The sequence below is a fragment of the Drosophila santomea genome, chromosome 3R (assembly GCF_016746245.2).
Source record: "Drosophila santomea strain STO CAGO 1482 chromosome 3R, Prin_Dsan_1.1, whole genome shotgun sequence".
Taxonomy (NCBI): Eukaryota; Metazoa; Arthropoda; class Insecta; order Diptera; family Drosophilidae; genus Drosophila; species Drosophila santomea.
Window position 1 is genome coordinate 643,560 of NC_053019.2, and position 121,896 is coordinate 765,455.

Sequence of the window (121,896 nt, forward strand, 5' to 3'; positions counted from 1 at the left end):
GATATTTTTTCATTTTTGTATTAGTCTTGCAAATTTCTATCGATTTGCCAAAAAACTTTTTGCCACGCCCACTCTAACGCCCACAAATCGCCAAAAACTGTTGAAGACTCTCTTTTGCACTTCCACTAGCTGAGTAACGGGTATCAGATAGTCGGGGAACTCGACTATAGCGTTCTCTCTTGTTTACAACTGTGGGCGTTGGAGTTTTGGTCGGTTTGTGGGCGTTGGCAAAAAAATTTTTGGCACATCTAGAAAAATGTATAAGACTTACAAAAAATAAAAAAAGTAATCAATACATTTTTTAAAAGTGTGGGCGTGGCAGCTTTGGGCGGTTTTTGGGCGTGGAAAAAAAAATATTTTCAAATCGATAAAAACTTACCAGACTAATAAAATAATTAAAAAATATTGAAACATTTTTCAAATGTGTGGGCGTGGTAGTTTTGAGCGGTTTGTGGGCGTTAGACTATGTCTCTGGTGTCTTAATCTAAGCTTTCTAGCTTTTATAGTTCCTGAGATCTCGACGTTCATACGGACAGACAGACGGAGAGAGGGACGAACAGACGGACGTGCCAGATCGATTCGGCTAGTGATCCTAATCAAGAATATATATACTTTATATGGTCGAAAACGCATCCTTCTGCCTATTACATACTTTTCAATGAATCTAGTATACCCATTTACTCTGCGAGTAATGGGGATAAAAAAATCAAAACTTTTTCCAAAACTGTGGGGGTGACCGTTTCGTATAGTTGTCAGGCGTAAGAGTGGGCGTGGCAAAAACAATTTTCCAAAATCTAGAAAAATTTATAAGACGAACAGTAAATTTCATAAAACTTTTTAAAAGTGTGAGCGTGAGAGTTTTGGGCGGTTTGTGAGCGTTAGAGTGGGCGTGGCAACATGAATCGACAAACTTGCGCTGCTTCTATGTCTCTGGAATCATACAGACTCTTAATCTCAGACGCTTAGTCTCAACTTTCTAGCTTTTGTAGTTCCTAAGATCTCGACGTTCATACGGACAGACAGACGGACAGACGGACGGACAGACGGACATGCCAGATCGACTCGGCTATTGATCCTGATCAAGAATATATATACTTTATATGGTCGGAAACGCTTCCTTCTGCCTGTTACATACTTTTTAACGAATTTAGTATACCCTTTTACTTTACGAGTAACGGATATAACTAATATTGGTTTCTATGGATATAACATATTTTCGTCATGACGTTATGTTGGTCTTATGATTGGTTTTATAAGGGAATGTCCAAAAATATTTCAATGTTCTCGATTCTAGTGTTTCGGTTTAAGGCTAAATTGTCGTTCTGCCTGTTTTTAACCAGAATTATATCTGGTACAATTTATACTAAACAAGATAAATTATATCTACCAAGTTTTTAACAAAATGACCAATACTAATTTCTTTTGAAACTAAGTTCTGCCTGTTTTGAACCAGAATTATATCTGGTAAAATTTATACTAAACAAGATAAATTTTATCTACCAAGTTTTTAACAAAAGGCCCAATACTAATTTCTTTTGAAACTAAGTTTGAAACTAAGTTCTGCCTGTTTTGAACCAGAATTATATCTGGTACAATTTATACTAAACAAGATAAATTATATCTACCAAGTTTTTAACAAAATGACCAATACTAATTTCTTTTGAAACTAAGTTCTGCCTGTTTTGAACCAGAATTATATCTGGTACAATTTATACTAAACAAGATAAATTATATCTACCAAGTTTTTAACAAAATGACCAATACTACTTTCTTTTGAAACTAAGTTGCCTATCGTAGAAAAAATTGTCAAAAACATTAAAAGTTCTCTTTCTGAATAAAGCTTTATATTTTTTAACAAACTAAACTGAAAGGTTGACACATACTTCCAAACTTCTGCATGGCCTTCCCAAAAATTCGTTTTGCAATTATTTATAGTCTTCAAGTCGAAATTTTATTTTCAATAAAGTATTTCATTTTGTGGAATATTATTATTATATTATTTAAATAAGCCGTTAAACTATTGGAAAAACTGGTGCAAACAGTTTGACACAAGAGATGGATTTTTACCATATATGTTTTTCGAACATTTTGATTTACGAAATTGTAGTCCTACAAGTTTAAGAAAAAAATGACATCTGAGGGGAATTCAGCATATATACATATCTTAATTTAGAACTCTTGCAGCTTCTAAGCGGCTTAAAATAAAGTATAAGCGAAATCCCATTATGTATAAGTTTACATCCGACCAAATTAATGTATGAAGTTTTTACATTTACTCATTTGCCAAGCTTTTATCGAAAATGTCTGTGTTAATTATGCTTTCTTATAGATAAAAATATATTCAACACGTTTAATACCTGCAAAGAAAGTATGTAAATGTAAGGATGACAAGCTAAGTCGCTCTGTCTCCTTTTTGTTCGTAAGCCATGCAAAATTATGTATATCTATTAATATAAAATATGTATTTACTTATATACATAATATGTAATTATTTTCGATTTCATACTGTAGTTTTTTCATTCGTAGTTTTATTTAAAATATATTATATACAACATATGTTGTTTGTTGATTGATTGTAACCTAACTATTGATCTGAAAATCTTATATTTAAAGGGCTGCCAAAGGTATTGTAATAAAGGCTGCAAGAGTATATTACTATTTATATACTGGGTGTTGGAATCTGCTGAAAGCTACTGACATATCGCATCTTTACCAGTATTTGACATTTCCTTATTGTGTTCATAGCAATTGTTGTGCAGTATCAAACATGTCGATGTTTGTGCCTGAAAAATCTTTTTTTTATATCTTATATTATTTGCTTTGTTAAAATTTTTAATGTTTAATTACCAATTTAACTTTGTAAATGTATAATTTTCTTTTTAAAATGATAACAAAAAAAAAAACAAGCAAAAAAACAATAGAAATAGAAATTTGTTAATTAAGTTTAAATACTATTTAATAATATATTATTAAATAATACATAAGTTTGTTTTTTGTTAAGACATTAGATACATCAAAACGCAAAAACATGTGCACGACCTTTTCCTTGGGTGTTTCCATTCACCCTTAATATTTTGGACCGTGTCTCGCTTCCACCCATACAATTTTTATGCATTCAGAAAAGTACCTGCGGCTGATCGTTGCTTGCGCCTCACCCACCCTAAACTTCTTTGCACTGCAGACACCCGGGTGTTTTTGTGCAAGTACAGAAAATCACCCTGGTGGCAAAACACCCGGGTGTTTGTCATTGCTAAAAATAGGGTGTCTCCAAACACCCGGGTGCGGATACTCCCGGTGTTTAGCGGGTACACTTAGAGTGCCGGTGGCTTGCTGCAGTTCTCTGATGCAGACCCTAGTGGCGCAGCGTAGGCGTTTGTTTCAGAACTTTGCCACGTCACTTTAAAGCCCACAAACTTCCCAAAACTGCCACGCCCACTTTCTTGAACAATTTTTAAATTTGTTTTATTTTTATTTTTTTCCAGAAAATGTTGAAATTTCTCGTTCGCACTTCCACTTGCGTAACGAGTATATGATAGTAAGGGAAATCGACTGTAGCGTTCTCTATTGTTATAGTTAAAAAACGGCCAGCCTTGCATATTTTGCACCATAAATATCTGATCAAACCTACTTATGTTGTAAAGTCTTTCCTGCTTTTAACGCTTTACGTTATGTTCAACAGGGTAAAAAAAAGTGCAAGAAAGTGCAGAAAGTTAAACAAATTTTACAAGAGAGCAAGTATTGTTGCATGCTTCAGCTCTATAAACATAGAGAGCGACGAATTTTCTCAGACCTGGCAAATAACCTTTTGGATATTTGAGTGGCTTACTGCTGGCCCATTCTGCTGATCTGGAGATAGATTATCAATTCCCCTCCACTGCTCGCTGCGTCACCAAGCGGTTCGGGCAAAATCATAGTCGTACCTGCCTCAAGTCTGTCGGGCAAAGAGCGAGAACAGGTACGCAGGTAAGTGAGCAGAGAGCGTATTTTCGATCGAGCCGAGGGTTCATTTGTTGCGAGCGAACACCACGTAGACGTCGCTCAGACGCTGTTGCCCAGATTCATTTTCCAGAAAGACGTCGTCGCGTAGACAAGCTTGAATTCGTTGCGGGCGCCAGTGGGACGACCCGGTGACCATCAATTGAACAGTTGAACCAGAGCAGCCCAGCTGCATTCTCCGGGAGGGGTATAGATCTCCCCTGCGCGTGCGCACAGTGTTATTGTGAAGGGAGTTCCGTGACCAGAACCCCACGACGCCATATTTGTTTTCAAAGCGTTTGCTTGCGTGTGTGTGATTTAGCTCCGCTGTGTGAGTGTGATGCCAGACTTTGCTAGTTGCTAAGGCCGTGACTGCCCCTTGTAATCGGGGTTCGTTTGCGCAAATTCGAACAAGATTTGTTACTGATTATTGATTGATGCAGTTTTCCAGCAACGTTGTGTGTGTGTGCGTATGCAGTCACCCCGATATGGACGAGCGTGTGTGTATGCGTACGCCCTTACTTATGTGAACCCGATCGAGAACGCGAATACTGGCTTGAGCCGTTGGGTCTGAGTGTGCGGCGCAAAATATCCGCTTACCTAACCAAAAAAGTTCTCTGGCTTTGGCCTTAGAGCGGTACTCGGGCACAAACACAGCTACAGTGCCAGAAATACCTGTGCATACGACACGAACGTGGCCAGCATACAAAGCGAAACCAGAAAATCCACATTTTTCGACCTGCTCTCTGTGCTGTGCCTTTCCTCTCTTTCCATCGCGCTCTCGACTGGAACGCTATACCGAGACCAAAACCAAAACCACTAGATACATCTTTACGTGATCGTAGGTAAATTACGTAGCTGCAATGGGCGACTCCACGCCCATTTGCCGATGTCGAGTACTTTATTTGGGCAGTGCCGTGCCAAGGCAGAGTAAGGATGGACTGCAGGGCATCCAGGAGCCGCTGCGCAGCCTCTATCCATCGGAAGGGGCTGTGGGCGCCAAGGGCATTGACAGCTGGCTGAGCGTCTGGTCTAACGGCATCCTGCTGGAGAACGTGGACGAAAATCTTAAACAAATCACGCGTTTCTTTCCGATCGAGTCGCTACACTACTGCGCCGCCGTGCGCCAGGTGCTCATTCCAGAGCGAGGAAACGCCCACCCGGAACCAAAGTTCCTGCCTCTGGACTCGCCTTTCGCGCGGATGCCGCGCGCACAGCATCCACCCATCTTCGCTGCCATCCTGCGGCGCACCACCGGCATCAAGGTTCTTGAGTGCCACGTTTTTATCTGTAAGCGGGAGGCGGCCGCGAACGCTCTAGTCAGGTGCTGCTTCCACGCCTACGCCGACAACTCGTACGCCCGCCAGTTGGAGACGGGCGGAGGCGGAAGTGTCTACGGGACCTTAAAAAGCGGTGCCGTTAGCAAGTCCAGTGCCGACCTGACCAGCGTCGGGCTGGCTAACGGAGTTGGAGGCGGCAACCACCATCTGACCCTTTCCGCCCAAGGTGGCTGGAGATCCCGGGCGGGCAGCACTACGACGCTAAATAGCTTGGGTCGCGCTTCGAACGGCCACGCCAATGGATCAGCGATGGGGATGCAGGGGGGTAGCACGGGCAGTGCGACAGAAGTCTATACATCCGTCAAGAACTGTAAGTACTTTGCTACAAATTTTTAGCCGTTACTCGTAGAGTAAAAGGGCTTACTAGATTCGTTGAAAGGTATATAACATGCAGAAACAAGCGTTATATATATTATATATATATTTTTGATCAGGATCGCCTCGTCGATCTGGCCATGTCCGTCTGTCTATCCGTATGAACGTCGAGATCTCAGGAACTATAAAATATTTAATTTGTTTTATTGCCATATTTTAGTTTAAGTATATTCTTGAAAGTACAGCTCCAAATTTCTGGTAAAACAACCTACTTTGTATTTATTATACCCATTACTCGTAGATTAGAGGGTAAACTAAATTCGTTAAAAAGAATTTAACAGGTAGAAAGACGCTTTTTCAACCCTATAAAGTATATGCATCTGAATGACTAGCCGAGTCTATTTGGCCATTTCCGTCCGTATGAAGGTCGAGACCTCGGGAAATATAAGAGTTTAAAATGAAAATAAGCATACATATTTCAGAGATATAAACGCAGCAAATTTGTTGCCTCGTCCACAAGCCTCACCCAACTGTCACACACCCAACTGTCACACAACTTGATACTGACATTACGATAGAAATGGGCAAGAAATAAAAAAATCATAAAATAAACATAAACTAAAGTATACTTGACATTTGTTAGGACAAACTTTCGTATTCTTCAGACGCGGGACGAAACTGTTGAAATCATGTTAGAAACCATATTATTATGTGCTAAAGGTGCGATCGATGCCTTTTATACCCGTTACTTGTAAAATAGAGTAAAAACATACAGGAGGAATCGTTTCCGATCCATATTCTTGATAAGGAGTTCGTATAAACGTCCAGATCTTTGAAACTGGAAATGCTAGGTAGTTAAGATTAGACATGCAGATTTTACTGACGCCTACGCTGCGCAAGTTTTTTTGAGAACGCTGCCTTTTACTTGCCATTTGGTCATTTTTTATTCTTATCGATACGCCAAACTAATATTGGCTATGCTCACTCTTCCGCCTGCAAACCGCGCACACTTTTGAGAATTTATTGTCTTTTTATTATATAACTTGCCAATTTCTATCGGTTTGCAAGAAAATTTTAAAATTTCTCTCTGGTATGAGTATTGTATGGATTTAATAGTTATGGAACTTGAATATAACGTTCTCCCTTTTTATGCACGTTACTAGTATAGTAAAAGGGTATACTAGATTGTTGAAATGAATGTAACCGGCAGAAGGAAGGGTTGCCGACCATATAAAGTATATATTTTCTTGATCAGGATCAGTAGCCGAGTCGATCTGGCCCGTTCGTCTGTCTGTCCGTCCGTATAAACGTCAAGATCTCAGGAACTATAAAAGCTGAAAAGTTGAGATTACGCATGCAGACTCCAGAGACGCATCGCAAGTTTGTCTATTCATGTTTCCACGCCACCCATTATTATATATAAATTATATATAACGGGTGTTTTTTTTAGAGGTATAGAACTTTAAGTTGGCATTACTGTTCAAGATGGCGACCGATTTAACAGCTGTCAAGTGATTTATTCTCAGTTTGGTTTGGCAATTCGTCATGCGTGCTTACAAAATCCAACTCGTGCAAGAATTGAAACCAAACGATCATCAAGCAAGGCGTAGATTCGTCGAATGGGCCCAAAACGAGATTGCTGTTGTTCCCGATTTTTCATAAGCCTCCAAGATCTTGTGATTTAACACCGCTAGACTACTTTTTGTGGGGCTATGTAAAGTCATTGGTCTATGCGGATAAGCCACAAACGCTAAACCATTTGGAAGACAACATTCGCCGTGTTATTGCCGATATACGGCCAAATGTTGGAAAAAGTCATTGCAAATTGGACGTCCAGATTGGACTACATCCGAGCCAGCCGTGGCGGTCATATGCCAGAAATCATATTTAAAATGTAATGCCACAAGATTATCTTTCATGTCAATAAAATTCATGTCAATCGAATAATCCATCGTTGTTTTATTGCAATTTAAAGTTCTATACCTCTAAAAAAAACACCCTATATATATAATTTTTATAAAAGCTAGAAAGTTGAGATTACGCATGCAGACTCCCGAGACGCATCGCAAGTTTGTCTATTCATGTTGCCACGCCACCCAAAACTGCCACACCCACCCTTTCGAAAAATGTTTTGATATTTTTTCATTTTATTATTAGTCTTGTGAATTTCGATTTGCAGAAAAACTTTTTGCCACGTCTACTCTAACGCCCACAAGCCGCCCAAAGCTGCTACGCTCACACCTTTAAAAAATGTTGTAATATTTTTTTATTAGTGTCGTTAATTTCTATCGATTTGCTTAAAAATTTTTTGCCACGACCACCCTAACGCCCACAAACCAGCAAATACTGTCAGTCGCACTTTCACTAGCTGAGTAACGGGTATCAGATAGTCGGGGAACTCGACTTTGGCATTCTCTCTTGTTGTTTTTTTTTTTTTTTATATATAAAATTGTAAATTTTTTTTTTTTTTCCTGTTAAATTTGTAATAATTATGTACAGAAATATTAATAAAAAGGGCGGCTTTTGCACATTTTGTGGATCTGGACTTAAGCTCAGTTGGACATTTGGCAATTATTCAAAAGTTTATAGGCAATCACACGATCGAAATAAAACGGCGTGGTTGAGTTGACTTCTTCTTCCGAAAATAAAATACTTTTTACTGTTCCGCTATCTACCAAACACTTTCCACTCATTTCAATTTTGTCTATGGTGACCAGTCAGCAGATTGACAGAAGGCGACTCTAAGGCTTAGCCGTCGCACGACTTGGCTGTTTCTCTAACCATCGGTTGTAGTGCGGTTGTGATAATTACCATTAAAAATTGCTTATATGAGAAGAAAGCTGAACTACTTTTCTTCGAAGCATTCTAAATTGTGCGATTTCTAGCGCAACATTAAAATTTAACTTTCGACTTTACCCTTTAAAAGTTAATCTTTATGCATATTAAATCAGTACTACTCGTACTGTGAATTTTTTCCTGTAAAAGCTTATTATAAGTAACCCTCGATACGAATGCGATTCCCCACAAGTTAATATCAGTTAGAGCTATAATGAGAAAATACCTGTCTTATACACCATAGTCTGCTATAGCTATATCATTGAAAAAGTAAATTTGACTAGGACTTTAGACCGCGGCACATCCGCTTTTGTGCAAGCCGGCTACGAGCTTTTCCCACTGTTCTTCTCAGCCACCAACAAAACTTAAAACGTTGTAGGGTCTGACTGAGAGGGCTGGGCAGCCTGGGCTGGGACATTCATTATACACATGCAAGGGTCTTAAAGAAGTGAATAAATCGAGATGAACGCGTGAGAAGATTTCATGTTTCACAAGCCGAACCGCTGGAAAGTCGGTAAGTCGGTAGGTAGGGAAGTGTGAGCCTCAAAAAGAGAAAGAGAGTAGCAGAGTATATCGACCCAATGTGAGAGTGTTGCTGTAAAACTCTGCCGAGATTGCGATGGCATATTTTGCTGAACATACTGATCTTCGGCGGACAGCGTGTCTGTGAGAACTTTCTATTCATTAAAATTTTTAGCCTGTGGAATGGCTACATCATGTTTGGGGTTTTATGGAAATAGCGCCTCTTATTGTATTAACAATAGAATAGGGAGTTCTAACACTTAGTACAATTATAATAAAATATTCCTTAAAAATCTAAAAAAAACAGGTATGTTTAGAAAGTTTGTCTTAAATATTAAAGGAATACTGCTGGATATTTTAATTAGTATTCTTTATAGCTCTAGATTATTAATATTATACCCGTTACTCGTAGAGTAAAAAGGTATACTAGATTCGTTGAAAAGGATGTAACAGGCAGAAGGAAGCGTTGCCATATAAGGTATATATATTATTGATTAGGATCAATAGCCGAGTCGATCTGGCCAAAGACATTATAATATTCTAATGTCTTTGATCTGGCCATGTCCGTCTGTCCGTATGAACTACAAAAGCTAGAAAGTTAAGATTCAGCATGTAGACTCCAGAGACATTGACGCAGCGCAAGTTTGTAAACCCATGTTGCCACGCCCACTCTAACGCCCACAAACCGCAAAAGAAAAAGAATAAAATTTCTCCTACGCACTTCCACTTGCTGAGTAACGGGTATCAGATAGTCTGGAAACTCGAAACTCGGAAACTCGCGTTCTCTCTTGTTAAATTTGGAAAATATCCATCAGCGTGGTCCGTTGCCAATTACAGATGACTCATAGCATCGCGACGGAAATTTTGTTCTCCTCCTCAGACCGGCTTGGGTTAAGGAAGCAACAACTTTGAGAGCATGTTATGATCATCGTACAAGTTGATACCTTTCAACCTGTTGCAGCTATAAAAATAAGCTGGGTGCACCAAAAAGCTAGGTGTAGAAACCAAGACGAGACAAATTGACCAAAATCCAGTAGTAGTTCACAGCATAATAGATTTTCTTTCAAAATAGGAAACAATATAACGATGGGGTAATAGTAACGCAAGACCCGATCGCAAAGCTCTTGAAGAAGTTCAAGCAGGCGGCGCATCGGTAAGATTTCAGACTTTGCTGCCACAGAATTTCATTTATGGCCTACTTGCGGTTCCTACCACCTTCAATACCTGTTTCAAGACACACAGAGCCACTCACTGTGACAGTCCACGTAGTGGCGTAGCGCTCTAGGAGAGTGTGCGAAGTCGACTTCTATATATTGACAAAGAAATAAAAACCTGAGGTGGTTGTCCGATTCTAACGAGGTATATTACCAAAAAAAAGAAACAGCAAAATCTAAAGGGATTGCACACCAAGAATAAAAAAAAAAATTGCTTATAAAAATTAGTGTGTACAAGTTACTTTAATATGATGTTATTTGCCGATTTGCCAAATGAATTCATTTTATATAGTATATCAATTAAGTCAAGTGCAAAACAAGAGAGAACGCCATAGACAAGTTGCCCGTCTATCTGATACCCGTTACTCAGCTAGTAAAAGTGCGAAGGAGAGTCTTCAACACTGACAGTTTTTGGCGGTTTATGGGCGTAAGAGTAGGCGTGGCAAATCGATAGAAATTTACAAGACCAATACAAAAATGAAGAAATATTAAAACATTTTTCAAAAGTGTGGGCTTGGCAGCTTTGGGCGGTCTGTGGGCGTTAGAGTGGGCGTGGCAAAATTATTTTTCAAAAGTGTGGGAGTGGCAGTTTTGGGCGGTTTGTGGGCGTTAAAGTGGGTGTGGCAACATGAATCGACAAACTTGCGCTGCTTCTATGTCTCTGGAGTCTGTATTCTTAATCTCAACTTACTAGCTTTTAAAGTTCCTGAGCTCTCGACGTTCATACGGACGGACAGACAGACGGACGGACAGACGGACATGGCCAGATCGACTCGGCTATTGATCCTGATATACTTTATATGGTCGGAAACGCTTCCTTCTGCCTGTTACATACTTTTCAACGAATCTAGTATACCCTTTTACTCTACGAGTAACGGGTATAATAACTTGTTTACTGACGCTCACTCTAACGCCCCCATACCGCCCAAAACTGCCACACCCACTCTTTTGAAAAATTTTTATTTTGTTTTATTTTATTAGTATTGTAAATTTCTATCGACTTGCTAAAAAACTTTTATTTTATTCATTTGTCTGTCAAAACTCACCCCCATATTTCTGAGACATTTAAAATTTTTTTTGTTCATTTTTTTTATTGGTTTTCCTAATTTCTATCAGTATGCCAGAAATGTTTTGAATTTTCCCGTTTGCTCTTCTCACTAATAAAAAGTTTAAATTACAAAAATAAATAAAAGTTTGAGAAAATCTGCCAATTCACCGCCTTAAAAATTCTTTTATCTGCAGTGGACCGTTTTTCACCTAAATCAGTTGGTCAGTGTATTAATCGCTGCTGTTGTATTTTTCACTCTTCCGACATTCCGATGTGGCGTAGTTGACCTAGATGCGAATAGCAGCTGCACATGCGGCCCTCCATTGTAGCAACCCGAACTTTAAAAAAACAAAGACGGAAAACGGCAAAAAAAACTGCTTGGCACTGGGCTTGTTTTGGTTTTTGCAACGTTGGAAGTATGAAAATAGTGGGAAAAGTAAAAGGAGAAAAACTTTTAAAAATGCTGGTCCAAGTTTTTGTTGCTGCTACTCCTCTTCCGTCAAACTTATAGGAATTCGCATTGTACCGAAATTTGGCAAGCCGGTAACCCGTGGTATTTTGAATAAAGCCGCCTATTGAGACGACTCGACGGCCGATCCCATCTTGTCCCCTTCTTCAAATATTTTCACGCACGCATGAGCATCTCGCTGTTTCCCGGGAAGCTAGTGAGAGTATCGAATTTACTTTTTACTTTTTCCACCGATTATGACGTAAGTCCAAATACAGCAGTGGCGAAACAGTGATGCAATGCAGGTATATGCTCAAGTTTTATTGTAAAAAGTCATTGTGGAAAAGTGATTTACCTTCAGCAAGCATGCTCGATTTATGAAATTAGAGCCAATGGTTAATTAAATAATCACGATCCGTCGGAATTCCGCAGTTATTTACGCAAATTACATTCCGCGAACAATATGTGCCTATTTCCTAAACGATAAAGCGAAACTACCGGACAATGCTTCCTGTTTTACTGGTATATATGGCAGATATGTCGCACTTTGGTCAACGATTTGACCAGGAGAAGAATTTCCTTTGGAAAACATTTCGATATTAACGTCGCTAGATGACCAGTTTTTCCACAAAAGGTATTTGTTGTTAAATTACAAAATTTTTATCGAGGGCTCTCATTTTCAGAGCTCCCAAATCTGGGGTAAATAGTCCCAGGCCAAGCTGAAGACTAAACAACGCCCAGCAAATGCCTATAGGTAGAACGGCAAGCAAGACCTAAAGGAATAAGCCGCAGAATTGCATTTGAAGAAATGGTGGAATGATCAGACTCAATGCGGCCATAAAAGACACTTGCAAAGTGGCTCTCGGCTGTTCGAACTGAGGCTTTAATGGAGGGAGGGGACGGGGTTATCGTGCTCTTTTCAGGTTTAGACTGGTGTCGGCTAAGCTGAGACCGTACAGATGCAGGTGTATCCACGCTCAGGTTATTAAATTCCTGTTATTTATTACAAAACCGTTGCCTCCATGGCCCAAATGAGCTTAAATGTGAGTATCTGTTCGTAGGCCTGGATTTGTGTCGGATGACATGCGACCCGGGAGAGGCCAGTTGACTTGTTCATTTGAATGCCTCTGCCTCGCGAGATCTGTGGTCTTGGCCCACTTTGTACATGAGGCGATTAGAACCGCTTAGTAGTAGATGGAGTGCGCTGACTTAGCACTTCGCCTTTTTCTTCTGCTGGAAAAGTAATATATGTTGACATCGAATATCAATCGACAGCGGGCACTTACCAAGACGACTCTTATTCATTTGTTTGTGGGCGTATGGGAGTTTTTCATTCATATCTATTTTAGGTGTAAATTAACTGGTTTAAATTTTTTAATCATTTTATTCATTGAGTAAGTTGACAGTGAACTTAGTTTTTCGATTGACGTGCTTGAGTATGCATGGTTATCTACCATGTAAAATACAAATGTGAATGCCTTTGCTGATACATATTTAATTCCAAATTTAATGAAATCACACACTTCCTCATTAATCGTCTTTAAAAGGATATTAATAATTCCGTTCATAAATATAAATAAATAAATATGGACTAAGCCTTACTAAAATAACCGGATAATGCATGTCTCGGGCTGAAATAAATTTTCGTATTCAGTTAATCTTACAAAACATTAAGAAACTAATATGTATTGTGCTCTTTGCCTTTTCTTTGCAATATCCGTTTTTAGCGGACAACTGTTATTACACTTTTCATTTTCTCTTACAGTTTACGATAGCAGCGCTGATCTCAACGTGACTGTCGATGACGGAGATGCGTCTTACAACGGCGACGAGAATCATAAGGTCTGGAACGGGTCACAGGACCAGCTGGACAGCATAGGGCCACTAGAGAGTCCCTATGACCTGTTTGCGGGGAACACCTCCACCATGGGCAGGCCTCTACGAGCGCGTCAAATCAGCACACCCATCGACGTGCCACCGCCACCAGTGAAGGAAGAGCGAAACACGAAGCGGGACAAAAAGTCGACCAAGTCTATTGGCAGCCAAAGCCTCTCCGGCACCCTCATCCGGCCAAAGCCCATACACCCTTCCCCGCTGCATGGCTCAGGATTCCAGGTACCTGGCAGCATGACCTATGGGCAAGGGCCTCACGCCGCCCGTTACCATACAATTAGTCATCGCGGCATTCCCCCGGGTCCACCCACCCACCTGTCCCATCACCCGCCACCCCACCCCTCACAGCATCAGGTCCATATGATGCACCAAGCCAACCTCGGGGGCCTACCGCCCATGCAGATCCCAGTGATGATGCCTCAGCAGTATGCGACTCTTCAGCCGTCGCGCACAATCGGCAAAAAGAAAAAAAAAGAAAAAAAAGGCGCGGGAGGTGGAGGAGTGCCCGTTGGCATGCCAATTGTACCGCCCATCTACGCCTTTCAGCAACAGGCCATGGGCGTTCCACCTTCCCTCATCGCAGAGACGCGACCGCTGGGTCATTCCAGCCGGAAGCTGGCGGCTTCAATGAGCAACGGTCTGGACGACTCCGGTAACTCAGGCGCTGAATCGCCATCACCAGGTGGCACTGGCATCTACAAGGTGGGTGGTACATGGCTTGCAAATACTAACATTATTTTCTATTAGAAAATAGCAAATTTGTGATCAGAAAATACATGAATTATGAAAATATCTGAACTCCCTTCCTCTTCTTTATTTGGTGATAGCTATTTTCACTAAAAATGCAATTTTGCTATTTGTACTTTTTTATTTTCCAAATAAATTCAATAATGAATCGCATTATTCAACATTAATTATAATAATACATTTATTATTTTTTGTAGCGCAAAGGACACCTAAACGAGCGCGCCTTTAGCTACTCCATACGTCAAGAGCATCGCAGCCGGAGCCACGGATCGCTGGCCAGCTTACAGTTCAATCCGCCGGATATAAAGAAGGAGCGTGAGATCGCCCAAATGTTGGCAGGTCTTGACCTCAATGATGGCGAGCGACCGAATACACTACAGCGGAAGCAAGCTATGTCAAATGGCGGGGGACCTGGTCTAGGACCAAGCCAGCGTCATCACGCCCATCCTCCGCATCCACATGCCATCTACGGCCCACTGGGGCCTGCCAGCAGCTTCGGAAAGCCGCGAAGATAAAAGTTGATTGTCTTGATCTGCGCTCCATGATTTATAGAAAAAGATTACACCACGTTGGGCGCTTAAAATCGTCTAACAATTCTTGATGTACACCAGATTTAGAAAACAGTGGCTAAATATTTTAAAGGAGCTTTGGGAGTGTAATCCCACACGGAAACCAACTCTACATAAACGAATATTTGTGCCTTATTAGGTTTATACTTAAAGTGTGTGCGCTCGCTAGTAACCATAAATTCACGAGATACCATATATCAACCATTAATTAGTAGTGTAGAATATAATGATATGAAATCCCTATCCGACTATGTAACAGTCACAACGTTCTTTCGCCTAAGGAAACGCATCACTGACGTTTTCGACAAGTCGGATATTTTTCCCAAATCGTATAATTATTATGCTTTCAAAAATGTACAATAAATACCTACAATAAAATGAACATGTTAACAGAGCATGATCGTAGCCAAAAGCTAATTTTTCCACACTCTCAACCTCTCAATCTCTCAGACCTATTAGCATGCCAGCTCCGATCACCGGTCGGTTCAGCTTTCCCCTCACGCCACTCACCCTCCTATGGAAAATACGTAAGGACATACCAAGGCAAGACAAAGCTGTATTTTTGCAGACATTGTACATATGCCATTCTACACATTTAAAAAGAAATTCCGGCGAGCTTAAATGTGAGTGTAAATACAATCCATCAAACTGATTTGCATACGAATGAGCAGCGAGCTCAATGAGATTTAAGAAGTCTTTTAGAGCGGCTTACCTTATAATCTGGGAAGCTCTACGTCACATCTAACCCACTGGACTTGGATTCCAATCACGATTGGCGGTAGACTTACTTCTTTGCAGTGTTAGCCTAGTGTTGTAGTAGTAGCCTAAACTACAATTTATTAACAAACTCGTTGAGCCCAAATTTTGGGCTTGGTTATGAATCTGCTGAATGTGGAAAATCCGGTCAGCATTCTTTACAAAGCCGATTGGAAAAGCCGGCGAATGTGGAGCGAATATACTTCCGTAGGGTAAAACAGGTAAAATTTAAACTTAACTTAAGGTCTAAGACATGAGCAGATTCAGAGAAAGTAACCGCTGCTCTGTTAATAAATTACAAAGTGAATACACATTTCAGAAAATATGCATTTTATACCAGCATTCCAGCATTATTTTCCGCAAACTACGCTTGATTTAAAATAGCGAAATTTTTTGATAATTTAATTACAAATGTAAGTTTTCCACGTTATGGGCCATTCTGTGCGTGATATGTCTGTCTTTATGAAAACTTTCAAAGCTGTGCCACATGAAATATTTTAGAGTGTTAGATTTAGAGTGGGCGTGGTAACATGAATCAACTAGCTGTATCAAAAGCTGTATGGCAACTGTATGCTTAAACTCAACTGTAGCTTTTATAGTTTCCGAGATCTCGACGTTCATACGGACGAACAGACAGACGGACATGGCCAGATCGACTCGGCTATTGATCCTGATAACGAATATATATACTTTATATGGTCAAAAACGCTCCCTTCTGCCTATTAAAAACTTTTAAACAAATCTAGTATAACCATTTACTCTACGAGTAACAGGTATAATAACTGTGGTAATCCAATCTTTACGAGTGAACCTGATCGAAAGGTAGTTTTAAAACTAAAGGGATTGCATACCAAGATTGTATGGTTCAAGAGAAAGAATGGTTAGTGTGTACAAGCACGAACTTAAAAAAATCGGGCTGATGGGATTATTATTATAATTTGTAGATTATGTTAGTTTCCATCAGTCCCATCAGCCCCAATTTTTAAGTTCTTACTTGTACACACTAACCATTTTCACTGAAATGCCGAGACTTTTTTTTTCGAATTTTATGATTGAAGAACCGACTGATATGTACCCCATATGAACACAGTATGACCAAAAAAGCGAAACTTGATTTCTTTTCTATTATGTTAAATATTTTTTCTGACTGTAACTAAATAGGTTTGATTTTGATGAAACTAAATGTGTCTGAGGACTGATAAAAATCAATACTCCATATGCATGGGTATAAAAATCAAAATTTTTAAATGCATCTATGAAATTAGGAATATTGAATTTTGGAATGCGAACATTTATTACGTTTAATTTAATTGTTAATGTAAAATGTGTGCTCGATTAATTTCTATTTACAATATACATAAGCGGATTTTTAAATAACTAAAATGATGGCAAGTGTTTACCGACCAAATCGCATGTGTCCGTAGTCATCGAACTGATCATCACCCCCCCTTTTGCCAAACCTCATGTGACCGTAATCATCAAACCGCTTAGATTTAGTATTTTCGTCATCATTATCCATGAGGAGATCTAATTTAATTGGTATCATTGGGCGAGGTACTCTCCGACCGAAGGTAATTATTTTCTGATTACGCTTATCCCCGAATCGAGAGAGCGATGGTCCAACTAAATTCGCATTGGGCTGATCGGATTCCGCACCCATATTTGACTCCAAGTCCTGTAGTCGCCGATCCCCCTTCGAGATTTGCAGATTAGTCGTCTGCGCTGGCACCGGCACCGTCACTAAGAAGCAGAAGGCTAATGCCCAGAGAGGAATAACCAGCGTGGCGAAGTGCGTACAGCTTCTGAGTCCCATGCTTTACTATGCCCTTAGCAGACTGGTGGACAGCTAACTTGGTGCTTCCTTTTTATACGATAACGGTTGTGGGCCTCCATTCTCGCCTGTTTAATATTCTGCAACCGCGGCTGTCAAGGATTGAGTGCCTTGATGTATTGAGATAACAGAAATTCACTTTGCCCTATGGGCCTTGACTTGTGATTGACTTGATTGATTAAACTAACTTTGATGCTGTCCTAAAAATAATTGAATTTGACGGCATTGCCCTATGAAACACTATAGCAAAATATCAGGGACTGGTAGTTGTGCCTTGAAAACAATAAATAAATAAAAAAGCGTACATATTTCCATGGATATGTATATGTATATGTATATGTATATGTATATGTATATGTATATGTATATGTATATGTATATGTATATGTATATGTATATGTATATGTATATGTATATGTATATGTATATGTATATGTATATGTATATGTATATGTATATGTATATGTATATGTATATGTATATGTATATGTATATGTATATGTATATGTATATGTATATGTATATGTATATGTATATGTATATGTATATGTATGTATATGTATATGTATATGTATATGTATATGTATATGTATATGTATATGTATATGTATATGTATTTAATGTATGGAGAAAAGTTCTTTTACCTTCGAATAACGTGTATAATAATTGTCAACATAGAAGACCATTGCACACCACCAAAGTGCCCGATGAAAATAAGCTTTGACCTGCTTTTTTGTTGACTTATATTTTATGAAAAAACTAAAACACATGAGGTGAATAAATTTTAAACATTAATAAAGAATTCCAATAGGTTGAACTAAGCTGTAATCCATTTGAGAAATCACAATTATCAAATGGACCATTTTAGTTATATTTTTTTATTTTTAAAGTCACGTAAAAAGCAAGAAATATGGTTTAAAATGATTGCAAATACTACAGTTGACATTATTGATCCAACCACTGGCAACAAACAAAAAAAAGTGTTGATTCCTTTTTGGAAATTTCTCTAATAATACCCATTACTCGTAGAGTAAAATTATGTAACAGGCTGAAGGAAAAGTTTCCGCCCAAATAAAGGATATATATTCTTGATCAGGACCAATAGACGAGTTGATCTTGCCCTTCATGTCCGTCCGTATGAATAGGCGCAGCGCAAGTTTGTTGACCCATGTCTTAAGGCTACTCTAACGCCCAACACTGTAGTTTTTGAATTTTTGTTTGTATATTTTTTATCAGAAAATGTCAAAATTCGGCGATTTTGGCTAAACATTTTTATGAGTGTAGATAACTCGGATTGTTTAAACAAGTCGATTCGAAATGTGATTTTCCTCTATATAATAAAGTTAACTTGGAAAAGCAATATAAGAAGTATTAATAAATTAGCTTTTATGACCACCAGTATAGTCAAATATTGATGATTAATTCTTTATTCAAATACTTGTGATACTAAGCAAAAGTATCTCTTTACAAAGTACACATATAGTTTATATCGAAAAATTTCGAAATGGAATATGAGATCAGATCGGGTCCGGCGAAAGGTGTGGGTAGTGTGGGTAGTACTACCCACCCAAAATCGGACCCAGGGAATCACCAAAGACATTTTACCATAATTTTTTCGACTTGTTACTTCAAGTTCGACAAAGCCTTCAATCACCAGCTATCACTTGGGAGTTCGAAAGATGCAACCGACCATAAAGATTCAATAAAATTTACATTAAACAAATTAATTTTAGATGGTCCAAGTGGTCCAAAACGGTTTTAAATATGGTCGGACTTCTTCCCTTATGTGTGGCTTATCTACAATAAATTTGCGAAAAACATTTTTGTCGAAGAGCTTTCAAAATGGACATTAAGAAATAAAACCTCCGGTAAGTGCCCGGTTACTTGTCTGAAAATTCTGCCTAATTATACCCGTTACTCGTAGCGTTTAACGTGGATAAACAATATATATTGTTAAGCTTATCAATGTTTAACCACGTTTCAATAACTGGTAGAAACTGACTTCTTTGAAACCTATTTAAAGTTAACTAAAAGCATATTTCGCGCACTTCCAACAAAAGGTATCTAATAGTCGCAGCACTCGGCTATGACGTTCTCCCCCGTTATATGCATCGCCAGAGTTTCTACAAAAGTATGTGTAGCAAGATAAGATAAAAACATCTTCTCCGCAGTCTAATTAATTGCCAATAAATACAGCTCACTATTGAAGCAGGAATTTACCAATAATAAAAATAAATGTGGGTGGAATGGATGGGGCGCGCCTTCCAACGGAGAGTATCTACGGATATCTACCGAGATTTGCTAGACCCAGGAAAAGATGTTCCAATACGATGGGTAGCCAACCAATCCCTTGGCTTTTGCCTAGCCCTAACCAAAATATTGGGATCCTTTCACCCCTGCAGGAGATAAGCAGGCGTGCACGAGACCTTGAAGATTTGGGCGTCGTTACTGGACCGATTAACTGTCCAAGGGTTCGCGGCGCTGCACAGTGGGCCATGATGCCCAGCTAGCGGAACTTTAGTAATAACTCAAGTAAACAAAAACAGATTTGACTGAAAATTTATATTTTGGACTTTTAATAAATTTATTATATATTTCTAATCAGAAATTAATCGGAATCGGATGAATCTCGAATTTCGAAATTAAGCAAAAGCCCAGCCACGGTTTTATCAAAATTAAATTTTTTACAATTAGTGTTAGAAGTTTTCGACATAGCCGTTATATGCGGAGCCGATGAAACAAGTAATACCAACGATATTTTTCTACAAAGATTTCAGCTGTTTCGTTTGCATATGAGTTGAATAAATTTGTATTGACTGGGTGTCCGCTAGCCATCATCCTTAAGATCACACTGAACGGTATATACAGCCGTGGACGTATAAATAGCACAAAATGAAGTTCATCTTTTTGAATAGTTTTTATAATTAACAAATATTTCTTGGAAATAAAACAGCTTTCTTTCTTCATAGCTTAGCTTATAAACTAATAAATTAATTAATCAAAATGAATAAATGTTTAAAAGAAAAGATGTAGAAATTAAAAAACTAAAAAACAACGAGTAACGGGTATAAAAAGGACCTTTCCTTGGACTACAGCCTTTTAAACCATGTTCCCTTAGACATGTGTGAACTGTTTGCACTGTTGCGGATATGTTGAGATCCATTTCCCAATTCGGTAGGAGCTTTAAATGGATCCTTCTTGCTCTCGGGCACTAGCCTTTTGATGAGATGGGTTGTTTTTTCCCACTTTTTTCGGGATTCTCGTTGTAGGTGATTACATTTCCTATAATTATACCCGTTACTCGTAGAGTAAAAGGGTATACTAGATTCGTTGAAAAGTATGTAACAGGCAGAAGGAAGCGTTTCCGACCATATAAAGTATATATATTCTTGATCAGGATCGTCTGTCCGTCCGTCTGTCCGTCTGTCTGCCCGTATGAACGTCGAGATCTCAGGAACTACAAAAGCTAGAAAGTTGAGATTAAGCATACAGACTCCAGAGACATAGACGCAGCGCAAGTTTGTCGATTCATGTTGCCACGCCCACTCTAACGCCCACAAACCGCCCAAAACTGCCACGCCCACACTTTTGAAAAATGTTTTGATATTTTTTCATTTTTGTATTGGTCTTGTAAATTTCAATCGATTTGCCAAAAAACTTTCTGCCACGCCCACTATAACGCCCACAAACCGCCCAAAGCTGCTACTCCCACACTTTTGAAAAAGGTTTTGATATTTTTTCATTTTTGTATTAGTCTTGTAAATTTCTATCGATTTGCAAAAAAACTTTTTGCCACGCCCACCCTAACGCCCACAAATTGCCAAAAACTGTCAGTATTTAAGACTCTCCTTCGCACTTCCACCAGCTGAGTAACGGGTATCAGATAGTCGGGGAACTCGACTATAGCGTTCTCTCTTGTTTTTTTCTCGAAATAAGTTTTTTTATAATGACATGATTTCCATTTTTCTGTAAGTCGGCTCATAAAACTAGTTACATTTCTAGTAATACTTTCAGATTCCATTTCAGAAAGCTGGCGGTTCTTTGAAATTGTACCAAATACCAATTCTTTTAAAACCAGAGGTTTTTTTGCGGGATCATTTTCGCTAAGCCAAGTGGAATCAAGCACGCGCTTTTGGGCTGACTTTTCACCTAAAAAGTGCCACAGACTTAACAGTTGGTCGAAGTTGGACATAATTCTGAACATACTAACGACACAAAGACTCACACCATACATAATTGCTAAAATCAGCTTGAACAAGAGTGAACAAGGTTAGTTATAGTCCAAATAAGCTAGTATCAAGCATAATGCCATACCTGGTAAAATAACAAACTTCGAACACTTTTTTTTTACTAAACAAAAAAATACGGGTCATATTTAGAACATACCTTTTCCTAAAGTTAACAGAAGTTGATGAATCAATTTGTTTTACTTTGTTTCAATTACAAGTTAATCAACAAACACGAAACTGTACGCCAAATATTTGCAGACCACCTGCTGAAACATATGCTCACTTTGAAAGCTCACAGCTGATGTAAGCTAACAAAAACTCTTATACAAACTATTATATGATTAGACGGATATTGCCAGTTAAAAAAACCAAAAATAAATACAATATTTAAACATTTAAAAAATGACCTTTGTCGCGCTAAAATAATCATATGGCCCACTGTGCGCTGTCGAGTGTCATTGCAATCACTTACGCAAGATGCAAATGGGTTTCGGTGGCGAGTGGAACCCAGCCGCGCTGCTCTTAGGCAAATGGAAACCAGTGGTAGTCGAATACCCAGCAGTAGCCGTATTTCGCGATGTTAATTTTGCCATTGATCGGAACTATTCTCACTGGACGATGGATTGCCGTGCGTTTCCCAGCACACATATGTCAGAAAATTTGTATGTCCAACTGGTGGTTTAGGCCAAGTATTTGTATAGAGCCATCTTATAAATTGATTTAACCACAAGACTACTTCTGTTTTCGTTCAGCGAGCTTTTAGATGACCGATATGGATTCAATGATCAATTGGTCTCTTTTGATTCGCCAGTTTTAGAATTTAAAATACCCAAAGTAAAACAAGAGAGAACGCTATAGTCGAGTTCCCCGACTATCTGATACCCGTTACTCAGCTAGTGGAAGGGCGAAGGAGACATTTCGACACTGACAGTTTTTGACGGTTTGTGGGCGCTAGAGTGGGCGTGGCAATAAGTTTTTTGGCAAATCGAGACATATTTACAAGACTAACAAAATTGTGAAAAAATATAAAAACATTTTTCAAAAGTGTGGACGAGGCAGTTTTGGGTGGTTTGTGGGCGTTAGGGTGGGCGTGACAAATGCATTTTTTGCAAATCAATAAATTTTTAACAGATTAATAAAAAAATTTAAAAGAATAAAATAATTTTTCAAAAGTGTTGGCATGGCAGTTTTGGGCGTTTTGTGGGCGTATGAGTGGGCGTGGCAACATGGGTCAACAAAATTGCGCTTCCTCTATGTGTCTGGAGCCCGCATGCTTAATCTCAACTAGTTTTTTTTAGTTCCTGAGATCTCGACGTTCACGCCCGCATTTTAACATTTTTGTTCATTTTAGGCCCGATACTGAGGCGAACAGAAACTGGCCGAAGAGTAAAATACTTTGTTCAGCTACATATACATTTTCTTTTGGCCAACTGTGAAGTAGTATAATATTATTTTTGTTAACAGATACACAGACTACCATCTGTCCCAAAAATAATATACTATGTTCAGCCATATATTGCTGCTGTTGCTGCAGCGTTAGTTAATAATCAATGATTTTTATACCCGTTACTCGTAGAGTAAAAGGGTATACTAGATTCGTTGAAAAGTATGTAACAGGCAGAAGGAAGCGTTTCCGACCATATAAAGTATATATATTTTTGATCAGGATCAATAGCCGAGTCGATCTGGCCATGTCCGTCTGTCCGTCCGTCTGTCCGTCTGTCCGTCCGTGTGAACGTCGAGATCTCAGGAACTACAAAAGCTAGAAAGTTGAGATTAAACAAACAGACTCCAGAGACATAGAAGCAGCGCAAGTTTGTCGATTCAGGTTGCCACGCCCACTCTAACGCCCACAAACCGCCCAAAACTGCCACGCCCACACTTTTGAAAAATGTTTTAATATTTTTTCATTTTTGTATTAGTCTTGTAAATTTCTATCGATTTGCCAAACAACTTTCTGCCACGCCCACTCTAACGCCCACAAACCGCCAAAAACTGTCCGTGCTGAAGACTCTCCTTTGCACTTCCACTAGCTGAGTAACGGGTATCAGATAGTCGGGGAACTCGACTATAGCGTTCTCTCTTGTTTTAATTACAATGTGTTCTTAACAGTTATGTATTTTAGTGAGACCGCATGGGTATCAAGAAATGTTAGCCTGAACAAAGTATATTATTTTTGGGCCAAAATCTGTTTGCCGGATCTGTTTGGCCATATCACGTAAAGCAAAACGCAACAACTTACAAAGCCGTCAGTAAAGTCTTCTTCCATTAAAATTAGACACTGCACTAAGGTCCAGAATTCGATTTTTTGGCCTAAAGTGAAAAAATTGAGTTACATTTTTCAAACTTCACACATTTTATTGTTATGGCATTAATAATTTGTTACAAAAAAATTTGGCTAGAACGACCACATCCACGCTTGCCGCCCCTGCAAACTAATTGATAGATGATTTAGAATAAATACATATTATTTCATGTTCTATTTAATTACTTGCTTATTTTGTAAATGCAATTTTCTTCTTCATCCAATTCATTATTATAAATATCCTCATCGTCTTCAGAATCGCACTGCAAATCGTTTTCATTATACCCGTTACTCGTAGAGTAAAAGGGTATACTAGATTCGTTGAAAAGTATGTAACAGGCAGAAGGAAGCGTTTCCGACCATATAAAGTATATATATTTTTGATCAGGATCAATAGCCGAGTCGATCTGGCCATGTCCGTCTGTCTGTACGTCAGTCCGTATGTCCGTCTGTCCGTCCGTATGAACGTCGAGATCTCAGGAACTACAAAAGCTAGAAAGTTGAGATTAAGCATACAGACTCCAGAGACATAGAAGCAGCTCAAGTTTGTCGATTCATGTTGCCACGCCCACTCTAACGCCCACCAACCGCCCAAAACTGCCACGCCCACACTTTTGAAAAATGTTTTGAAAATTTTTCATTTTTGTATTAGTCTTGTAATTTTCTATCGATTTACCAAAAAACTTTTTGCCACGCCCACTATAACGCCTACAAACCGCCAAAAATTGTGTTTAAGACTCTCCTTCTCCCTTCCACTAGCTGAGTAACGGGTATCAGATAGTCGGGGAACTCGACTATAGCGTTCTCTCTTGTTTTTATCTGTAGACGGATGGTCCAAAAGACTTAAAACATCTTTTGAGAAGGGCTTTTTTATTTTCTCTTTCTCTTTAGAGAAACACTCGACAATAATGGATCCGAGGACTCTATAGCTTTGTAAAATATGTACACATACATACAGCTGCGAAAAAAAAACAAGAGAGAACGCTATAGTCGAGTTCCCCGACTATCTGATACCCGTTACTCAGCTAGTGGAAGGGAGAAAGAGAGTCTTTAACACAGTTTTTGGCGGTTTGTAGGCGTAATAGTGGGCGTGGCAGAAAGTTTTTTGGCAAATCGATAGAAATTTACAAGACCAACACAAAAATGAAGAAATATAAAAACATTTTTTAAAAGTGTGGGCGTAGCAGCTTTGGGCGGTTTGTGGGCGTTAGCGTGGGCGTGGCAAAAAGTTTTTGGGTAAATCGATAGAAAATAACAAGACTAATACAAAAATGAAAAAATATCAAAACATTTTTCAAAAGTGTGGGCGTGGCAGTTTTGGGCGGTTTGTGGGCGTTAGAGTGGGCGTGGCAACATGAATCGACAAACTTGCGCTGCGTCTATGTCTCTGGAGTCTGTATGCTTAATCTCAACTTTCTAGCTTTTGTAGTTCCTGAGATCACAGCGTTCATACGGACGGACAGTCAGACTTACAGACGGACATGGTCATATCGACTCGGCTATTGGTCGTGATCAAGAATATATATATCTGTATTTCGTACCTTCGGTACCGCAACCTTAATTTATTTGATCGAGAATAAAATAAGTAGTGGGGCTGCTATTATTTTTTTCGCAACTGTATATAAGTCATGGTATTGACCCCGACTATTTTTCCTTGAAGCATCCTAGTGGAACCAAAGTCGAATTATTAATCTGATAGTCGTGAACCAATATTTTATGAATCGTTGGTGACTTCGGATACCATGTAATACAAATATATATAATAAACAGGTTGTTTTACAAGATGGACGAAGTTTTTCCGGATTTATATATTTGGAAGAAATAGCGATTAAAACGGCGTGAAATTTATTTAAAAGATTTATTTAGTTCTTTGGGAAAATATTTACCATGGAACTTTTAAAATTATTCATTTTGTCTATTTCCTTTATTATCTTGGATTCCAAAGCGTTCTTATTAATTTGGGTGTATATCCAATCCAAAACACATTAAACTTTTCGATTGTTGCTTCGCCATATTTTGAAAAATTCGCTGTGACTAAAATCAACCGTGCATATATATTACCAAAATGTGAGAAGGGGGAACGAATGGGGATGATTTTTTGATTTGTGGCTAAAGACAACACTCACAAGTACAATCTGAACAACTTTGTTAGTTTCAGCATGGGACAGCTTCTGAGTTATATTCCAGGAAAGACGGAGAACGCATTTTAGTTTTCTAAAATAATACACATAAATTGGTCATTACACAACACTACATTTCTGGAACTATACATAAAATAACAATATACATTAAAAAGTACATACCTTGAAGATTACTTTCCATAATTTAGTTAAATTTTCTGGACCAATTTTCCAAGTGTGGAACAACATAAAGGAACTAAATATTTTGGCGCTAGGTAACTTTTAAAAACTCTCATAAAGCTTTGGTGGCGCTTTTAAGGCTTTTAAATGAAAATTTTTTAATGTATGATGTATTTACTTTAGAATTAAAAAGAAGAAAACAACGATATATTAACATCGACAACTCGAGTTTATGCCAAAAAAAAAACCGAATTCTGGACCATAGTGCATTAGCAGAAGCGAATTATGTACCAGTCCACACAGTTCAGGAGTGCAAACCTAATACTTCCAGAAATAAATTTGGTTATTATACCTTATCCGATAAAGTCGCCTATTTGCTTAAATCCGCATACGAGGCTAACATGATACGCGTTTGGGATGGCGGTCTTTATGAGTCAGATACCTTCTACAACTTAGCGGACTTTGACGAGCTGTTGGTGTGGCAGGACCTGGCGTTTTCAAATGCTGCGTACCCGCTAGCAAATGACTTCGTAGCTTCTGTGTGCGTGGAGACAGTACAAAATGCTCAGCGTGTTTCTTATCATCCCAGTTTATCCCTAGTCGTCACTAACAATGAAATTCAGTTTTTTTTTGACGATCAACAAATCTGATTTTGGCAATAACGCCACCTAAATGGAGAGTGAGTATAAAGCCTTATTTATTGACACAATAATTCCAGAGTTAAAACTTATTACTCAAAAGGATTTCAGCCCTCGCCCTGGCATCATGACCCCTACGCTTTCTCTAGTTGTCCAGGAGTCTGGCCAAAACCTTTCAGACAACTCACAACATTTTAACTACGGTGAGTCTGCTCTTCACATGCTTATTAAATAGTGCTGAAGAATTAATATTTTTATTTTTACTTTTAAAGTATAAGTTGTTTGAAAGACTTAAAATAATTGAGCTGCACAATAGGTCATGCTTTGTTATTTAGCTACAAATGGGTTTCATAAATTAAGTTGATCCTAATGATCCTAATGTGCATATAAACAAGGCATGGATTGTAAATTATCCGAAATAGCAATTGCACGCTCTTATTGTTGGCTCTTATTATAATAGTCGGTATCAACGATAATATTACCTATACCCAACTATGTGCCACAAATTTGTACAAGTTTACAAAAACTTAATTTTTGAAGATATCTTTTCGTGTTTCTACGCCAGCAAGATGAAAATTGGCTTGTGCGCATTCAGCGGGTACAAAATCTACCCCGGTCATGGCAAGATCGATGGCAAGTCCTTCACCTTCCTGGACAAGAAGTGCGAGCGCTCCTACCTGATGAAGCGCAATCCCCGCAAGGTTACGTGGACCGTGCTGTACCGCCGGAAGCACCGCAAGGGAATCGAGGAGGAGGCCTCCAAGAAGCGCACTCGCCGCACCCAGAAGTTCCAGCGTGCCATCGTCGGCGCCTCGCTGGCCGAGATCCTGGCCAAGCGCAACATGAAGCCGGAGGTGCGCAAGGCGCAGCGCGACCAGGCCATCAAGGTGGCCAAGGAGCAGAAGCGTGCCGTCAAGGCCGCCAAGAAGGCTGCTGCCCCCGCTCCCGCCAAGAAGTCCGCTCCCAAGCAGAAGGCCGCCAAGGTCACGCAGAAGGCTGCTCCCCGCGTCGGAGGCAAGCGGTAAACACCTTTCGCCGGTAGTGATGTGCTAAAGTTAGTCCAGGATTTAAGGAACCACTCGTGAATTGAAAATTAAACAAACGCCGCGAATGCGAATTCGTGGTGACCAAAAAAACCTGTCGCGTGTTTTTAATCAAGCTTGGCTTGCGGTATGGAAACTACACAAGAAAAGAATATTGTGTACGTCATGAATCAATAATTTAACTTTATCCATCAGTTTTGACCAGATGTCGGATTTTAAAATTGTCATATTAATTAAAAGGCAAATATATACCTTCATATCATAAAAAAAAAAAAAAAAAAAAAAAAAATCAGCGTGTAAGAAAAGTCACTTATGGTGCAATTTTAGGGAGTAATGTGTACCTTACACATTAGGCACTCTATTTATACCCGTTACTCGTAGAGCAAAACTATATAACAGGTAGAACGCAGCGTTTCCGACTATATACCGACTGTATACATATTCAGGATGAATAGCCGAGACAATCTAGCCACGACCGCCCGCACTACTATATAAAAGCTAGAAAATTTAAATTATACATATATGCAGATTCCGGAGACATAGACCCAGCGCACTCCTACTAGATGCGTAACGGGTATCTGATAGTCGAGCAACTTAACTATAGTGATCTCTTGTTTATTTTATCAAATGGCATTATCAATATCTATTAATAAAATATATATTTTTGTTATCTTTTTCGACAACAAAGACGGATTTCGCCCTGAAACGTATCCTCACGCTTGATTTGTTTCGCTAATTCGGTCATGCTAGCCTTGTACGTGGCAACGTACACTAGCTGATTCTGTTGATCATAGCGACCATGAAATTGCAAGACTTATTCGAAGCCGTCAGCACGACCCTAAGGGATTCATTCCAATACTCCAGTTAATTGCCAATTAGCTTCCGTTTGCTCTCCAGAATTGGGATGAAAATATCGATAAGTTTGTATATCTTGGCCAAGTGACACAAGCCATGGCGACTTAAGCAGCGTTGGAAGTTTGTCGTAATCTACGTACAGGAAACAATACTATGGGAGCGCTTATATGGCATATGGCGACAATAACTCATACAACCTCTATATCACGCTTACAAGGGGTGACTTTTTGGGAGCAAAGGGACTCGCAGTTGTACTATGTTTACCAGAACACTTATCTATGGACGGACTTAATTGCCAAAAAGACTATAGCTCGTGCTTTTGGACTGGTAAGAAACACAAGCAAGAACTCAATTTACAGGGCTCTAATTACCATCCATCCAATAATCCATCCACAAAAGAAAATACATCTAGTGTTTGCAAACGATTTGGAATGCATGACTTTAACTACCGACCATATTAAAGTTCGATTGATTAATCAGTATTTAATATGAACTAAATTTTACTAAGTCAAAAATGCTGCAAAACATAACAAAAAGTATACCTAAAGCGGAACATACTTAAACAATCGATTTTTTTTAGTTACCGCAGTCGTTACATGTTATATAAAAAAGCAAAAGAGCACGCTATAGTAGAGTTCCGCCGTTCATACGGACAAAAATACTGATATGGCCAGTAGAAAATAAATTTTATTTAAATTAAATTAAATTTGTAATCATTTCCGAATTTAATTAATTAATTATTCCAGGTAATGGATTCACTTTATAAGCAACAACAAATCACAAAAGGTATTATTTAAGGTACATTTCCGTATAGATCATACTTCTATTTATTATTGAAGGTTAATTGAGCATGTAGTCCCATTTTCTAACGCAACTGAAACGAAGCTGGCCCAAATTCCGTAGGGCAAGAAGACGCAAAAGACTCCGGAAGGAGTCGTGGAAGGGCGAAGGAGAGTCTTCGACACTGACAGTTTTTGGCGGTTTGTGGGCGCGGCAAAAAGTTTTTTGGCAAATCGATAGAAATTTACAAGACTAATACAAAAATGAAAATATATCAAAACATTTTTTAAAAGTGTAGGCGTGGCAGTTTTTGGCGGTTTGTGGGCGTTAGAGTGAATCGACAAACTAGCGCTGCGTCTCAACTTTCTAGCTTTTGTATTATAGTTTCTGAGATCTCAGAGTTCATACGAACGGACAGACAGACAGACGGACATTGCCATATCGACTCGGCTATAGATCCTGATCAAGAATATATATACTTTATATGGTCGAAAACGCTTCCTTCTCCCTGTTACATATTTTTCAACGAATCTAGTATACCCTTTCACTTTTTTTTTATATATTTGCTTTTATATATTGAATCTTATTGTATAATAACTAACAATAAGTTTAAATCTTAAATCTTAACTATAAAAGTTCTGAACAGTTGTATTATTTTTCCAACTGTTCTATGATTAGACGGCCCTAAAAATTTCTTCGATGGGTTGGTAGGTCCTTATGCCGGAGGCGGGAATGCCTACTGAGCTGGGTTAGACCTCTCGCTAGGTGGTTGGGTTGCGAGTAAAGCTTGCTATAGTATTTTTCCTTAAGTTCCGTATATGCATTGATAACTGGTGGGATATTTAAGTCACTTTGGATGTTTTCGTTCCGAACGTACCACCGTGCCCCAGTGATGGTTCTCAGAATCTTTGATTGTGCTCGCTGTTTGATGTCAATATTGCTTTTGCTGGCATTGCCCCATAACTGTGAGCCATAGGTCCAGATAGGTTTCAGTACAGAATTGTAGAGTAAGACCTTGTGATCTAGGCTGAGCGGAGAACCACAGTTGATGAGCCAGTATAAGCTGTTGGCTTTGAGTTTAAGTTGAGTTTTTTTGGCTTCAATGTGCCTGCGCCATGTAAGTCTTTTGTCAAGGTGGACTCCTAGGTACACTACCTCATCTGCTTTCGGGAGTGGTATGTTGTTCAACAAGAGTGGTGGGCAATCTTGTCTATTTATCGTAAACGTCACGTGCTCGCACGTGCTTGCGAAAATTGATAAAATAAATTTGAAATTTAGTTTAAAGTTGATGAATGATAAAAAAGTAGTGTAAATTTCTTCTAGAAAAAGAAGTGAAAGAGGACTTATTAGCCCGTTAAAATGCACATAAAAATCAGTGATTAATAGCTATGATTTAGCGCACTTTTAACTGTGTTTTTGTTATGTTTTTCTTCGCAATGACTTTCTAGGACATGCCAAAGTTAAAATCTTCTCTAGCTTTCATATAGATAAATTAGTTATTAGCCGCTCAATTTTCTCTATGAGGGAAGGGAGAGCTTCGCACAGCCGAAACCAATTCGAAGAAACGAATTTGCTTAAAGTTGTGGTCAATGATCTAATAAAATATTATATAAAAATTTATGCCGTGACTATTACTTTTTTAAAGAAAGACCGTAAGGGTGGTCAAATGTTATTTATGGAAAATGTTTAGTTTTGAGTCTCAAAATTTGAGACACCCCTTATTTAATGGGTTTTATTTTCCAAACTACAACTTTTTTCATAAAGGGTGGGCAAACTATGTTATTGCGATTAAAAAAACAAGAGAGAACGCTATAGTCGAGTTCCCCGACTATCTGATACCCGTTACTCAGCTGGTGGAAGTGCGAAGGAGAGTCTTAAACACTGAGAGTTTTTGCCGGTTTGTGGGCGTTAGGGTAAGCGTGGCAAAAAGTTTTTTGGCAAATCGATAGAAATTTACAAGACTAATACAAAAATGAAAAAATATCAAAACATTTTGCGAAAGTGTGGGCGTGGCAGCTTTTGGGCGGTTTGTTGGCTTTAGAGTGGGCGTGGCAAAAAGTTTTTTTGCAAATCGATAGAAACTTACAAGACTAATACAAAAATGAAAAATTTTCAAAACATTTTCAAAAGTGTGGGCGTGGCAGTTTTGGGCGGTTGGTGGGCGTTAGAGTGGGCGTGGCAACATGAATCGACAAACTTGCGCTGCTTCTATGTCTCTGGAGTCTGTATGCTTAATCTCAACTTTCTAGCTTTTGTAGTTCCTGAGATCTCGACGTTCATACGGACGGACAGACGGACAGACGGACATACGGACTGACGTACAGACAGACGGACATGGCCAGATCGACTCGGCTATTGATCCTGATCAAGAATATATATACTTTATATGGTCGGAAACGCTTCCTTCTGCCTGTTACATGCTTTTCAACGAATCTAGTATACCCTTTTACTCTACGAGTAACGGGTATAAAAACAAAGAAGTAAACTTTTTGATTTTCTAAATTTCATATCTTCAAAACTGGACGTGGGCAAAAAAAACTAATTGGTGGGCAAACGATTCCAGTTTTCAAATTTCGAAAATTCAATTTTAGTAAACCCATCTTCTTTGCGATTGCTTTAATAGTTCCATAGATCTCGACGTTCATAGGAGAGGACAGACAGACGGACGGTAGGAAGGACATTAATATCATTATTAATGTCCTTCTATTCTATTCTGTCCTTGTCTATTCATTATATGGTCGGAAACGCTTTTTTCTACTTGTTACATACATTTCAACGAATCTAATATACCCTTTATTTATGATTTTAACATTTTTTCGCAAACACTAAGGCCACCACTAAGCTACTGCGAAAAAATATTCCCCAATATTATTTTATTATAAAAGAATCTCTTGTTTTAGCCTAAAAATTTATTTTAAAAAATAATAACCATTTTTAAAAACCTCGACGTGGTAATTATTTTGCGGCTTGCAATGGCGAAAAAAAATTCGGACTTACAAAGTCTTTTATTTCCCGTAATATATTTCATACGAATCGGCAGGCAAACAGAAAAAAAATCATTGCTATATGTTAAAAAAAACGGAAATTATTAAAGTTTGTGTATGTAAGTGAATATTATTCAGCTGTTTAAGATAATGCCGTCAGGATTCGTTTGGTGAGAAAACTATCTCCATTATTAAAAACCATTTGAAAAACAATTGTAATTGAAAATGCCATGAGCTTTTTAGGCGACATCGTGAACACCCCTGTAAGGCATATATTTTTGGATTTTGCATAGTCTCAAGTGTTGGACAATTTTAGTTGCAGTTTGTTGCAGTGTACAAGGTTATAGCAGAATCGTTGAAATGTTGGTAATTGGTAGCCTAAATATATGTTCTTGACCTGCATAATTTACTTTAAGAACTTGAAAATTTAAATTATAGCTATACTTGAATAAAAATGAAATCATAATAAATCTATATAACATCTATGAAATCTTAATTTAAAATTCTGTTTTCTAAACCTATTTTAGAAGCATAAAAATGCAAATTAAATTGTCTTTAAATAATAGCTGGTAAATCAACTGGCCTGTCCGTACCGATTCGGAACACTAACACCTGGGAAACTGAGTAGCACCTTCCAACAGCAGACTGCTCCGGCTTTCTGCATTGAATTTTTCCATTAATTTAAATCCACAGCCAACAATTTTAAACAGCCTTACAGCAATGCAAGCAAAGGGAATTTTGTATAAAATTGCCGTTGCAGATAAAGGATATTCAGAAAGTAGTGTTAGTAAATTTACTTCACAGTGAAAATTGGAAATGGCTCGTTTTTAGATTATATACGAGGTATTTAAATACTAGAATATACTAGAATTTATACAAAATGCATTGCTAAACATTGAATAAGATATTTTAAATTGGAAAAATCAAATGTTCAAAAATGGCCCGGGATATAAGATTTACATAAAAAATATATTTTTTAACTTGTTTTTGGAAAATCAACCAAAAATGGGAAAAAATGTTTTTTTTGCCACAGCATATAATTCGTGCTGTAAGCATCATAGCATTAAAAATGCTTTTACACTGACGTAAATCCAAATTTGTATATAGCTTTGGTTTGGTTTTGAATTTAAGTAATTTGTCCCGTAAATTTTGTTCTAATGATCGATAGTGTGCCGTTTGAAATGCCACAACAACAAAGTAAAAGTGATTTGACACCTATGCATATGCACCTATGTACGTATGCATATTTAATCGGGCTCTCTTTGAACGCGATAATCTGAGTAACAGCTGATGTGCGCAGTGGATCGTTACGTTGAAACTTATTTCATTATCGATATCGATGCGTTTCTTAGCTCACTTGGCGTTCTTACTATCGGTTCTGAATCGCCGGAGAAAGTGAAATATTAGTTGGCTGTGAGTCGGTGGAACAACTTCTCGTATTGCTGAAAGCTCTTGGGTTCCTAAAGTGCTAATTGTCGAAGAGGGGAGTCGTACTAATAGCCGTACTAATTTGGGACGACTACCACTTTCCAGATGAAGTATGGATGCGAATTACTCGGAAATGGCACCAGGGGCGCTGTAATGGTCGGATTACTTTGTGGCCTTTTTGTTTGCGGCGGCCAATGTGATAAGGTGGAAGTAATAGAGCTGGGCAATTGGACGATAACTAATCAGAATGGCTGTGAGTACAATTAACAAAAGCCCTTTGGCAGCACAAATGCCGCAAAGTAGTTCACCTTATGAATAATCTAAAACTATAATTGAAGTTGTTTGAAATAATTTGAAGAGGGAAGACCAATCAACAAAAAACTTTTGTGCGCTGAAGGAGTGTCATTTCTCATTGCTACCTAGTATAAGTGTATACATTTCCCTACAGCCCTAACTATTGCTAACCAAACGTTGCCCTTGGGTATATATAGTGCCTTCGCACCCCATGTATTGGACTCCTTCAACGACGTCGGCCTGCGTTATCTGGCCTACGACAACTGGACGCTCTATAATTTCTTTCAGTGTAAGTTTTAGCAAGATTTCCTTGACTTTGCTTTTACAAAATAAAAGAGTTCGAACCATGGGACAACCAAACATATTTGTTAATCTGATTGATGTGATTTATGAGCTTAAAAAAATAAGATTCTACTATTGACTTTTTAGCTTCCCTTTTTTTACACTAATTTAAAAGCCTTCTATGGACAATGGTTCATTCAAATGCATTGGTAAGCGTGAAAGTGGCAGCCACTCCTCGTTAGCCAGTTATGCCTTTTACCCGTTAGTCAACCATAACATTCGAAATAAAAACTTTATTTTCGGTGGGTTTAATATATCAAAAGATATAAACAAACAAAATAAGGTTTTTGTGGTGCTGTTAATATTTTATCTTTTAAACCTAATTTGAAATTTAACCTATTTAATAAGATCTTGTTACATTTTTACGAATTGGAAACTCACTTTTAATTACTTTTTCATAAAATGGAAATTTAAGAATCTATTTCGGGATTGCCCATATTTTTCTGATAATGACCGCCTTAGTCGACGTCCATCACTTCAATCGCGGCCACATCAACCTGACGTTCCACGGCATTGACACGGTGGCTGAAATCCGGCTGAACCATCAGCTGCTAGGACGCACGGACAACATGTTTGTCCGCTACTCCTACGAAGTGAGTTCACTGCTGCAAGCGGAAAACTCCCTGGAAGTGGAGATACAATCTCCCGTAGTAGCTGCTTTGGCGAGGGCCAATGCTTTAAAAGAACATAAAAAGAGCGTGCCCCCGGAATGCCCCAACGAGCGCTACCATGGTGAGTGCCACATGAACATGCTGCGGAAGATGCAGGCTAGCTTTTCCTGGGACTGGGGTCCCGCAGCGCCCTCTGCTGGAATCTGGAAGAACGTGGAGCTAGAAATCTACGAGGTGGCGCTGATTCGTGAGGTAGATGTGGACGTCAGCCGCATCAACGGTTCGCACTGGAACATGCATATTCGCTGCTACCTGGACACGGTGGGCGGGCAAAACTTCAATGGAAGACTTGTCCTATACGCTGTGTAAGTGGGCACGCTCCCGTGGAAACGCGTTCTTTTATGACATTATGGGTTGCAGCGAGTTATTGGACCATCCGGTAATAGTAGACAGATACGGAATGAAAAAGATCAGCCACCTGGCGCCAGTAATTGAGTTCGATCAGGCTGTGCCAATTGTAAGTACCGCCTGCTAATTACATGGACATGAATTTGTGCTGTCTTCATTTGTATCAAGTGCCGTTATCACTTCGCAGGGGAAAGTCGTAATGTGGTGGCCAAATGGCTACGGTGAGCAGAAACTATATCCGCTCCACTTCACCCTGAAGACCTGGTTGGGATCTGATGGACCCGAGGATCGATCTAAGACCCAGTCACACAAGTCGGTGCGAGTAGGTTTTCGTACGCTTGAGCTGGTCGAGGATCCCGCCCCAGACGGCGTTGGAAACACCTTTTTCTTCCGAGTAAATGGGGTGGAAATGTTTATGAAAGGCAGTAACTACATACCATCCCACATTCTACCCGAAAGACAAACAAAGGAACAGAGTGAGTGCATAAATAAGGATTATTTTTAATAAGTCTTTGAGGTACATCTTGTTTGGAAGCATAAGTAGCTTAACTCTAAGATGGGAAACAAGAGTTAATGTTGATTGAATCCAATACGGAATCACACCAAAACATTACAGATATGGTTATTATCTTAAAATGATTTAGTTTTTAGGTTTTCACTTTCTTATATAACTATAATCATTAGATTTGAGTAAGTTATAATTACATATATTAGTTTACCATTTTAATTAACTATTTATTAAAAATCGATTTAAAATAATGATTACTCTGTGTAACAAATAAAAATACACATTCAGGGAAGCAACAATTTTTCGTTACCTACGAATCACAAATTCAGAGTCTGGTCACGAAAAAAGTACCTGTGGCGAGGATTCCGAGAAAGCGGATCCCAAAGCTGAAAAATTTTATCTTCCGACCATTTGATTCTGCTAATAACTGTTAAGATAACGCAAATACGCATACAATAGATAAATTGGCGTTAAAGTTGAAAAGTGACCAAAACTAAACCTTTTCAACAAGGTATTTTTTCCTTGGACGACTCAGGGTTCCCCTATGCGTAAATTGGAAAGTAAGCTTGATTTTGAGCAGAATAAATTATTATTTATATTTATTTTAGAGTTTTATTTATTTTAAAAGTAACTATTTTAAATGTAAATATTTCTTAAATCTGATGATGAAATATGAATATGAAAGAAATCATTGAAATGTAATCATTACACTATAACTTATGATTTGATAAATAATGCAGCTCGATCTACCTAATTTATCTACCTAACTTTCACACAGTCCAGTTATTTTTATACATATTAAAATGTTACATACATCTTTCAAGTATATCCTTATAATTAATATGACTATTATATACCAACGTAAACGAGTTGTAAACCTATATGGAATGTATATTCCGACCACATATATATGTATATTCCTGATGATTTTCAACAACCGAGTCGATTTGGGTTTGAGCCGACCGTTCCTACGCGAACTAGCTTCTTTATAGAAGTCGGAACGGATCGAACTGCTCTGTCTGTCCGTCCGTATAAGCGTGGAGATCTCAGGAGATCTTGACCCTTGTTGCCACGTCCTCAGATCGCCCAGAACTGGCAAGCCGATTCTAAGGGCTACAAACCACCCAAAACTGTATCGATATGTCAAAAGTGTAGGCGGTTTTTCTTTTACATCTGACGCGGATGCCCTTTAGCTGAGTAACCAGTATCTGATAATCGAAGAACGCAAATATAGCGTTTTTTCTTATTTCAATTTATATTGGTCATCCAAAGTCGCACAATTATTAAGGTCCGCCAAGGAAGCCCATATGAACATGATTCGTGTATGGGGAGGCGGAGTCTACGAATCGGATTACTTTTACCAGCTCGCCGACAGCTTGGGTCTTCTAATTTGGCAAGATATGATGTTTGCTTGTGCCATGTATCCCGTTGGCGACGATTTTCTATCGTCGGTGCGAGAGGAGGTTCGCCAAAACGCCATACGACTATCACACCATCCCAGCGTGGCCATTTTTGTGACGAACAACGAAAACGAAGCTGCTCTTGTACAGAACTGGTACGGTACGCTTGTCGAAAGAGATAGATTTGAGAGCGAATACAGGGAGCTCTACCTGGCTAATGTCATCCACGAGTTAAAGCTTGTTTCGCATAGCGCACGACCCCAGCCACTGGTGTCCTCACCTTCAAATGGCAAAGCTAGTGAACCGGACAACTATATTTCCAACAACCCTCAGGATAACCACAATGGAGATGGTAAGCAGAGAACCTGTTCATTATCCAGCCCATAAAATGATCTCTCTTTCTCAGTACACTTCTACGACTACACTAAGGACGGTTGGAATCCAGATATTTTTCCACGTCCTCGGTTCGTCAGTGAGTTCGGCTTTCAGAGCTTTCCCGGTGCATACGCATGGCAGCGCAGCAAGAGCGACGACGATGACCTTCTCTCCCTGATCACACACCGGCAACACCATCCGCTGGGAAATGTTCCTATAATCGCACTAGTGGAGAGACACCTACCGCTGCCCTTGCCGGAGGATGAGAACTATGCAAAAGCACTGATTTACTTCAGCCAGATTGCTCAAGCCATGGCCACAAAGCTGGAAACCGAATTGTACCGTAGCCTTCGGGATACCTCCCACAGAACAATGGGGGCCCTTTACTGGCAGCTTAATGACGTATGGGTGGCGCCATCCTGGTCCAGCGTTGATTTCTATGGCAACTGGAAGGTAAGCTGTAATTGCATAGCACTTAGTCCATCGCAGCAATAACGCTGGTATTCCTACTATTGTTTTATCCGCTAGTCGTAAAGTAAAGCAGTTTTGGGCGGTTTGTGGGCGTTAGAGTGGGCGTGGCAACATGAATCGACAAACTTGCGCTGCGTCTGTTACTCTGGAGTCTTTATGCTTAATCTCAACTTTCTAGCTTTTGTAGTTCCTGAGATCTCAGCGTTCATACGGACAGACAGACAGACGGACATTGCCAGATCGACTCGACTATTGATCCTGATCAAGAATATATATACTTTATATGGTCGGAAACGCTTCCTTCTGCCTGTTACATACTTTTCAACGAATCTAGTATATCCTTTTACTCTACGAGTAACGGGTATAGAAAATCATTTATTTGAAAGTTATCCGTAGAGTGCCCCCTTAAAACTGGGAGACGGATGCCCATGGCTATATCACTTCGTCTGTTGATTTTCTCTACATTTTATATATCGTTAAAACTTCTGACTGAAATCAGTTAATACAAATATTAAATATACTCTAGAATCGTTGAAAAGTACAAAGATCTAGCGGTAGTCGGCTGCCTGTCCGCATGGATTTTTGATTTTCTTTACTTTTTGTTTGATTTTCGGTATTATAAAATCTAGATTGAATTGAATTGTGGTTCAAACTTTAAACGGTCCAAGTTTACTATTATTTGTTATTTGTTGATAAAAGTGTTTAACTATTTAATGCTTCCATTCCTTCCTTCAGCTGCTCCATTACTGGGCACGTGACTTTCTAGCGCCTATTTCAATTGTTGCCCTCTACGAAAAGTCCACGGATTCGTTAAACATCTCCCTTATTTGTGACCAATTGGAGGTAGACCCATGGAAACTGAATGTTGTGGCTAACGTTCACCTGTGGTCCCAGCTTCTGCCCCGGCAGTCCATTGCCTGGGAAGTAACCCTCCGCCCCAATGGCGTGCAGTACGACAAGGTCATTGCCATCTCCGATATTCTAAAGGGAGAGTTCTCCAAAACTAACGCGTTTATAGAGCTGCAGCTGCGCCGCGATCAGAATGTCATCTCTAGAACCCACTTCTTTCCCAGTAACATTGCTGCAGCAGTCGGGATTGAGGATCCAAGGCTCGAGGTAAGTAAGCCCAGCTTTGGAATGCCTTCGTCTTAATATTTAACTACGCAGTTCGAGATTGCCTCCCGAACCTGTCTTAACACCACGGACGTCATCCGCAACAGCGTCAGCATCAGCATACAGGTAAAGCGCCCCGCCGTGTTTGTGTACCTGGAGCTGCTCAAGCCATACCGCTACACCCTGTCCGAGAACGGATTTATGCAGACCGCGCCAATGCACGTCGTCTACCTAACGTTCGACGCACCCTTGTGCGCCCGCCTTTTGCGCAAGTCGGATCTCCGTGTGCTAACTGTCAACGACTTTATGAGATAGACAAGCACGTCTTTCTTAAAAACGTTTAATTAACGTTTATAAATAGCTTAACAATAGAAAATTCAATAAATAGCAATAACCGTTGAGCACCCAACACCACATGTTCTGATCAATTCCACACCTATCGGTCGAAACTGGTCATCTGGGCCCTCGGCGGCGTGTAACCCTTTGGATATGGCACCAACTGATTGTTCAGGACACGGGCGTTGCGCCAGGTCTTAACTTTGTCCTCCGCGCTGTCTGGCACTCGGACACCCTCGATCAGCGTCACGACGGGACCGTCCACTACGCTTTGAGAGCTTTGGCCGATTGGGTTGTGGTGTGGGCTCGCGTAAACACCAGTCTGCCACCGGGTCGTGGGCGTGGCGACTCCCGCACTTGCCGTCACTACCATGGAGTGCGGCAAGTAGGTCACGTATTTAGATTTTTGCGGAAGGGAGTTGTAGTTGTGCTTGGTGATGAGGTTCTTGGGCCTGTATCCCTGATTAGACACACTGCCGTAGGCCCGAGTGTCCCTGTCACCCTCTAAGTACTCCTGGACGTCGGATGCGGCAAGCTCCGTGTCCCTGGGAAAGCTGAACATAGGTCCATGAGACAGTCGTTGCAGTCGTGGCTGGATTTCCCCCGAATCCTCCAGGCCGAATGGTTGCCACTGGCGATCGGCTGCCAACGAAATGTTCTTGCGGGAAATTTTTTGTGTCTGGGTCGGAAACTGAGGTCGGACGGGCTCCCAGGACACGTCAGCAGCGAGATGGCGCCCACGTCGGAAGTCCCCCTGCGCTGCCTGGTGCTCTATTCCCCTGCTCTGCGCCTTGGCCAGCTGCATTTGGATAAGTTTTGCTTGGCGCTGCTCCGCCTCTGCCTTGCGCTGACGATAGGCGCCCATCTGTTGGGCCAGTTCACTCTGCTTTAGTAATGCCGGGCTGTGCTCGAAGGTGAGCTGGCGACCACTAGCTATTGCCTTGCTCGTGGGCAGGACAAGGCGCCGCTTGACATCCGCGCTGCGCACGAAAATGGACTCAGCCGCATCCTCAGCACGGGCCTTGCGGCTATTTTTGCCAACCAGGATCTTTACATCCTCGCCCATGCTGGACTTGACGTTCACCACTCGTACCTTAGAAGGGTCAAGGTTCCGGCCAAAGCGGAGCTCCGTCCGGATCAGCGCTGGCTTTCCGGTTACGCTCAGGTTACGGACTTCGTCGATCCGCGATAGGGCTATACAGCCTGGCAAACATACCATGAGAACAATAAAGGATTTCCATCCGAAGTAGCGTGGTTTTGCCATGATCAATCTACTGGCGAACGCTGCAAAGATAAATCGATTAGTTATTTAGTTTAATGTTCGGCTTGATTATGTATACATAACAAAATTTGGTGATAACGGTATTATTATAACTTTTTCTGCGTTTGAAAGATACGTATGAAGGAAACTCAAATAACAAGATATTACCGGCCGTTTTAAAATGTTATTTTGATTCTCCGTTTCTGTTAACCATTGTTTTCTTCTGGTATCTTATTTGTCATAATATGTATAAAAAGTAAATGAATAAGTTTTATTTTCGAACTATAATAAGCATTTGTTACATGCTCCCTGTTTTAACAATTTAGTTACCGATAATCCGCTTCAGTGTTATTGGAGTTACAAATCGTGACCAGATTTGGATACTGTGGATCGTGTTTAACAAATTCTTATCATATTAATAAAAGTCCCATTTTGGCGCAGTGTAATTATTTAACCCGCATGTTTGCCTGCCTGCAGATATCGCTAAACAGATTTTCCGCGCGTTCTCAAAAAAATTACCTACAGGTCAGTTATGGCTGCACCACTTTAGGCTTACTGCATTTGCGTGATGTGCTGAGTGCATTGGGCTCAGAAAGCGAGACACCAAATAAAAATGCAACTTTCGTTTTCCACGCTGGGGTGAGGAAACAATGTACACTGTGTACATTTTTTACTGACGCGAAATCGATGTTAAGACGGCGAAAGCGTTGTTTCCTGAGAAACAAAGTGTTACAAAAAATTAATCTTCTAGTTCAAGGAAGCAGGAAAGTTCAACATTCAAAAATGGAGTGTACACTACCACAATTTACATTGAATGAACTAAAAAGTGAAATGGCCAAACTGATAATAAAGATATAGTATAGAATAGTATAGCCATCATACAACCGTGCTGACCAATACAAATTTTTTTCGGTAACGCTTTCTGAGAGCGGTCAATGCGACTATTACCTGATGGTAATCAAATTTTCTGATCGGGTGATGTTAGCAAAAATATTACGCATACGCCTTAGCCACACTAACGACAATCCAATTTAATCCAAGTCACTAATAAAGGAAAATTTGCAGACTAAAAGCTGAATAAAACAATTAAGTAAAATGTAAATTGCATTTCCAACACAAACGCGCCAGCTAAAGTTCACGTCCGCCGCTGTTATTGCGGCTGACAATGGAGCACTGGGTGACTAACCGAGACATTGGATTGCTCGTCGACGCAGATCGCTGCGCTCTGCTCGGCAAAACTTTCACTTTTAACTTGACGCGGTCAACTACGTACATTGCTTCGCGTCTATTCTCCGATACTCCTGGCTGAATCCAAACTATTGCTGCTCCTATTGTCTTGGATTACTCGCGGGAATGCACCCTGTTTCAAAAGATTAGGCGGTCAGCAAAAACGATTTGCTGCCAGTTAACGGGACAAGTTCAGAATACTTGTAAATTCTTTAATGGATGACTGAAATTCAATTAATTTTACAAAACGTAGTTTTCAAGATTGCGGCAAAGAACATAAAATAGGGCTACAAAATGGGGAAAAGCGAAAAAGCCAGATAAAATATAATCAAATTATTTTTTGCAAGCTTCAGTCGATTTTCCAAATATTTTGCCCACGGCCTTTGGGACTGATGTGCATTCGCACTTTGATAGCCTATTGCATTTAGTAATACAGTTTCTGCAACCACCGAGCCTTTTCGACAACTTATTTATATATATATATATATGTATATTAATAAATTTAAATATAAATTATTAAATATAAACATATATTTTTATAAAAATTTATTGTATATGTTCAGGCCAGGCAGGCGACAGGGAACACGGGCCCGGGGGAAATATAAATATTTATATAAAAATATTATTTACATATTAATATTATTTATATATATCTTTATACAGTTGATTATATATATATATTCTCAGTCCAGATCAACATCCAAGTCGATCTAGCCATATTCTGTCGGTTACAAATGTAAAGGCGACATTATTTTAAATATTTTCAAACGGGTATCTAAAAGTTGATATAGTTTCTTCTGGTTCTTTAATACTTCAGCAATCAATGCAAAATAGGATAAGAGTGATCACGTTTTATTTTTTTATGATAGTAGACACTGAACATTATTTAGTTCAATATACTTAATGAATACAATTTGTTTTTTTTTTCAAAAAAACTCAATTGGCTTTGACGGTTAAACGAAAAGGAAATGTACAAAAAAATGCAAATGTACAAAAACTATATCTAATTTTAACAAGATAAATCTGGTTAAGTTTAATAGCTAAATTAAGGAAGGAACAGCTGCTACTCCGGCTGTTTCAAAAGCAAGAGGGATATAATTAATTCGTTACCGATTGATACCTTGATACCGATTTTGGCGGCTTGTGGGAGCTAGAATAGGCGTGGCAAATTATGAAATAAACTTGCACGGCGTGGGAGTCGCTTAAAAACATATTTCCGTCGATAAGTAATTGACGTACTAACGTTTGAGATTTAAAACGAGTCCCGAAATTAGACTGTGCGCAAGCTTTCAGGAGTTCCTGCTCACAGTTGGCGATCTTTTAAGCCGATCTTTCCTCTGCGGTCGGCAGACTTTGACTGATTTGGTACCGCAGTTAAATTTGGACAGTGTTGCGTCTTTTAGGTCACTGCTCACCGTTGAGGATTACGTCACTGACGCGATCTGAGATGTGTGGCGATGAGTAAGCTGCGGTAAACAAGCCATTCATCTCGAGCATAGCCCATTGTTACGTCCATAAGCTTCGCATAACAGCGGTTTGGGGACGGGTGTGGAAATGCAGTCTGCAATTACAGTTCCCTTTGATTCGAGTCATGTAGGGAGTGATGTATTTTGCATACAGAAACCACTTAATCGCAGTCCTATAGCCCATGATGCAGCTCAAACTCAGGTGTCTCCGCTCCCCGTCAACTTAGGATAGATAGCCCGACGGAACCAACTCTCTCTGTGACTTGGGAAGGGGTGACTCGATTGGGGCTTCCATTAAATTCTTGGGGGCTCTGTCAGTTGTCAATCAAGTTGAGTTTGCTCTGCAACGCGTCGTACATTGTGAGGCGAACGGACAACAAAGACTGAACTTAAGTGGCAGCCACGCCATGCCTTCAACCGCTCCCGCCCCCGCAAAACGAAGGGTTAGGAGACACACGTACACGGCGAGAATGAATTGTGTTTCTTTAGGTTTAGCACCAGCACATACTTGAAATCCCACGAAATGGCACAGGGATCGACAACTAATTGGTACATTCCCTAAATTACCATTTATTCCCGTGTAGTCCGTTTAGGCAGTCAAGCGGCCACTGGCTGTTGCTCTGCTCATTATTGACAACAGGAGTTCTCTATAGTTGCCGGCTGGTGCAGTTGCATTCGCCACCACCATGTGCGAAATGCAAATGCGAGGCGGCTAACAAATCTAGCGCTGCCTCTACCCATAATATTTCACTTTTACTTTTTATGATTAACATTTCCCACCCAAGGTGGAGGGCACCACATGAGCTCTTCACTTATTCACATTCGTACTTTCGACGGAGACGCAGACGCTCCGCAATGAGGTGAGAAATGCCGCGATCGTAAACTTTCAAGATAGTTTGCCGCTGCGATGCCCAGCGCTAAAATGTTTTTGTTTTATGAGACACCGTCCTCCTCTCGGCGCCCTCCTACCCTCCTTCTCTCTTCCCACTTCTCTCCCTTACGGCACCGATTCCCACCTACTTGGCCCTGGGTGTCGCAATTGAAAGTGAAACTTTTTTTCCTTTCGACTGCAAGTGGAGTCAGTGGTTGGTGGGCCTATCTGGTCTCTTTGGGGGCCAACGCACGAGGTGAAGTATGAAATGTTGTCATCGTCTGGAGGAGTGTACTGCCCGAGAGCGGATTCACTCGGGTCGTTGGGCTCAACAGGTTTCGTTGCGGCAGGTCGAGCTGAATGTCTGGCACTGAAGCCCCTCAAACCAGCCGGCAAAGATGCCCGGGAATTACTTAAGAGACTTATCAACAGCTCAAAACTGCAGTGGCTTGTGCCCTGTACTTCGATCGACTGGGCACCGTTAAAGTACCGGGCTGATTGATAAACATCAGTTGGCAAATGGTGCGCATATGTAGCGTGTTACGCCTTAGACACTTACATTTCTTTTCCGGGAAGCTCGATATGACTATAAAGGGTAGCGAACGCACTGCTTCGTCTTCCGCCGCACAGGATGTGAATCGGATGGTGGAGCCCAAAGTTTCGTTTTCTCGCTGGCCGAGGTGGCTTCAAAGTGCGACAGATCGCAGCGCGAACCGAAATACAACTGACGGTGGTTGTAAAGTTTAGCTTGCAAGTAAAAAAGCAGCGAGCTGGAAAACGGCAGAAAAAGTAAAATTATTATGTATACACATGTATGTTTAGAGGCCGACGGCGCAGGCAGCAGCAGACCGAGCGCTGCCAGCGATACTCAACCAGAAAGCCAGACAAACGGCGAAGTGGAGCCGCGGATCCCGCCCGGTACCGCCCGATCCCGCCTGTCGGTCCCTCCGGAACCGCCCTCCAAGCGTCCCAATCGGCCGGGAGCCGCCAGCTGCCAGCCGGCCGGAGCCATCTCAATTTCCAAGCCAAACCAAACCAAGGCAAAATTGCTCTCGATAACATTGCGACTGTTAATTGCGACTGTGTCGGTAAACAAAGCCGAGGCACGCCAAAAAAGAGCCAGCCGAAATGAGTGAACAATTGCGCAATTGCGTCGCTGCCAGCAGCACCAACAACAGTGGGACAAGCGGGCACGTTCTCGCTGTTGCTTGATAGGATTAGGCCGACTAAGCGACACGGTGTCTCCCAATGTAGTAGCACTGTACAGCATAATTAGGTTTCTTGATCTAGACTAACTTAATTTCTTGGAGACTTTAAACGGTTGTGCCCTAACTCAAAGCCAACAGCGTGTCATCAAACTATTTTAAAATAAATTTAATTTTGGAACATTTTCCTAGCCACTTGTTTACCACAGTGCGACGGCGAGCATCTGCGGGCCATTTTTACTTTATTTGGGGTTTTGCTCAATCTTGTTTCTTATGTTTTGCCAAGAGACTAAATTCAGCATGTCACTCAAAGGAAACATCTTCACTGACGTCTGTTAATTTTCGGAATGCACCGGTTCATTGTGATTTTTTGTAAGTTTGAATATTCAATTTAAATTATTACGTACAAAATTTATATTAAAAAACATTAACATTTCTAAGCATTGGGCAGTATACGTATTGATGATTAGCTTGGACAGTGCTTTTACTTTTAGATACTTTTATGTTTTGCATTCAATGCACCGTAAGTTATTTGTTCTTGAACTCATATGTTAATTTCTAAAAATCAGGCAAATATTTCTTACGGTTTGCATAACATATTTGATTGAAATAGTTACATACGATCAAAAAATATTTAAATTATAAGTATTGACTTAGTTTAATAATAATAAAGTATGAGTACTAAATGTTAAAAGGAAATAAAATCGATACGAAACAAGAAATTTTGCTTTGGTAAGCTTAAACTTTAATACCGTGCCAGTAGTTATATATATATAAAATCATCTATAATAAATCATCATCATATGATAATTATGGTAGTGTTCCGATTCGACCCTTTCCGACTTCTATACAACTTGCAATAAAAATAAGACTTTTGGGAAAGTTGGAAACGAACAGACGGGCGAACCAGAATATACTTTACAGGTCGCAACTGCCCAAACCACTGGCTAAAATCAATATACCCTTAGCAAACAAACAAAAATATTATCCTATCTTTTAGTTGCGAGTCTGCGCAAGCTAGGATACTCAGGCTTGATAATATTATTTGTTATTTAAGACCCCTTGGCCACTTCATTATCATTTGCAGCCTAAATGGTTGGAGGGCCGTCGCATCTCACTCTCCATTTGAATTAGTGGGCGGGCAGAGAAGTAATTGCTGTGTGCGCGATCGGTAACCAAAATGTTTTAAAGAACGATTACATCCGTTGGTACATTCATATGTGCGATAAGATCTAAGGCAGTTGCATCATCGTCAGTACAATCCCAAGTGAGGGCCCAGTTTTCTGCCAATTTTTGCCGTTTTCATGGGATCTGTGCTGCTGGGCGCGGTCTTAGAGTTAAAGGCTTTTTAATTAACTTAAATTTAACTTTTCCACTTAACAAGTAACAAGTATCCAAGCATGCATGGATGATTACAATTTGAAGCGCGTGAGGGAAAGACCAAAATCATCTAGCGTAGAAACTGAAGCTGCTTCTGTCTGCCAGCTTCCTGACCCGCATCGGATCTAGACCGCTGCTCCAGTGCCTCCTGTCCCTGCCCTTGATCCTGCGACACGTCGCGAACGAAAAATACTCCCCTGGCGCCAAAGCGCAGGCAGCTGAGGCGGTACTCGAAGAACTGGCTGGCCAGAATCTTTAAGACCACCGACAGACATACCTGCATATTGCCCTCGCCGAAGGTACGGATGTCATATAGTCTCAGGCAGCTCGAGAGCGGCAGCGGCACGCAGTATTCGGGCGGATTTCGAGCTGAGAATCCGAAGGTTGCCACGTTGCGCTGGTTTATCTCGACGCTGAGGCGCAGACCTAGGTCCGCCCGGTTGTAGTCGATGGCGGCGCACAACCGCTGGTTGTCTGATTCGCCAAAGCCCAGAGCCAAGCCAATGCAGCACCGGCAGGAGAACTCGGCGCAGGAGCAGGGCTGCCAGAGCTGAGGTAGCTCTACGATATTTCCGTTCACGGACTTTCGTCTGTCCTGCAAAAGGGCCGAGTACCGAAGCGGCTCCAGCTGCTGCCCACTAAAGGGGTTGTAGAGCACCAGGCGTGGCACTGCACTCGGAAATTTAGCGGGATTCGGAGCCGGTCCTAGTCCGACTAAAGGGTAGAATTGGGCCCGACAGGGCACGACGACCGCCGCCAGCATGTAGATCAGTCTGGGGATATCGATTACTCGCCGAAACATGGTGGCTCCAGTTTCAAGTCTATGTAAGTCCAAAGGTAATGAGTTTTTTCGACACCGTGTTCTCGTCTGCAGTTGTGCAAACAGAATGTCCCCGCTGTTGGCCTGCAGAGGGCTTTTCCACGGCCCGACCGCTTTGCTGGCCCGCCAAATGGCGCGGAAAATGTTTATTTTTTATTGTCTTACATTACACGGCTTTGGCCAAATGTGGCTCCCTGAAAATCGTGTCAATGCTAGATCGGGGGCATCGATACAACGTTGGAGTAGGGCAGGGCGGCGCTTACCGATACGCTGATAAGGTTGAGTATTTTGCATTCGAGCGATCTCAATGTGTTACGTGAAGTTGGCCAGCTGCAACAGGCAAATTACATACTACACACCATTGATGAAACTATCTGCGCAGTTCGGCTTACGTAAACTTACGGCCATCTGCAGCTATCCGTAGTCGCTCCTAAAAAGGTTTTCGGAAGGTTTCCCAATTAGCTGTTGACTGCAAGCCGACTCTATCTTGCTCGATGTATGTACATAGGAAACTCAAACTTCAGAGCTGGACCTTGAATTGGTTCAAAGACACATGCACGCTCAATGCACACCTAAATGCGGGAGTTTACTCAGGCGACTCAAAGGGGAATAACTTTTTGGGAAAAACAGTATATTATAATCCAAGCCGGCTAAAAAACCTTTCAAAATTGTTATCCGCGAGTTTTCTTTAAAGTTGTCACAGTCCCAGTGGGGGTCCTAAGTGAGACCTTTTTAACCTTATGAAGCTAAATTGCTTCTTGTTAAAGAGCATGTATTAGCGGAAAGAAATCTTTAAAGTATACACTTAGGTTTAGGGTCCCTAGCCAAGTTGGTCTTGTTTATTCCACCATATCGGGCAGTCTAGGAAATAAAACCTAGCAATAACTTCCAACTTTGAAAGGCTTTGCAATAGTCTTGATTTTTATTCCTCTGTGTAAAAATACCACAATTTATTTGATTTCTTGGTAAGGCGCCGTGCGTCCAAACAAACTACCTTAAATATAGGGATATTATATGCATATAATCATTATAATAATAATTTTTGTTTTCTAAGACTCCAATTTTTTTCTATTAAATTTTATATATAATTTCGATCAATTAAATACACATTCCAAAATGTTCCCATTCAATAACTGTAAATTAGTACATTATAAATATTTCCGTTATCCACGCGCCACATCGATAAGATTAAAGCGCCAAGTATCGATTGCGCGCCAGGGCTACGGGATCAAGTTATCGGAGCCAACAGCTTCCGCTCCCACCTGCTGCCGAACCTGGACCTCCGCAGCCCTGCACATTCATCTTTTTATTTTTTGTGGTCACAGTGCTAAGAAAATGTTTTAGTTCTGTTAACGGGAGCCTGATATTATAAGTGAATAAATTGTGGACTCTAGCCGTCAAGCATTGGCCACCACCAAAATGAGCGAGTTCTTTAAGTCGCTGAACTTTAACTACTTCTCCAGCGAGGCCAACGAAACGGCAGGAGGCGGAGCACCAGGAGCCCTCGGGGGCAGGCTGGACAACGACTTCGTGGGCCAGTTCGTAGAAGTAGCTGGGCACAGGCTGTGCATCAAGTGTGTCATTGCCGAAGGTGAGGCGCGTGGGTTGAAAAATCAATAGGAAGTGCAACTGAAGCCACCAGGCCGATCCAAGTACTTGTCTGTGCCTTGTTTACGCTTTCTGATGTTGAGAGGCGCAGCTCCAGCTCAGCCAGGCCAGCAGACACATTTTGGCCACTGTGCATCGCTACTATCACGGTTATGCATTACCACCTGCGCCCATGACCTCTGAAACCAATTCTTATATAAGAAGAATAGTAGGCTGGAGGAGGGTAAAAGTTCGCATCCGTTGCGAGAGCTGTAGATAAGACGACAGAATATTTGTAAATACATATTAGGCTACCAGCTGTTGGGCGTATCGCATTTAGCATTTAGGCAGGCTCTTATCAGTATCTCGTTATCTACTTGGCTTTTCGCTTCCATCCCCTTTTTCAGGCGGATACGCCTTTGTGTACGTAGCCCAAGATGTGCAAACTAGCACAGAATACGCCCTCAAGCGCTTAATCGCGGCTGACAAGCAGGCCTCCACCGCCATCATCAACGAGATCAGCATCCACAAGCAGGTGTCGGGGCACGCAAACATTGTCGCCTTTGTGGGTTCCAGTTATACCGCCCCGTCAGCTCAATTAGGAGCTCAGTACCTGCTTCTCACCGAGCTGTGTAAAGGTAAGTGGCGCCTTAGAGCGTCCAATCATACAGTATGTACACTTGAGCACATGGATTTGTATTCTTGGCAGGCGGCTCACTGGTCGACTGCTTAAGAACAAACAATGCCCCGATCGATCCCACCTGTGTGCTGCGCATCTTCTACCAAATGGCTCGGGCTGTGGCCAGCTTGCACGCACAGTCTCCGCCGATAGCCCACCGAGACATAAAGGTTGTTCTGCAACATTAGCTGCAAGTCACAGACTAATACCCTCCTATTTGGTTGCAGATCGAGAACTTTCTCATTGGCAACGACAAACAAATCAAGCTGTGCGACTTTGGATCCGCCAGCACGGAGGTGCAGTCACCCACCTTTCAGTGGAGCGCCAACCAGCGCAGCATGCTGGAGGACCAGCTAAACACTGTTACTACACCGATGTACCGATCTCCTGAGATGCTCGACACTTGGTCCAACAACCCCATCGGACCCAAAGTGGATATATGGGCTCTCGGCTGCATCCTCTACTTCCTGTGCTATCGCAAGCATCCCTATGAGGATGGCGGCAAGCTACGAATCATTAACGCCAATTACATACTACCGCCAGATCCTCAGTACCAGTGCTTTCGCGATATAATCCGAGGCTGTTTAAAAGTGAACCCCTTCGAGCGCCTGGATATTGCCATGGTGCTAGAAGGCCTCGCAGCCCTCGCTGAGACACATAATTGGTCGCTTAAAGGACCTCTAGACATTCATACAACTCCCATCGAGTCTCTTCCGACCGAGAGTCCTTATCGCAAAAGTTCGGTTCACTCTGAGTTCTTCACCGAACCGTCTAACACCACTCCCCACCCTACACCGCTCTCCGCCACCGTACCATTATCTAGTAATGGACACGGAAGTCTTCTGTCATCCCTTCGAGGCGGCGCTGGAACGCTTTTAAAGAACATTAAAGATACGTCCACCAAAATGATGCAAACAATGCAACAATCTCTTGGTCGCAACGATCTTGATATAAGCCACATTACCTCTCGTATCCTGGTAATGCCCTGCCCGTCTGACGGATTTGAGTCGACGTACAAGACGAACAACATCGAAGACGTCCGACTATATCTAGAGAGCCGTTTTGTCCCACAAAAAATTAGTATTTACAACTTCGATCAACGAACAGAGCCACGTCTACCGCCACCCGTGAGGACCGTTGAGGCATGTTCAGTTTATGGGTGCCCACAGCCACATGCTCCCAATCTGGAGGTATGTAATGTTGCCAGCAGGCATTTGATCACGTTTTGTGATAAGTTTAAAAAGATGACGATTGCAAGCATTTAATGTACATAAAAAAAATAAGTTTTTACAATTGAAGAACTCTTAAATAATAAAATAAAAATCAAATCTTTCTTTTTCATTAGGGCCTGTTTACCGTATCAGCGGACATGTACAATTTTCTCAACGCGGACCCTAAATCTATTGTAGTCGTGCAGACTGGAGACTCGGGTGGATGCACTGCCGCCACCGTTATATGCGCGCTTCTTATGTACGCAGATTTGCTTCAGGAACCGGAAGACGCGGTGCAAGTTTTCGCTGTCAAGCGGCATACCATTAACCTGCGCCCCTCCGAGTTCCGCTACCTGTACTACTTCGGTGACATTCTGCGGCCCACGCCCCTGCTGCCGCACTACAAGAATACAAACCTTGTATCTATGACTTGCCAGCCTGTGCCCAGAATGAGCAAGGCGCGCGACGGCTGTAGGATCTATATGGAGGTGTATTGCAATGGGAACTTGCTGCTTAGCACACTGCAGGACTATGAAATTATGCGGTGAGAATTAAAGCAACAGATCCATTCAAATTATTTCTGGTTAACCAACTCTTGCAGGTTTTATCAGGTCGAATCCGGTAAAATAGTTCTGCCGATTAACTTGACCGTCTGCGGTGATGTGACAGTGGTGTTGTTCCACGCCCGAAAGGGAATGGTGCGACCACAAGGCCTAAAGATATGTCAGTCTCAATTTAACACGGGATTCATCCCCGAACCAGAAACGTTGATTACATTCACAAACAAGGACCTGGATGACTTGCCAGACTCTGAGCAGGTGCCACCTCGCTTCTGCGTTTCACTTTCTCTGGCTGTGACTGCCTTGGAGTCACCTCCCAGCCGTAAGCCACCATGGTTGCCAGCCAAGCCCATGCGATCATCCGCCGCTTTGTTTAGCTCAGATTTGGAGTATGCAGAGATGGTCGACAATTTTGGTAAGTGCGCACGCTAGTTGGCTCTGTGCATTGAGGTTAATGTACGTATTCTAGTGACCAAGCCCAGCACGCATTCCTCGCTACCATCAAGCGCCCGCACCAGGGAGAGCGCCAGCTCTCCCCTTGTTTTGCCCGATGTCACGGAGACCGCCCACGAACTTCCGTCGTCCACGCCAGAGCCTTCTCCACCCATAGACTTGCTTAATTTGAACCAGCAGACCAGTGACGTACCAGCAGCAGATCCGTTAGCCAGCGCCAAGCCTAGCACAGATGCCAGCTTTGACTTGTTGGGGGCCTTCGGTGATGATGACTCCACGGGCATAGGCTCAGCGCCAATTCCTGACATATTGCCACCACCGCCACTGCAGCAGCCGCAACCACAAATAAACTCTGACCCATTCGACATATTTGGATCTGTGGACCCAGGCAACGTGCCCAGCTTGAAGCCATCGGGCTTTGCACATTTTGGCTCCGTGCCAACTTTTGTTGCTAAGCCAGCGGCTACGAATCTTTCACCAACTCATCCAGTAAAGGCATCTGCAGATCCATTTGCAAACATCGCCGACATGGTGACGGAGTTCAACATAAACTTTAACCGCAGCACGCTATGTGGAAAGTCTCCCGTCGGCACTAGTCCCCAGCCGACTCAGTTCTCAAGCCCGACTCACAAGCCATCACCATATTCGCAACCACAAGCAACGTTTATGCAAACACCGCCGCAATCGCAAACTCATCCCACGTCATCGTCTGTTAGGACGCCAACGCAGTCACAGTCGGTGCCTGCCCAATCAAGGCCAGACTACAGTCGAGTCCACTTTGATTCACAGAAAGCAGCGCACCAAGCGGGCACTGGCGGATCCAAGGACATATTTGCTGACATTCTGGGCCAACAAGGCTACTCCTTTGGCAGCAAAATGAACCATGGTCCACGATCCATTAATGAAATGCGCAAGGAAGATTTGGTAAGGGATATGGACCCGAAGAAAGTGCGGATTATGGAATGGGTAAGACAATACGAAAACTTAAAAGAAGCTTCGTTTAATTTACAATTTTGCAGACCGATGGTAAGAAAAATAACATCCGTGCGCTTCTTTGCTCTATGCACACAGTGCTGTGGGACAATGCCAAGTGGCAGCGCTGCGAGATGTCCAGCATGGTGGCACCAACCGAGGTCAAGAAAGCGTACCGTCGCGCCTGCCTAGCAGTTCATCCTGATAAGGTAGGATACACGCGCAAAAACTATTTGGTTTGTGTTAATGCATTCTATTTTTAGCATAATGGAACAGAGAATGAGGAGATTGCCAAGCTAATTTTTATGGAACTAAACAACGCATGGACAGATTTTGAAAACGATGCCACGCAGCAAAATATGTTTAACGCGTAAAACGCGTCTTATATTAATCGCAGTTATCCCGTATTTTCGCACTCTTAGCTGAATCTAGTGTAAATTCATGTAAAAGTGTAAGCTTTAATCCCTAAAGGTAAAGTATTGGTATATGTATGCTAGCGATAGCGCAACCAATTTATATAGCTCAACAACAAATTCTGTACGCCTGAGGACATCTTACTTAATTTGTGTAACAGCAAAGCCAAATTCAACATTCCTTTTGCATTAAACAACAAAAACGTCAGAAACCCTCAGACTTTAGCGACATTGCTTTCACGCCTTATCCATCACACCATAGAGATCATTTATTCGCTGTAATAGATAATTTCGCTGTAATAAGATTCCTTGACCCATTAGTCAATATGTGATTAATCTATAAAGTGGTGGAAGCAAGAAGTATAGAATATGTACATAGCTGCTCCGAGTATAAAATGTAAAACTAGTAAAGATAAATTTGCTTTTACTTTTTAGCTGTGTACATAAATAAGTATATTGGAGATTATCTGAAAATTCCATTTCAGCATTTAATGTTTACCACTATAAAAATAAATTCTCTATACTTTTTCTTGAGAAATTCCACTGTTAAAGGTTAAATAGCTCTCTTCTATCCCCGTTTAATACGCTTGCCGGCCACGAAAACCTCAACAATATTGCGATCACTGCCTGTGTAGATAAACTTCTCCACCAGCTCATCGACGCTTAGCCTCCGCAAGGGTTTTTCGACGATGCTGACATCCACCAACAAGGCATCGAACTCCTTTCCTAGGACGAAGTTTCCGGTCAACTGATCCAGGGACAGCGCTTTGGCGCCACCCAGAGTGGCCAAATAGAGTGCCTGCTTGTACTTTAACGGAATGTAGTTCGGATCTTGTGTTTTGGCCACCCCCGTTCCGCGGATGTTTTGCTTTTTGAAAAAGTCCAGGTGTTTTGACACATCTAATGCGCGCAGCAAGGCGTCCTGAATCGAGACGGAGTTTCCCCCCGAAACGTCTGTGCCGAGACCTACGTTCAAGCCGGCGCTCACAAGTCTTTGAACATCGCACAGACCCGAGCTTATCATAGTGTTCGAAGCGGGACAGTGGGCCACCGAGCACCCGCGGATTTTAAGAAGTGACACCTCGTCGTCCTCCAGATGCACACCGTGAGCCATTACCGTCTGCAAGGTGTAAGATGAAGAAAGGTGAAGATGGCGCATAAACTATAACCCAAACGAGTTAACCTTGTTCGTTAGCAGTCCAGCATCGTCGTATGCTTCGGCGTAACTGGTCTTAAATATCCCCTTTACTACCTCGATCTCTGCCAGGTTTTCGCTGATGTGACTCTGGATATGCAGGTCAAATCGCTTCGCTACATCGCCCAGACCCATTAGCAGCTCCTTGCTGCAGCTAAGGGCAAAGCGAGGCGTAATTGTCGGCATCACCAATGGGCTACCAAGCTTCCGCACGCCGTCCACAAAAGCCACAGTTGCATTGACCGCCTCTTCTGCTGTCTCCCTGTACAGAGCAAAAATACTAAGTTTAAAAGACGAAATTTGTCACACTCGGTACTCACACGTAGTAGTCGGGGCTGTTGCAGTTTGAGCAGACCTTGCCTACCAGTGCCCGCTGGCCTTGACGCACCGCCTCCCGCGCCAAGGTTAGCGTTGACTCCAAGTGGTTGGTGGCGAAATAGGACGCCAGCGTGGTTCCGCATCGAAGTGTTGCTTGCTAGTGTTTAAATTATCGTTATCATTATTATTATCAAATAACAAGGGAGAACGCTACAGTCGAGTTCCCGCACTATCAAATACCCGTTACTCAGCTAGTGGGTTTGCTAACGAGTTTGCTTAACATTTTTTGAAATATCGGTAGTTTGTTGCAAAAGTGAAATTAAAAAGCTAATACAAAATTTAACATTTTTAATTTCCAAGTGTGATATTGGTTAGTTTGTGGGCGCTAGAGTGGGCGTGGCAAGATGGATCAACAAACTTGCGCTGCGTCTATGTCTCTAGAATCTGCATGCATAATCTTAACTTTCAATCGGAAACGCTTCCTTCCACCTGTTACATACTTTTCAACGAATCTAGTATACCTATTTTTATCTCTGCGAGTAAAATACAAGGTGGTGGGCAGGTGCGTCCCAATGATAAGTAGTTCGTGTGCTCCCAAGTTCTACTTACGACCACACCCTGGTAGACCTGCTGGGCGTGTTGCTGATTGGAAAACTTCGCCTCCAGTGGGAAAGTATACGTGTTCAGCCAGTCGAGAAGCGGCATGTCTAGTCCCAATCCCAGTTGAGCAAACTGCGGCGCGTGGATGTGACAGTCGACGAAACCTGGCATAAGAAACTGATATTCCGACAGCTTGACCTCGATCAGACCCTTGGCCTGGGTCGGATTGTTGCTTGCCCACGCCTGGTAGTCTTGACCCACTCCTATTATCTGTGTGCGAAACACACGTTAGATCATTGTGTTGTTTTAGGAGTCATTGTGCCCACCTTGCCACAGTCGTCTACTACCAGGAATCCACTTTCGAAGGACTCGAACTCGCTGAACGACTTCGTGTGCACGACAGTTCCAAAAAAAACAGTTGCCATCGCGCGGTTTTATTATCAGCGGACTAAAACGTGTTCTCCGACAGACTTAAGAACAGAATGATTAGGTTCTGCTGAACAAGTTTTTAAACTTTAGCCAAGGTGCACGCGTCTCCCTGCGAATGTGCGCTCAATTATACGGGGATGACACTTACTTTATATTTTAAAGTTTAAATCGCTGGATTATTTAGTTTGTAATTTAATTGTCTTTACTTTTACAGTTTAAATAGGCGACGCTTGCACACGTGTAATTTATCGATAAAAATCTCAAAACTAGAAATAATTACAAAACGCAAATATAGTTTTTTGCTATATTATTATTAAATGTATATTGGTAAATAATGCATATATATACACCCATATAATATATGTATATAGACCAATGTATGTACATATGTATATACCCGCTATATATAACTTTGATCATATGTTTAGTTAAGACGCAAGTCCCCCTACTTATCTGAAATGATATGTATGTACATATATACAAATATATTTATATACATACAATATCATTCCTATCAAGGAAAAGCACAAGGTTAAAACAAGAGAGAACGCTGTAGCCGAGTTCCCCGACTATCAGATACCCATTACTCAGCTAGTCGTAGGGCGAACAAGAAATTTTCACCGTTTTCTGGCACAGTGATAGAAATTTGGGCTTGTGGGCGTTAGAGTGGGCGTGGCAAAAAGTTGTTTGGCAGATCGATGGAAATTTAGATGACTAATAATAAAAGGAAACAATTTCCACACATTTATCAAAACTGTGGGCATGGCAAAAAATTTTTTTGAATACCGATAGCAATTTACAAGACAAAAAGTGGGTGTGGATGTATCCAAAATTGCTCAATTGGCTTGCTATCAAACATTTTTTTTTTACCTCTCATGCATTTTCTGTTGAAGCGTGCCGAATCAGTGTTTTTTCTTTTCAATTCTTCTCTGGCTTAATTCTATTGATATTAAAGGGAAACTTCCTTTATACACTTAACAAAAAATTTGTTGTATTATTTTAAGTCATAGATAATGCCAATACCTCAAAAGCTAGTTCTCGAAATTGTGGAATAGTGACTGGCGACGAGCCAGTCATTCCTAGACTGCAAACTTTAAACGCCATTTTCTCAAAACCATGTTATTCAAAATTGTGTAAGAGATAATAAAAAAACTATTGATGGGATTTTCATAATTTAGCACAAAAAATTGTTCTATATAGACTATAGACTTAAAAAAAAATTTACATTTTTAGACCTTTAACAATGAGATTTTGTTTTAAAAATTGAACATTTTATGTTTAGGATCCTAATTTTCGAAAATATTTTAGTTCATCGAAGACAAAAAAACCTCCCGAGTAAGAATATGTTTGGTTTGATGATTTCAGGCTCAAATTGTGGCCTGCATCACTTATCCAATCTTCAATGTATGAAAAATTTGTTAAATAACATTTTCCACTTTTGAAAATTTTTTTTTAAGTGTTTGTATTTTATTTTATAAAACGTATTTATTTAATTGAAACCACTTTTCACCATTGGGTTGTCTACTTCTTTACAGCTCCCATCCGACTGGCGTCCTGACTTGGATAAGGTACTTGACCCGGTGGCGGAGGAATCGATATGGAGTCGAGACTCACATCCGAGGTAGAGGCGGCTGTGGAACTGACGTTGCCGTAGGGCGCTGCATAAGTCGACTGACCGTACATTTGGTAAGCCGACGCCGGAACTAGATTCGATGGCAGCTGATGCAGCTTCATGCCGGCGGGCATGACGTTGATTTGCTCTTGGCGAAGATTGAAGTAGTCGTTAGGCTTCGCGCTAGGAGGAGGAATGCCGGCCAAGTCGAAGCGTCTGTCCGTCTTTGCGGCGGTGCTCTGTTTTGCCTGAGAGTGAGCCCATTTAATGCTCACCTTCCGGCCCTGGATCACCAGTTTGTTAAAGGTCCGCTCAGCAGCCAGCTCGGCAGCGTTTCTTTTGGTGTATTGTACAAAAGCGCACTGCTGGCGTGGCACCAGCGCAATGGATCGAATTTCGCCAAACTGGTAAAACTGATCTCGTAGCTCGGGCTCTGTGATCTCTTCGGGAAGGTTTCCCACATAGAGAGTGGTGATGTTTCGGTCCTCCGGCGGCTCGAGTGTGGGAAGCGAGGCTGCACGCTTCATGATCTTCTCGGCCACTGGGTCGTTGCGCCCGTAGTACCTGTCCTTAATGTTTTGCTCACACAGCGGATCATCCGGCTCGTTCGGCTTGTCGTGGCGGTATGGGCACTCTTCGCCACGCTTGCACTCGCCCTTAACCCAAAAGGAACAGATGTGCGGCCTGTTCCGCTTGTAGTACGGCGCCGTGCGCGCAAGCTTGGACAACATTTCGTTAGCAGCGAGGGATCGACCGACAGCCCCAGCCGCCTCTGTGCCATCACCGTCCTGCAGCTGGGCGTCTATGTTTTGTATGTAGTACTCCTTGTTAACGTCGCTTTGTGGCAAATTGTCAGCCACTTTGAGCGCCGCGTCTCGTACTTGAATGGGCAATCCGTACTCCAGGTCCAAGAGACAGGTCTGGCACACGTTCTTCAGGCGCGCACATGTTTGGCATATCTCCGTCTTTTTAAAGCGCATACGGGCACCAGGACACCATCGAAATATTGTGAATGGACGCGTGCATATCTTGCATTCCTTGCCGAAACGCTCTTTAATCATCCGCACGTACGGATTGTCCCCAAGGCAAGTCTGGCACAGAATCGGAAACTCGGCGTCCTCCCAGTTCTGACGATTATAGGTGTTAGTCGTTTTTGACATAGACATAGCAAAGGTAGTTCTGTATTTTGCACTTTAAATTCGGGCTGAATCCAGACAATGCTCTTTTTTTTTTTTTTGTTAAATTGTCGAGTATAGTGTTGTATGGCGAGTGATATACCAATATCGATGTTTCGAGTAGGGTTGTTGATAATATATCAAAATATCAATATATCGATATTTTTTTTGCCCAAATATCGGTATTGAGATATTTGTTTTGATATTTTCCCTTTGCTGACTCTGATTTCGACGCGATACCAAGAACACGAGCACGTGATAAAATGGATATTAAATCAAATTACATAGAAATAAAAAACGAGACTGCAAAATGCAAACTGTTCGAAAGAATTATAAAAACCAGTGGAAACACTTCAAACATGTCCTCGCACCTTAAAAATAAACATTACGATGTTTTCGTAAAATGTACGAAAAAGAAGGTATGTACATATGTATGCATGTGTGCGTATGTTCAAATTTCAGAAAGTTCCTAATTTCACTGAGAATTTATTATTATCTGTATTATTATCTATATTATTATTATTAAAAAAAAATATCATCGATACGATATTTTTTTAATATCACGACATCCCTAGTTTCAAGCTAGAAGCGGACGGAAAGTTAGTTTAATGTCAGCAATCGATATAATTTGTTTAATTAAATAGCATATTCACACTGCTTAGAATACCTATTTCTATACACAACAGTTGCAGACAGAAGGGAAACGGATTTATAGGATATTCGGTCGCTGTTATTTTAACAGAAAGGAATTGAATGGAATTGAAAACAAGGTTCCGTTGAAAGGGTACTGCTCTGGCTTTCGCAAATTTGTTGCTCGTATTAAATTGACTAATTCCTACGTATTCGATTACTGGAGCATGCGAAATTATGTATTTCGCACTAAAATTGTAAACATACACCAGGCGAAAAGCTGACAGTGGAATTACTGTTTAAAAACTGCAGTCGATAGCCGGGTTAGCCAATTTTAAAACGTCGCAGTGGCCTGTTTGTTTACATCCAGATTACCCAAAGCGAAAGTCAGAAATATAGATCGACTTGTATGGCGTTTGTAAAGCGGTATCGGAGGTCGTCTAACTCCTCCGAGGAAGGCGACCAGGACAACGTGGAGTACGTGCCGTACGTGCCGTTGAAGGAACGGAAGAAGCAGCACCTCATGAAGTTGGGTAGGATCGTGCATCTAGCCTCGGAAATGGCGCAGCCAAAGTCCTCGAGCGAAAACGAGAATGAGGAAGACTCGCTGGGCGCTCACGACGTCGAGACCTGGGGGCGGAAGTACAACATTAGTTTGCTTGACCAGCACACAGAACTAAAGAAAATTGCGGAGGCCAAAAAGCTGAGTGCCGTCGAAAAGCAGCTACGAGAGGAGGAAAAGATTATGAAGAGCATTGCTCAGCAGAAGGCCCTTATGGGTGTGGCAGAGCTAGCAAAGGGAATTCAGTACGAGCAGCCCATCAAAACCTCCTGGCAGCCGCCGCGTTACATTCGAGCAATGTCGGAGAAAGAGCGCGAGGCCGTGCGCCAGGAGTTGAGGATCCTAGTGGAGGGAGAAAATCCAAGCCCGCCCATTCGCAGCTTCCGGGAAATGAAGTTCCCCAAAGGTATTCTGAACGGCTTAGCGGCCAAAGGCATTAAGACCCCGACCCCAATACAAGTGCAAGGTCTGCCCACTGTACTAGCTGGCCGCGACCTAATTGGAATAGCCTTCACAGGGTCTGGAAAAACGCTTGTCTTCGTGCTGCCGGTCATCATGTTTGCCCTGGAACAGGAGTACAGTCTGCCTTTTGAGCGTAGCGAGGGCCCCTACGGGCTGATCATCTGCCCGTCCCGCGAGCTGGCCAAGCAAACACACGAGATCATCCAACACTACAGCAAGCACCTTCAGGTGTGCGGAATGCCTGAGATTCGTTCCTGCCTGGCTATGGGTGGGTTGCCGGTCAGCGAGGCCCTTGACGTGATCTCACGCGGAGTACATATCGTTGTGGCGACACCAGGCCGCCTCATGGACATGCTGGACAAGAAAATCCTTACGCTAGACATGTGCCGGTACCTGTGCATGGATGAGGCTGACCGCATGATTGACATGGGATTTGAAGAGGACGTGCGTACGATATTCTCCTTCTTCAAAGGCCAGCGTCAGACACTTCTATTTTCGGCCACCATGCCAAAAAAGATCCAAAACTTTGCCCGTTCAGCCCTCGTGAAGCCTGTCACAATAAATGTGGGACGCGCGGGTGCTGCGTCAATGAACGTCACCCAGCATGTTGAGTATGTTAAGCAAGAGGCAAAAGTGGTATATTTGCTGGACTGCCTGCAGAAGACCGCGCCGCCCGTGCTCGTTTTTGCTGAGAAGAAGCAGGATGTGGATTGCATACATGAGTATCTGCTGCTGAAAGGCGTGGAGGCGGTGGCAATTCATGGCGGAAAGGATCAGGAAGAACGATCGCGAGCGGTCGATGCTTACCGCGTGGGCAAAAAAGATGTGCTGGTGGCCACCGATGTGGCCTCGAAGGGCCTCGACTTTCCCAACGTGCAACATGTTATTAACTATGACATGCCGGACGATATTGAAAACTATGTGCATCGTATTGGCCGTACAGGTCGTTCCAACACTAAGGGATTGGCTACCACGCTAATAAACAAGATAACTGAGCAGTCGGTCCTGCTAGACCTGAAGCACCTGCTCATCGAGGGCAAGCAAGAGGTCCCAGATTTCTTGGACGAACTGGCGCCTGAGACCGAGCTCCAGCACCTGGACCTGGGCGATTCGCATGGCTGCACCTACTGTGGTGGTCTAGGCCATCGCATCACGGAATGCCCAAAACTGGAGGCTGTTCAGAACAAGCAAGCTTCAAACATAGGACGTCGCGACTACCTTTCAAATACCGCAGCAGATTACTAAACCCTTATTAAAATAATAATAAATAGATTAGTATACATACATATTTTTATGGGAATTTTTAAATTTTGTTTTCAGAATTTGTTTTACGCTTAGTTTGTCGCTTATCGCACGAAGCTGGGACGATTGATAAGCATATCAATCGGCCCAGCAACCTCAGAGAGCGATTGTGACGAGACGCGAGCGCGTTTCGGGCTTAAGAAAAATATTATAAAAGCGAACACGAGCTTTGGCTTTCGCTTAGTGTCAGCTTAGTGAGACAGCGCTCTGGCCGCCTGTCGTTCGAAGTTTTTACAATCATCGCACCGGGATCGTCTGAAATTGCGCAGATCGTATTGACGTACAAGTAATTGAAGTATTGAAGGCTGATTATATAGAGAATAACAAACTTCCAAAACTATTATTTTGCTGAGTTCATTTCGTTAAAATGGCCGTTGATTTGTCTTATCTACTCTTTTAAAAAAACAAACATCGGAGCTAAGGTCAATTCTATATAATATATGCTATTAGCAAAGTGGTTTTGGAAAAATATATTCATACTAGCATGATAAAATTGCATTGATGGTAACCAAAGAAATTTTTTAATTCCTTTAATGTTTTTAGTTAATGTTAGTTTTTTTACGGGGATGTCAGCAGATCATGAATTGTTGAAAACTTTTAAATACATATATGTAAATAGTGTATTATATAATAGTGTACAAATACAAGTATCACTTTCAAACATCAAATATAAAATGTACATATATGTGAACTATGCGCACTCCGGGTTTTTCTAAAATCTCCCTTATCTTGAAATTATTGGAAATACGCATTTGAAGGCTTAAAAGTTACGTATACGAGTGGTTTTGAAAGATCTACTGACCAAAAATTCGTGGAAAAATGGGAAATGAAAAACAGTTGCCTTTTTCCCACCGATTCAATCTGGTCCAACTTGTGAGCAGATTCGGAATAATATAATATTATTCCAAAATTGGTTTGTTCAAATAGGCTTAATTTCGGAACACCGAAATCAATGTGCGATGGAGAACTCTTACCGGACTCCCAAACTGATACTGATGTGCAGCCGTCATCTTTAGACCACAATATTACTTGTGAGTGAAGTAGGTGCTAAATGGGCTAATTCATATTCAAAACTCGTTCAAAGTATGCGTACCTGCTTTTGGACGAGAGTGCTCTGGCTATTTGCATATGCTGAATATCTTTGTTTATAGTTTTTTTTGTAGTACCCGCCTTAATTCAAAAGTCTTTTTTGACCATACCCATGCTGTGTTCTCAATAAAAACTAATTTCTTATATTGGTTGTGACCCAGTTGTGAGGAAGGGCTAAATGGGCTTGCCGAATGACGAAAACAGACGTGATATCATACGCACGTGAGCCAAGTGTCAAAACTCATTAACTGAATGACAATTTGTGATCACACGCGTGCAGGCTCTTTATTGCTCGGCTTAACCTTATGCTCTGATCAAACATCGCAGTGGAGAGACAAACATGATATCATACAATAGGGGAGCTGGAGAGCAAAACCACTTTTTGGGAAATATTGACATTTAGTATTCCATAACTCAAATTCGATAAATCCATCAGGAAGTATAGCTTATACGAGTTTGGGGAAGCTCTTATTGTTGAAGACTATTACGAGTTATGACTTTGTTAACTGGGTGGGTGGCTGGCTGTATATCACATATACGCGCACTTGTTGACGGTCAAACAACAATTCTAAATACGGTCAGCGATAAGTTCGAAAATATTAAAATCTTTACTTCTCTTATTGACCTTATGATTCTCTTGCTTACAGTTCCCACTCTCTCTGCTTAAATCTATAGAAGGAACGGACTCTGTTTGAACTGGAAACATACGCAGCGATAAAAACAAAGGCCAATACACATTGGGCATATACGTCATTCGCGACTCATACATATTTATCGCAACAATAAACAAAGCTCTCGGGAATCTCCTCGGCGCCCGCTATCGTCGACCAGACCAGAGGCAGACTCGAAATGGATGCCTCTGGCGCCGCCACCATGGCAGTCATCTCCAGGTAATGCAAGCGAGCAGTTCGCCGTCCAGAAAGCTTTGGAGTGATACATTTTAGCAAAACTTTTACAATCCGCCTTTTCAAATAGAGTAAGTGCGTAAAAAAAGTAGCTACAGTGTAATTCAACACACGACTTTTGTGTTCATTTCCAGGGTTCGCCAGTAGCCCATGTGACAGTTGTGGTGTGTTTTAGTTTTTGGTCTTTTATGGTATTGACTAACATAATGATTTCATTGTATTCTGTTTAGGTTTAGAGCGCTTAGAGAGAGCTTAATTCTATTTGCCAAAAACTCTTTTTAATTGTTTGTCATTTTATTGTCCCAATTTCTACCGATATTCCAGCAAATGTTTTGCACCTCCACTAGCTGAGTAATAGGTATCTGATAGTCGAGCAAACTCGACTATAGCAATTCCTCCTGTTTAAATTAGTTTTGTTTTTTTAGTCACAATCAATTAGAGTTTAGTTATAGTTATCTGCTTGTTTTTTTCAGACTGCTTGTGTTTTTAGCCCTCTCGTCCACTCTTTGCTCAGCCGGCACCCTAAACGCCCGTCCCGCGTTTCCCGTGAATTCCGACCAAATTCAGCCTAGTGGCAAGGATAGCAAGCAGCCATCCAGACGCGTCATGCACCCCTCCTTCGCCAACGCTGGCCGTACTCCCGGCCTGGAAATCTGGCGCATCGAGGTGAGTCATATTATAGGATTCAGTTCTTCCCTGCCCGGTTCGGTTGTATAAATAACTGGCGCTTGCTTACATCGCTTGCATTGAGCTCGAGATCGGCCGACATTTACCTCTCTTCAGTGTGGCTGCTATGTGTTTATAAATATCTTTCCAGAGAATAAATATAATAATTGTTTATATACATTGGACGTCGGTTCCTTCTTGTTAATTAACTGAACACCCGCCAAATTTATTGGGCTCGAAATGCGAAACGTTTGTGTAGAATCGAGCGATGCCAAGAATAAATATTTAGACCAAATAATCAGGCATCTAAAAAATGTTCTTTTAAGAAAATGTGTTAATTTTTTTCAGAATTTTGATCCCGTTGTGTATCCTAAAAATAACTATGGCAAATTTTACACTGGGGACTCGTTTATTGTTCTTAATGTAAGTATGCATTAAAACTTTAAAAGTTTTAATTAAACGTTAGTTAAACATTTTCAAAATCGAGTAATTATATTCATTTAGACAATTGAGAACAAGAAAGACAAAAAACTGTCCTGGGATGTGCACTTCTGGTTGGGATCGGAGACCTCAACGGATGAGGCCGGAGCTGCAGCTATTCTTACCGTCCAGTTAGATGACTTGTTAAATGGTGGCCCTATTCAACATCGCGAGGTGCAGGACCACGAATCACAGCTTTTTCTGAGCTACTTCAAAAACGGTAAAACTAGTCAAACCAATTTGGACGTCTCATTAAACTGAACATTATTGTAGGCATTCGATATGAACAGGGCGGCGTCGGAACTGGCTTTAAGCACGTAGAGACAAACGCCCAAGGAGAGAAGCGATTATTTCAGGTCAAGGGCAAGCGTAACGTCCGCGTACGTCAGGTTAATCTTTCCGTGTCGTCGATGAACAAGGGTGACTGTTTCATTTTGGATGCCGGCAGCGATATATATGTCTACGTAGGCTCTCAGGCCAAGCGCGTTGAGAAGCTTAAGGCTATCAGCGCTGCGAATCAGATCAGGGACCAGGATCATAACGGACGAGCCCGTGTTCAGATCGTCGACGACTTCAGCACTGATGTTGACAAGCAGCTCTTCTTCGACGTACTGGGATCGGGTTCTGCTGACCAGGTGCCCGAGGAGTCAACTGCCGACGAAGATGGTGCGTTCGAGAGGACGGATGCAGCAGCGGTTTCTCTCTACAAGGTCAGCGACGCCAGTGGCCAGCTGAAGGTGGACACTATTGGACAAAAACCACTGACTCAGACTATGCTCGACACTCGCGAGTGCTTTATCTTGGACACCGGATCTGGCATTTTTGTGTGGGTCGGAAAGGGGGCCACTCAGAAGGAGAAGACGGACGCCATGGCCAAGGCGCAGGAGTTCCTACGCACCAAGAAGTACCCAGCTTGGACCCAAATCCACCGCATTGTAGAGGGCGCTGAGTCCGCACCTTTTAAGCAGTACTTTGCCTCCTGGCGCGATGCCGGAATGGCCCATAGTCGCCTTATTCGGTCGGCTCTTGATATTGGCTCTGATGAATTGTTAAATGAGGATGAAATCGACTCTGTGGTGACTCAGCTAAAGAAGAGTGGCGGTCGTTCCTTTGGGTTCATGCCGGATAACGGTCAGAACGGCATTGAAACAATCACACAGTACGTTGCAAAGCCTGGTTCCGATGAGATCGTGGTGAACAGCGTTCCCTTTGAGGAGAAACTGCCTCTTATGGGATTTGCCTCTTATGTACTCACTTACAACTACGATGGTAGGAACGGGGACACTGGATTCCTAACATATGTGTGGCATGGAGTAAAAGCCTCTGCCGCGGCCAAGGAACGTGCCTTCGAGGAGAGTCTAGTAGGTTCCAAGGAAGGTCTTCTGGTGCAGACCAATCAGGGCCACGAGCCTCGTCACTTCTACAAGATTTTTAAGGGAAAGTTATTGACATCCTTAACTGCACTTCCAGTGTCAACGCAGCTCTTTCGCATTCGCGGCACCGTCGAAAGCGATGTTCATGCTAGCGAAGTGGCCGCTGACAGCTCATCTTTGGCCTCAAGTGATGCCTTCGCCCTTCTATCCGGAAAGTCCCACAAAATCTACATTTGGAATGGCTTGGGCGCATCTGCCTTCGAAAAACAAGCAGCCGTGGATCGCTTTTCTGACTACTGGGATGACGTTGAGCTCGAGCAGGTGGAAGAGGGCGCCGAACCAGATGAGTTCTGGGAGGAATTAAAAGGTGAAGGCCAGTACGACCGCAGCTTGGGTGACCTTGGAGCTCCACTGCTAGAACCGCGCCTTTTCCACTGTCGCATTAGCTCTGCCGGACTTTTGAAGGTTGAGGAAGTTGTTCAATACGAGCAAGAGGACTTGGACCCCGAAGACATCATGCTATTGGATGCTGGAGACGAGATCTACCTTTGGGTTGGCTCTGGCGCATCTGAAGAGGAAAATGCCAAGCTTCTGGACATGGCTAAGGTTTTGTTGTTACACTATCGCTCTTTAAAACATCTAATTATATATTTTTTATTTGTTTACAGCTTTACATTCGTATGGAGCCCACCGCTCGCTCCTTTGACACGGTAAACATCATCCGCGTCCCCCAGGGCAAGGAACCAAGGGTTTTCCAACGCATGTTCCCCCATTGGGACGATAATTACTGGCAGGTACGTGATCCAAAGTAGGCCTAGAGCTTTCATTAGTTACACAGCTTGTACCTTTTCGACCATATCTGACTTTAAATATCATCACTGTTAACTCATTAATCATACTAACAGCTATAGCGCATTCGATCCGTAAGTTTATTACTAATAATCTTGGCCTATGCTTTTAAATGTGCAGTTGCTACATGAAAGATTTATATAATTTCTAATAATTTTTACACTTTTTTCTTGACGCGCAGAACCAGTTTAGCTATGAAGACATGAAGCAACTTATTATTGATGCCAACAATAAAGTCTAAAACCAATGATTTAATTCTCAGCAAAATTAACCAAAAATATAATTGCTTTTGCCTTTTTAAACCCTATATTTAATGTAATTGAAAAATAAATGACAACCTTTTCAATATCATAAAATGATGTACACATGATGAAATGTTTTATGTTTCTTATTCGGTATATACAGTATTTTTGACAATATAGAATGTTGGCTAAAATTTGTTTAGCACCAGTAAACTAATTAAAAATATGGGAAAATCAAAGTTTTATTGTTTTTAATCATAATGTATCAGATTTACACAAAATCGAAATTCCCTTCGCTATTGCACTGTTAAATTCAGAAAAATCTTCTCAGAAACTTACCGCCAAGCATTCAGCAGGCGGATTTAATCCGCCAACGCGTACTTTTACTTTAGTATGTACACCCGTTACTCGTAAGCTACCGAACCCATAGAATATACAGATCCTTGATCAGAACCTCTAGTCTAGTCGATCTGGAAGTGTCGAAAGGTGAATAGCTAATGAAAATAAACATATTACTGCAAAGGTATATAAGCTTCGGCTTGCCGAAGCTTTCTTCATTTCTGGATTTCTTTAATTGGTTTCGCTTTTGGACCCCTTAGGGACCGTCCTGGGCGGAAAAGTACAATCACGGGACTTTGGTTTTTTTAAAAATGTTTTTATATTTTTTATTTTTTTTTATTAGTCTGGTAAATTTTTATCGACTTGCAAAACATTTTTTTTAATATTTAAAAAAAACAAGAGAGGACCGTGGCTCGACTATAGTGTTCTCTCTTGTTTTTTCTGAAAACAAAATTGCGAATGTAGTACAGTAGCTCATCGACTTTTTACTGATAAGCTGTAGTATTTATACCCGTTACTCGTAGAGTAAAAGGGTATACTAGATTCGTTGAAAAGTATGTTTCAACGTTTCCGACCATATAAAGTATATATATTCTTGATCAGGATCAATAGTCGAGTCGATCTGGCCCTGTCCGTCTGTCCGTCCGTCCGTCTGTCTGTCCGTCTGTCTGTCTGTCCGTCCGTATGAACGTCGAGATCTCAGGAACTACAAAAGCTAAAAAGTTTAGACAAGGCATACAGACTCAGGAACAGATCTCAGGAACTACAAAAGCTAGAAAGTTTAGATAAGGCATACAGACTCAGGAACAGATCTCAGGAACTACAAAAGCTAGAAAGTTTAGATAAGGCATACAGACTCCAGAGACATAGACGCAGCGCAAGTTTGTCGATTCATGTTGCCACGCCCACTCTAACGCCCACAAACCGCCCAAAACTGCCACGCCCACACTTTTGAAAAATGTTTTGATTTTTTTTACATTTTTGTATTGGTCTTGTAAGTTTCTATCGATTTGCCAAAAAACGTTTTGCCACGCCCACTCTAACGCCCACAAACCGCCCGAAGCCGCCACGGCCACACTTTTGAAAAATGTTTAGATATTTTTTCATTTTTGTATTAGTCTAGTAAATTTCTATCGATTTGCCAAAAAACTTTTTGCCACGCCCACTCTAACGCCCACAAACCGCCAAAAACTGTCAGTGCTGAAGACTCTCCTTCGCACTTCTATTAGCTGAGTAACGGGTATCAGATAGTCGGGGAACTCGACTATAGCGTTCTCTCTTGTTTATTTTAAAATTATGAAATAAAGGTATTAGTTATGAAGTGCACATGTTAGGGAAATATGGAAAAAGCTATAAAAATGGCATCTATGTACTTTAGGTGTCAAAACTTGGTTAGGCGATTACATAGGCTCGGGGGTCCAAAAATGATTTCCTTTCTACTTTGGATATCTACAATTAAATATAAGAGCCTTTTAAAAGTAACATTCGATTAAAGCACACACAAATGTGTTCAGATGCCGTAGAGCAAATATAATAAACAAGGACACAAGGAGAACAATTTAGTGTGTCATTTGTATACTTTTCAAATCATCTAACACTTTAAAGCTTTATCTGCTCCGTAATTTGCAAAGACAACCTTGCTGGACTACTTTGTTGAATTTAATTAAAAAAAAAAAAATTGCAACAGGGCTAACATATTTATTTGTACGCCGAAAAATTTCGAAAATAGATGGCATCTTGGTGTTGGGATAGTCCCGCCAAGTTAGTTAGTCTGGGACTAGGTATCCGGCGAATAAAATAAGCCTACGACTCCTTGATTGCAGCACCAATATCGTATCAATGCGTCGTCGTTGCAATCTTCACCAAAGGAAACCCATTTGCCGCAAAAAAGTTAAACAGATAAGCAAGTTAGCTATAACCGTTACTCGTAGAGTAAAAGGGTATACTAGATTCGCTCTTACAATTTGTTAAGGGTAGAAGAGGCCGTCACTATAAAGTTTATATATTCTTAATAAAGATCACTAGCCAAGTAGACCTGGTAACATTTTTCAAAATTTGTTTTATTTTTTCCCATTTAATTATTCTTGTTGCCATTTTCTAACGATATGCAAAGTGAAAAGAAATATGGCTTGGAAGGCTAGCTATTTTTAGCGACACATACGTAGTGAAAGTTAGATTAAAACATACCTAACCTAAACTGGCAAGAGAGAACATACTCGTAAGATAGAGAATATAAGATACCCGTTACTCAGCTTAAAACAAGAAATTTTCACATTTCTCTGGCATACTTATAGAAACAGGAGACAAAAATATAAATACATGAAAAACAAGAGAGAACGCTATAGTTGAGTTCCCCGACTATTTCAGAAATTTCAGCACTGAGTTTTTGGCAGTTTTTGGCAGTTTTTGGCAGCTTGTGAGCGTTAAGGTGGGCGAGGCAAAAAGTTTTGTTGGCAAATCGATAGATTAACAAAGAAATGAAAGAATATCAAAACATTTACCAAAAGTGTGGGCGTAGCAGCTTTTGGGCGGTTTATGGGCGAGCCCAAAAGTTTTTTTGTAAATTAGCCTTGTATAATAAAAAAAGGAAAAAATATCAAATCACTTTTGAAAAGTGTGGGAGTAGCAGTTTGGGGCGGTTTGTGGGCGTTCGAGCGTGCGTGGCAACAACCTTGTGCTGCGTCTATGTCTCTATAGTCTGCTTGCTGAATCTTAACTTTCCAGCTTTTATAGTTCCTGAGATCTCGATGTTCATGCGGACGGACGGACGGACATATACTCCTTTACTGTACGAGTAACGCGTACAAAATAATATTTAAGTTTTGTCTTTCGTATGTATTAATGTATGTAAACTCCCACTTAAATGCCCACAAGGGTACATACCGTCAAAATCTTTCTGGCATATATAAAACACCTAAAATTGCCCAATAAGTTAAGTTAAGTTAGCATTCCCATGATCCAAAACAATTTAACTAGCAAATACCATACAAGCAGTACATGGATTCCTGCCTTTTCCTATTTCTTTTCACAAAGACCTTTTAGTTTAAGTATATTGGGTTATCTGATTTTTTTAAAAGATAATAACAAATTCATATATAAATCTTCGAGCAAGCGAATTTTAAACCGAATTTTAAATGCAGAGCGTTTTCAACAATTTTGGACATGAATGTGTAAGGTTTCCGTCTATGAAACTTACTTTCTTCGTATTATCCAAGTTTGGTCAATCGAACCGCTCTACCTATTTGTATTTAGCATATAAATATATTCGGCGTTGACAATGGGGATATCAAATGATTATTTAAATTTAAACGCAACGTTGGTCGCCAAGTTAGATAAGATCCCGGACTATTCAAGTAGTGCATCTGCGCATACGAATCTGTGGTTTGGCAACCGCCCAATGTGATACGTTACATATTCGAAGTTGTGAAGTCAATAATAGATTCAACCGTTTTATGGTAGTGCCTAGTAATTTTGTCTTTCTGTGGGAAAACGATGCTATGTTGGATAGATATAAAAACATACAAATTGGAAAGGCAGGGCATCAGTCGACCCTAGCAACTCAGACAGTTCAAAGTAAAAATGAAGCAGTTCGTCGTTCTAATGGTAAGAATCTAGCACATGTGTGATCCGCGCAAAAGTTTACACTTGGTTTGGTCTTGCAGTGCCTGGTGGCCCTCACCGCAGCAGCTCCCCAGGGATACAAGTACCAACCTCAGCTACCAGCCCTTCCCATAGGGAATCTCCGTCCTCAGACACCTATTTCATCAAGTGGAATATACGCAAGTGCCGCCGTCCCAACTATCGCACAGCTCGGTGTTCAGGCCGCGATCGGTGTCCAGGCGCAGCAGCCCGCCATTCAAGCCGTGCAGACCTTCCCCGCTCCTGCTTCTGCTTCCGCTTCTTTGCCGATTATTACTCCGCCCCAGCATCTGATAAGCACTGTGCAGCAGCAGCCTCAGCAAATCGTGTACCAGCAGCCGCAGCAGGCCCTTCAGACCCAGTTCGTCCAGCGCCCCGCGATCGTCACCAAGGACATTTACATCCACTCTGCCCCCGAGGAGAATGAGGAACTGCGCCAGGACGAGCCACAACTGGAAAATGTGCCCATCCGCAAGAACTACCGGATCGTCTTCATTAAGGCGCCGACTCAGAATCTAAAATACACCGCCGCGGCTCTTAAGCGGGCCCAGTCAAGCAACGAGGAAAAGACCGTCATCTACGTGCTTTCTAAAAAGCCCGATCTTACCGAGATTCAGCAGCAGCTGCAGGTCACCCAGTCTGAGGCTAAGGTTCAAAAGCCCGAGGTCTACTTCATTAAGTACAAGACCCAGGAAGAGGCCCAGCGCGCCCAGCAGGAGATCCAGGCTCAGTACGACGCCCTGGGCGGCGCCACTCACATTTCGGACGAGGGAGTGGCCCCCATCGCTAGCGTTTCGAGTGGCTCCCTCAACCTGGGCAGCTTTGCGTCCCAGCACTCCCAGGGTGGCCAAACCACCATCCAGCCCCATGGTCAGCCTATTGTTCAGCTGCAATCCCTTAACCAAGGGGTCCAGCAGCAGAGCTCCTTTGTACAGCAGCCCACTGCTGCCATCATCGCTCCCTCTCTGCCATCAAGGAAGTATGTTCCGGCGAAGACTTTTTAATAATTTATGTTGTACCGTTCCCATCGCTTCTATTGTTTTATATCAATCACCATTACTTAGTAAATTTTAATTTATTTTTGTAAATGCAAAAGTCGAAAAAGATAAAAAGATTTTAGCCGAATCCCGAAAAGCCTTCTGTTCCGAGAACTTCTTTTTAAGTTTAATTGTTTGAAAATTTCAAAAAACGCCATCATTAGATGTGTGCAGTGATAAGCGTTGTTTTGGAATTTTTCCCGAAAGGGAAGAAAATTTATCATTGCTTAAGTTTGATGTTTTTATTAAAACGCTTTTGGTTTTTATTAAAAGTCAATGGGCTTTTAGCAAAGAGATCGGTCCATCTCTTTTAGCATTAAGCCAGCAGCCGAGTAACAAGTTTTCGTGTGGCCTAGTCGTTGTTATGTAAGACAAATTTTATGCTAATTTATGGACCGGTTTCCGGCTTGGCTTGGCTTGGCTGTCATTGGACTAATGGATGTGGTAACATGGGCCATAGAAAACTATTTTGTTACTTTGGAGTATTGAAATTGGGTTTCTTCGTGTTCCCAGCATTTTTATTTGGATATGGCTGCAGAGTCGCATTCTATCATAAGGAGAAGCTCAAAATGTGAACTTTATTTAACTAAACATGAAAATATATATTATATATATCTTTAAAATAAGGCAGTTATTTTGTTATGCAGTGGTACCTATGCACGCAGATTGGCTGACAAGTAACGGTTTGACAAGGAGCCCGACAACTGTCCGGATGAAATTCCCCTGTTGCGCTGGTTGTCCAGGACACCAATCACGGATGTAACGGGCGCGACTCCCTCGTCGGAAACCTGTGATGTGCCGCCAAGCTGGTCATATTGAGCTAAAAGAAGACCATAACGTTGTATGTAAATCGGTTTTTAGTTATGAAATTAGACCCCGGAAAAGAAACCCACGAAGCCAGGTAAAGTGGTCGATAGGTATTTCTATGAAGATTGCAAAACAATGCATTTAAAGTCTGTTGCATACTGATGATGTCTTCAAGAGTGTCTCATAACATCTGATGGATGCGGATGTTGCTCACCTTGAATGGTACGTTGCGCATGCGCAGCTTCCTCCTGGGTCTTGTACTTGATGAAAAAGACCTCTGGCTTGCTGGGCTGCTTGGGCGCGATTTCCTCGATGGCCGTCTGGAGGTCAAGTGGATCCGGTTTCTTGGTCAGCACGTAGATTATGGTCTTCTCCTCCACAGGAGCCTGCTTGATGCGCAACGCCGCCTTCGAGACACTTGGCGTCGGCGCCTTGATAAAAACGATGCGATAATGCTTGCGCGGGGGCACTGGTGGAAGAACAGGCTGGGGATAGCGATCCTCTGGCCCTTCTGCTGGTGGCACATGAACGTAGATGTCCTTGGAGACGATGTGCTGCTGACGATGCTGTGCCTGTGGCAGCGCACTGTACTGAACGGGTGCCTGGTTTTGCTGGGAGTAAGATACGTCCACCTCTCCTTCGTTCAGGACCTGCTGCACCTTTGGAGCCTGGAGCGCCTGCTGAAGGATCGCCTGCTCCGCAAAGGTGGCAAACTGCGGAATAGAATGCAGCTGCAGTTGACCTGCATGCGACGATGATTGAAGCTGTTGCTGGGCCTGATAGTTGTATCCTTGTGGAATGGCGGCTGAAAGGCCTAGGAGGCACGGCACCTAGAAAAGGAAATCATTACTAATGGATGCTTCGACATCTCGGCAGGCATTTGAGGGCTTACAATAAAGAAAAGCATTTCCGATTGAGGTGAAGACACCGGTCCCGTGGCAATCAAAATTCAACTAAATGCTAATCACTGGCCGCCCAGACTTTTATGCCGCTGACTCGAAAATGTCGCTACGAAACAAAAAGTTCAAATGAAACTGAAACGACAAGCGCTCAAGCCACACGAAAACTCGCTTGTGTTTTCACAACCTTGAGATAGCGGTAACTTTTTGGGAACTCACCCAAGACCCTAGAGCTGTTGGGTTCATCATGTGTGATGAACACATACAAATGTGGAGTTAAGTTGGCACATCCATTTCTCTAGCTTTCGTCGTGATCATCATGGTGGATATTTGTGGCTGTTGATGGCCGGTCATAATTGACGAACCTTTGCAACGCAAAAACCCGAATCGCAACTTGAATTAATCACACAATAGCCTAATTTTAAATAACGTCTACATGGAAAGCTTTCGCTTTTTTACTGTCTTTATGAATTTCACAAATTGCTTTGGTTTCCGATGACCCAATTATTGAGCTGTCGGATCATTGGACGGTAGTGCAATTTTAATTTGTCCATGGTTGCACAATTTAATCTATAATATAATATGTAACTACTGTACTATAATTCGCCAAGCAGCGGCCGCTAAATACAAGACAAGTCCTAATGCTTTAATCAATGTCCGCCATCACCATAGACGTGGTTAATAATTTGGGGGCCCTGTTTGGCCAGGTTAGTGGAGCTGACGATTTGATACATGACTAGAGATTTATCAAAACACAACGGGCAGTGCGCGGACCATGATGAAACACAATCCCTTTAAATTACCGAGTGGCATGCGTTTTTTCTCCGAACTGTTACGAGTACGCAAATACTGCGGCATTAGACTTATATATTATGCAAGCCACCCGTTCACACGAGCTGTGGGGGCGTAACAATCAGCAACTCTCGACCTAATCTTGCAGACAAAAGGTGAGAGCGTCTTGGCCCACGGAGTTACACAATGTTATCAAAACGGAGTCCGCCGCTTTTTGGCACACTCTTTAAATTTTGACTCAGAAATGTACTTCCTTTACAGCTGTTCATATTTCAAGATAAATTCATTATACCCGTTACTCGTAGAGTAAAAGGGTATACTAGATTCGTTGAAAAGTATGTAACAGGCAGAAGGAAGCGTTTCCGACCATATAAAGTATATATATTCTTGATCAGGATCAATAGCCGAGTCGATCTGGCCATGTCCGTCTGTCCGTCCGTCTGTCTGTCCGTAATCTCAGGAACTACAAAAGCTAGAAAGTTGAGATTAAGCATACAGACTCCCAAGACATAGAAGCAGCGCAAGTTTGTCGATTCATGTTGCCACGCCCTCTGTTGCCACTCTAACGCCCACAAACCGCCCAAAACTGCCACGCCCACACTTTTGAAAAATGTTTTGATATTTTTTCATTTTTGTATTGGTCTTCTAAATTTCTATCGATTTGCCAAAAAACTTTTTGCCACGCCCACTCTAACGCCCACAAACCGCCCAAAGCTGCCACGCCCACACTTTTGAAAAATGTTTTGATATTTTTTCATTTTTGTATTAGTCTTGTAAATTTCTATCGATTTGCAAAAAAACTTTTTGCCATGCCCACCCCAACGCCCACAAATTGCCAAAAACTGTCAGTGTTTAAGACTCTCCTTCGCACTTCCACCAGCTGAGTAACGGGTATCAGATAGTCGGGGAACTCGACTATAGCGTTCTCTATTGTTTTTATTTCATTACGCTTCGTGTGTTGATTATTAACATGGCCAAGGCTTATGACGCCTACACTATGATTGAGTTAAAATATAGAAATACGCAAGCCAATCAAAAAGAAGTAAATTATTGCTGATTGCTCAATATTGTGGTGTTCCGATTTTCTTTAGTCCCAGATAAAATTACTTTGAATTGTTTTGTACACCTACATCATTAGATATATCCGCGATTTTCTTTAATCCCAGATAAAATTACTTTGAATTGTTTTGTACCCCTACAATATTAGATATATCCGTTACTCGTATAGTAAAAGGGTATACTAGATTCGATAAAAAGTATGTAACAGACAGGAAGCGTTCCCGACCATTTTAAGTACATATGTATGTATATACAGGATCGATAGCCGAGTCGATCTGGCCATGTCCGTCCGTATGAACGTCGAGAAATAGTCTTATAGGTTGCTCTCGGTTTCGCCACACCCCCTTTTTATACCCGTTACTCGTAGAATAAAAGATTCGTTGAAAAGTATGTAACAGGCAGAAGGAAGCGTTTCCGACCATATAAAGTATATATATTTTTGATCAGGACGTCGAGATCTCAGGAACTACAAAAGCTAGAAAGTTGAGATTAAGCATACAGACTCCAGAGACATAGAAGCAGCGCAAGTTTGTCGATTCATGCCACGCCCACTCTAACGCCCACAAACCGCCCAAAACTGCCACGCCCACACTTTTGAAAAATGTTTTGATCTTTTTTCATTTTTGTATTGGTCTTGTAAATTTCTATCGATTTGCAAAAAAACGTTTTGTTACGCCCACTCTAACGCCCTCAAACCGCCCGAAGCTGCCACGCCCACACTTTTGAAAAATGTTAGTTTTTGTATTAGTCTTGTAAATTTCTTTCAATATGCCAAAAAACTTTTTGTCACGTCCACTCTAACGCCCACAAACCGCCAAAAACTGTCAGTATTGAAGACTCTCCTTCGCACTTCCAATAGCTGAGTAACGGGTATCAGATAGTCGGGGAACGCGACTATAGCGTTCTCTCTTGTTTTCACTTAGTTCTTGTTTTTCCCTATTCCGTTCAATACGCCAGAAAATGTTGAAAACTTATCTTTTGTACTTCGGCTAGCTGAGTAACAGGTATCTGATTATCTTGTTTAAACTTATATACATACATAGCACATTTAATATTTTGTAGTTAATGGTTAGTAATCAAAGCAATAGACCTTGGGGAAATAAATACAGCCTATGATATTTGTACATTCAGCAAGCAAATTATCTTATCTAATATTTTGTAGAACGCCAGTTAAGTGAAGTTAAAGGACATTTACCCCTGCTCAAACGTTTTCTATAAATATTGATTAAACTTACTTACTGTATGATGGTCGCTTGTTTCTAATAAAACATGTCCAGAGGAGATTAATCGCATTTGGTCCCCTTCAGACGAATAATACTCAAATACTTAATAGATACGTTTTTTTTTATGGGACCCACATAAAAACGGAACGTATTTCGAGAACTCAACCCTACTTCATCAATTTCCTCACAATGTCTACAGGAAAAGGAAAGACGTAGGACCTGGTGTCATCATTACAGATGGAGTTCAGCGTTTGCAGGTACCGCAGCTGCAGGGCAATGGGGTTTGTCTCCATTATGTCGGCAGCCTCTTTCAGCGCATATACCGCATCTCGCTCTCCCTGCGCCGCGGCCACCTTGGCCTTGGCCTCCCGCATCGCCTCCTGTTCCACAGCCAGGGCGCGCTTTAGTTGATCGGGCATGAAGATCTCCTTGCTGCCGAATATATCCTAGTCCACTTTGGATCCATTGTCAAAAAGGAAATATGTACTTACATCTCGACCCGTTCCACGCGTATGCCCCAGGGCTCTGTGGAGTTGTACAATATGCCCTCTATTTGGTTTGAGAGGTACTCCTTGGACGAGAGCAAATCCATGAGCTTGTGTGTGCCGGCCACGTTTCGCAGCGTGGTCATTGCTAGCTTCTCGGTTGCCTCCTCAGGATCGTATACCTGCAGCATAGCGTCAAAGGGGCTCTTGATGCTGTAGTACACCACTCCGTCGATGCTGATCGTCACCATGTCGCGAGTGAGGATTTCCTGTCGATGCAGGTCAAACGACCTGGTGCGTATGTCCACAACAGCGAGGACATCAATGCAGGGCACGATAAAGATGAGGCCTGGCCCCCTCGGAGGCTTAGGACGCAGTCGGCCCAGGCGCAGGATTACGGCTCGCTCATACTCAGACATGACCCTAAGGCAGCAGAAGAGCGACCACGGCAGGGTAATGACTATCAGAATCATGGACAGCACAAACAACGTTTTCTCTGCACACGTCGGTGGAACATTTTCACCTATGAAATCGCAAATTACTGTAGTCACTCGGAATAACGTAGCTATTATAGGGGTATTTACTTGTCTTTACGTTACGCTGCGGTAAGAGCGATTCGTCGTGAAATACGTTTACCGAGGAGCTTTGAGCCAGCAAGGCAGGTGTCGTCGGATTATTGTCCATTACATTAGATTTAGAAGACAGTGACAGTGACGGTGACAGTGTATTCGACTACGACTGTAGACAATAAAAACTCTCAAATAAGGTTCTGATATAGGGAATATAAGTTCTGGGAGTGCGAACAAGAAAGTTCAACATTTTCTGGCATATCGATAAAAATCGACGCATATTTCAAAAGAGTGTGCGTTAAAATATATAAATAATTAAATATTGGAAAGACAAATGATGAAATGAAATGTCAGTCTTGGGCGGTACGTGGGCGTGGTAACTCAGCTAAGTGTATGTCTCTGGAATTTGCATACTTAATCTTAACTTTCTAGCTTTCATAGTTCCTAAGATCGAAACCATTTTGTAGTTGGCGACTCCGAACCACTGCTCGGTTAGATGTTGTCTTAGTTGTTTACTTATATAAGTTCAGTGTCTAATTTATTTATTAAAATACAACGATTCTGATTTTAATTGTTGGCATTTTATAAGAAGAAACTAAGCTCGTCCAATTATAATAATAACAATAAGCTATAGTTATCAGACGACCAAGCAACCGGTTATAGCTTATTGTCTATAAAATTAATTTTTTTTTAAAATTGAGTAATCTGTTGACAATCAACATTACATACATGGAGGTGTGCTACTGTATAGACATAAAAGTGTGACTGGACGTAGCGTCCTCATCAATTTAAACCTTCCGAGCCTAATGTTAATCATTTTCTTTGAAAAAAAAATATTTGCAATGTATTGGTACATCTATACCCGACTATAGCGTGCTCTCTTGTTATTAATATATTTATGTTGATGTTGAATTTAAATGTATAAATGAATACAGTAAATGAACACAGTATTTTTAGGAATTATTCGTTTTCAGTATTCTTAGTGGCCCAATTTATTTCGCTAATTCAATTCGTGTACAATATTATCTCTCTAAGTTTCGGCAATAACTGTACAAAGAAATGTGGAGATACCATTTCGTAGTTGACACCGATCCACTGCTCTGTTAGAAAAGTGAAATGCTGAGTCGCGCTAAATTTTCAAATTGTTTTCGTACGTGTACCTGTCATTATGTATGTTATTTAGAATACATTTTCAGGTATGCACAACTTAGCAAAATATGTCTAGTCAATTTTAGTAAAGTAATCCCGACTATGGTATCTATTTAAACAAAAGCATTTTGCGGGACTTGTAGTTATGGTGTTTAAAAATTCTGTTTAGATTGTTTTATGAGAAGCTGATTAACAGGAATTTAAATACCTAATTTATCAAAAGGGGACGAAAGCAAATGAACAGTGAAACCCGAGTAGATAAAAGCTTAGGCTTACACAGTGAAAATAAAACAAGAGAGAACCAGAGTTTGTGTGCGTTAGAGTGGGCGTGGCCAAAAGTTTTTTGGCAAATCGCAACAAGACTAATAAAAAAGAGAAAAAGATTAAAACCTTTTTTAAAAGTGTGGGCGTGGTAGCATTAAGCAGTTTGTGGGCGTGGCAACATGGGTCAACAAACTTGCGCTGCGTCTATGTCTCTGGAGTCTAAATGCTGAATCTCACTTTTATTGTTCATACGGACAGACGGACATGGCCAGATCGACTTGGCTATTGATCCTGATCAAGAATATATATATTTTATATGGTCGGAAACGCTTCCTTATGCCTGTTACATACTTTTCAACGAATCTAGTATACCCTTTTACTTTACAAGCAACGGGTATAAACATTCTCTTTTAAAGATATTTCCTGCTCAGACGCTGCTGCAATAAAGAAATAAGTGGACTTAATCGATAATGTATTACCCAAAACTTGTAAGGCTGAATTACCAGATAGGATTTTCGTCAGAGCCTGATGTGTTTAGAAGTTCAAGTACAAAGCTCTGCACCAAACCGACTCCGTAATCGATTTTGGATGAAGACTGAACATGATACGATCATTAGGGTCTGTTGAATACTGCTGGTGTGTGGGGCAGGTTGGTTCAGTTCATTACAACAACGGCATTGGTTGGAGGGGCATATCGTCTTCCATGGGGAAGACCTAGAAATCACTGCAGAAATGTGAACAAATCGCTTTAAAGTAACAATCAAAGGGGTATTTATTCCCAAGAAAGTTGGAGCTGACCGCCGGACATGATAAATGAATTTCGTTTCAGCCGGTGAAGAAACTATCGGTTTGAAAGATCGGTCATATGTTACGCTCCGCGGGTCATTCATTTATTTTGACAACGCGGATCACCGCATTAGTGGTGTGGAGTGGAGTTGAGTTAAGGAAGTGAACTTCTTTGGGCTCGGGGCTGGAACACATGTGGCTTCTCCGGAGCTAGGACTTGGGATTATGGTTACTCAACGCGTAGGAGCACTACGGCTACAAGCTCCGAACTGGACTTATATTTACTAAGCGGTTGTGCAATTACACTTTTAATATCACTTAATCGACACACTGGGTAGCGATGGTCATTGGCCAAAAGCCTCGTCTCGCTTCATAATGACCGCATCGGGGTGTCGGTGGATCGGAGTATCGGGGCTAACAATTAAGTGCCACAACAAAGACTCTGCAGGGGGAACCACGCTAATTGGCCATGTATTGCCAGCAACTACAAACAAGTCTTGCCATTTAATGAGGGATGGAAGGGGCTCGAAGGTGAATGGCGAAGAAGAGCAGAAGACGGCGCAAACTAAAACAAATACAATGAACATGCAACAAATGGAGGCTTCGAGCTCTTTTTGGCAGTTTTGTTGCGGACCATGACTCTTTTCGGGGCTCTGCAGCGGATTTTGTTGAACTTCACCTATTAACTTTCGAGTGGCATTGTCGAAGCTGGAATTGTGAGCTATGTATAAAAGCCGCTCGAGCGGGTAAGAAGTCATACAGTGCACTACCAACTGCTAAAGAAGTCAAACCTTAAATCTTCCCTATCCCACTCTACCAGCTCAACCAAGCCTAGAAATGCGTGGATTCATTGTAAGGCGCACGAAGGACTAATTACTTATCAGACTAATCCTTTTTTACTCATTAGGTCCTGTGCCTTTGCTCCGTGGTTCTTGCTGCCCCCCAGGGCTACAACTACAATCCCGGCCCGTCCGGCTTTGGCGGAATCAGCACCACCACCGGTGGAGGCTCCTTCTTCCAGGGCGCCGTCCAGGTGGCCCCCGGGCAGCCGCAGGCCGTCTACCAGCAGCCGGCTGCTCAGACTCACCACCAACAGCAGCATGTGCAGCAGCAACAGGCTATCGTCTCCAAGCGCTTCTTCATCCACTCTGCGCCGGAGGAGGCTGAGGATTACAAGGAACGTCATATCACCGTCGGCGTGCCCAAGCGTAACTACAATGTGGTCTTTATCAAGTCGCCACAACGCAACAACAGGAAGACCATCAAGATCAGCCCCGCCGCCAACGAGGAGAAGACCGTTATCTACGTGCTGAGCAAGAAGGGCGAGAGCGACTTGAACGCCGAGGTTGTGGAGCAGGCCAGCTCCACTAGCAAGCCGGAGGTCTTCTTCATCAAGTACAAGACCAACGAAGAGGCCGCCCACGCCCAGCAGCAGATCCAAGCCCAGTACGACGCCCTGGGCGGCAGCAGCCAGCTGACCGACGAGGGAGTGGCTCCCGTCACCTCCGTAATTGGAGCGCTAGGCAACAGCGAGGGTCACATCGATACGGGATCCGTTGTGGGCGGCACGGGAACCGGTCAGATTGTCTCCACCAGCGCTGTCGGGTCACACACGGGTAATGCATACCTGCCACCCAATTTCTAAATGTTGAGCTGGGTTTCAAAAACTAAGCATTGAGTTCTGTTTTGAAATTTTGTTATTAATAAATGTACGTTGATGTTGAATTTAATTGCAGGCTACAGTACTTCTTTGGAACAATTAGTTTTCAGTATTCTTCATTGCCCAATTTATTTCGTAATTTCCCTTTGTATACAAGCATCTAAGTTCCGCCACCAATGTGATAGCTACATAAAGAAACGCGAAGATGCCATTTTGTAGTTGGCAACTCCGATCTGTTAGAAAAGAGAAAAACTGAGTCCCTTTAAAAATTTTAAATCAAACTTTGCTTCTTATTTTTTTTAGTTTTTTACTTACATTATTGTCTAATTATACCCGTTACAAACAGTAAAAGGGTATGCTAGGGTATGTATGTAATAGGCAGAAGGAAGCGTTTCCGACCATATAAAATACATATATATGTATATTCTTGATCAGGATCAATAGCCAAGTCGATCTGGTCATGTCCGTCTGTCCGTTCGTATGAACGTCGAGATCTCAGGAACTATAAAAGCTAGAAAGTTGAGATAAAGCTTAAAGCCTCCGGAGACAAAGACGCAGCGCAAGTTGTTGATTCATGTTGCTACGCCCACTATAACGCCCACAAACCGCCCAAAGCTGCCACGCTCACACTTTTTGAAATTATTTCATTTTTTGGTTAGTAATGTAAATTTCTATCGCCCACTCTAACGCCCACAAACCGCCAAAAACTCTCTCCTTCGCACTTCCACTAGCTGAGTAACGGGTATCAGACAGTCGGGAAACTCGACTATAGCGTTCTCTCTTGTGTTAATTTTATTTCCGAAGCGAAAAAACAAAACTTATATAAACATTTATTAAAAATCAACAAATAAATCTTTAAGAGCAGGAGTAACTATTTGTATGCTTTTCGTGAGAGAGTCAGTAGCTCTGAAAGTTTATTGCAGGTTGATATACCAAACGCATTTAATTTCCTACTCATGAGTATATCATTATAGTAAGTGCCAGGGTATTTGTGCTTTGTTATTTGCCTTATACTCACTTATTAGAACTTATAAGATTTTTAATTTTACGGAATCTATTTACTATGATATGCAATGTTTTCATAATTTAAAATAATTGGGTATTTCCGTTAGTTACCAGCAATTTGTAATTATACCCGTTACTCGTAGAGTAAAAGGGTATACTAGACTCGTTGAAAAGTATGTTACAGGCCGTCGGTCGATACAGTCGATCTGGCAATGTTTGTCTGTCCGTCCGTATGAACTGTCCGTCGAGATCTCAGGAACTATAAAAGCTAGAGTGTTGAGACTTGGCATGCAGACTTCAGAGACATACACGATTCATATAGCCCACCCGTCAGTGTGGGAGTCTCTCCTTCGCATTTTCAATAGCTGAGTAACGGGTATCAGTTTGTCGGAGAACTCGACCTTGGCGTTCTCCCTTGTCTTATTCTTAGTTTGTTACAATTATCGTGTCAGCACTTTAAATTTACATCGACAGTCCCGGCAATTATACCGGGGTTGTTCTCCGATGTTGGCGAAACAAATAATTAAGCAATCAATAAGACAATTAAAATATTTCAAAGGATTATAAAACTAGCGTAACAAGCTGAATCCTTTAATGTTCTAGAAACTAAGGCCATGATTAGACTGTTTCAACTGCAGGAGTACTGCCTACGGTTAATGGGGCATAATGACGACATGGATAGTACCGAAGTCAGGGCACTTAGCTTAAAGCACATTAGCTCCCTGATTTTCGTTATTTCGGCGCAGTATCCTTTGATCTCTTATGTCGCCCACAACCGCAATGACATGGAAAAAGTCACGGCATGTCTCAGCGTGGTGTTCACCAATATGCTAACGGTTATAAAAATTTCTTCATTTTTGGCAAACAGAAGGGACTTTTGGGAAATGATTCGCCGCTTCAGGAAAATGCATGAGCAGAGTAAGTTAGCTTTTTATAATACAAAAAAGGTTTAAAACGGCTGTTTCGATCAGCAAGTCCAACTCAAAGAAACGGAGAAGGATTTGACTACGTTGCCGAAGCCAATAAACTAGCATTTTTTCTGGGAAGAGCATATTGCTTGTCCTGCGGCCTTACCGGGCTCTATTTCATGCTGGGACCCATTCTAAAAATTGGAGCTTGCCGTTGGCATGGTACAACATGTGACAAGGAGCTGCCCATGCCAATGAAGTAAGAATTCATTGAGATTTTAAAGAGTTTTACGGATTATCCTTTTCCAGGTTTCCATTTAACGATTTGAAGAGCCCAGGATACGAAGTTTGTTTTTTCTACACCGTACTAGTCACTGTTGTCGTTGTTGCCTATGCGTCGGCAGTCGATGGTTTATTTATTTCGTTTGCTATTAATCTGCGAGCTCATTTTCAGACACTGCAGGCCCAAATTGAAAACTGGGAGTTTCCATTATCCAAACAAGACACACAAGCAAGGCTGAAATCAATCGTTGAATACCATGTGCTACTGCACTCCTTATCCTCAAAGTTACGATCGATGTACACACCCACTGTGATGGGGCAGTTCGTCATAACCTCCTTGCAGGTTGGTGTTATAATATACCAACTAGTGACAGTGAGTAGAACGATTGATTCCGAAACGACCCCTTAAAGACCCCCCACTACTTTCACTTAGAACATGGACTCTGTTATGGATCTCTTACTGTATGCATCGTTTTTCGGTTCAATCATGCTGCAATTATTTATCTATTGCTACGGCGGTGAAATCATCAAGGCTGAGGTGGGATTTAAAAGTTCGTTGTACTTTTTATACACGTTACACTTAAAGTAAAAGGGTATACTAGATTCGTTAAAAATTATGTAACAGGCAGAAGGAAGTGTTTCCGACCATATATAAGGTATATATGTTCTTGATCAGGATCAATAGCCATGTCTGGCCATGTCCGTCCGTATGAACGTCGAAATCTCAGGAACTATAAAAGACACATAGACGCAGTTTGTTGACCCATGTTGCCACGCCCACTGTAACGCCAACACTTTTGAAAAATATTTTTAAATTTTTTACAGTTTTGTTAGTCTTGTAAATTTCTCTCGATTTAGGCAAAAATCGTTTTGCCACGCGCATTGTAACGCTCACAAACCGCCCAAAAATTGTCAATTCTGAGTAACGGGTATCAGATAGTCGGGAAAATCGACTATAGCGTCCTCTTTTGTTTGGTTTATGATTTCTTGTCTTCTAGAGTTTGCAGGTTGATACTGCTGTTCGGCTCTCCGACTGGCATCTGGCTTCTCCCAAGTCACGTACATCTCTGTCATTGATCATTCTTCAGTCCCAAAAGGAAGTGGTTATCAGGGCTGGTTTCTTTGTTGCATCTCTAGCTAATTTCGTTGGGGTAACTCATATACATTCTTATGCATATTTCAGTTGACTCTGGCTAACTTTTACTTGCAGATCTGTAGAACAGCCTTATCGTTGATAACACTCATCAAATCTATTGAATAAATAAATAAAATGTATCAAAATATTTGTCCTGTCAATTTTCTTTAAAGTTTTTAAATTATGTAAATTATATATAATACAATACATACATATATGTGGGAATGGGTCTGGCATCACTGTTCAGCCGAACACACCATAGCACTATCGGAAATTTGACCCCTTTTTTGTGGCCAAAACCCATTTTCTGAAAGTCAGAATATTACAATAATATTTAGTGTACGCATTCATAATTGACCAATCTTTAGTGCTGCGTACTAGAAATTTTAATAGATGGCGCCACAACAAAGAAATCAGCTGTTTAAAACAGCTGTTGCGCGTACACAAAACAACAATCTGCAACATTAAGTTTGTCTTTCGTTACAAAAGTTATAATATCTTTGGAACCAAAGCGTTAATTTTCATTCTGTAAAAAGTATTTTAATCAGTGTTTGCAACATTTAATAGAAAAAAAAACTAGTGTTGTCCCAGTAATTTAGTAAAAATCTTAGTTGCTTTACAAAAGTATTTTTTTTTAATACCTAACTTTGAATAGAGATTTAAAGTGATTGCAGCAGATTGCATCAATAAAATATACCTCATGTTGTACCTTATTTAATTCTTGTTCAGATTATTGTAATTTTAAAAACCACTTTTACCGATTTTGGGAGAATTTATAGATTTTAGACTTAACCCTACTTTTCCAAATTCAGAGTAATCTCATGCTAAACGGGAGTTAAACAAGGCGGTTGCTGAATTGTTATTTTTATTATTACTATTGTTGTTAACTTCTGTAAAATAATTAAGTATATAAACTCTATCACGAAATCAGTTGTTTTTGCTCAGATTAGAAAAAGCAGACAACATGAGAGAAAGCCTTTACGAAATTTAATAATATAAATATAAGGGATTGTGCCACGCCCCCAGTTTTGGGGTACGTTTAGATATGGTCTAGTGCAAATTAATGCAAACAAAAAAATTAAATATCTTTATTCGTTCTGGAGTTATAAATTACAAAAAATAGAAAGGGCGGTGCCACGTCCACAATTTTTGGTACCATAAAAGATATGGACTAGTGTAACCCCATACAAAAAACACCAATTGAATATCTCTCCCCGTTCTGGAGTTATTAATTTAGGCCAGAAAAAGTGGTCAAATTTCCCATAGTGCATAGATGAGTTGTGACGAGGAAAGGAGATTGACGAGGAGGTGAAAAGCGAGGAGTTGAAATCGAGAGACGACGCTGAGAAGACGTAAAAAAACTACGACAAAAAACGGCGACGAAATATATCATATGTTAAATTCTCTTCAGACTTGCATTATATTCTAAACTACATTATCCAAGCTATACTTAGCACTATTAAAAATTAAATTAAATAACAAAACAGTGGAACTTGTCATTAAAAACCAAAACCAATCCCACATATACATATATAAGTATTATTAATGTCAAAAGCAATATCTTTATTTTCGTTTCCTTTTGATATCAGAAAATATTAAATTTCCACTGTTTGTATATAGTATAAAATGACTTGTTATATATCAATAATTGGGGAATCCAAAGACTGCATGTAAAGTAGAATATTTAATTTTTAACTAATGGTTTTTAACAAAGTTAATTTAAGCATGCATAGAATTTCGAAATACCTTCAGTTTTAGTGCCTAACTTATATGACAAGAATGGGTGGCATTTCGGAATGCCTATCCAAAGACATATTGCACAAGTCTGTACGTCTCAGCAGTTATGCGAGTAGGAAATTTAGTTACCTATAGCTATATTTCCTGCTGAACTAGCGGGTAGATCTTAAGTATCTTATATAGAAGTGCCACCCTGATCACACTCAACAATTTTGAGTGCGGTTGCCACTCACACCGGTCATCGCGGGTACATACAAACACCCGTTCAAAATATTCGGGTGTCTGCAAACACCCTGGTGCCTGCGCACCCGAATCAATGCGGCACCCTACGTCGCGGGTACCGATCACACTCGCCACTCATAACGAAGGGTAGAGAAGGCAAACATGCAGAAAAAGCCAAGTGCCTTTTTTCTCGGAAACACCCGGGTGTCTCGTACCAAAACAAAAAATGTTTGGTAGACATTCGAGTGCCTGTGGTAGGTAACATACGAAAAAGAAAAGTACAGTAAGTACTGAAAAACGAAATATATTATGCCCAAAATCTGTAGATTTATGCATTCTTTTTACAGAAATTTAACCAACACGAAATAGACATTTCTTTTTATACCCGTTACTAGCAGAGTAAAAGGGTATACTAGAATCGTTGAAAAGTATGTAACAGGCAGAAGGAAGCGTTTCCGACCATATAAATTATATATATTCTTGATCAGGATCAATAGCCGAGTCGATCTGGCCATGTCCGTCTGTCCGTCCGTATGAACGTCGAGATCTCAGGAACTACAAAAGCTAGAAAGTTGAGATTAAGCATACAGACTCCAGAGACATAGACGCAGCGCAAGTTTGTCGATTCATGTTGCCACGCCCACTCTAACGCCCACAAACCGCCCAAAACTGCCACGCCCACACTTTTGAAAAATGTTTTGATATTTTTTAATTTTTGTATTGGTCTTGTAAATTTCTATCGATTTGCAAAAAAACTTTTTGCCACGCCCACTCAAACGCCCACAAACCGCCCAAAGCTGCCACGCCCACACTTTTGAAAAATTTGATAATTTTTCATTTTTGTATTAGTCTTGTAAATTTCTATCAATTTGCCAAAAAAAATTTTATCACGGACATTCCAACGCCCAAAAACAGACAGACGGACATGGTCATATCGACTCGGCTATTGGTCCTGATCAAGAATATATATACTTTATATGGTCGGAAACGCTTCCTTCTGCCTGTTACATACTTTTCAACAAATCTATTATACCCTTTTACTCTACGAGTAACGGGTACAAAAACAATAGAAATAGAATTGTGTTAATTAAGTATAAATACTTTTTAATAATATACATAATATATTATTTAATAATACATAAGTTTGTTTTTTGTTAAGACATTAGATACGTCAAAACGTAAAAACATGTGCCCGACCTTTTTCTTGGGTGTTTCCATTCACCCTAAATTTTTTGTACCGTGTCTCGCTTCCACCCATACAATTTTTATGCATACAGAAAAGTACCTGCGGCCGATCCTTGCTTGCGCGTCACTCACCCTAAATTTCTTTGCACAGCAGACACGCGGGTGTTTTTGTGCAAGTACGAAAAAACACCCTGGTGGCAAAAAACCCTGGTGTTTACCATTGCTAAAAATAGGGTGTCTCCAAACACCCGGGTGCGGGTGGCTTGCTGCAGTTCTCTGCTGCCTAACACAAAAATGATTTTTTGTTGCACAAAGACAAACATAACAAATTATTTTCATTTTGAATCATTTTGAAATTTTTAAGTTTAAACTTTCACCGCTCTTTTGCCTAAAATGTGTGCTTGAAAAACAACTGCACTTTTCTGGTGCGCTTTCGACACAACGTTCATTTAATCTCAGCTCCAGTTTCCATTCCCGTGGATTTTGACGTAGTTGAGCAAGTGCGTCGCCAAAAACCCATATACAAACAACTGCGAACTGATGTCTACGCTAAGGCCAGATATAACTCGTAATACTTGTGAAACAGTGCAAAGCACCACATTAAAGAATAGGTCAATCTTAAAAACAGTGGGAGAGAACTTTTTATGATAGGACTTGACTTGCTTATCGCTTCGGAATTATACTTAAGTATGGCCACTCACTGAATTGAAATAAGACCTCAAATTGAGCAATGCACCGTGAGGCGAATGCAATAAGATCATTTATAATTACTTTCTTGCCATCAGATACCGCTTACTAAAAAGTGAAATAAAAAAATCAAGAAATTTTGGTCGTGACAGTGGGCAATCTTTTTTAACTTTATAGTTATTTTTTAGTTCCCGAGATGTTGTCGGTAAGTGATTCTTATCAAGAATATATGTACATATATGTATAGGGTAGCAAACGCCTACAATCTACAACCTACAAGCTGTTAAACCCTAGTTACATTTTCCAGGCTGAGTACATTTTATATAGTTTATATAAATAGTTGGGTGGCTCAGTGAAAGACGGACTTTAAAAAGTGACGTCGCTTAACCACTGTGCAAAGAAATCCGACATCCGTTGAGTGGTCCGATACGCTGCCACAAAAGCTGGACTTCCAGTGACTAGAGTTCTACGATGACAACATCAAGTCTTGTGTTCAGCGCATCTGTATCCCTTATTCTGTTGATGTGGACTGGTGCTGGGCATTGCCAAGTAGGCTACGTGCGGCACCTGTCGAAGCTGCGGATTAGGGAACTTGAAAAATTGGCAGTTCGTATGCAGGGCTCCATAAACAACGAAAAGTATGCTTGTGAGAGCTATTTCGACTACGTATGTAGCCGCAATCGACCCCTCTTTTCAATAATGGGTAAGTGAGTATACCGCGTGTTTACGAAGGGGCCTAATGCTTATACCTAATCTAAGGACACATGCCCCAGGTGGACGAACTTATGCAGCTGCTGACCGAGCTACAGAATGATCCAGAGCAGTTCGAGGCAAAACAGAAGATGCTGGACTTCTTCATCTCCTGCAACTCACACCATGCGCTGGATGACTGCTATCGTGAGACCTTTGAGTATTTCAAGCCACTCTTCGGGTATATAGTTACAAAAAACTTGCTCGATGGAGGATCCCACGAGCTGGATGACTTTCTGGGCATTTTGGACCGCTTCGTTGCCAGGCTTCAGAAGGACAGAGAGTCGAATCCCATTCTCAACAAGCTGGCCACGTACAAGCAGAAGTTCAAAACGCCGCGCATCTACTTTCATGCCAGAGACTTGAGTCGGGAGTACAAGACCCTGCGGATCTACCGGGAGAGCTACGAGCATAATGTACACAATCTGCAGCAACATAGAAAGCTGAACTCAACATACGAGCTGGGGGTTCAGCGCACCATGCTGGATTGGAGCATGTATCTCTTCCAGAGCCGCAACAAGCCCATGTCCTACTTCTACTCCACGTTTTCGGTCCACTTGTACATGATGCTTTTCAATACTCGGGAGCGTCAGCGGGACTTCACGCGGTTCCGAGAAGATGTAGAGTGCTTAAGGCTGCCGCAATTCGTTAATGTTCTGGATGAGGCCAGAATGCTGGCTGTGATTTACCTAAAGAGTTTCCGAGCCTCCTGGATAGACTACAGCGCGTGGACCAACTCGCCTCCACAGAACAGTGGGATCTACGATCAAGAGAATGGTGTCCTTCAAAAGTACCATCTTGACAACAAGCGTATATTTTTTACTCTTTACGCTCAGAACTTTTGTGAGTTTGGCAAGGATCTGGCTGAGAATGTCTTCTATCTGGGCCTTAAACAGAATAAAGACTTTTTCGATGTATACTCCTGTGGTTTCCAAACGGAAAACCCTATGACTTGTGTTTAATAGATCAAATCCTTTTTTACCATTTATTTAGTTTACGAGATAGGATAAGAGCAATAAAATTCTTTTGGAGCAGTTTAAACTCTTTCATAAATATGTTTAGTATTCGGTACCTATTGCAAATTAGATGCAAATATGCAAAAGTTTACTTTCCGAAATCTAGGCGTCAATTCCACATGGACTTGACGAGATCCACAATGTGATCTTAGTTTTTGGCACGGATTCGTGCCTCTGGAATGGGAGTGGAACATTTTTTCTGGAAGTCCCGACTTGAAAAACAAGAAAAAACGCTATAATCTAGTATCCCGACTATCAGATAACCTTTTCTCAGATAGTGGAAGTGCGAACTAGAAATTTGGAACATTTTCTCGCATTTTAATAAAAATTGGAAAAAAAGAATGAAGTGTAAAAAAATTAAACAAAAAAGAATGCTATAGTCGAGTTCCCCGACTATCTAATACCCGTTACTCAGCTAGTAGAAGTGATCCCGACGTTCATATGGGCACACTGACAGATAGATGGAGCGAACAACATGTCTAAGTTGACTTGGCTAGTTACCCTTATAAAGAATGTATACACTTTGCAATAAATATAGCTTATACTTATACTCTACGAGTTTAGGTAGCTTTCAAAATAAACCAAGATAGAACGCTATAGTCGAGTTCCCCGACTATCCGGGTATCTGATACTCAGGTAGTGGAAGTGTAAACGAGAAATTTCAAAAAAGTATTAGATTGGGGAGAAAAAGAATAAATAAAAATTGAAAAATTTTGAGCGACAGTATTAGGTGGTTTCTAAGCCTTAGAAGGGCCGTGTTTTTGGTATACAGATAGATAAAACAGCCAATATACCAATAAAAATCAACAAAGTTTTTAAACATTTAACAAATCTGCATGCTAAATCTTAACCTACTAGCTAGGTTATGGTAGGATAGACGGGCTGTCAGATTCACTTGGTTGGAAGAACCATGTATACTTACTATATATGGTCGGAAAAGCTAGTATATCCTGTAACTCTTCGAGTAAGGGGTAGCATCGTTTTAAGTTTTAAAGTGTACTTAATGCTAAACCGTGCCACAGCACTTCCGGTTTGTCCATTACACCATACTCTTGAAACTTCTTTGGTGTACCTTGTTATCGCATTTGGGCCTTTGCCACTGCGTCTGCGGTCGCGTCTGATTTCTCCAGCCTAAACTTTTGCACCTTGTCAAAGTAATCCTTTGCATCCTGTCTGTGATAAAGTTTTGCCAAGTCGGTGCAAGTGTTGCCAACACCATCCAAAGTCGCCAAGTCTGCGCCGTGCGTAACAAGGACTTTGATGAGCTCCATGCTAGCGTTCATAACCACTGCAAGCAAGGAGCGAATTAAAATTCGATTTAAGCAGTTTAACTTTAACCTTTTCCAGTCCTACCTGCACGCATAAGAAGGGTCCAGCCGTAGATGTCTCTGGCTTCAACATTCGCCTTAGCATCGAGAGCGAACTTTACCATTTCCAGCTGATTGGCATCGACGGCGCAGTGGGCGGGAGTCATGCCGTTGCTGTCCGTTGCCTCCAGGCGGGCCTTCTTGTTCAGAAGAATACGAGCGGATGGCTGGTGACCGTAGTAGAAAGCCAGCTGCGAGGTTTAAAGTACTGTACGTAATAAGTACTGGTGAATTAGGCTAGAGCAGTCACATACGTGCAGAGGAGTCCGGCCGCTTCCCGGATTTCCGATGTGGACGCTGCAACCGGCCGAGAGCAGCAAGTCAATGATGCACATCTCGCCCTGAATAATGGCATTGGCAAGTGGCAGGAATCCGTTGGAAGCCGGATATTCAATCAGGCTCGGACGTCGACGCAGCATTCTTTTAACCAGGAATTGCTGCCCTTTTCTTATGGCTAGGCTTAGGCAGTGGGTTGATGGGAGTGCTGCCGCTGTGCAAGCCTAAAGTTTTAGAAAGACGAATTGTTATTGCGGAATTAAAATTAGATTTAATAACCATGAAGTAAATTTAAGGTATATAAGTTATGGAATGGAAAGTTCTTAGTAAAGTTAACTTACAAAAATCTAAACTATGTGCTCAACAACAATTAGATTTAATAACCATTAAGTAATTTTAAAGTATTTCTGTTATGGAATGGAAATTTCTTAGTAAAGTTAACTTACAAAAATCTTAATGATGTGATCAACAACAAGTGCAAAATGCAACATGTTAAAAACAACCAAAAGACATTCTCGACCATTGGATACCAAAAACTTTTTTAGCTACACAATAATATTATTAGATAGCTCAATTTAAATTATAACTTGTTTAATGCTATTCTATTTCTATATATTTAAATGTCCTCAGTAGGTTTAATACCAAAGTCAATATATGTAATAAAAGAGACGATGGGACTTTCCACTTTCAAAATTTATAACAAATGTATTCAAGCAATAGTGAACGCTACAGTCGATTTCCTCGACTATCTGATACCCGTTACTTAGCTAGTAGGAGTAAGTAGTATGTAGAAAATTTAACATTTTGTTGGCATAGCGATATAAACTGATACAAAAACAAGAGAGAACGCTATAGTCGAGTTCCCCGACTATCTGATACCCGTTACTTAGTGTAGGTGCGAAGGAGAGTGTTCAACACTCACAGTTTTGGCGGTTTGTTGGCGTTAGAGTGGGCGTGGCGAAGAGTTTTTTGGCAAATCGATAGAAATTTACAAGACTAATACAAAAATGAAAAAATATGAAAACCGTTTTAAAAAGTGTGGGCGTGGCAGTTTTGGCAGCTTTAGAGTGGGCGTGGCTTCATGAATCGACAAAATTGCGCTGAGTCTATGTCTCTGGAGTCTGTATGCTTAATCTCAACATTCAACGGACAGACGTACGGACAGACGGACATGGCCATATCGACTCGGCTATTGATCCTGATCAAGAATATATATACTTTATATGTTCGGAAACGCTTACTTCTGCTTGTTATATACTTTTCATCGAATATAGTATACCCTTTTAATCTACGAGTACCGGGTATAAATAGCAAAATCAAAGAATATCAGAATATTTTTATACCCGTTACTCGTAGAGTAAAAGGGTATACTAGATTCGTTGAAAAGTATGTAACAGGCAGAAGGAAGCGTTTCCGACCATATAAAGTATATATATTCTTGATCAGGATCAATAGCCGAGTCGATTTGGCCATGTCCGTCTGTCCGTCCGTCTGTCCGTCTGTCCGTCTGTCTGTCTGTATGAACGTCGAGATCTCAGGAACTACAAAAGCTAGAAAGTTGAGATTAGGCATACAGACTCCAGGGACATAGACGCAGCGCAAGTTTGTCGAATCATGCTACCACGCCCACTCTAACGCCCACAAACCGCCCAAAACTGCTAAGCCCACACTTTTGAAAAATGTTTTAATATTTTTTCATTTTTGTATTGGTTTTGTAAATTTCTATCGATTTCTCAAAAAACTTTTTGCCACGCCCACTCTAACGCCCACAAACCGCTCAAAGCCACCACGCCCACACTTTTGAAAAATGTTTTGATATTTTTTCATTTTTGTATTAGTCTTGTACATTTCTACCGATTTGCAAAAAAACTTTTTGCCACGCTCACTCTAACGCCCACAAACCGGCAAAAACTGTCAGTGTTGAAGACTCTCTTTCGTACTTTCACTATCTGTGTAACGGGTATCAGATAGTCGGGGAACTCGACTATAGCGTTCTCTCTTGTTTAAGTTATGGTTGTGACAGTCTTTTGTAGTTTGTCGGAGTTAGTTTGGACGTGGTCAAAATCAAAAGGGGCACATCGTTTTTATCTCGCTATGGAAGGTTATTGATTTATCGAATATAATAATAAACAATTACGATTATTTCAGGCGAGATAGCCAAAGGCACATATTGACGTTTATCCTTAGAAACTGCCAGCGCTTTTATACGTAGTCGGTATCCGAAGTTTTCTTCCAGATTTGTAACAGTTATTGGAGAGCTGGAAGTCCAATCCAACTGTAACCATCCAAGTCGTTTATGGAACTTATCTATACGGTAGACCGAGGCATTTTTTAACAAAGACCAATGAAGATGAAGGCTGTTGACTGTAGGACTGGAAATTCGCGACACGAAATTAGGCCACAAGAGTTCACACTCTTCCTGGTCCAATTTATTGGTAAGCCCATCTTCGCTTTGATTTGACTCCTTTTTAAACGTGCTGCACATCAGTAACTGTTGAGGTGTTTGCCTTAGCGATAACAATAGACGGGGCAACGCCATGGTTACCAAAAAAATCGAACTATATTGTCAAAAGCATTTGTTATGCCAATATTATCAACATAAAGTAAATTCATGAAGTTGTTAACAGAAGTTTGCTGTCCCACAGTGGCGCATTAGATACATTTGCTTAATTAAATTCAAATTTTGATGACAACGGATCGTTGCGTGGGATATCGGTTCAGTATTTTAGAAGTTACACGTGTTCAAAGTTGAACCTATTTTGGGATGCAAAAAAAGCAGGTATTTTTTGTAGAAAATTCTGACTTTGCGGTCGATTTTTAGGTAAAATATGTAACCGACCGGCTTGGTTATGGTCTCTTTGGAAAGGGTCATCAAATCTCGGTAAAACAAAGGTAGAATAAATGTATATTATTCTTTGCAAGTGCAGGAATACCTGTTTTTCAACTTTGATGGAGTATATAAATCGATTCCCTACCATTCCCTGGGTTTGGAGTATGAGGTGTTGTTCTTGAATATGTTCTTTATCAGAATCAAAAGAGATTGGGTCCACGTCCCACCCCGAATTTTCCAGGCAAAAGATACTTTCAACTCAGGGTAAAAAACGCGCGGCTTAGTGCAAATTCTGCTACAAGCGCAGTCGCTGTGCAGTTCGAAATTGTATGGCGGGCATATTATTCTTGTATTGGCGGCTTGTTTTTCGATCTCTGACTTCAAAAATATTAAATTAAGTAAAATTGAATGATTATTTTTAATTATTTGTAAAAAAAAGGTTAAAATAAATGAAAAATCGTCGAAATTCTAAATAAAAAAAAAGACATTTTTTTCTTTAAAATTTATTTATTTTTTGTTTTTAAAACATTAAATATGTACCATATTAGCATTTTCAGAAAAAAACAAATAAAAAGTATTTGTCGAAATTGAGAAAGCTGCCTCCAAAAATATTAATTTTCGAGTATAAAAATACTATTTATCACACCATATTTTATGACCACTTAATCGAAAGGTATTAAAACTACCTTTCATTATCTTATGAAAATATCTCAACTGGTTCAAGAGTTATGATTTCAGTAAAGCAAAAGTATCTGTGCGTCCGTTTATTGCTCCGTCCATATGAACGTCTAGATCTCAGAACTATAAAAGAGAGAAAGCTAAGTTAAGTTAAACATAAGACATAGATCGCTTATAAAGTCCTTTTTGCGCCGAAACAGAAACTATTGTTTCGTGCTTATAGAAGCATGTGTGCCGACCTAACGAGTCTTGGATATACGGTTTCACGTCGGCGATTATTCCGGAAATTTCTGACAGAACTTATCTGCCTGCACAATGAGCCAACTCATCCACCGCCACGGAGGAACGGGTGCCGGCCACAGAGATAGGAGTATCTCGTTTTCAGCCGTTTCTCGACTGACATGTCAAGCACAAAGACTGACACAACCACATGCGAAAAATTATCATTTGTCAAAATCACAACAAGAAACCGTTTTACATTTAGCCACTCTTAAGCTAGACGCCTCAAAGCCAACGCATCCTCCAGTTTAAGCCCGCACACCGTCCTGCGGGAACATGCTTGTGCTTTTGCCGGCCCGAAATGACAACGTCTGTTGCTGAAGCTGAGAGAAGTTGTCATCTTTCTTCCTAACTTTTCATTGATTGAAAACGAGCGTACCATCATGGCGCCAGGAACGAAGGGAGCCGGTCAGGACTTGGTTCTGGCTGCTTCAGACAGCGGGTTTTCAATTTCATTATTTGTGTTAGGGAACGTATAACTTCAATTTACGATTTACAGTGTCTATTCGCTGCTGATATTATTAATAAATGCTTATTCACTGCCATTACACATCATTCGCGGGGGCGAATATTAGCCAGCCATAATAGTATTTGATCTCAATACTTTTCAGATTCCAGATTGGTGGGTTTATGTATTATTATTGGTTTAGCACATTACAGATTAAAAATATTTAATAGAAACATTTGTCAAATTAAAATTAAACATATGGTCCATACTATCGACTTATGTATACAAATAACTAGAATTTGTTAGCCAATCAAGGTAACATACCGAAATCAAAGACATTGGAATATTATAATTAAATTATTATTAATATAATTTTATACCCGTTATAGTATCGTAGATTCGTTGAAAAGTATGTAAGAAGCAGAATGATGTGTTTCCGTCTATATAATGTATATATATTCTTGATAAGGATCAAAAGCCGAGTCGATCTGGTCATGTCCGTCTGTCCGTCCGTCTGAACGTCGAGATCTCAGAAACTATAAAAGCTAGAATGTTCAGATTATGCATGCAGACTTAAGAGACATAGACGCAGCCCAAGTTGACCATGTTGCCACGCCCACTCTAACGCCAACAAACCGCCCAAAGCTGCCACGCCCAAATTTTTGAAAATGTTTTGATATTTTATAATTTGGTTATTAGTATTGTAAATTTCTATCGATCTGCAGAAAAACTTTTTGTCACGGCCACCCTAACGCACACGAACCACCCAAAACTGCCACGCCCACACTGTTGAAAAACGTTTTTATATTTTTTTACATTTTCGTTAGTCTTGTAAATTTCTCTCAATTTGCTAAAAATCTTTTTGCCACGCACCCTCTAACGCCCACAAACCGCCAAAAATAATATTATTTTAATGTATATGCAAAAGCCTTTTAAGTCCGCACTTATTTATTGTTAACATAAAAAAGTTTTGAATAATTTTATGAAATATTAAATGTCCATATGCATGTGTATCCCATTCCGCGTAGCAAGTATACTTGTGAATGATTCTTTTAACCTTCTAAAGCGATTGGACCCATAAGACATCCAAATTCTGCTAAAAATCTGCAGGCGAACGGGTCTTCTTCCAGTCATTACATCTTAAAGAAGCTAGAAACGTCAGTGAGCCAAATGTGGCCAATTCGCTGACGTCGTCTGATCATATAGAAAGCGCTGGGCTGTGACGAGCCGGAATACCCCGACATGTGATTTAAATCGTTTTTATACCCGTTACTCGTAGAGTAAAAGGGTATACTAGATTCGTTGAAAAGTATGTAACAGGCAGAAGGAAGCGTTTCCGACCATATAAAGTATATATATTCTTGATCAGGATCAATAGCCGAGTCGATCTGGCCATGTCCGTCCGTCTGTCCGTCTGTCCGTCCGTATGAACGTCGAGATCTCAGGAACTACAAAAGCTAGAAAATTGAGATTAAGCATACAGACTCCAGGGACATAGAAGCAGCGCAAGTTTGTCGATTCATGTTGCCACGCCCACTCTATATTGGTCTTGTAAATTTCTATCGATTTGCCAAAAAACTTTCTGCCCACTATAACGCCTACAAACCGCCAAAAACTACGTTTAAGACTCTCCTTCTCTCTTCCACTAGCTGAGTAACGGGTATCAGATAGTCGGGGTACTCGACTATAGCGTTCTCTCTTGTTTTTTAATAAGATTTGATTTGATTTTAATAAGAATAATGGGATCTGACACCGCATGATGCCGTGTATGCTTGAATTAATATAAATTGCTCCCCGGTTCTTCCACGCAAACACCTGCATGATTTTCCTGTTCCGCCGCACTCGAGCTTATCCCGAAGAAAAAGGCCAGGCCGGAATCCCCGGCGGATCGTCAAGCGATTCCGGCATTAATCGGCTTCCTCAAGTTGGTGTGTTAAGCAAGATGGTGCTCATATTCGATGAAATTAGCGGCGGATAACCTGTCACCGGTTCCGCATCCGTGCATATGGGGCACAGCATGGCGCAGTTTGCTTGTCGCAACGCAGGTGAGACTTATATAGGCAAGCCAGTCGATACCGATGAATGATTGGAGATCTCCTCGTCTAGCAGAAAGTCCTAGAACGTCTCCGGAATATGTCGTTAGTAGTCAACAATTTGGCTGAAAGCTTTCGGCTAACAAGCTTTCGTTTGGTTTGCGGGTGAACTATCAAAACTGACAGCAGTGCTCTCTGCGTTTGGGGCTCTCTTCTCGGTCTCGGTGGATGTTGTTGCCACTAGAGCTGCTGGTTACTAGCATACCGTTTTCGGCAGTCAATTTAGTTTCGGTCACAAGGAGCAGCACCAGCGCCCCAGAGCGAACTTTTCGGTTTGTATACGGGCGTCGTGCCGAGTGGCAATCTGTGCAACATTGCAGAGTGTCGAGTGCATTGGTGTGGGGCAAGTACCCAAGTCCTGTGGTTCTCGGGGACAGATTGTGAAGGTAAGCAGTGGATGAAATGGGTGAGTCCCGCTAAAACTCTGTGGTCCGTACTCCTTTCGCCCAATTCCCTTATACCGAACCACGCCAGCTGTCTAATGGCCATTGGACTATTACCCCAGGCAGCAATGCCCTAGTGACCAGGTCGTGACTAACATCCTAAGAAAGGAACGTCGCCTTGTGGAGCCAGAAGTAATAAGCAATTATCTCGCGCTGTAATGGAATTGATTCGTATACAGGCCGGGGAATGCACCGGTAGAGGACGGGAGCTAACTTCCCATTCAGCAGAATATATGGAGCGGAACACAATGAAGCCAACTAAGTCGGCGATGTTGGTAGGGACACAATTGGATCTGTGTCGCGCTAATTATAAGTCTGGAGGTTTCTCCTTCGCTCTGAGCACTCCGACATCAGTCGGATATCTGGTCAACGCATAGACTTCGACTCGACCACAGTCCGATGGCGGACAGATGAGCGGACGTGGCCAGATCTTAGCAATTTCCTTCTTTAAAGCTTTGTGCTTCCGGTCCCGTCATCTAGCCGCCAGTTCGCCCAGCCCGCCCAGCATGTACACACGAATGTGGGCAAACAAACTGGAGTGGCGCTGACAAGCCAACAAAGGCCGTTCCAATGGGATGAGGGCACAGCCGAGGGATGCGATGTGCCTGGTTTTAGTTCCGAATGGTGATAATAACTCGTTGGCACAGCGAGCGTCTTATCAGTACGGTCTGGCCTGCTGCCAAAGTTACAGGAACAACAATACGAACGCGGCGAATCAATATCGCGAGTACGCTACTCGGCGCAGGCGCCAGCTCCCAAATGTAGGCAGCGCTTTCGCTGTTGATTTCAAAGTCAAAAAGTCAAGAAAGGAAGACCGAGAACGAGAACGAAGGAGAGAGACAGAGAGAAAGAGGGAGAGAGAGAGGACAAGGCAGAGAGAGTGAAATAGAAGCAGGGGAATCGAATTATGTAACAGGCAAAAAATAGGAGGAAATAAATATATTAGAGAGAGGGCAGGCATGCTACGGTCGTTGCAGTCCTTTCAGTCCTGGCGGTCCTTTAATCCTCGAGCGCTCTGCCATTAAACGAGCCCCACACTTTTTATCTTTATCTTTTTAAGTGCCCGTGGTGCTCGTTTCCTCTGGTCAAGCCGAGCGGGAAAGCACTCAGCCCGAGCTAAAAGAATTCCGGATGGGGCGAAAGCTCCTTCCCTCGGAGCCCGCTCTTTACTGGATTTTGGTGCCGCAGCTGCGCGGACGACGCTGCCTCTGCCGACGCTTCGCAAGGCACTCGCATGCGGAACAGCGGCAACGAGCCAAGTTTTCCGAGTTCTCGAGTTTTCCGTGTAGGGTACTCTGGCAGTGGCGTGCAGAAGAGTGCGAACATAGCATGAAGTAAGAAGCGCCGAGAAAACATAGCGACGGTGTAGGTGAAATGTGGCAAGCAAATCAAAAGTATTAAACACACACACATTGCCAGTGCGCACGGACACGCACAGCACACTATTACACCAGAGCAAGTGCGTGTACGTATACGTATATATGTGCCACCCACACACATTCACCCGCACGATGTCAATACTGGCCCACAGTGGTTGTATTTAAAAATCGACGAACGGCCCGAGCTCGAAAGCACGACTGAAAACCGAAATTGATTATGCGAATTTGTCCTATCGAGCTAATTCAATTGCTCGGCCAGTTGACTGAGTGCTCCAGTCTTATGTAATCGGAATCAGTGAAAAAGCGAAACACGGCGGCCCCCAAAGGCCGAGCCCAATCGAATTTGTTTGCTCCGCGTATTACGTAAAGTAAAATTCTTGTTTGCTTGTGGAACCCGCCTCCTCCAACCCCTCAACTAAAAATGCCACTTACGTGCACGCTCCCATAAAAGAAACCCTAATAAAGAAATATCAATAAAAGCAACAAAGCAAATGACACGCCAGCTCAATAACGACGACGACAAGCGAAACATCGGTAACAATGCGACCCTTGGGGGTGTTGGTGTGTGTGTCTGCTATTTTTAAATTAGCGCCTGCCCAATGATTCGGTTGGACCCTGCCGAACACTGAAACAAACCCAGGAACCGGGAACCCTAGAACCCCAGAACTCTGGACTGTGAACACGTAACTGACGCCTCCTGTGTCTCTGTTTGTCTTTCAGGAAGTCTATCTGCCTAATGCACTCTATTCTTCTGTGGACTCCTTAAAACAAACACACTTTGCGCAGACTATTTGGAACTTTGCTGTTGAACCGCCAAGTCCACAAAGGAATTTTCAAGGAAAATCTGAAAGGAATACTTGCTGAAGTAAGGCCAGGTATGTGGGTGGTCCACTAACTCAATAAGTGTCTAAAGTATGCCTCAAGTATGCTCTAAACTTTCTCGCACTTTTTATAAAATATTTGTGCAAAGTTGTCCGTATCTTGCGCATTTCAAGCGTAGAATGCTTGTCGGCAGCAAAAGGTTCCAAGCTCATTACATAATCCTTCGATTCCTCACAACAATGCAAAGACTAACCTAAATCTACTCGATCGCACTCTCCATAAAAAAAGGGTCACTTCGCGTATACTTGATATTTAGACGAGGCGTATACTTTATAAACGTTTATACTTTCTAGCCAAGGTCAAATGGTCAGGAGACACAGTCAAACACAGTTTATTTGCTTTGGCATTCTGGCTGGTTCCCGTATTAGAAAACTTTAAATGTAAATAGATAGTCAACTGAGCAGCCTTTGGGTCAACTTGAAATGTTTACTTGCTCAAGGATAAGAAAATGCTTTGTTTGGATGGAACCACACCTTGTCCATCCGACCAAAAAATTCTAAGCACGAATGCCATAAAAGTTCGCTTCTATATATTAAGTCAGGCATGTTCGTCCCACTTGCCCAAAAATCCCCAATCCAAAATACCGTGAACCCCTGAAAAAAGGGGAGTAAAGACGTAACCATCCCCATCCACAGCGAAATATTGTCTTTAACTGACACTCTGTATTCGTCCATTCCGTCCAGCTGAGCAAATGGTTTTGATGCCAAACTAATTTCGTTGCTCGTTTGCTGGTGTTGTTGTGGTTTTTGCAGCTAGCCAGAAGTAAGCTGCCGCCTCCAGCTTAAGTTCGTTAGCCCAATTTGCGCAATTATTAATACATGGGTACAAAGGGGCGTTGCAGACGCAGCCAGCAGTAACCTTGGGCGTTAATAAAATTTTAAGTTTCGGCTGGAATACACGTAGACCGCATTTATTACGGGTTTATTGTGCTGTAGGACAAGATTTCGCGTTATTAAATTTCCGAATTAGGAGCATTCGCCCCTTGAGCATTCATTGGAACTGATACTGGATGAGATCGGTTTCAAGTGAAACAGCGCTTCAGTAGAGGGCTCGACTTAAGGCATTTTACATAAGCGGCTTAAAGTATCAGGCGAACCCAGGTGACAGGGCACTCCTTTGTCCTGCCGCACACAAAATTAATTTGTTATTTTCGTTTTGCTCTGTCGCTTTCAGCTTACCGTGCAGTCAGGACCCAGCAACCGAGACCCAGGAGCCAGCGCGAGTACAAGTGCATCGCATCGTGCGGAAGCGGAAGACCACAGAAAGGCAAAGCCACGCCCCTAGAGCGACAGCCCAAAGATGGCGGCCTTCATAGCTAAGCAGATGGTTGGAAACCAATTAAGTGCCGTTAAAGGTAAGTAAGAAACAGCCACCCCAGCATTTTATTTTTTCTACTCGATCAATACACTTTGATATGGACGTGCGGGTATATATAATTCGCTTTCAAGCTACTGCGTATCGACAAAAATTAACACACATGAGAGCCACCGCTTTTAGATACACAGCAAGGACCTATTCAGTCCGCATCCGCATCCCCGTCGGCTTCTTCAACCCCAGGCAGTCGTTAGGTAAAGTCAGTGAGTTCCCATTGCTGCTGCTGCTTAATCAGAGACTGTGCAATCGCTCGGAAAATCATAGAATGCTTTCAGAAAAAGAAAAGACCGAATGCTAGGGCGAGAATAGTTAACTTGAATGCTTATCAACCGACACCATGCAACCCACTCTGTACTGGGCCATTTACATAGAGCAACTCTCAGCCACTGTGGTCCTGTGACATAATGTCCCCCTACTTCCCCGCCAGCAATCTCGTACACTTTGCAAGTACGCTGCCCCTGCCCCATACCTCTAGCCCCATCATCTGCAGTTGAGCTCGGCTGAACAGAGCACATTGCCGGGTCTCTTATCGAACGCAGAAATTCTGCACGAATGCCCAGGAAAGTGTTTCCGACAAATGGATACAGTTAATTGTGTAGATTGATGCTGAATTTGTCACGCGCCTGTGCCCAACCTCCAGCCTCAGCCGGGGAAAAATTCAGGGCCGGTGACTTAATCATTCCGCCGTCCTGTTCGGCAGGCTTCCAACTGGGGCTCAGTTAGAGATTGCAGTTGGTATGGTTAGCCATTAGGCTGTAAAGGCTATTAAGGATGTCAGGGAACACGAAAACGCTATTAGCATGGGCATAAAATTCGAAGAACCAAATCTGATCTTGCACTTGCCGGGCCGGTCATTCATACGTGGACCAGCTATCAGGATAGCAGATTCTAGGTACACTCCCGTTCCGTAACTCAGACTTGTGGAGATTACTTTAGGCTTTCAATGATGCAGCGGCGGCTACTTATTTTTTACCGTAAAATCCGCTTGAAAAATGAAGGCGAAATAAAATATCCCCATAAAACTCCTAGTCGCAATGGCGAGCAGGAATTGTTCAGCCGTTTCATGCTTACTTCCTCAGGCCAGCCTTTCCATTGGTCTCTAGGTGACAGGAAGCCATGCCTGCTAATGTGTTTTCATTGTCAACTATTTGCACTCGCAGTCAGAAAATTTATTTAAGCTCGCAGAAGTCTTTATAACTATGGCCTGTCGTACGTAAGGATGAGGTTTGAGTTGGTTATAGATCTAGTGGCCTGAATTCGCAGAGCAACATTGTGCTGATGTATATTTGAAGAGTCTAATCATCTGTCACGTGCGCTTGAATTTCCAGAACAGAACTTTTTACATTACATTACATTAATAACTACTTTTCTTTAATTTACAGGTAAGCGTTCAAACTGAAAAACTGATATACAATGTGCGTAAGTTATGGCACTTCCGTCCCTCAATCTATCTGTTATACATTATTTAACCTAGTTATAAACCTGAAAACGTTTTTAAGCATACTTTAGCAGTGATTTAATAATTGACAGTGCAAATCATTGAGTTTATGGCACTACCCATTTAGTTTAAAGATCACCGATTCTGTTTTAATTTTAATGGAGACTAGGTTGTATTGATTGGCAAGAGCATGACTATACAATTAAAATTTATGACTAGATTACTCTAGACCCGTTTAAGATTAAAAATTAAAAAAGTGCATAAAGTGTTTTAAAAATTGTTGTACCTAAGCTTAGCCTTGCACTACACAGATATTACACCATACCAAAGCCCTTTTTTATTCCAACTTTGCAATATGGCACACAATACTTGGTAATTAATAAATTATGCATTTTTACATGAAAATATACATAATATATGTATTTATATCCACTTTAGATAAGCGGATATTAAAGTACAAATTTTATTGTACTAATAATTATCAGGGCTGTGAAACATTCTGCAGCTTAAAAAGCATTGAACAAATCAAACCGGACAATTAACCGCTTTAAAGTCAGGCTCGGTTAAGAAAAAAAAAAGAGGGAACGCTGTATTCGATTTTCTCGACGGCACGGGTGCTCGGCAATGAGGGTGCTACAATAGTTTGTTGGCATACTGAAAGAACTTGGCAAAATAAAAAATAAAACAAGAGAAAACGCTCAGCTAGTGGAAGTGCGAAGGAGAGACTTCAACACTGACAGTTTTTGGCGGTTTGTGGGCGACAAATCGAGAGATATTTACAGGACTAAAAAAATGTGAAATAATATCAAAACATTTTTCAAAAGTGCGGACGTGGAAAATTTGTTCCAGTTTGTGGGCTTGTTGGTAGGCGTGGCAAATCGATAGAAATGTACAAGACTAATACAAAAATTGAAAAATATCAAAACATTTTTCAAAAGGGTTTGCGTCTATGTCTCTGCAGTCGGTATGCTTAATATTAACTTTCTAGCATTTTCAGTTCAGAATATATATACTTTATATGGTCGGAAACGCTTCCTTCTGCCTGTTACATACTTTTCAACGAAAATTTGATATATCCTTTTACTCTGCGAGTAACGGGTATAAAAACCGAACATTTTCTTTGACGACGGGTATTATAAATACCCAATTAATTTGTATAATCACAATGCAAAGAATAATATTACAAATTATTATATTATTGGTTTTAAATATTATTCTGGTGTATTTTTTAAGCCCATGTTCGACGGACCGGGTTAAAAACCGAAACTTTAGTAATCGTTAAGGTTCGAGCTCCGATCCAAAGCAAATCCACATTGACATGGGTTCACAGCCCTGATAATATAATAATACAAATTTTCAAAAAAATCTTGCGGGACATTGGTAGAGATAAAATATTTTAACCCGTAAGGATTTCTAGAAGGCGAAGAACAATAAAAATTTAATAAGAAATAGCTTAATTAATAAACTCTTTCCCAAACGCAAAGCCATAAAATCATAAATATTAATATAATATTAGAGCGATTCCCAATTTCAAATTTTGACAATTTTGTCAATAAAAGAACACAATCAAGTCCGTATGCTCGCTCTGCTAACTATTGCAACTTACCTAAATATTTTCGTGTGCCCGATATAATAAAGTTATGGTAATTTATATAACCTAAGTACATATCATACGAAAATCCTGACGAAAGAAGTCCCTCCCAGATACACACCACAACAAACAATAATAAAATATATTTGTTCATTCCTACAATGCCTCCACAGCCGAACTTTACCTCATTGTAAAACACTCGAACACAATAGCTTAACAAATACACCCAGCCAAGCTCACAGAAAAAGTTCCAAGTGCACAGCACTCTGCGGAATAGCCCATTTTCCAATCCCGACCACCCCACATTCTGCACTTCTCTATCCCCATCCCCGTACTGACTACCCAACCCATTCCCTCAACAGCGATAACTCTACAGCAACAACAAGTACACCGAACAACAAAAGTCCAATAAACACACCTGCCATCGCAGCGATAAAAAATATACAGAGAACACAATTCCATTTCCTCTATTACAATTTCTTCCTGACTACTAACCCTCGACTTTTAGTTCGCTCTCTGTTTAGTACTTGTGTATTAACATGAATGCCACGCCCAAGCAAGTCCCGATTCCAGAGCAATCTGACCCCCACCCCCTTTCCGCTTTGAAAATGGGAACCCGAAAGAACGGTCGAGTGTCAAATTTCAAGTCAGAATACCCGGCAACGATTCTCCTAATTCCGCCATGCTGCCGCTCACGTATCTTACTACTCCCACCAACGTTTTATGCATATTTCACATCTTCTTACATTTTCCAAAATACTATCTTATCACACATAAACTGTAACTTTGAATTATAGCCCATAAAGCGTAATCCACAACAGGTAGTCTAATACTAATAATACTTTTCCTCTACTTCCCCGACCACACGCTCGCAGATGCTGCAGGCGGTAATTTCTCTATTTACCTTTTGCTAAATAATACTATGTCCATAAATATATATTGTATGTCTTGATGCCATCACAGCATTCACCATATACATATATTGGAGCTGCATTTTTACTTGAATTAATAGTCAGTAACCAATGACATCATAAAATCAGTATCAATATTCGAAATTTCAATCAACACCAGCTCATCCGTTTCCCTGGGCTGATTCCCAGTATTTCAGTAATATTATTCGATTCAGTACTTTATATACTTTTTGCAAACGCATGTCTTGGGGATAGATCATCAACAGTTGCATTCAAACGACATTACCACATGTTTACTATCTATTAACTATAGGGGATACTTTCTATAGAGAAAGCTAAAACTTTCCGAATTTACGCTAACGCGACTCAATTTGATTTTAAAATGCGTTGACTAATTTATGAAAACAATTTATGCGTCTGCAATTCGGCTACTTGCAACTTGATTCGATAGTAAAATAAACTCAGAATTATTAGTCTGACCCAAAAGTTGGCAACTCACTTACCGACAGTTATCACAATCACCGCACATCTTGATTTTGTTTGGTTAAAACACGCTAAATACAAGGTCAATTCAAAAACTTTAGTCTGAAATTGACAATACTTAACATTGCATTCAGTTTGCTCTTCTGATTTCAATTAGTTTAGTTTGATATTATATCGAATATACTCTTGGAGCCGTTACACCCGAACTTTTGCTTTCTGCGGTAATTGTTATGTTAAATCTTTTTTATCTACTTTTTCTACTACTACTCTACAATCGAACTACTCCATCTGCTATGTACTACTTTAACAAATATGGAACCCTAATAACTACAAAACTACTTTCATCTTCTACTATTCTACTATAACTACTCTAATTACAACTCAACTACAACCTAAATACTTCGAATTTACAATGAGGTAAAGTATAAGAATAAATAATCTACTCAATTAGCCTAACAATATGTTCTTTAAAACAACAGAGACAGAACAGAAAATAATAAACAAACAGTACACAAAACAAAATATGCATTAAAATATACGTTTGATTTGTATATGTAACAAGAGAGAACGTTATAGTCGAGTTCCCCGACTATCTGATACCCGTTACTCAGCTAGTGAAAGTGCGAAGGAGAGTCTTCAACAGTGACAGTTTTTGGCGGTTTGTGGGAGTAGGAGTGGGCGTGGCAAAAAATTTTTTGGCAAATCAATAAAAATTTACAAGACTAATACAAAAATGAAAAAAAAATATCAAAAGATTTTTCAAAAGTGTGGGCGTCGCAGCTCTGGGCGGTTTGTGGGCGTTAGAGTGGGCGTGGCAAAAAGTTTTTAGGCAAATGGATACAAGACCAATACAAAAATGAAAAAATATCCAAATATTTTTCAAAAGTGTGGGCGTGGCAGTTTTGGTCGGTTTGTGGGCGTTAGAGTGGCAACAGAGGGCGTGGCAACATGAATCGACAACTTGCGCTGCGTCTATGTCTCTGGAGTCGGTGTGCTTAGTCTCAACTTTTTAGCTTTAGTTGTTCCTGAGATCTCAGCGTTCATACGGACGGACAGACAGACGGACAGACAGACATGGCCAGATCGACTCGGCTATTGATCCTGATCAAGAATATATATACTTTATATGGTCGGAAACGCTTCCTTCTGCCTGTTACATACTTTTCAACGAATCTAGTATACCCCTTTACTCTACGAGTAACGGGTATAAAAATACCTTTCGATTGTAACCCATTCTCGTCGCCCCTTGTTTATCCATTCCGAAGCAGGTATTTTGACAAGTATAAGACATTTGATATGATTATAACATAATATTCTCCCATTCATATATGAGATCTGAAAGACCTAGCTAATTTAATCGTTTTTTCAAGTCATTGTAAACCACGCAATCTTGTCAAATTTCAAGTGTCTGCAGCACGTACGCTGAAAGGATACCCGCTTATCGATTATAGTGTTTTACAGCATTTCCTTTATTCGACTTTAACCAATATTCCCAGACCCCTGTGGTGATGCAGTTCGATGAGTTGGTCTCGGCGTAAATTATGTATATTAAAAATTCCTTAAATATCCCGAGCTGAGTACGCACCAAAATATTTCCATGCGGCTGACCAGCCTTCGGTCCACACGATGCGCAGCTGTGCATTTTTGTCAAATTTTGCCGTTTGTGAGACGACGTCGCATTCCGAACGAGCCTGGCAAGGGTCCCTGAGTGGATGTGGAAGAGCAAATGTTTCTACGAATGCATATAAGGCACACAACTAATTGCTGGCATTATAAGAAAAGCGTGTAGTCGTGTGTAGTCGTGTGCAGGCGGCGAAATGGCCGCGTCTTGGCCAAGAGCCCTAAGCGCCTTCAGCCAAGATGGTCGGAACAGTCAAATGCGCATTGGCGGCGTAATTTCAACACTTGCACACGCTCCTGTCCTTTCAGTTAGGCACACCATACAGCAGGCGCCCAGTCATATGTAAATATCGGGTCCTTTGTGGTTGTTAAACTATAATTTAGCTAAAAGTGGTAGTTGCTATAAGCGAATGTGACAATATAAACATCAGCAAGACGGCGAGTGCCACCTTCCTAAGCGATTAAGTCGGTGCCGCCCCAGAGGTCACGCGTAGTCCCCCACGTGAGCTAGAATTCTGGATCAGCCCCGGAGCTTCCGGTTCCTGTATTTTACCCAGATGCGTGCCAGGCAGTGGCTGCTTTTGTGGTCCAACTCAGCTCGGCTGGATTGGACGGGATTAAGTGAGAAAATAATTTGCTGTTCGTGCCATTTCAGCAACTGCTTGACGGGAAGGCAGCAAATAATCACGCAGCCGTGACAAAGGGAACAAGGGTGGGCCAGTCAGAAAATACTTGAACGAAATAGGGCAGTTCCCCTACACACCACCGCCCACACGCAACCGGGAGTGTATATGTGGATGTCTGGCCTGCGCCACAATGAAAATGGAATTCTAATGTAGTTTTCCTTCGCGAGCGTGTATTAAGTCGAATAAGTGTCACTCGGTCCAGCATCCGCCGCACATCCGCCGGAGGCACATCATTGCATCCGCTTCGGTTGGGGCTTAGCCCTCTACTTGTGGTGCTGCGAATAAGAGTTATTACGCTGGCTCCGTGGGTCCGCTTTGGGGCGCGTTCCATTTGCGTCCCAATTTTGCCACGTCCTCATCAGCGGGTTTCGCTGACATGTTGGTATTCAAAAGAGCAGTCAAAGCAGTAAAGCGCTCTTTGGCGTTTATCCCTATGATTCGACTCGTATATCAGACTTATGTTTTCTGCTCAACATTTTCCGACTGACGAACAAACCATTTTTTTCCCGTTTTACTGGCGGGAGTAGGCCCTAGTTCCAGCCCAATATTCACGTCGTCGTGGCGGATAGTTGTTAAGTACCCTCATTTCACCCTTGACACGCAGCAAAAGCTTTTAACGGCAAAAAATAAAATGAGTGGAGGAAAGAAAAAAAACCCAAGAGCCAAACACCCAATTTATATGTACCATCCGACCGATCTTACGGCCTGTCGGAAGCATTTCTCATGCAAATTGAAAGCTTCCGCCATCTTAAAGGGTCATCAATGGCCCTCGCTAACGGGTTGTCCATTTCCATTAGTGGAGAGCAGCAATAGATAGTGGAGAGATATGGAGGGCCAAGAATGCCAAGCCAGTGCGTCTTGCCCCGTGGTGTTAATTATGTTGGCTTGATAACTGCATTACAATAGGCTTGATTAGTTTTTAATTAAATTGTGCACTTATTTAGGGGCCATCTTGAATGTGCAACTGAAGTCGAGCTTAAAGGGCTTTTGCCATCAGCTCCCAGGACCAAGTTGTGTTCAAATTACATTCCCCATCGTATTTGCAGACGGGTGGCACTGAAGTGATTGGCACGCACAAAGCGAGTCGGGCAAGCTGCAAAAATCCCTTAAAGCGGTATGCTTCTTCCTTCTGATTTTGCTCGAACATTTGACACCATTTTACAAATCAATTTGAATTTAAAATGCGTTGACTAATTTATGAAAACAATATATGCGTCTGCAATTCAAGTCACGGTCACCCCAAAAAGTTTATTCGCAAAGCTATTCACTAAATTGATGACAATAAATTCAATTTAATGTGCGATGCCTTTTGCACCCACCAAGACAAAGTGCAAAGCCGATTGTGGTCATTCGTCATCCCCGACTTTACCCATCCGCCCCATGGGTCCGTGATATGCTCAAGAGCAGTGAGCGTCGAATGCGATTCTGCGCCTTCGGAGATAATGCGTCTCTGTCGCCCCTTAGGGGTTGCCATCAGAGTAGGCAGCAAAGATGCCATGCTGCTCTTATTAGCAAAGCAGCCAGGAGCAGCGTTACGGCGGAATTGGAGCCGTACTCCCCGCTGGGACCTGCGCAGGCGCCGGAGGTCGGTTTCTTACCAGCGCCGACTGCGACGCGGCAGAGGCAGCCAGTGCGGCGCCATGACATAAAAGGCCGAAGCAGGACTAGCAGCACTCCTACTCCGGGCTCGCACTCCTGCAGATAAAGGTCGCTGTTTTGTGCGCCTGTCCGCCTGTCAAGACCTTTTCCTCCACTCAGTTCGCGAGGACTGGTGGTCGCGTACGCACTGCACTTCGGGCAACCGCTTCGAATCGATTGAGATGACCACGTCGGCCCTGCGACTGAGCCAGTGGGTCGGAGATGTTGCAGCTCCTGACTGACAGCGAGTCCAGTAGTGCCAACGTCGGCTGAGGCAACGGTTGCATTCACTCGGGAAGGAAAGAAAGACAGAAGGCCCCACGACGGACAGATAGCAGCGGTCCAGAGCGCCCTGAAATCATGAATTTCATTGGTATGAATCCTATCCAAAGTTTAAGTGCAGTCTGCCTTCCAACACTGCCTTTCGATTTCTGGCGGCGGACACACCGTATTCGTCTTCTTCCCCTTCTACAACACACTGCCATCACTAAACCAACCTACTAAACTACTACTCAACTCGCCACAACACACTAACGCTAACTAACTGTTACCGAATCCGTGCTCCATGTAAGTCTTTGCAAGCGCACAGCGAATTGTTTATTTTTTCCCGTAACGTAACCAATCCGTAAGCATATGGTGTCTATGCAACTGTGCAAAGTGGGACGGGAAAAATCAATCGATTGGGGGTTGGTAGCGGTCGTAGAAGCCCTCCAGTGGTTTATTGATTTTTAGCATCACCGGTGGCAGCAGCTAAAAAGTTCAAGGTCCAACCCTAGAACGGATTGCAGCGCTGGTGTTGCGGGTAGAGTCCATCTCCAGGACGGCACTTAAAGGTTTCCAAGAACTCCGGTGAGTTGCGCAATGTGGCGTGAGCCACCTGGCGCTTGCGGTCCTGCTGAAGGACGCCCAACTCGGATTGGCAGTCCACGAGGAGGCTGGTAACGAAAAATAGCCTCTGTAGGGACATCTTTGAGTGACCAGCGGCCAAAAGCGCGTCGACTCTCTCTTCCAGTCCCGTCCGGGTGGCGATCCACTGGCGGTATCCACTTAGCGCTTGTCTTTGGGCAAGTAAGTCCAGAAGTAGATCGATGGCGTTTTTTTGTCCGCCTACACACTCTTGGAAGATGCCAAAGCGCCGCTCTGAGTCGGAGCTCAGCCAGGCTCCTGGCGTACGGGAGCTGCTGCCTGCAGCCACCAGGCTGCGCGAGAAGAACTTCCCCAGTAGGAGGTAGTTGAGTGGCGTGCTTAGGTTGTACTGCTCTAGGAACGCATTGACTGTGGCGAATACCTGGGCGAAGCGGCGCACCTGCTGCACGGACTGGGAGGTCGAACGTTGCGGAAGCTGAAACTTGCGCAGCTTCTCCAGGTTGCGATAGAGGCTCCGCCGACCCAGCAAGACAGAGTGGTATGCCGCGTCCAAGCGCTCATCGCCATTAAGGGTAATGTGCATAATAGTACCCAGAAACTGCCTCGAGCTCTGCCTCGAGATCTCATCGATCCACACACTGGCGGCCAGCTGGTCTGTGAAGGCCTTTCCCAGCACCGAGTACATTTTTGCCAGTTCCACTCGATTTGCCGTAACACGCTGTATCATGTGGGCGTAAAGGTCTCCGGCATAGGTCTCCGCCAACTGGTGACAGTCTGCATCTACGATATCTAATAGAGGAAGGGAAACAAATGGGATATACAGTTTTCTAAAACTTCAAGTGCTACTTTTAGGTTTAACAGTTTTCTAAAATGGTAAATTTAGATTTACTAGCATGTTTAAAACAGATTTGAAAGGGTCATATGGGGGCGCCACAGAAATCAATTAGTGTAAAATCTATTCAATATATGCTCAGAAATATTCTATGAGAAAAGTTGTCGTATTTCGGAATTGGTTCAATAAACTTCCGGAAAGAAAGTATAAAATTCAATCAAGTGCTATAGGAGACTTATAACTTATCTGTGCAAATTGCAAGTGAAAAAGGATGGAACTGTAGACACTTTGAAGAATACCGTTATTGGGCTTTACGATTATTACTTTAGTGGGAAAAACTCACCCATCAAGTAGTCTGTCCAGATCCAATTTAAAAGCCGAATCATGCTTGTGTTCTGCAGCAGCGCGAAGTACTCAACCAGTCTGGGCAGTTGCTTGACTACAATGGTGTCGCTGGCCTGGGGCGTTTTGCCGCCAAGCAACTTGCGGAAGTAGCCATCCCAGTCAAGTCTGGGCAGCGAGACGTTTCCAAAGACGCTGCGCTTAAAGTTCGCGTAGCTGAACTCCACTTGGTCCTCGATGTGCTCCGCCTTCACAATGTCCCGACTATTGCGCTCCAAGCTGAGCACTTCAAGGGCGGTCACGTGGGCGCGGCTCTGTTCGATCCCGAAGCTCTGCAGGACTTCGCCCACCCGCTGCTCATATTTCCTCAGAGTGTTGCGGCGCGTGCATTCGGGTTGCAGTAACACCAGACGCTTGTTCGACTGAATGGTGACCGACGTCTCGAAGAAGTAAGGCGCACCTACTTCGTGGAAGTACCCGAGAACTCCCAGCCAGCTTTGGGCTTGGTTGGTCCGCTGACTTGCATTGACCTTGATCGGTTCCAAAGCAGGCCAGCCCCCACTTTGCCTGAACAGCTGGGATCCTTTGAGCGCCTCCACGCCACGCCCGCTCTCGCAGGACTTGAAGAAGTTGATTAGCTGGAGCTCCATGTCCATCAGCTGCGCGACGTCCGTGTGCTGAAGCCCGCTCTGGTATCGCTGCCTGCCCGTCTCACTGAGGTTGGCGCTGTGCGAGCAGACATAACCGTAGAAGTCCTGGCAGGGCTGCTTGCTGGTGTCAAGATACTGCTCTAGATTGCGGGAAAAGCTCAGCAGTTCGGTTTCCACCCTGACCAGATCATCCTGGCCGTAGGTGATGCCAGCTATGCACAGGATGGCCAGTGCTTTTGAAATCATTTCCTCCTGCTTGCTGATTCTGTGGTCGCTCGAATCAAAATGACGCCCACGCTATTTTGCGGTTGTACCGCAGGTACTGGGTCTTGTTGTCTTCCTGGAGGGCGAAACAGCAGAGGTCGCTCTTAATACCGCGGGCCCACTTCCGTGTTTCTGCTTTCAGACTGCGGCTCAGACACACTAAATACCAACTAATCGCTCTCCCATTTATTTTCGCTGTCAGTGGTAGTGGTGCTGGATTAGAAATGTAAGTCACTCGGAGTGATAGCGCGCTAGGCGATAACAAGCCAAGCTGAGAGACGGGCTTTTATTCATATGTGTCAAAATGTCGAGGTTTGGATGCAAACTAAAATTGGTCACGGCCCATTTTGAGTAAATTAAAAACAAACTTAAATGTTAATACTATATTTTAGGTTAGAATTCTAGTCGGTCCACTAGTCTCAATTCATTCCAAAACGTACATCTTTTAAACACAGAGTTAAATATCGTACTAACCCTTGCAATCCGGTCACTTACACAGGCGCTGTAGGAGGTGATGGAGGCGATGATGGCGACGACAAGGAAAAGGCAGAGGAGGAGGAAAGGGAGCGTCAGGAGGCCATCAAGGAGGCCGAGGACCGGCGCAAGGAAAAGCACCGAAAAATGGAGGAGGAGCGCGAGAAGATGAGGCAAGACATTCGCGATAAGGTAAGTATCCGTCGTTTTGTCGGTCCTCGCAATCACAGTGAAAAAGCTATACATTACGTGCCTTGAAATGGCAAAACCAGTCCTGGTGAAGCTCAAATTGACTCTAGTAGGGAGTCCTTTAATGAACGACTCCCTAACGGAGTCAGATTGAGCTACAAAGGAGCGAGACAACACAGGACCACTAAAAAAAAGTGTGTTAGCCGTTAAGATACTAGACCTCTGGTCAAGACTAATCAACCTGTTGATCTCCCGAATTCACATTAACCATTCAGTATAACATCAAGAAAAAGGAGGAGATCGTGGAGGCGACCCCCCAAGAAGAGCCCAATCCCCTGATGCGGAAAAAGAAGACGCCCGAGGAACTCGCCGCCGAAGCGGAGCAGGAAGAGCTCGATGATTTTACAAGTAAGTTGTTTCTGCCGCTGTCGAATGCCCTCGAACCAAGCTTAGCTAGTGGCATCTATGTACTGCAATTCCAACCCACCAATTGCGCCGGTCCGACTGCTCTCGCTCCTATTCTGTAACTATCCGATTTTGAGTTGTCGCAATTTTTGGTTTCTTACTACTTTGCAAACGGCTTAAGCGAGCCTCAACAGGTTTAGACAATACCTATACAAGTTGATTTACAACTAAAACCAGAAACAAAAACCGTTTAATATCAGCTTAATATTCAACAGCGCTCGAAAGTAGTAATTGTGGTTATGTTTGTGCATCTGTGTGTCTCTCGTATCTAAATGCAATCGAACAACCCAATAAAACTCTAAGAATAACTGCCCACTAACCAAACTATCTATTTCTCTCTATATATGTATATGTATGTACTCTTTTCCATGTGCGTATAACATCTAAGCTACAAATGCAAACTCTAACTCTAACTGCAACCCTATCTGTCTAAGATCTAATCTTCAACCGTAATGCAACGACGAATATAAACATTTTCAATTATACTTGTATATTACAAGAGTGCACACCATTCACATATTACATTTTATTCAGTTTTTAAACTTATGTTATGTATATACATAATAATTTGTAAGTGAGAATGCCACTGCGAAACCTAGGGAGCATTTGAGCAAAAAATGAATGCACCTTGTCATGTTTTCTTTACATCTTTAATTGTATTTTGTTTAATATAAATTGTGGGTAAATACTAAAATTAGTTAATCGCTATTAGCAGGCGGATTAATTGTGCTTAGGTTTTTTGTTATTAAATCAATTAGAAAAAGGTAAGTGCGATTATTGGTAAAAATATTTGTTTCCCTTATGTGTGGTAATACTGTCGTAATACATTTGTATTCAAGAAGTACTCTTTAGCCTACAACATCACCAACAATTACAATTTTCAAATACTCTCGCCCTTCTTTTCACTGCGCCTATTCTCTGTAAATGTATCTTTAATATACAAAGCATAAAAAGAACTCTACTGGATAACTAAGTAATAAAAGTGGAAAATATTTCAAGCCGAGTTCTAGATTTAGGATAGACCACAGCTTACCGCAACCATTACGTACCAATGTTTTTTTTTATATATATTGTTTAACATCATTCTCACTCTATGCACTCTACAGCACTAATAACCCCTTTTCTTTACATATTAAAATAAACCGCTAAAACTGAACACTCATAACAATATAAATATAACTGAAAAAATATTAAAAAATATATGTACAATAAATGGACGAGCAACAATTACAAAATTTTTTTCCTGTTGTCCACTTTTTCTCTTTAATATGTGTGCTATATGTATTTAACATACTGCATAAACGTATGTAAAATATATATAATGCCCATATACTGAATATGTATGTGTATTTCTTCGCACCGAGTTTTATAACTCTGTCTTTATTTCTATATCTATCTGCTAAACATCTATATAGCTAAAACTGTAACTTTCGTTATATGTAAGTCTGACTCTACTGTGACTTTAACACTTAATGCCAACAGTCCCTACAGAACATGACTTTTTTGCAAGTAATTGCTTTATATTATCATTTATACTATTTGTATTCGAACGAAACCCTTCCTGAAGCTATAATGCTACTTACATAACAGTCTCACCTACAGTAGAACAGTTTCTGTACATGAGCATCCATGAATACATATACATACATACCAGTTAACATGTCAAACATTTGTAGTCTACTCTACAAAATATGCTTATTTATTGCTGTTTCCATACTCAATTTCTTTTACAGAACTGAAAAATCAAATAGAAACGCAAGTAAATGAGCTAAAAACTCAAATAGAGGGAAAATGTGTCATGCAGTGATATGTCAGTCACCATAATAACAGATAAATAAATATGATGATGAAATACAAGTAATAATGATAATATAGCCCATAAAAGGAAATTGATTTAACTCGACTTGAAATTGAATTTGTTAATATAAGATCAGTTAAGTTACATGGGAACCATAAACAGAACGAATTAAAACTACTGCGAATCTAGAGCCTAATATAACTTTACCCGGCAGCAACATAACGCCTCCTTAACAATAAATCCTAAAATCGATGACAGCTATAATTCGAAGTGAAATAGTTTGCAAAATTAAAATACAAACAAAACGGTAAACTCCTAATGAATTTTAAAGCAGCTAAAACACAAATCAAATCATTAAACGCCCAACTATAGTGAAGGCCTTTAATAATATTCAAATCACTTTGCTTCGATAGTAATGTAATATACTCAAACCCAATATACAATAAATAATCGTTCTTTAGTTGATATAAAAAGTAACGATCTAATGAATATATCGAATCGACACGGTGAAACTCGAATGCAAACAGAAACAAATAATAAGTACATAACATAAAACAAAACTACCAATCCTAAAAAACCAAAAGCCAATAGAGCGACAGAGGAGGCTACCAAGTTATGTCGAACCGTCGAAGTACATATGTTGCTGAAATCACACTGGACTTGAAATCCATCTATAAGTATAGATATATTATTAAATAAATCGGCGAATATGTTAAAAATGCCATTCAAATATATATATATATATAAACGTATATGTATATGTATATATATACACCCGTTGTGTATATATGTAAATTTCAAGAATTTAACTAGAAGTAAAAATTCTTGCAAACGAATTGGCTGCAGATACGTTGAAATGGCTGATTCTCCAAATTGTTAGTCCTAACCGAGAGAAAAGGTTAAATATAAATGAAAAAGGTTCAGTCAATTTGTTTTACAAAGTTTGAGTCAAACATCTTTAACAGCTGTTACATTTTGTTTCTTTCTTATACAAACATCATACCTACACAACAAGAATTGAGAATTTCGATCTTTTTGAGACAGTTAATGCTCTCTCTGAATGATGCTTCTGAAATGTAAGTAAATAAGATTATTATATTCCTTTATATAAACCAACATCTGCAAAAAAAAGTATGAACAATGCCGAGCTTAAGTTTAATTTTCCATTTTTTGTACCCTTAGCGGTAAGGTTTTGGTTAAGTTACGGCTTTTCCATAGAAAATATTGTACAACAATATATAACTAAAATATTTAGCAGTAGTCATTTAGACAAGGACAATAGCTTATAAGAGATGCTAGGCAGTTCGAGAGCATAATGCTGTGATACATTTGGCATACATTTTTCACCGAAAAATCACTAGCCTCCAAACGACCTCACGAACCCCAGGATCTTAAAAGACAGAACAGAAACATGCATACAACAGGCCACAAGAAACAACGACACCAACGCATATGACATATGTATATAAGCCTTTCAAACGTCAGTATGCCGGTTGTCCAAAGCATCGACTTGTGGAGGACACTCTCGCTCACATGCTGAATCCCATATACACTCACACTTTTGCACAGAGAGACTTTTTAATGCCAACAATATAAATAGTCCTATACTCGTCCTATACATACAGTACATTCACCGACATTTTCTAAGGTACAGATCGCATTTTATATGCATAGATGTACGAACAGCAGATCGAGGCACTTCTCACGTTCAGGCCTTCGCGAAGCTGTCGAGGATGGACTATAGTTTGCATGCGGTTCATGACATGAGCGAGTCGAGAATGTGTTCTGTCTCAAAACACTTCTATACTAATATCATATCACCCATGTGTGTAAGGAATGTGCCACGATTTGTACAATGGCTTCCCCGACTGTGCAATAATATTGTAGACCGATCAGATTTAAGCCACGAATTAATAAATTTTGATGATGCATTTTTGTATCATGATGTTATCTTGCAGTTGGAAGGGACATTTGTGCTACGGGTCAGCACACAAATCCTAGCGGTTGAATTTTTCTTTATTATGTTGAACTGAATTAAACTTAATATACAATTAATAATAAATGTTTAAACCACACTGCATTATATATATATATATATCTCTTACTCTTTCTCTGTTATCTCTCTCTTTCTCTCTTTCTCTTCTTTGGTTTTAAAACACTCTATTAAATCTTTAATCTACGCCACTCCACTCTGCCTCAATACCAACATCTGAAAACAACCTGAACAATATTTGCAAAAACACGAAACAACAACAATATCAACTATTACAACATCAACAACAATTCTGCCAATTCTCCACAACTACGACTTGAAGTTCCCACTTAGACATGTTCTTTCGGTGTTTTATAAGTATCATCAACAACATCCAGAACAACAGCACTAGAAAACGCCTACAACCAGTACAAGAACAACATCAACAACAACATCAACTTCAGAAGAATCCAAATATGTATTATAAGATATAATCAATACTTTCCCAGCAAAAAATAGAAGAAAACAAAAAGCTACATGAACAACAGCATCAACTAAACAAAATCATTGCAATTTGCAGGCTAGCATTTCCTACCTTATTTCTGAACGTTGCGAATAAATTTGGATACGGTTTACCAACTATGCCAAACCAAACACGCTCATATACCTTCCCATACAGGGTCACTAATCACTAGCATTTACATAAATGGCTATATGTTGTTGTTCCGGTCCAGTTATTAGCAACGATATATACATAAATCTGTATAACTTGCATTAGAAGTCGCCTAAATGAAAGATCTAGATCCACACTCGATACGTAACATCCAAATCCAAAAATGAGTTTCAAAATATCAGTTAAAGATTCTTACTCAAATTTTTCTAAAAATTCTCAACATCATGTTTTTACAAGTCGGTGGGACAGCGGCAAACCAACAAGGCTTAACGCCCTTCTCTGTCAACCTAATAAAGCAATCCTCTAGTGCCCCCTCGCTCCATACAATGTTAGGAACGATCAAACCAATGAATGAATGCCTTAACGTGGCTCAAATGACTAGACCATGAGTAGCGAATAGATGATGATAAAATAATTTGACTCTACCCTAAGAAAATAGCTTGCAGTCCCTTGCTTTGTTTCCCTATCGTCTGTTACTGAACCTGCACCCAAAAATGTATCTTAGCTATGATCCTTTTAAACTCGAAACTAAAAGTCTATAAAGTAACCGCTTTTCAAATACTTATAGAAAATGTGTACCTAGATTCTACTATATGAATTGCGTCTTGTCTCACACATTTATATACGATTGAAGGCCACTTTAATTGTTTAATATATTGAATAAACACATAATTAAATCCAACACAACTAATTGAAGCATACTATTCAATCTTAACCAAGTTTTAACGTTATCATAAATGTTTAAAGTGTTAAATGGTTCAGATGCTCTTGTTTTCATTTATAATTTGTTGATATTATGTTACCGTTCAAAATATAGTATTGAAAATGTAATTATATGTATATCAGAAAGTTCACAAAACCACAGATTATTAAACATTAATATCTATATTATATCTATATCTATATATATATATATATATATATATATATATATATATGTATATGTATATATAAAAAATATATATTTATGTATAAATATATATACATATATTTATAAATATATATATGTGTAACTTAATAGGAAAATGAATTTAATAGAGAAAGAACAGACAAAAATTATAAGTAATAATGATGAAAGAATACCATTGAAGTCATTATTAGATGTGAAAGACGTTCTATACGTAGCAAAACAGAAACAAAAACATAAGAAAATCGTTAATAGTTGATTAATTATATTGTTACTTTGAACATTTAATTAAAACGAACGAGAAACAAAAGAAGCTATAATAAAAAAGTATATATGTTTAAATATATATGAGAAAACACAATAATACATTTGGTTTTAATTCCGAGTCGGTCATTATCTCCAGGCGTAACCATCACCTTACTCAACACTCCACGCGACCAGATACATTGTTCCGATTACACTGCGACTATCTGCCTGCCCGATATCTGATACGTATAGCGAACTT

General features: G+C 41.2%; 20 protein-coding genes across 41 annotated transcripts; 11 read left to right on the forward strand and 9 right to left on the reverse strand.

Annotated features, from left to right (window-relative positions):
• Positions 1–3,860: 3,860 nt before the first annotated feature.
• On the forward strand, positions 3,861–15,301 carry LOC120451634. The gene is made up of 3 exons (XM_039635492.2): positions 3,861–5,625; positions 13,463–14,292; positions 14,535–15,301. The coding sequence occupies exons 1-3, from the start codon at positions 4,839–4,841 to the stop codon at positions 14,850–14,852; spliced, it is 1,935 nt and encodes a 644-aa protein (XP_039491426.1). The 5' UTR covers positions 3,861–4,838; the 3' UTR covers positions 14,853–15,301.
• Positions 15,302–16,968: 1,667 nt separating this feature from the next.
• LOC120452328 (drosulfakinins) lies at positions 16,969–17,498 on the reverse strand. The gene has a single exon (XM_039636481.2). It carries the CDS (start codon positions 17,473–17,475, stop codon positions 17,059–17,061), a length of 417 nt encoding a protein of 138 aa, XP_039492415.1. The 5' UTR covers positions 17,476–17,498; the 3' UTR covers positions 16,969–17,058.
• Positions 17,499–27,077: 9,579 nt separating this feature from the next.
• LOC120453424 (60S ribosomal protein L24-like) lies at positions 27,078–28,241 on the forward strand. The gene is made up of 2 exons (XM_039638127.2): positions 27,078–27,168; positions 27,506–28,241. The coding sequence occupies exons 1-2, from the start codon at positions 27,093–27,095 to the stop codon at positions 27,988–27,990; spliced, it is 561 nt and encodes a 186-aa protein (XP_039494061.1). The 5' UTR covers positions 27,078–27,092; the 3' UTR covers positions 27,991–28,241.
• A 5,653-nt stretch (positions 28,242–33,894) lies between these two features.
• Positions 33,895–39,986, forward strand: LOC120451754 (beta-mannosidase). 3 transcript variants are annotated; one of them, XM_039635680.1, is made up of 10 exons: positions 33,895–34,040; positions 34,161–34,308; positions 34,504–34,638; positions 35,154–35,667; positions 35,723–35,819; positions 35,898–36,186; positions 37,491–37,970; positions 38,025–38,446; positions 39,200–39,580; positions 39,632–39,986. In XM_039635680.1, exons 2-10 carry the CDS (start codon positions 34,161–34,163, stop codon positions 39,890–39,892), a joined length of 2,727 nt encoding a protein of 908 aa, XP_039491614.1. In that variant the 5' UTR covers positions 33,895–34,040; the 3' UTR covers positions 39,893–39,986. The 3 variants fall into 3 exon arrangements, with proteins under 3 accessions (XP_039491614.1, XP_039491615.1, XP_039491613.1); XM_039635681.2 differs by having other exon boundaries at positions 33,995–34,308; positions 39,685–39,986; XM_039635679.1 differs by having other exon boundaries at positions 33,998–34,308.
• Positions 39,904–45,736, reverse strand: LOC120451756. Of its 2 annotated transcripts, XM_039635682.2 has the most exons (3): positions 45,612–45,736; positions 45,298–45,508; positions 39,904–41,197 (listed from the first exon to the last, which is right to left on the reverse strand). In XM_039635682.2, the coding sequence occupies exon 3, from the start codon at positions 41,175–41,177 to the stop codon at positions 40,014–40,016; it is 1,164 nt and encodes a 387-aa protein (XP_039491616.1). In that variant the 5' UTR covers positions 41,178–41,197; positions 45,298–45,508; positions 45,612–45,736; the 3' UTR covers positions 39,904–40,013. The 2 variants fall into 2 exon arrangements, with proteins under 2 accessions (XP_039491616.1, XP_039491617.1); XM_039635683.1 differs by lacking the exons at positions 45,298–45,508; positions 45,612–45,736 and adding an exon at positions 41,505–41,615.
• A 965-nt stretch (positions 45,737–46,701) lies between these two features.
• Positions 46,702–48,194, reverse strand: LOC120452276. The gene has a single exon (XM_039636407.1). The coding sequence runs from the start codon at positions 48,123–48,125 to the stop codon at positions 47,394–47,396; it is 732 nt and encodes a 243-aa protein (XP_039492341.1). The 5' UTR covers positions 48,126–48,194; the 3' UTR covers positions 46,702–47,393.
• A 1,243-nt stretch (positions 48,195–49,437) lies between these two features.
• Positions 49,438–54,230, forward strand: LOC120450750 (cyclin-G-associated kinase). Its single transcript, XM_039633872.2, has 9 exons — positions 49,438–49,734; positions 50,138–50,368; positions 50,440–50,579; positions 50,637–51,599; positions 51,755–52,164; positions 52,222–52,595; positions 52,650–53,599; positions 53,653–53,814; positions 53,869–54,230. Exons 1-9 carry the CDS (start codon positions 49,563–49,565, stop codon positions 53,977–53,979), a joined length of 3,513 nt encoding a protein of 1,170 aa, XP_039489806.1. The 5' UTR covers positions 49,438–49,562; the 3' UTR covers positions 53,980–54,230.
• Positions 54,231–54,425: 195 nt separating this feature from the next.
• Positions 54,426–56,678, reverse strand: LOC120450751 (guanine deaminase). The gene is made up of 5 exons (XM_039633874.2): positions 56,458–56,678; positions 56,141–56,401; positions 55,534–55,688; positions 55,202–55,475; positions 54,426–55,138 (listed from the first exon to the last, which is right to left on the reverse strand). The coding sequence occupies exons 1-5, from the start codon at positions 56,554–56,556 to the stop codon at positions 54,587–54,589; spliced, it is 1,341 nt and encodes a 446-aa protein (XP_039489808.1). The 5' UTR covers positions 56,557–56,678; the 3' UTR covers positions 54,426–54,586.
• Positions 56,679–58,005: 1,327 nt separating this feature from the next.
• Positions 58,006–59,458, reverse strand: LOC120450752 (pre-mRNA-splicing factor RBM22). The gene has a single exon (XM_039633875.2). It carries the CDS (start codon positions 59,336–59,338, stop codon positions 58,082–58,084), a length of 1,257 nt encoding a protein of 418 aa, XP_039489809.1. The 5' UTR covers positions 59,339–59,458; the 3' UTR covers positions 58,006–58,081.
• Positions 59,459–60,264: 806 nt separating this feature from the next.
• Positions 60,265–62,289, forward strand: LOC120451195 (ATP-dependent RNA helicase abstrakt). The gene has a single exon (XM_039634646.2). The coding sequence runs from the start codon at positions 60,387–60,389 to the stop codon at positions 62,244–62,246; it is 1,860 nt and encodes a 619-aa protein (XP_039490580.1). The 5' UTR covers positions 60,265–60,386; the 3' UTR covers positions 62,247–62,289.
• Positions 62,290–62,449: 160 nt separating this feature from the next.
• Positions 62,450–68,035, forward strand: LOC120451194 (gelsolin). 2 transcript variants are annotated; one of them, XM_039634644.1, is made up of 8 exons: positions 62,450–62,589; positions 64,040–64,282; positions 64,771–64,963; positions 65,312–65,386; positions 65,468–65,663; positions 65,717–67,422; positions 67,485–67,610; positions 67,847–68,035. In XM_039634644.1, the coding sequence occupies exons 2-8, from the start codon at positions 64,242–64,244 to the stop codon at positions 67,904–67,906; spliced, it is 2,397 nt and encodes a 798-aa protein (XP_039490578.1). In that variant the 5' UTR covers positions 62,450–62,589; positions 64,040–64,241; the 3' UTR covers positions 67,907–68,035. The 2 variants fall into 2 exon arrangements, with proteins under 2 accessions (XP_039490578.1, XP_039490579.1); XM_039634645.1 differs by lacking the exons at positions 62,450–62,589; positions 64,040–64,282 and adding an exon at positions 64,350–64,368.
• A 2,847-nt stretch (positions 68,036–70,882) lies between these two features.
• Positions 70,883–72,995, forward strand: LOC120454165. The gene is made up of 2 exons (XM_039639234.2): positions 70,883–71,849; positions 71,909–72,995. Exons 1-2 carry the CDS (start codon positions 71,826–71,828, stop codon positions 72,887–72,889), a joined length of 1,005 nt encoding a protein of 334 aa, XP_039495168.1. The 5' UTR covers positions 70,883–71,825; the 3' UTR covers positions 72,890–72,995.
• A 561-nt stretch (positions 72,996–73,556) lies between these two features.
• LOC120454031 lies at positions 73,557–77,841 on the reverse strand. 2 transcript variants are annotated; one of them, XM_039639025.1, is made up of 4 exons: positions 74,848–74,978; positions 74,622–74,737; positions 73,944–74,559; positions 73,557–73,742 (listed from the first exon to the last, which is right to left on the reverse strand). In XM_039639025.1, the coding sequence occupies exons 2-4, from the start codon at positions 74,634–74,636 to the stop codon at positions 73,576–73,578; spliced, it is 798 nt and encodes a 265-aa protein (XP_039494959.1). In that variant the 5' UTR covers positions 74,637–74,737; positions 74,848–74,978; the 3' UTR covers positions 73,557–73,575. The 2 variants fall into 2 exon arrangements, with proteins under 2 accessions (XP_039494959.1, XP_039494958.1); XM_039639024.1 differs by lacking the exons at positions 74,622–74,737; positions 74,848–74,978 and adding an exon at positions 77,719–77,841.
• LOC120454030 (band 7 protein AGAP004871) lies at positions 77,806–78,958 on the reverse strand. Its single transcript, XM_039639023.2, has 3 exons — positions 78,772–78,958; positions 78,194–78,710; positions 77,806–78,134 (listed from the first exon to the last, which is right to left on the reverse strand). The coding sequence occupies exons 1-3, from the start codon at positions 78,869–78,871 to the stop codon at positions 77,870–77,872; spliced, it is 882 nt and encodes a 293-aa protein (XP_039494957.1). The 5' UTR covers positions 78,872–78,958; the 3' UTR covers positions 77,806–77,869.
• Positions 78,959–81,792: 2,834 nt separating this feature from the next.
• LOC120453165 lies at positions 81,793–82,600 on the forward strand. Its single transcript, XM_039637724.1, has 2 exons — positions 81,793–81,807; positions 81,863–82,600. The coding sequence occupies exons 1-2, from the start codon at positions 81,793–81,795 to the stop codon at positions 82,598–82,600; spliced, it is 753 nt and encodes a 250-aa protein (XP_039493658.1).
• A 1,634-nt stretch (positions 82,601–84,234) lies between these two features.
• On the forward strand, positions 84,235–86,079 carry LOC120452745 (odorant receptor 82a). Its single transcript, XM_039637120.1, has 6 exons — positions 84,235–84,538; positions 84,592–84,787; positions 84,838–85,183; positions 85,244–85,348; positions 85,809–85,961; positions 86,021–86,079. The coding sequence occupies exons 1-6, from the start codon at positions 84,235–84,237 to the stop codon at positions 86,069–86,071; spliced, it is 1,155 nt and encodes a 384-aa protein (XP_039493054.1). The 3' UTR covers positions 86,072–86,079.
• A 148-nt stretch (positions 86,080–86,227) lies between these two features.
• Positions 86,228–95,379, reverse strand: LOC120454089 (ankyrin repeat domain-containing protein 1). Its single transcript, XM_039639100.1, has 5 exons — positions 95,323–95,379; positions 93,164–93,409; positions 92,896–93,100; positions 92,615–92,830; positions 86,228–86,252 (listed from the first exon to the last, which is right to left on the reverse strand). The coding sequence occupies exons 2-4, from the start codon at positions 93,326–93,328 to the stop codon at positions 92,619–92,621; spliced, it is 582 nt and encodes a 193-aa protein (XP_039495034.1). The 5' UTR covers positions 93,329–93,409; positions 95,323–95,379; the 3' UTR covers positions 86,228–86,252; positions 92,615–92,618.
• Positions 90,236–91,567, forward strand: LOC120454088. The gene is made up of 2 exons (XM_039639098.2): positions 90,236–90,479; positions 90,536–91,567. Exons 1-2 carry the CDS (start codon positions 90,248–90,250, stop codon positions 91,486–91,488), a joined length of 1,185 nt encoding a protein of 394 aa, XP_039495032.1. The 5' UTR covers positions 90,236–90,247; the 3' UTR covers positions 91,489–91,567.
• Positions 95,380–99,769: 4,390 nt separating the features above from the next.
• Positions 99,770–121,692, forward strand: LOC120450726 (complexin). 17 transcript variants are annotated; one of them, XM_039633827.2, is made up of 8 exons: positions 101,265–101,421; positions 102,056–102,210; positions 103,391–103,571; positions 107,496–107,507; positions 115,422–115,579; positions 115,852–115,984; positions 117,775–118,915; positions 120,155–121,692. In XM_039633827.2, the coding sequence occupies exons 3-7, from the start codon at positions 103,517–103,519 to the stop codon at positions 117,846–117,848; spliced, it is 432 nt and encodes a 143-aa protein (XP_039489761.1). In that variant the 5' UTR covers positions 101,265–101,421; positions 102,056–102,210; positions 103,391–103,516; the 3' UTR covers positions 117,849–118,915; positions 120,155–121,692. The 17 variants fall into 17 exon arrangements, with proteins under 17 accessions (XP_039489753.1, XP_039489756.1, XP_039489754.1 ...); XM_039633829.2 differs by lacking the exon at positions 107,496–107,507 and having other exon boundaries at positions 101,261–101,421; positions 115,413–115,579; XM_039633831.2 differs by lacking the exon at positions 107,496–107,507 and having other exon boundaries at positions 101,261–101,421.
• Positions 112,534–115,186, reverse strand: LOC120450725. The gene is made up of 2 exons (XM_039633816.2): positions 114,001–115,186; positions 112,534–113,614 (listed from the first exon to the last, which is right to left on the reverse strand). Exons 1-2 carry the CDS (start codon positions 114,893–114,895, stop codon positions 112,731–112,733), a joined length of 1,779 nt encoding a protein of 592 aa, XP_039489750.1. The 5' UTR covers positions 114,896–115,186; the 3' UTR covers positions 112,534–112,730.
• Positions 121,693–121,896: the final 204 nt, after the last annotated feature.

What these genes read in the sequence shown, in the direction of transcription:
- LOC120451634 (XM_039635492.2), top strand. Translation starts at nt 4,839, where the DNA reads ATGGGCGACTCCACGCCCATTTGCCGATGTCGAGTACTTTATTTGGGC. An exon ending in CTATACATCCGTCAAGAACT is followed by an intron (nt 5,626 to 13,462) that starts GTAAGTACTTTG and finishes TTTCTCTTACAG; the next exon opens with TTTACGATAGCAGCGCTGAT. An exon ending in GTGGCACTGGCATCTACAAG is followed by an intron (nt 14,293 to 14,534) that starts GTGGGTGGTACA and finishes TATTTTTTGTAG; the next exon opens with CGCAAAGGACACCTAAACGA.
- LOC120452328 (XM_039636481.2), bottom strand. Translation starts at nt 17,475, where the DNA reads ATGGGACTCAGAAGCTGTACGCACTTCGCCACGCTGGTTATTCCTCTC.
- LOC120453424 (XM_039638127.2), top strand. Translation starts at nt 27,093, where the DNA reads ATGACCCCTACGCTTTCTCTAGTTGTCCAGGAGTCTGGCCAAAACCTT. An exon ending in CTCACAACATTTTAACTACG is followed by an intron (nt 27,169 to 27,505) that starts GTGAGTCTGCTC and finishes TAATTTTTGAAG; the next exon opens with ATATCTTTTCGTGTTTCTAC.
- LOC120451754 (XM_039635680.1), top strand. Translation starts at nt 34,161, where the DNA reads ATGAAGTATGGATGCGAATTACTCGGAAATGGCACCAGGGGCGCTGTA. An exon ending in GCTCTATAATTTCTTTCAGT is followed by an intron (nt 34,639 to 35,153) that starts GTAAGTTTTAGC and finishes TGACCGCCTTAG; the next exon opens with TCGACGTCCATCACTTCAAT. An exon ending in GGATAACCACAATGGAGATG is followed by an intron (nt 37,971 to 38,024) that starts GTAAGCAGAGAA and finishes TCTCTTTCTCAG; the next exon opens with TACACTTCTACGACTACACT.
- LOC120451756 (XM_039635682.2), bottom strand. Translation starts at nt 41,177, where the DNA reads ATGGCAAAACCACGCTACTTCGGATGGAAATCCTTTATTGTTCTCATG.
- LOC120452276 (XM_039636407.1), bottom strand. Translation starts at nt 48,125, where the DNA reads ATGTTTCGGCGAGTAATCGATATCCCCAGACTGATCTACATGCTGGCG.
- LOC120450750 (XM_039633872.2), top strand. Translation starts at nt 49,563, where the DNA reads ATGAGCGAGTTCTTTAAGTCGCTGAACTTTAACTACTTCTCCAGCGAG. An exon ending in CAAGTGTGTCATTGCCGAAG is followed by an intron (nt 49,735 to 50,137) that starts GTGAGGCGCGTG and finishes CCCCTTTTTCAG; the next exon opens with GCGGATACGCCTTTGTGTAC. An exon ending in TAGCCCACCGAGACATAAAG is followed by an intron (nt 50,580 to 50,636) that starts GTTGTTCTGCAA and finishes ATTTGGTTGCAG; the next exon opens with ATCGAGAACTTTCTCATTGG.
- LOC120450751 (XM_039633874.2), bottom strand. Translation starts at nt 56,556, where the DNA reads ATGGCAACTGTTTTTTTTGGAACTGTCGTGCACACGAAGTCGTTCAGC. An exon ending in TAGTAGACGACTGTGGCAAG is followed by an intron (nt 56,402 to 56,457) that starts GTGGGCACAATG and finishes TTTCGCACACAG; the next exon opens with ATAATAGGAGTGGGTCAAGA. An exon ending in CTGGACTGCTAACGAACAAG is followed by an intron (nt 55,139 to 55,201) that starts GTTAACTCGTTT and finishes TACACCTTGCAG; the next exon opens with ACGGTAATGGCTCACGGTGT.
- LOC120450752 (XM_039633875.2), bottom strand. Translation starts at nt 59,338, where the DNA reads ATGTCTATGTCAAAAACGACTAACACCTATAATCGTCAGAACTGGGAG.
- LOC120451195 (XM_039634646.2), top strand. Translation starts at nt 60,387, where the DNA reads ATGGCGTTTGTAAAGCGGTATCGGAGGTCGTCTAACTCCTCCGAGGAA.
- LOC120451194 (XM_039634644.1), top strand. Translation starts at nt 64,242, where the DNA reads ATGGATGCCTCTGGCGCCGCCACCATGGCAGTCATCTCCAG. An exon ending in TGGAAATCTGGCGCATCGAG is followed by an intron (nt 64,964 to 65,311) that starts GTGAGTCATATT and finishes AATTTTTTTCAG; the next exon opens with AATTTTGATCCCGTTGTGTA. An exon ending in GGGACGATAATTACTGGCAG is followed by an intron (nt 67,611 to 67,846) that starts GTACGTGATCCA and finishes CTTGACGCGCAG; the next exon opens with AACCAGTTTAGCTATGAAGA.
- LOC120454165 (XM_039639234.2), top strand. Translation starts at nt 71,826, where the DNA reads ATGAAGCAGTTCGTCGTTCTAATG. An exon ending in AGCAGTTCGTCGTTCTAATG is followed by an intron (nt 71,850 to 71,908) that starts GTAAGAATCTAG and finishes TTGGTCTTGCAG; the next exon opens with TGCCTGGTGGCCCTCACCGC.
- LOC120454031 (XM_039639024.1), bottom strand. Translation starts at nt 77,772, where the DNA reads ATGCGATTAATCTCCTCTGGACATGTTTTATTAGAAACAAGCGACCAT. An exon ending in AAACAAGCGACCATCATACA is followed by an intron (nt 74,560 to 77,718) that starts GTAAGTAAGTTT and finishes TTCCTTTTCTAG; the next exon opens with GTGCCGTGCCTCCTAGGCCT. An exon ending in TGCGCAACGTACCATTCAAG is followed by an intron (nt 73,743 to 73,943) that starts GTGAGCAACATC and finishes GTCTTCTTTTAG; the next exon opens with CTCAATATGACCAGCTTGGC.
- LOC120454030 (XM_039639023.2), bottom strand. Translation starts at nt 78,871, where the DNA reads ATGGACAATAATCCGACGACACCTGCCTTGCTGGCTCAAAGCTCCTCG. An exon ending in GCAGCGTAACGTAAAGACAA is followed by an intron (nt 78,711 to 78,771) that starts GTAAATACCCCT and finishes GCGATTTCATAG; the next exon opens with GTGAAAATGTTCCACCGACG. An exon ending in CGCGTGGAACGGGTCGAGAT is followed by an intron (nt 78,135 to 78,193) that starts GTAAGTACATAT and finishes TATATTCGGCAG; the next exon opens with CAAGGAGATCTTCATGCCCG.
- LOC120452745 (XM_039637120.1), top strand. Translation starts at nt 84,235, where the DNA reads ATGATTAGACTGTTTCAACTGCAGGAGTACTGCCTACGGTTAATGGGG. An exon ending in TAATATACCAACTAGTGACA is followed by an intron (nt 85,184 to 85,243) that starts GTGAGTAGAACG and finishes ACTTTCACTTAG; the next exon opens with AACATGGACTCTGTTATGGA. An exon ending in CTCTAGCTAATTTCGTTGGG is followed by an intron (nt 85,962 to 86,020) that starts GTAACTCATATA and finishes TTTTACTTGCAG; the next exon opens with ATCTGTAGAACAGCCTTATC.
- LOC120454088 (XM_039639098.2), top strand. Translation starts at nt 90,248, where the DNA reads ATGACAACATCAAGTCTTGTGTTCAGCGCATCTGTATCCCTTATTCTG. An exon ending in ACCCCTCTTTTCAATAATGG is followed by an intron (nt 90,480 to 90,535) that starts GTAAGTGAGTAT and finishes ACCTAATCTAAG; the next exon opens with GACACATGCCCCAGGTGGAC.
- LOC120454089 (XM_039639100.1), bottom strand. Translation starts at nt 93,328, where the DNA reads ATGCTGCGTCGACGTCCGAGCCTGATTGAATATCCGGCTTCCAACGGA. An exon ending in GCGGCCGGACTCCTCTGCAC is followed by an intron (nt 93,101 to 93,163) that starts GTATGTGACTGC and finishes TAAACCTCGCAG; the next exon opens with CTGGCTTTCTACTACGGTCA. An exon ending in GACCCTTCTTATGCGTGCAG is followed by an intron (nt 92,831 to 92,895) that starts GTAGGACTGGAA and finishes CCTTGCTTGCAG; the next exon opens with TGGTTATGAACGCTAGCATG.
- LOC120450726 (XM_039633819.2), top strand. Translation starts at nt 103,517, where the DNA reads ATGGCGGCCTTCATAGCTAAGCAGATGGTTGGAAACCAATTAAGTGCC. An exon ending in GGCAAGACATTCGCGATAAG is followed by an intron (nt 115,580 to 115,851) that starts GTAAGTATCCGT and finishes TTAACCATTCAG; the next exon opens with TATAACATCAAGAAAAAGGA.
- LOC120450725 (XM_039633816.2), bottom strand. Translation starts at nt 114,895, where the DNA reads ATGATTTCAAAAGCACTGGCCATCCTGTGCATAGCTGGCATCACCTAC. An exon ending in CTGGACAGACTACTTGATGG is followed by an intron (nt 113,615 to 114,000) that starts GTGAGTTTTTCC and finishes TTCCTCTATTAG; the next exon opens with ATATCGTAGATGCAGACTGT.